Below are 125,671 nucleotides of genomic sequence, written 5' to 3' on the forward strand. Positions count from 1 at the left end.
CTGGAGACAGATTGAGAACAGTAAGCAAGAGGCACCTCTAGATAGAAATATTCAGAAGACTGAAACTTACAAACACTGCAAACCTTGCTTGGACACTTACCTGTGGAGTGTAGGGACCTGGGGTCATAGGATCAAGACTTTCCAGATCTGCCTCCTCCAGTGCTGCTTCCTTAGCAGTAGAGATGTCTCTCTCCAGTTGGGTCAGGTGCTCGTCGTACTGAGAACAAAGAAGCTTGCTAAGGTTACAGAACAGAAAACTCAAACCACAAAATATTGCAATAGCCTTGTTTACATACCTCAGCTAAAGTTTGATAGCAGATGTTTACGATCTCCTGGGCTGTTTTTGTGTACTGACTGTCTGGCCCTGTAGTAATAAGCAAATCTCTTTATGCATTCTGACATTTGTTCACTGTCAGCTGCTGAGACAGAAAGACTGGATTTGGTTACTGAGCTCTCATGAGACGGGTCCCTAAATCCCACTGCCCCCTCGCTTTCTGATCTAAGGAGAAACAAAGTGGGGTTCATGCTCAGCTAACAATGAGCAACCAGTTTATTCCAGCATCATTATTTGGGAGATAAAAGGTTGTATCCTGTCAAACTCCCAGAAACAATTCACTAGAACAGGGGTGTGTAGCCTTCCAAACAGTAAATAAGGCACCATGTGATGGTACAAATGTCACTGTTTGAGCATCTCCTTTCTCAGCAAGAAAGGAAAGCAACAATCAGGTTCAGTTTTCACAGCTTCAGGCTTTGACAGCACAGCAGAACAGGGGCCCAGATGTTTTCATTTAAGGACAGAAGACCGAAGCCTTATTTTCACCTACCGTTGTACTTAATGCTGTTAGCAAGGACGAGGTTAACATCATCCAGGAAAGTCTCCCTGTTCTGGTATTTGTGTTTGGAGATATTCTGCAACAGATTGTTACCCATTAAGTAACCGAGCCTGAACGCTCCTCAAGTGGCTGCTCACATCAAGCTACACACCTTGCAGATCGTCTCTAGATCCATTGGATTAGCAATGACCTTGTAATAATCAGGAACAAACTTTTTATTGACTGGATGATGAAATGGCCAAGACTGAAAGAAAGAAAACAGATGCAACTGCAGTGCCCAGCAAGAACAATCATTACTAGTACAGTAAACTTAGGTCTAATCTCACAGTGGGGCTACTATCACACACTGATTTTACAGCTCTGTGTGGTGTGAAGGCATAGAAACACTCTAAGATCTTTTTCCAAACACAATAAATAGTTAATAATAATAATAATAATAATGGGATCAACAAAGTTTTAAAGGGAATCGGTCATCTAACCACTACATGCTCCTGTTTCTTACTCCTTCAGACACAGATAGTCCATTTCATTGGTTAAGGTTAAGGGTTTTAGTACCATGAGACTGACTTTGGTTTGCACCTGTAAACTGCATCTTTGAGATCTCCAAAAGCAAGCACTAAAATCAGTAGGAGAAAAATATGTTTTACAATGAAAATCTTTAATGAAGACCAATGTTTCTCTACTAAGGAGAGGAAGACATTGACATCATTAAGGATTAAGAGCAGCAGAAAAAGGACAGGTGCAGTGTCTTCACTTCTGGACCAATGCTCCAGTGAAAGGGGTCACTACAGAAGTGTCTGCCAATCAGAGAAACACAGGCCAGCACCCTGACACTGCTCTCTTTTTTTCACAGAGCTTTACAGCCACAGGACATGTATTACCCTGTGATATGCAGCCACTGCACCACAATCAGCACGTTTTGCACATGGTGCTCATGCATATACACACTACGTACATCTGGAACTGCCATCATCTTCTGAGTGACAATGTTATCCAAAATGAAGGAAAAGGCCACTTGGTCGTCATCGTCCAGGAGGGGATTGATTGCTTTCTCTAATCGAGCCAGTTTATCTTCTTTCTGCAACAAAAGTGAGGAAACTCAGTGGTTGACCCCAAACTGATAACTGTTATTATCAGATGCTCTGTACCTGATAAATTCCATTTTTATGAAGAATCTTCCAATTAAGAGAGGGAAATAACCTGAATATAAGCCTTCACAAGGTAAAGTAATGAAGTAATGAATGAGCATCAGTTTTTTGAGAGATTCCACTTCCACTGTGAAAGCTGCAAAAATTCAAATACACCTTACAGAAAACTCAGGAAGTTCCCTTACTCTTCTCTCCTCATCGAAGCCTTGTGCTTTGCCTAGCCATGGCCTCTATCCTCAAGCACTCCCAACCACCCCTCCCTCTCCTCTCTGACCCCAACTCATTCACAAGACTTGCCTCCTTCAGCTTTTCATCACACAGATCCAGCATGGACTGAGATATCTGAGTCAGTGAGTGCTTTGGCCCTGCAAACACACAGCAAGAACAGTGAGATAACTCTGGCTCTGATGGAAGCTCTTAGAACTCAGCAAGAATCACTGAACACGTCCTGATGTGATATTGCAAAGAATTAAAAAGAGCATTTTCATAACAGTATGAATTAATCTTTACTCCTAAGCATCACTACATTTCTACTACAGCTGGGAGCCTGTTCTCAAGTACATCCTTAACACACATGATAACTAAAGTTCAGTATGGATTGAGAGAAGATTATTTGCAGCAAATATTCACATTTCTACTACACATTTTGCAAATTGTTAAGAAGTCCTATGGGAAAGCAGCTGTATCTGTGAAACACTGGCTGCTAAGCCTTCCAACTCTTCCAAATTTCAGAGTTTAAGTCTGAAAATGCCTGTTTCATTAAATCCAGTCAGTAAAACAGAATCATTGAAGAAGTCAAGATGGACATTTAAGGAACACTCTGAAAACCAGAATCACTGCTCTAAATAATTTCACTACACACAAAAGAAATTGCAACAGAACGATGAAAAAAACTGTCTCTTTAATTAGGATTAAACAAGGAATTGGCTGTCAAAATAATAAAGGAAGCAGCAAAGGCTTCCTTTATACTGCTGTATCACCCCAACTGCTGCATGGCTCAGAGAGATTCAATGCAGCTGGAAAATATTTAGCTGCCAAATGAGTACTTTCTGGACAAAGATTTTTCTGTCAGCAGTCAGAATACAGTTGACTCCCAGTTGCTCAGTGAATCAACACTTTTTCCTACCAGCTGCATTATCTGCTTCAGAATCTTTGCTCGTTATTTTTTTTTAATGCAAGCTTTCTCACCTTTCCAAACAGGAAAAGAATTATTGCAAGTAAGAAGCAAAAAGCGTAAAATCATTACAGTCAACTCTGTCAGGAGCCACATTCCCTAAGGCAATAGCTCCAAAAGGTGTGAATGATTCCTATTTGATGGATCTGTCAGATCTTACTTGTAAGATTCAACGTTTGCTCTGCTACAGCGCGTCAATGAGAAAAGAAGCTCACATCATTTCTGAAAGATCCACTTCTCACACAAGCACAAAGCAGCAGCAACAACAGAGCCTCCCTGCACTGTAACAGCTTACCATTGTACGTTGCACTGTTCTTCACAATTAGTTCCAGGTGTTCTCTGAACTCCTCCCGGGATGGATATTGCCGCTTACGAACATTTTCACGCAAGGTCTGCAAATCCATGGGCCGAGTAATAATCTTATAGTAATCTTTGACAACCTTTGGATTGACTGGCGTGTGAAAGGGGTATGTCTGATGGCAAGAAGAGAAAAAGGAATGCTTATTCACACAGCAGCAGTACAGTCAATCTCAATTTAATCTCCATAAGCACCGAAGTAGAAAGTTTTTAAGCACCCAGCTCTTTAATTGCACCAAGGAAAACACGATGAGCTCAGCTCCATGGTGGCTATTTTCTTCTTCCACAAAACGTTCTTTGATATAAGAAGGATTCTCAAACAAAATTTTTGTTTATGCAGAACTAAAGTTCCTTCTACTCTTCTATCAACTGCCTTCCTAGCAGCATAAATCAGCATGCATCACAACAGCCAGGGATTTGAATAATGTGAAAAGTCCTGAGGAAAAGATATTTCCCAGATCTCTCCAACTGACACAGGAAAGTAAAGCAAATAAATGATTCCTTCCGTGCTCGAACACCACAACACTCTTCCCAAGGCTCAAAAGGCTTATAAAGTAAACAACCCAGACCATCTATGCTGATAACAGTTTTCCCAAAACTTGCAACACAATAACACAGAAAATAGGAATGAAAACAAGGAGTGCTGGTTTGGACTCTCCATAGGCAGCACAGACAGCACAGGGGGAGAGGTGGTATATTCATCTGAGGAAAGGCTTGCATAACTCTGGTGTATAATCCCTTTTAACTGTGTTGCTCAAGAGGGTTTTTGGTGTGTGAGCTTAGACTTACATTAGGAAGATCCCTCATATCATTGATGATGCCCTCCAAGATGGACGACAGCGTCACCATGGGATCAGTTCGACGTCGGTGGATGGACTTATGAGGACGCTTCAGAAAACAGAGGCAGAGAAGTTAAGGCAGCTCTAAAATGCAAAGTCTTAACCTACAGAAGCCGTAGGCAAGTCAGTTTACTAATGTTCTGGATAGGTGTCTGTGGTGCACGCTGAGGATGTGCAGAGGTCAAGGAACAAACAACCAGACAGTGCCACCAGCTCAGCAGTGCCTTCACTCACATTCAGGTAGTCACAGTGAACAGTTGTCCCCACTCGCCTCTTCTTCTTTGGAGGGAGCTGCTGCTTAGGAAACTTCAGGACCAGCGATTTCCTGCGAACCTCATCCGCGCTAGTTTAAAAAAAACAAACAAAAAACAGCATAAAACTTTCTTTTGTGATCCCTCTTGTGATCCGAGCCCATCTGTCCCTTAGGATTGGCCATGGTCAGTGACAGACACAATGAAAATGCAAGTAGTAATAGCCTGTGTAAAGCCCTTCATTGCTGCGATTGGTACGCATGTGAATATTCAACTTCCCTTACCTCTCTATCAGTTGCTTTCCAAGGACAATTTTTGTTCCTTCTACTTTGATGAGTTCTTCGTTATCATTATGAATGACTGTTTTTTCCAGTTCTTCCTCCTGCTCTTCTGTCATTGCAACAGGATTAGAAGGTGGGGCGTTTGTTTGGTAGTAAAGAGGGCAGAATTTATTAGTCCTCATATGGCCAATTGCACCACACGCTCCACATTTTAGCTACAAAGACATAAGAAAGGTGGCAGATCAGAATTCATACGTAGAATCCCAGTCTAGAGGCAGAGGATCATTAAAATCCCTTGGTCAGACCTTTTGTACATCACAGAACAGAACACTTCTCCAACACCCAAGATTTGTTAAGCATGCTTAGAACGCAGATATGCTCACTTTCAGATCTGGACGTTCTTTCAATTTCTTGGGCTTCTTTTCTGGAGGGCCCTTGAGTTTCTCTTTCTCTTGGTTCCGTTTCAATCGCCGTAGCTGTTCTTGGATCCTGCGCCGCTCCTTCCTCATCTCCTCGCGGTGCTGCTCGTCAAACAGAGCAAATTTGCGACTGAAGGAGGAGAAAAAGAGAAAAACCACGCATCAAAATTTTCCCACTGCCCTTCTGTCATTACAGCTTCCATAGAATCATATCATAGAATCCTAGGCCTGGGTTGAAAAGGACCACAATGATCACCCGGTTTCAACCACCCCCTGCTATTGCAGGGTTGCCGACCGCCAGGCCAGGCTGCCCAGAGCCACATGCAGCCCTGAGATTTGAACCTTCATCACAAAACTGGAGAAGTCAGGGCGTGTAAGGCTAAGTTCTTTAGCTTCCAATATGATTAAGGTTATTTTAGAACTCCAGTTCAACTCACAGTCTTCCAGCATAAACGTACTATAAAGAACATTAAGGTTATGAAATAAGCTGTTTGTTTTGTTTGTTCAATCTTTACTCAATCCCTTTACACATCATAGCACACAGAATAACTGTATGACCAAACGCTGTTTCTTTCCCTCAGAATCAAACAGCGGACAGAACTAACATGCTCTGAATGCACAGCTATGAAACCACCATTTCTCTGAACAATTACAGTGTCAGGCTTCTGCACTCACTTGTTTCAAATCATTGCCTTCTTGGTGCAACTTTCACAAGCACCATTTCCAAACGCTTCACAAAGAAAACGGCACCATTTCATGGGTTGGGGGACCAAAGCCATAAGCAGTTTAACCAAAACTGCATGACTTTAGATGCCAAAGAAATAGAATGCCCAGTGCCACTCCACACAGCATTTTGAACTTCATGTATTGAAAGTGCAGAAAAAAAGACTGGTGATACCTTGGCTCATTGGGAGCTTTTTGATGGGAGCCAAGGAAAAGGGTCTGCTATGCAGAGAAGTCAGAGAGGTGCTATAAAAACAAACTACAAAAGGGGCAGAATGGTTTCATGCAGCTTTCCAAACTTCTATAGCCAGCAGAGAACTGCTTGAACTTCATCAGGATTTTACTCCCTATTCCAATATCCCAAGCTCTTTGGAGCATTTGAAATTCAACCCTACTAAAGGAAAGTCTCCTTTGAAACAGCCATCAGGTCCTTCATTTAACAGCAGTAAAGCTGGCATTTCCAATTTAACTCAAATTGATTCTCTTTTTCATAAGTGCAAACTATCCACGGGACAACCCCTACTCACAAGAGTATGAAATAGTCTACAGGCAAGGACTAAAAAGAACCTGGTTGGTCTCACATGAACTCTTCGTCTTTGGTCGTCCTTATGCGGCAGTAGGCATCGATGACGGAGGGCTTCCGGACTGTCTCACACCTCACATATTCCTTGCCATCCTCATCTCTAAACGTGCGATAGATCTTGAGGCGGCGGCCCGTGGCAGAGGAATTAAGGCTGGTTACTGAGGCAGTGTCGTCATCTTTGTGGGAGTTTGCAGAGGCTCCTGAAGCTGATGTTACAAAGGAGGGTTTTGTTTGACGTGAAAGAAATCCCTGCCAGCTCCAGAACGGCAGGTTGGCTGTCAGAATGCACTTCGATACTCAGGTCTACAAGAAACCCAAGCCTGGCAACTGATTATCCCATTTGCCTCCAATTAACAAATTACACACTGTAATTACACACAGCCCATAAGTGTAACAGGCTGAGATCTGCCTACATACTGGCTGTATCTGTTTCACAGACATAGCTGTAAACACACACAAAATCCAATGAGAGGACCACAAACTGGGTGCAAGCACACCCTTCTACTTCCAAACTCATCTTGAAAAAAATAACTCAAAAAAAAAAAAGTGAGGAGGGAAGGAAGAAACAACCAAAGCTACTGGGCAAAGGCAACACTGTAAATGTATATTCAGCCAGTGAATGCTCAGGAGAAGGAAAAAGCCCTAGGTGTGTGTCAATACTTTCACACTCTGAAAGGCAGGACTAGTCGCATGCTGGTTGTTGCAGTTACTTACACAGCCCCTTTTTGTCTCTCCTGTCCTTTTTGCCCCTGTCTTTGTCATTCCCACTGTCTTCTCCCAAAAGCATCCTTTGCAACTCCTTTCGTTCCTGCTCTTCTCTCTCCCGAGAGAGCTGAGAACTAGTTTTCTTATTCTGTAACATATTCTCAATGTTCTTTCCCATCTCTTCAAAGTCACTGTCTTCAGCTGAGCTGCTGTCTGTGTCCGTTGACAGGATCTCAGTGGATTCCAGAACCCTGAAACAGGAGGCACCTTGAATGTCAGTTACCTTCTCAGAAACACGAAAGTAAAAATGACACAGAGGTTTTAAAGTTAATGTTGCAAATCTCTAATAAGCCTGATGTGTTCCCATCTCAGTCTTCCTGTAATCTAAACGCCCAAATTATCAACTGTTTCAAGCCTGCCTTCTCCATCAACTCAATTCCTCTATCATCAACACTACTAAGCTCCCTCCCTCGTATCAGCTCTTGAGCCACAAGAAATAATGCACGAAAAGTCTGGCAGTCCTAAAGAACAGGACATAGAATTGTTAGTTTCCACTCAGTTGAGTTACAGCAAAAGAAAAGAGAGAGGGGAAAAAAAAAAAAAAGGGAAAGAAAGCAAAGGAAATTGGCTGTGAACTGATCTGTGAAACCCCTCTCACTATTTTATGTGGCAAGCCATGCGATTCATTCTGCCTTTCCAAGAGGTGTGTGACAGCAAAACACCAAAGCCAACCCTTAAGTTAACAGTAACAACCAAAGCCCCCTTTGTATTTTGTGGGCCCAAGCAGGCAAATCAACAGCTACACCACTACATATCAGAGAGCCCCAGGCATTCATAGCTCTGGACTTTCAAGGTGGGGACGGGGTGGGGTTCAAGCTGTAAACATCAGATAAGAACTCACTTATTTTGCAAATCAAAAATGCGCTGACACTCCTCTTTGTATCTCTCTTGATGTTCTGCTACAGAAAACCGAGAGCCACGTGCAAATTTGCTCATAGGACCTTCTCCTGAACGAGCCTGCTCCGTAGACATCGTGCGTACCACATCAATTACCTCCCACCGGGACAGCTTTTTGATCTGAGAAGGGGAAGACAGAACAGAAATGGCTTTAGAGACAGGCAACCAACGTAGCTGACTGTGGATTTCAACGTTCTTAGCACACGGCCACAGCAGTGTACACCCCTTCCACCATCTGCTGCTGAAGCCATCAACGAAGACAACTTTGTATTTATCTGCTACAGGTTTGGGCTCACCTCCTCCTCAGGCACTCCAAATTTACGCAGAAGCTGCTTGGCATTTTTGAGAGAAAGTCGACGAAGATCAGCATCTGTCCCAGTTACTGTCTTTTTCACGGGCTGGGGTTCCTTATCATCCTGTTCAGAGAAAGATACAGCCTATGAACAGCTTCACCCTATGAACAACTTCACATAAAAATCTTTCCCAGGACCATTTTCAAATGTTTTCTCCAACCAACACTCCATATTTACTCCCTTTCTCTTGCACAACTTCTCACTTACTGCTTCTTGTTCAACCCAACCTCGGGAATGATACCTTTTGCTGAGTTGGTTTGTTTGGAATCTTCACGTAAGAAAATCCTTCACCACAACCAGTAGGATCTGCTACACCAGTCACTTCCAGAAGACACTTGCCCTTCATGGCAGCAATGAAGGCTCGTGTGGTGTTCCATGGAGCCGTGCGCACCTGCCAGCAAGGAAAGAAACACGCCATAACAATCCTACTATCACCACAGATAATTCCTAGCTTTTTAATTCTCAATTCTTCCAATCATAGAACAGCTTGAGTCGAAAGGGAACTTAAACATCACCCAGTTCCAACCCCCTTGCCGTGAGGTCTCCCTGCAGCCTTCTCTTCTCCAAGCTGAATAAGCTCAGCTCTCTCAACCTTCTTTCATTAGCAAATTGCTCCAGCCCTGTGATCATCTTTGAGGCCTTCCTCCAGGAGCCATTCCAACAGCTCCACATCTTTCTCACATTGGTAGTGCCAGACCTGGATGCAGTACTCCAGATGGGGCCTCACAAGGCAGAGCAGAGGGGACAAGAACTTCCCTCGCCCTGCTGGCCGCCCCTTTCCAATGCAGCACAGCAGACAGTTGTCCTTCCAGGCTGTGAGTGCACACTGCTGGCTCATGTGCAGCTTTTCATCCACCCAAATTCTCAAGCCCTTCTCAGCAGGGCTGTTCTCTTAATCCAGACTGTACTTATATCTGGGATTGACCCAACCCAACTTCAACCCCTTGCACTCGGCCTTGTTAAACCTCACAGGTTCACATAGGCCCATTTTTCAAGCCAGTCCAGGTCCTTCTGGACATCACCCTTTCCTTACATCACCCTGACAAGTACCTCATCATCAATCTTCATTTGGAAATCCTCTTCATTCTCTTCTTCTGGTGCAAAGAAGGATTTCTCCCCATAACCTGCATCCTGCAGAAAAACATTATACATGCTATTTTTCCCCCTTACAGTCCAGCCCTGTCACAGACTGCTTACTTTACGCTGTAGAGGCCCAGCCAGAAATAAAAACATTTGCTTTCAGCCTCCCTTTGCTACCTTTGACTATAGCTAGCTCAACATCTAAATACCAGGCATAAGTTCTTTGAGAGCTATTATATTCTTCTCTCCCTTCTTGCACTGCAGAATATTTAGCAAGGTGCCCAGTTGTCAGGGGACTAATTTGCCTACTACAGAGCACAGTTAGCTTTAGGCTGAAGGTGTTTCCTAAACTCATCCTCCACAAAGCTATTTGTCAGTAACTTGCCTTAAAGCCAGCAAGGAACGTTTACCTTCAGCCGCTGCTCAGCTGCAATCATGCTGTAGTAAGCACAGCACTGCTCTGGGGATACCATTGCTCTGATCTCTTCCTCTGTTGGCAATCTGAAATCCGGCTTTAAAACCCACCAGTTGGAGTCCATCCCTGAAAAACACACAGATTAAATACATAGCAGCGTCCTGCAAATATCAGATGCCAACAGTTGTTACTGTATCTCAAGGCTTGTATCCCTCTGCAATGCCGGTATGCAAGCAGGGCGACTCGGAAGTACCTGTACGTTTGAAATCAGCACAGAGCTTCAGCCTCTTCCGGATGCTGCTCTCTGAGTGTGAGGGAAAGGCCTTCTTGATGTCCTCCATGCGAATCCTCCGGGGACGGTCTCTGCTTTTCCAGAAGAGGCGGTAAATGAAAACCTACAGAAGCCCAAAGAAAGAACACAACAACGCTGCAGATAGGGCAAGCAAAAACCTCATTGTTTCTTGTTAAGTTTACCTGGTAAGGTTTTTTAAGCCCCACGTCTGCTTCAAGTGCAGCCACTTTTGAGAACAACGTGGGAAAAACACGCCTTGAAATTTTCTATCTTATCACATTGGGAACATCCATGCTTTGAACAGAACGTTACTTCCTCCAAAGACCCCTCGGATCCCCCAAGCTCCTTTATCACATACCTGCAGAAAATCTCTGATATGGGTGTTAGCTCGTTTGGAGTTTGGACCAGGTACTTCATAAAGTGGGCACTCCTGGCCAACTACAAAAATGTCCACCAATTCTCGGACATAATAGCCTTGCCGCGTCCGGATAATCAGGAAATCTGTCTCAGGCATCTTATGCAAATAGATAGGAGCCCGGAAAAGGTTGTTTTCAAATGCCTAACGGGGGAAACAAATCCAGGTCTGAGTGTTAGGTTTTGATCACATTTTCTCCAACACAGTCTTATGAAAAATGTCTCAAAACAAACCAAAGTGCCCAATCATGCCAACAGCACACCATCGCTGTAACAGTGCAGGCAGTCACAATGTTCCTTGCTTGTCAAGAGAATAACCAAGGATGAAGCACAAAGCATAATAAAACTTAGAACAAATGCAGGAAGGGATTGAAGGACTCTTTGGATTTACCTTTCAGGAGGCACTTTAAAGAAAGAACAAGAAGGACAAATACACAGAAGAATGCTATAACCATAGAGAAGAGCCCATAACACCCTCACAACCTGGGAATAGAAGGCAATAGAAGTAAAGTCTGAAGGCTTTGCTCAGAAACCAAGGCTGGAAGAACCTAACCAGAAAAGTAGAGTGGAGCAGAGTTCAGCCTTTGAAGGTAAGAGAGCTTAAATGAGCAACAAGGCACTGGACTGAGCTACCACAAGTCCTGGTTTACCCATGATGAAGTCCTCTTTGTCTTGAACAACTAGCATTAGTAGTTCTGTGATTATTCTCTACTACAGCACTTCATATTCTTACTTTTCTTCCTGTGGTACAGTCGTGGACAGAATTATTGCTGCACCAACAGCAACTAGCCATAATCTGAACTGATTTTCACATTTATCATGGTTGCTGTAACCAGTTGTTCCTTACAACACTCTTAATTTGTCTCCTCACCTCAACTGCACGTATTTTAACAACGCAGAAAGGCTCATCATAGCAGAATTCTCACCTGTCTAGTATCCAAGTGACACCCAGCAGACAATTAACAGTGCAACTCTCAGAAAGAACACGTTTTTGCTCACACACCATTATAAATCCTTGTTTTCTGTTCCCCTCCAACTTTGGCTTAACTGAACTTCCCAGCATTCAAGCAGTTTTGGCCTTCTATTTAGACTTCTCTAATAGCAGTACTTGTAATGTCGTTACAGAGCAGAGGAGGAAAGATTCACCTCCTACAACTCCTACAAAATTTTGAAAACCACACAACAGAGAGATATTAAATAAAAATACAAATAAAGGCCAACAACTGCACTACACTATTATCTGTAAACACAGAGGCTTAAACCAAAAGTTAAATCTGGCACCCCTGTTCTTCTCACCTGCAGTAGCTGGCCTGGATGCAGAGAACCCAGGAATGGAGAAGTGTGACAATAAACAGTCTCTCCATATTTACAGTCTGGAGCTCCAGGATCTTTGCCAGGTTTCTGCAACGTGCAGTCAAAGTACAATTAGCACTCAGCAAGAGGCAGAAGAAAATCACTGCCCCACAGCAAAACTTACACACTCACCCTTTTGTAGTAATTTTTAATCTTCGTTGCCATGCCAACCTGCATCATTAAAGGAGCATTTTCCTCGCTGTATTCAGCAAGAATGAGATCTCCATCTTTGCCAGTCAGGTCCTGCGGTGTGCGCATGAAGAACATCTCACCCCCCCCAGAAGCCTGACGCTCCTGCTCCCTCATCTGTGCCAAGGACAGCATCAGAAAACAGCACATTAAATAGACCTGCTGTGCAAATGGAGCCACAGCAGACATTACATGCAGAGAAGAACTGTACCTTAGCTTTCTTTTTTATATGCTTCAGTAGGGGTTGCACAGCATGCGGCCCTGGTTGGGACAGGGCACCAAAAGAGTATTTCTTCAGGGGAGGGCGATGAAACTGCCGGAGCTTCATAGGACCCATATGGGTGGGAAAGAATGGCTGGCGAAGTTCCACTGCTGGAATAGAGTGCTAACACAGGGACAAAGTAGATATTAAGAAAGAATGACACACAGCATCTCAAAATCATCCTCCAGTTCAGCTGATCCTTACATAAAAGAGCCTAGTAATAATTTTAGGCCTGCTGGTAGTAATACCAGTGCATTCAAACTCCTCATTGTACATGCTACTCTTTGACAAAAAGTGCTTCTCAATCTTATTTTCAGCTACAAGGTTCATGAAGACAATCCATGTCTCACTCTACACGCAGTGCTGCTGTGGCTACCTGGATGATGTTGCCTCCAAAGGTTCCTCGAAGTCCCTGCTGCTTAGGGTAGTAAAACTCATCATTGGAGAGGTTCCAGGGATCCTTCACCTCGGGCTGGGACATGTTCTGATCAGTGTTAAACAGAGAGGGAAACAGGTATCAAATAAACACATAAATCAGTCACTTCTTTCAGGTCATTCCCAACCTGCAGAACATTAAAGCTCATGCCAACCTGCTGTGGCTCTTCCTTTATGACACCTGTTTTTCCCAACAGTATTCGGCTCTTCTTTAGAGAAGACTCTTTCTTGTTTTCCTTGGATGGAGAATTCAAAGTCATTTCTTCCTTTTCATCAGGAATTTCTAAAAAGACAAGTAAACACACTGCAGGCTCTCCTCCTAGTGTCCCTTTTCAGTATCACAACCTCCTGCAAAGCTGCAGCTCAGTCGAGTCTTTTTTACCCTTTTGTTCAGTTTCTGAGGTGAATTTGTGTGAGGTGCATATATCCACAGAGGATCCAACAACCGTGGGGTGTCCATTGCAACACAGCTTACTAACAACCAGAAACAGCATCTGATCTGCCAAAGCTGTTCTAAAGAGTTGAGGATCAAGATCAGGGGAGTACCAAGTTTGGAATTTTTCTGTTGTTTTGTACTTTAACAAAGCTGAAAGTATGAGTGATTGTCAAGGTTTCAGGCTAATAGCAAAACACTGCAACTAACACATAGAGAAATTCTTGTAACTGCCCCACTTACCTAAGAAAGGAAATGCAACCCAGACTATAGCCATGTAGACTTACAAAAGGCTGCCTGAAGATTCCAACACATAGATTTAAGAAAAAGTTGTGATTTCAGGAGTCCAAATCAGACAAAAATCTTGCCAGCTCGTAGCAGTATAAGCACTGCATACATTCAAATCAAACTCCAGGAGCACTGTGTAAGTGTGCAGTAGTACTGAAAATGCTCTCAGGTATTATGCAGAATCCTTGCTCCCACGTGCCATTACTGCAGCCTGAAAGAGGCTTAGGATTCTGCTTCTTCAGGCTTTAATTACAACCCATTCAGAGAATGGCACGGGCTAGTCTGTGGTTTACTTCCCTCCCCTCCCTCTTCAAACCAACATGCCTGCAAGTAAAATTAAGACAGTGGGTTCTAAAACACACCAGGAGTCAGATCACTTGTGTTGAAATTAAGTCTGAGGGCATCATGTTTACTCTCCCATTGCTGCAATTATCCTGGGAGCAGAAAGTGCTTGCCACACTGCTATCAGTGTTGCTGCCTCTCAATTAGGCTTTTGATCACTCACAAATTATTTTCAAAAGTCAGTACAAGGAAAGGCCGTAAGGATTGACCCACATCATTTATTTCCATTACACTGCAATTATGAATTCTTGCTTCTATTTCCACTTGCATCTTCCCATTTGGGTCAAATTTCTGGATGCCACATACCTAGAATGATGTTTTCATCATTTGGATCAAGTGTCAAGACAGGGGGATCCAAGTAGGTCTCCATTGCCTGATCATCCCAGATGATATTGTCTTCCCACCGGCCATACACTAACTCTTCATTATCAATTGGGAAAATGGAGTACCAGGGCTTGTCTTCATCCAGGGAAACTGCAACCACCATAAGACAGAAATTTTTATATGCAAGCTTGGCAGAAATCCATTTTAGAGCTCATCCTTCACATCATCTTTACTCAACTTTCCCAATCTTCCTCGGTATTCTGAGACAGGAACTCTCAAAGGCAAAAGAAAACTGAACTTGGAAGCAAAGAGGAAGCAGCCAATTAAAGAGATTTTGCTCCTCTGAAACACAGAGAACCTTTAAGAATGAAACAGTGGGGTTTTCACAGGTTTTAAAGCAAACATGTCACACTTTCATCTACACCTTGTCACCAAAAGAGGACCCCACTATTACAAAGAACACGGAGAAGCATATGTTATGGGCACCTATTCATAGGGGGAAAATTAACATCCTTGTTACCTTGCTGCTCAGGGGTTTGCTTTTCTTTGCCCTTTGCCATACCTAGGACTCCTGCTACACCTGGTTTCTGTGCTAGAGGAATGGGTGGATTGAGTAAAGAGCCACTGCGGTTCAGCCCTAGAAAAAAGGAAAACAAAAGTAACATGAGCTGGAATTTGAGCATGGGAGGCATTGCAGGTACCTGCTCTTAAATCAGCACTTAGTGATACACAGAGTGATTTCCATTTGGAATTAGGGTGGGTCTACTCCTGTCATAACAAACACGATGTCATTAGTGGGGGTAGGACTAACTTAGACAAAGGACACCCACAGCTCACTGCTGGACCCTCCAGCCTTTTCAAAATTCCATTTGGCAAGATCTGCATGTGCTGCACAGCAGTGCATAAAGTGCATTTCTGCGTGGTCCTTACGAAAGGGAAAGGCTCTGCACAGACCAACAGAACAGCTGGTCTGCCCTCCAGCAGCTTCCCAGCTGATCTCAAGCTTGAAAATGATGGCCAAGCAGACATGAAGGAATTGTTCTGCGGAGCGTGCTTGCCCCGATCCCTTGTCATTCCACCAGGGCAGACTAACTCACAGATGTCCACATCACGTCTGCCACTTAAGTTTACACTCATGGCAGGTACAAGATGTAACACATGTGAATGGACTAATGGTGCTCAGGATGAACTGCAGCTTTTGATGGGAACGACAGTCAGTCCAGGTTGGACAGACCAGGTACAGCTGTTCTAAGATGAAAACTGTAATAAAAACCTATCTAGAGTGGCCCTTCCCAGATCCTCAGCATTTTGTACCAATAGCTGAACAGCACAGAATTGATGCTGGCACCCACCAAAGATAGGTGTGATACAAGTTGATGCTCCCCATTTGGTTTTCCTTGTAGAAGCAAGGCAAGATATAAGAAACATAATAAGACTTACATGCTGCATTTGAGAGGAAAGCATGCAATCAGTCAGCTCAATTACAGTTCATATCAGGTCGTTACTTACCTTGTTGGGCATTGTATGCAGTGGCATTTCTAGTCATGCTTGATGGCAGCCAGCCTGCCAAACTCGCCCGCTGCGTTTTTGTTCCTTTGTGTTTGACATCTTCTCCATTCCATATAACATCGTCTTCCCACTGGAGCTGTGTCACCATAAGGAAGTGTTCATCAGCTAGCAGATCATCCTTCTCATCCACCAACTCTGCATCCTGGAAGGAAAGAACAGTTCTTTGAATACTGACATTGACTTTATACGGTCAAGCTAAAGGAGAAAAAATAGAAGCCTCGTACTGTATGCTGCCCAGCCATCCTCCAGAGCCACACACACCCCAGTTACCTTCTCACCTTCTCATCTGTCTGTCCTTTAACCTCCTGCTCTGTCTTCTCTTTCAGCTTGAAACCATAATCAAATCCACTGCCATCTTCTGGGATTCCCAGCATGTCATACCAGAGCTGCGCTGGGCCGTAGCGCCATTCTGCCACTTTAGGCTTTGTATCTGTCACCTTGTCTGTATCACCAGCTGACTGAGAAAATTTTGATTCCACAGGTGCCATCATAGTAATCTAAAGCACAGCAAATTAGGGAATGGTTACAGCAATGATCTACGTATCAGTAACAGGTTTATCCTTCCATGCTGCCCAGCTCATCCTCAGAGGACAAAAGCGTATCTAAGAAATGCTTTTCCATACTCACTAGCTGCCTTAAAATGTTCTGCCATTAGACATCCAAGAACACAGATTTCTTCTTGATACAAAGAGGATCAAAGATCTCCTATTGATCCTGCACCATGGACACAGCCTTCTCAGTAAGAAGCAATCACTGAACTCACACTAGTAACTGGAGAGGAGCTTAGAATCATAGAATCACCAAGGTTGGAAAAGACCTAAAAGATCACCCAGTCCAACCGTTCACCTATTCCCAATAGCTCCCACTAAACCATGTCCCTCAACACAACATCCAGTCTTTCCTTGAACACCCCCAGGGTCGGTGATTCCACCACCTCCCTGGGCATCCGTTCCAGTGCCTGACCACCCTTTCTGAAAAGTAATACTTCCTCATGTCCAGCCTGAATCTCCCCTGCCGTAGCTTGAAGCCATTCCCCCTGGTCCTATCACTGATGACACGAGAGAAGAGGCCGACCCCCAGCTCACTACAACCTCCCTTCAGGAAGTTATAGAGAGCAATGAGGTCTCCCCTGAGCTCCTCTTCTCCAGGCTGAACATTCCCAGCTCCTTCAGCCTCTCCTCATATGGCCTGTGTTCCAGACCCCTCACCAGCTTTGTTGCCCCCCTTTGAACACGTTGCTTCTGCATTACTGGAATGCAAGCCAACCCTGTTGTCCAGCTTGATTCCAGAGGACAAGCTCTTTACTCTAGAAGCTGCTGTCCAATCCACCTCTACTCCCAGTGCCAGCTGGTAAGCCTGTCTAAGCCTCAGATATCCCACCTCATCATCTGACAGGCACTGCTCAGGGGGGGGGGGGGCAGCAAACTCATATTCCCAGGGAGATTTGCCTTCCGTTCCGCTCTCAACTCCAACTTCGCCCTCCTGGATCTGCACTTCCTGGGCCAGCTCCCGGTGCTTCTTCTTGCGCTTCCTGCGGGCGCTGCGCCAAACGGACGGGATGTTCTTCCCAGGGCCGAAGAGACGGAGGAAACGCAGCACCTGGAACAGACAGAAGCCCTGTGGAACGACTGCCTTTCTTTCCCCCCACCCGAAAAGCAACAGTGAAGGAGAACGTTCTGAAATTCGGAGGCTCGGTCTGTGCTATAATCCCCAGCCCCTAACAATCAACCGCTTCATTGCTATGCTTCAAAAAAGTTCCTGAGCCATCGGGTTGATATTAAGCGTTAAAAAAAAATCAATGCTTGGAAATTATTTTTATTTCAAACCATCACGGCTTACAAAAGATGTGGAGACCGAGGAAGGGACAATAGCCATCAGCAGCACAGATACAAGGCTTAGACAAAGCACAGATTTCTTAAGCAACCAGAGACAAATACTGTTAACATTGAGTCAGTCTCTGACATCACAAGCCGAGCACCAAATCAAAACAAAAAGCAACAACAGGGGAAGCACTAGATTTACATAAGCTAAGAGCAGCAAGTGATCTGGAGGAAGGCAGATCTAACTTTGGTTAGAGACTCACCTGGATTTCTAACAGACAGAGATTAGCTAAGTCATTAAAATATGAGGTACAAACAAGCAGGACCCTCAGCTTCTTAAACAAAGCCTGTGATGGAGGCACTCTCAAAACCAAGCTGTCCCAACTGGCAATGATCTGGAATCTGTAAGCTCATCTTTACCTGCCCTCCCCTCTCTCACTTCCTCTCCTCTCGACAGTTTTTAAGTATTCAAACTAATTAATTGAACACAACAAATACATTTGCTGTCTGGGAGAACTTTAAGAAGTACTGTAACAAATTTGTTTTCTGAAAAAAGGAAGAAGTTTAGAACTGCAAATTGTTGAGGGCTAACAGTGAAGATTTAAAATCATTCCTACAACCACCTTCTTATTGTTCCAATCTCTGATCCATATTGAAGACTTAAGTAAAGGATACAAACTTTACAATTTTTTTTAGTAAGTCCATATCAAGTTTAGGACAGCATGAAGGGAAGTTCATATTTAGCAAAAATGCCAGAAGGGAGAGTCTCAGGGAACAGCAAATATTACTTCACACTCTCATTTCTATGAGGCTTTTTAACAGGCTCTTGCATACATCAGGGAAAGCACTGCAGTCTGGAAACAGCAGTAGGCAGAAACTAAACCAGAAAGTAATGAGATGAGCAAGACCATCTATGCAACTACCTCCTATATATCCTTCCTATGGTACGATTCATTCTTAAAAAGCCCACATGACAGTTTCTGTCACTTTGCCATATTTTAACAATACCTTGCCTGGTCGAAACTCCGGGAAGAGTTCTGTAACACTTGGCAACAGCTTGGAAGCGTCTCGCTGCACGATTCCTGCAAGAGGAAGTGTGAGTTTGCCTTCCTGGATTCTGCCTGCCCAGATTCTTGAGGTCTCAACTCTGACTCAGAATGAGAGCTGCTGCTGAAATCCACCTTGTTGGAGGCAGCAGAGGAAAGAGCAGTGATGGAGAGCAAAATGATACCAGCCCCATCTTCAGGCACTAAGATAGAACCAGCACTGTATAAACAGATCTCCTCCCTGTCCTCTAGTACAAGCACATAATGCCACATCTACTTTTTACACCATGTTACGCAAAAATCAAGCCTCTGTAGATGTTATGAGTACCATTCTTGTTTAACCTTTCATTTTATTGTATGCTCCAGGTGAATCTCCCAGCCACAACTGAGAGAATGAGATAAAAAAAGCAGATTCATCGTGAGCATCAGTATTTTAGCAGTCATTAAGTCATAAGAAATAACACACTTTACCCTGAGAACAGGAGCTCATCTCAGACAGTCCCATGACACCATATCAGGACAAAGACTCACCTTCTGATGCAGCCTGCAGGCTTTTTACCTGTGGGTCCTTCCCAAACTGCCACACAGCAACGCTTGCTTCCTTCAGACACTCACACTGCCAGAGGGAAGAAGGAAATATTCACTCACCAGTGGCAGCTGCATCCTTTTCATCTTCTTTCTTTCCAGGCACTGGAGGTGGTGGTGGCGGCGGCATCAGCTTGGAATCAATATCTTCACAGTCAGCATCATAATCATCCTCGTCTTCATCTAAGCAGGTAGGAGACAAGGCTGGATATTAAGCTGACTACAAAGGGAGCAAAACAACCTTCCCATCTGTACTATCTCATATCTGTCCCAACCTGTTGAGAAGTCCGTCCCCCTTCATTAGCTGAGCAAAGAAGACCATTCTCATTTCTTAACTAAAACTCTTATCAGTTCAGCTTCCTTCACGCTAATTTGCAATATTGGAGCTTATGACACTTAAAGGAAACTTATGTAGGAACTTAAAAGAGAAAGCCACATGTTTGAAAATCCGCTTCTGCTGCACAGAGATCTCAGGCACCAACAAAAGAACTGAAGTGCTTTCTGGAGAAAAAGTGCTCTCCCTTGAAAAAAGAAATCAAAGGCAAAAAAGGAGAGGGGTTACGACTGATGTTACACTCCAAGGGGCCAGGACCTCTACCTTTGATTACCTCTGAGAAGCACCTGACAGCCTTAATAACTCTTTTCCTAAGAACAGAGGTTAAAGAAACATGAGCAAGAATTAGTGTTCTCTGCAGGAGATCTCAAAAGAAGGATGTTTGTTTCTCTTCTGAGTGTAGTTTAACTCCGATGAAGAACTCACTATTTGAAATAGGAAGATAGCAAGCAGTGGCTTTTTCTTGTGAACACTGTTTCACAAAAGCTTTTATTTTGCTTCTTGAAACAACGAGTGAAAAGGCACAAAAGCACCCATCAAGAGAACTACTGCTAATGCCAATTGCCCCAAAACACGCTCAGCTAGAGCTGTAATGTTCATCTCATTTACCTTGCCTTCCGATCGGCTGCAGGCTGCCCATTGCCTGCTTATACCGACGGCTTTCATCTTCTGCCACTTCATTAATATCTGAGTAATCAACAGCATCTTCTGTGCTCTTAACCCAACCTATGGAGAAAAACATCTGATCAAACAAAACATTACCCCTATGTACGTTACTCATGTCCGACTTCACTATACACTCTACGCTTCCTTTTTCTTACAGGAATAAAAACATTTAATTTACTTTTCACATGAGAATATTTTCTCCCCGTTCCAACCAAAAGCTCTGAATTTCTCCTACAGACTTACAGGAAGCAAGCTTTAGCACAAGAAGTACCTTTCACTTACCCAATGAAACTGTTAGAGAAGCTCACGAACAAATAAACAAACATGACGTATAATAACAGGCTATGCATTAAATAGGCTTGAAGCGTTCAACACAAGAGTTTAACACAGGGGAAAACACTTTATGAGGAAAAGAAAAGGATAAGATGGAAAAAGCTAAAACTTGTAGAAGAGAATACATGCAACGGGGAACAAGTGATAAGATGGGATTCATTCTGATAAGAAAAAGAAAGAAAGGCCTTTGCCAGAGAACCTGTCACCAGGCACCATGCTACTGCTTGCAGCCCAGCCGACCCAGGTGCAGCCTTTCCTCTCCTCTGACACCACCGTTCAGCCGCAGGTACCCCACAGAACCACCAAGTCCGGAAAAGGCCTACAAGTCCACCCGGTCCAACCATCCACCACCGCAGTGCCTGACCTTCCTCATCCAGCTGAGCTCCGTCAGCCTCCGCGCTCTCGTCCTCGCTGGCTGTGATCTCAGTGATCAGGTTGCCCAGTCCGAGGGCACCCAACCCGGCCAGGTGCTTCTTGGATTCCTGGAGAGACCAGAGCCACGTCCCAGCATCGCGGAGGCTCCTCTGCCTCCCCCGCCCCAGCCCGGTGCCGCCAGCCCCCGCTCGGCCCCCACCGCCCCTCCGAGGCCTCCCCTCGGCACCCCTCCGCCGTAGCACGGCAGCCGGCCGCTCTACCTTGTCGAGGACGCTGTCCCCTTCGAGCTGCCCGGCCTCATTGATGTTGCCGAAGAGGAAGCCGGCCAGCGAGAACGGCTCCGCGCGGCCGCCATCCGCCTCCTCCTCGCTCTCCGAGTCCGACATCGCGGCGGCCGGGCCGGAAGCGGAAGTGGGCGGTGCGCCGAGGGCGACGGTGCCGCGCAGAGCCCTCGAGTTTTCGTGCATTCGCAGCGCCCCCTGGCGGCCGCACCGCGCAGACCTCCGAGCGGGAAGCGAGAATTAATGAATTAACGAGAGCCAGATGGATGAGGAAGGTTTTTATTACCATTTAATTTTTTTTTTTTTTTGCATAATTTAAAAACGAAAAATCTTTAAAAACTGTTAGCTGTAATACAAATCCTTTTATAGTATAAAATCAAGTCGCCAGTGTATGTATCAGTACCAGACGCAGAGGCGCGGGGCCGGGGCGCGGCCAGCCCGCAGCGCCCGCTCCTCCAGGCGAGCCCAGCGCAGCACCGGGGTCCCGCAGAGCGGGGTTAGCACTCAAGCGGCGAGGCTGCTCTAGTATAAATCCCACAGAAATAGCTACGGCTGTAAACCAAGAAAGCACTTCTCCATCCGAACGCCCTCAGAACAACACGACTGCTGAGCTGCTGGAGGCGGCGTGCACGGCCACAGCTGTACTGCAAGGATGCCAAGCGTTAAAGGAATGGTTTGCGAGCTGAAAGATTAAAGGTGGTCTTCTGACACAAAGCCTCTTGGTGAGCGATGGCATTCAGAGCGCATTTCCATGAAGTAAACAGAAATCTTGGATGGTGTGGGAAACTCGATCTGGGGTATCCCGACCTGCTGCCGACAGGGCGCAGCCGTGTGATTGTGTGAGATGTGGTTGTCACCTGTCCACAGGAAAAACAATGCCTGAGGAGCTGAGGGAATGGATTGTAGACTGAAGCACTGCACTACGTACATTAAAATGCACCAAGAGGTGGAGGAAGAAAGAAAAGAAAGATCCTAAACGGAGAGAATGCCCACTGAATGGAAAAGCTCAGTGCGTCTGTGTGCTGCCGGAGGTCGTTCTCGTGAAGAAGAGATGCTGGAAGAAATGAGCCGTCAACCAGCAGGAGCTTTGCTCCCAACAGGAAGGCACAGACATGCAAGGCACCTAAAGGACTGCTGATGAGGTACTCTGAAATCCGGAAAAAGTCTCTGAAGTCCTTCCAAGTTCACTTTCTGCTCAGTTCCACCTCCGTTGTGTCCACCTCCTCAGTACTGCTGTGCAATCTTTCCGTTAAGTGATCGAGACGGGGACAGAACGTTCTAGGAGAGCATCATCAATAACGTAACCCACTGAAACGAATTGCTTAAGCAGGAGGATTTCAGCACACCATACCCTCTTCCAGTTCACACCAGGACGGCTGCTCTGCGAGCCCACAGAACTGGGCTGTGTGCAACCAGAGCTCCTCACCTGCACAGTGTCTGCCATCCAGCCACGAATAGCAGAACTAAGAGATTTCAGTACGTCAAAAAAGTAAAAACTTCTAAAAACAGTAGTAGCTTCAGTACAAAATTGCAAATAAAAAGAGGTGCCTGTTGTTGACATTAAAAGCCTATTTAAGAGCAGTTAAAACATATCACAAAGTTGTTAAAGTACATCTGAGTTAAGCAAAGGTTACGGGCTTGCACCAGGGTAACTAGACTGATGATAAAGGCCTGACCTGCATTACAAAAACATGTGCACTGGCTTAAATAAATATATTTTAAACATGATAAACTCTATTTACTCAGTTACTGAAATTTACCTACAGAAAATAATCTTGCATTACAAGGCACAGGATTAATTGCTGCCAGCTCGTCAAGCCCACGCTAAAGGCCTACTACTAAAAGGCAGAACGTGGTGAGTAGAGGTCACCTGGTGGAAATGCTCCTGCTCCCTCCTGCAGGTGGAGCCACATCTGGAACAGCACTTCTGCAAGTGCCAAAGGTGCAGCGACATCCCAGACAACGGCACCTGGTGAAGGAAACCACGCACAAGTCTCCAGGTTTCTGCAGACATTCACGCACGACAGGCAACTGGCTGCTGCCTACCCATCTTAGGGACTCAGTGGTGCTTTACCAGCCACATCCATTTGGGTTCACTGCACTTGCTACCTATGGGTTGCAGATTGCTGAAGCAGTACTTGTAGGAGCATACATCAGAGACATAAAAGTTGCAGTTAGTGTCAGCATCAGTTACACCAGCTGAAGGCACATCCTCTTCAGAGAGGGGAATCAGGGCACAAATATGAACATATCTACCCCTTGTTCTGGGTTCTGGTTGGTTGGTTTTTGGGTTGGGGTTTGGTTTTTTTTTTTGGTATCAGATAAAGCAAGGTCAGATGAACTCAAGATCCCTAATAACCTTGTTGATATATTTCTCTTGCTAAAATTAGGCTTTTTTTCTGCCCAGGGTATCAACAGTGCAGTTTCACATGTGTGAGAATCACAAGGATGCAAGTTCTGAATGACCAACGGAGGCTGCATCTGGACAAAGACAGCACTGTCAACCTCAGACAACAAAGCCCAGTCCAGCACCATTGGTTTCATACAAAGCATCTTTGAAGCATGCTGCTTTCATGCCACCAAGCTCTAAGGTTAAGACTAAGGAAGGTTTCATGCACTCGCTCCTCAGCTGGTCCCAGAATCACACACAACTAACAGAGTACATCCTGAAAATCACAGCCAGCTGCCACTCAGCACAGCTGCTAGAGAAAGTTAGAGAAGTACACAAATAGCACTTCCATTAAAACAGGGAGAAAATTGCCCAGGTAAATCTATCCAGTGACTGACTACCCACGGCAAACTTAACTGCAACTGCCAGGAGAAACCCATGTTTCTGTTCCCTGTAAACAGAACCTCCACAATTTCTGTCAATGATCTCCCAGAAAAAAAAGGAAAGAAAAAAAAAAAAAGAACACAAGGATTTGCTATGAAATGTCAGGTGGTGACTCCAAGAAGATAAAGTGAAACAATGAACTCTTCAAAGAACAAATGGGTTTCTACCCGAGTCTCTGGGAATCATCAAAGGGAGAGCAGGATCACACTGAAAAAACTCACTCTGAGAATAAGAGTCATCTCAACTATCTCAGTCAGCCCGGGGAGGTCATTTTAACTTTATTCTCAGGGTGCAAAGTCTCTTTGAAGAGTGAAATAAAGCCTTAACTTGGTTTAGGAGATTACGGAAGGCTTGCACCTAATCTGCTCCCCATTGCAACAGCACTAAAATCTCTCATTTGAGGGATTCATCATTATCCTAAGTTCCTTACAATAGGAATTTGCTTCTATTAACAAAATACTTGCAGGTGTTGCCTAGGTCTCGCTTATCGGATTAGATCTCTGTTAACTCTTCACATAAATGATCACAGTTCACTTCAAGGCGAATCTCAGTAATATTTCTGGCATTTTTGTATGTAAACAAGTTGTTTTCAAGCTCTGAATTGGCAAAATACAACAAATGCACAGCCAGATTTCCATTTGCCAAACCAGTTTGATCTGTAAATAAGAAATGGGAAAAACAGCACCTAGACTTAAAGCAAAGTTACCAGAACTTGTGCCTTGCAGCAAATCTAGCAACTGGTGGCTATAAAGTAAAGAAGTTGGGCTTCAGAGAAGTCCCTTCCTTTGTTTCCCTCCACTAAGTAAGAACAGAAGCCAAGTGATCCCTGGAGAAGCTGGAGACTGGAGCTTCAGAAATTAAGTATATATTTGACCTCTCCGCTGGAAAAAGAAGAAGAAGTTTTGTTTCAGTTTCCCTGAAGCAATAAGATTGCAAGAATATCCTTTGCATAAACCGTTTCTGCTTAGAGCTGTTAGTGCAAGACGCAAATCTTCAATTTAACGCGTTAAAAAGCCCTCCAGAATTCGAGTCACTGTTCCACTTCGAGCATCCATCAGCCGAGGTAACTACAATAGGACACATTTCCTTGTGTTCTTCTTTGTCACAGGATAAAGAACCGCACGCACAGCTTCAGCAAACACCTCCCGAACGCCCTCCTGATTCAACGCTGAGCACTCCAAATATTTGACCGCTCCAATCTGTTTAGCCAGCGAAGTCCCCTGTTGTGGGGTAGTGGGAGCCAAGCTTTGCTCTTTTAACTTTTTAACTGTTTCCAGGTCGTTTCTCAAGTCTCTCTTCGTGCCCACTAAAAGAATGGGAACGTTGGGACAGTGGTGAGAAACTTCAGGATGCCACTTGTGCCTCACGTTCGCGTAGGAGGACGGGCTGCCGATGGAGAAACAGATGACAAACACATTGGTTTGAGGATACGAGAGCGTGCGCAGACGGTCGTATTCCTCCTGGCCTGCAGTGTCCCAGAGGTTCAGGCTAACCGTCCGGCCATCCACAGTCATTTGGGCACTGTAGTTGTCAAACACAGTGGGGATGTACTCTTCTGGGAAGGCATTGGTGGTATAGCTGATGAGGAGGCAAGTTTTTCCCACAGCGCCATCGCCAACAACAACGCACTTTATCGTCTGCATTCTTCACCCAGTCACAGAGTCCTGCACAAAGCAAGAAGACAAGTCAGGAGAAGCACTGCACGAAAGTCATGTTAAAGAGATGCTTTCGCAAGTGCTTTTAACATCACTGACAACTTCTTATCGCAGCAGACACGCTCAGTGCCTCGGAAGCCATAATGAAGAGCTTGGAGGCCAGGAAGACGATAGCGAAACAGAGATGCAACAAGTTGAAAGCTCTGTGACAACTGGCTGCTTTCCAACCACAGAAGTACAAATTAGCCAAATTCCCACAGCCCTGCCTTACGAGCAGACAGTTTCCCACAGGCAAAAGAGACAAGGCCTTGGGAAGTACCTGCAAGCAGAAAAGGAGCGTGGCCTCAGGCCCTGTAACAACATACCCTCTTGCTGCTGGGAAGCCCATCCACACACACTCTACATTCACACTTCCTGCCTACATACTCGACTTCCAGTCAGTTTATCACAAAGAAAAGTCCAAAAACGGTGGAGTAAGCCAAGACAACAGTTGCTGGGCTGCACTGTTGCTGTTTACTCCAGTAATTCACTCAACTCACAATCAATCAGACCTCGAGTAACTGCATTATTCAGGATGAGAAGTTCACACAATAGCATGCACAAGAAAAGCTGGTTTTTGAAACGTAACAAGAAATGGTATCCAGATTAGTATACATCAAGAATTTTTCCAAAGAAGCCAAGAACAGATTATTCTCTCTAATTGGTGACAGAACAAGCAGAACTTAATAGGCTTGAAGTAAAATAAAGAAAGCTTATATGGAGCATTAGAAAAAACACATTGTGGAAAAGACCAGCGACCAAACAGCCTTCCTGGGCAGGCTGTGGAGATGTTTCTTGAGATACTTATCCCTTAAAGGCTTTCTTATCTTGTTTCTGATATGTGAAGAGTAAGTTTCACCACTGAATGCATGCAGCCCAAACCTCAATTCATTGTAGGCACTTCTTACAGGAACTTTCAGGTACTTGTTCCACAGTGCTTATGAACACCTACAAGCACAGTCCTTTGCTGCACATTTCTGTGCTGGAGCTTCCACTGCTCGCCTGAGCAAGAAAGAACTTGCATCTGCCTTCTCACCCAAATGCCTCTGGGGGTACTATCAGTAATCCCAGCACACAACCTGCACTAAATATGTTGCTTCAAACAAACAAACAGTGGGAGGAAATATATTGCACGTTCCAGCAAAATCACAGCTCCAACAGCATCCACACAGCGCAGGGAATGTGCGAAAATAAGCAAGTCAAGTACTTCACTAATAAAAAAAATAATCACAAAATTCCTTCCCTCCAACCTCCCCTTCAAGGCCATTCAAACAAATCAACAGCTTGTGACTATTAAATCTAGCTTTGTCCCTTCTGACACAGCCTGTACCTATATACTGCTATCTTCCCACTGGGAGCACACACGATTCCTCTGTGCTAGCTGGAAATAAACTGCCTTAAGCTTTGGCACTGCAACAGGCAACTCTGGAGAGTGATGCTGACTTTGGTTACCACAACACACAGTGCTTAGGGAGGTATCAATGTGTACATACTTGCTATTCAAAAAGCAATTGGCTGTGGGAAGCAGCACAGAAACCTTGCACCAGAAAGGCTCAGCGGGATACGTGATGGGACTGGAAGAAACAAGCAGGAGGAAGACATGGAAGCAGTTTTTCCTTTTTGAAAATGGCAGGAATGAAACTCCTAAAACATCATCAAATTACCTGAAATGCAATCTGGCAGGTACTTCTATGCTTTGGAAGAAAAGCACACGTGTGCATTTCATCAGACATCAAAAACATTGGTCACCCCACTTCAAGGCTACAGTCAAAAGTAAAGAAATACACACACAATTTGAAATAGTGAAGGTAATCAGTGAGAAGAACAGCACTGACCAGCAAGAGCCAACAGCAGGACCACATATATTATTCCCAGTCAGCTGCACCAAGATTTTCATTTAACGGGGCTAGAAGAAAGAAAGGAAAATCTGCCAAATTAGAGGCTTTAAAACATTCACTGCATTTTGCAAAACCCAAGGTAAAAACTCTATTAAAAATACAAGTGCTGTAAGCATTACAAATTCAACACTTTTAGCACGTTACCACGAATAGGACGAATGCTGCTCCCAGCACTGAGGGCCCAAGCCTTGTGCAGCTGCGAAGAGAGGAGTGCATCTGAATGTGCTGCTGTGCCCAACCACGCAGCTGCAGCCCACTGGCCTCATTCAGCTTCCGTTCCCCCTCGAGGGCAGACCACAACCTGCTCTGACACACTGGTCACCATCCCAGCCCTCACACATCCCCAGGGCCGCGTCCCTGCCCAGCAGGCAGAAAGGCTGAGCAGTGCTGCCACCCGCTGTGCCGAGCTGAACCGGCAGCTCTGGTGCGGCCGAGGCAATGGGGGAAAAGAAGCACAGAGCAGAGGAGCCCCATCGCTGCTATTGCTCTTTTTGAAATGCAACCCACGAGCTCCCCCGAGGGCTCTCCTCTCAATTGTCACACAGATCTCACAGGAAGGCAGGGCAGCCCAGCATTGCATCACGACCTGCCCGCAGCGTACAGCGATGCTGCAGAGGCTCACTGCACCACTGGTGAGACACAGCGTAGGCAGTTTCACCTACTGGTGCACCATAAGGTCACATCACCTCATGCTGTCGTTACATAGAACAGCTTCATTCAATCTCATTTCAAATGTTCTCCAAGTCCAAGATTATTTTTGTTGGGTCTTTATTTAAGAGGTGATTGGAGCTTTCAGTTTGGAACACAGCGGTAAGGTAACCAAAAAGCTGGGAGGATGAATGCTCTTACTGCATTCATATCTTGAATTATCTGACTGGAGCTTCAATTTTAGGAGAGCAACAGTTGGAACAGGAAGCAACTCCATGCAAATGTGCCAAAGCACCGGGCTAAGTATGAATTACACAAAGATGATTAAAGAACCTGTGGGCTCTTAAGTATGCGTCCCTGCAGGGCTCCTTTCAAGCCCTCTTAGCTGAAAGGAATCGTGTGTGGCATTTGCAGACAGAGAAACAAACCCAGGCCAAGGTAGAGGAATTAGCAGTGAAATACTGAATTCAGAGAAATTAACCAAAAGAAAATGCAGAAGGCAGCTGACAGCCTGAGAAAGCTGCAGGCTGTGAGCAGGTGTAGTGAGAGTGAAATTCCACGTACAGTGGGTAAAAAAGGAGAACTGAAAAGAAAAAGAAAAGGGGGGGGGAAATACAGATGAACACATCAAAAGCAAGGCTCAGAATAAGGCTCAATATAGAAATAGAAAGGCACAAGCTTCAAAGTGAAGTTTAAAGGTTACTTGGCAAGGGAAAGGAGTCAACAGAAAGTCCAAAGCAGTGAGAGAAGTAATTCTGGTTGCTTCACCGTGCCAGAGAACGCACCTTGATTACAGCTTAGGCAGGAGATCATCAGAACATGAGGAGTCCTAACAGTTATGGCAGAACGGGAATCATTTTGAAGGAATCAAGAAAACAAACATAAAATCCAGCACCCCACAAAGCAGCGCTGCACAAAAGCACACAGCTGAGTTCTTTCTTCCTTCTTCATCAGTCTCCCCCAGTTTCCAACCTGGCATTCCAGTTCAGGTTAGTTTTCTTCTCAGAGGATACAGCAAAGCTGTGCTGTGTGTCTGCACACCTGGTGCCTCCTTTGGAATGTGCAAGATCTCAATCTGCGTGTTGAGGCATTGTCTGCAGAGCTGTTCTGACCTCATTCCACATTCTCTGCCGTCCTCAGTGAGGACAGCTCTGCTCCTCCACGTCCCCACAGCCACCATAAGCAACATCACTCAACTCCTCCGTGCTACATCAAAACGTTGCTGAGGGAAAGAAACAACTTCTAGACCTTCTCTTCAGTACTTCTGAAAGAAATTCCCTCTCCGCTGAGAGAAGGGAGAAAAAATAAATGACAAAAGACAGTAAAGAAGAACCTGAGCTCTTCTGGGAGTTTCTAGACTCACGGTTTTTTGTAATACTTCCTGCACTTTGAAAAATTCTCGGAATGGGGAACTGTTTCGTAGCAGGATGTCTCTGCCCTCGCTGCCTTAATGCTGAATGCCTCTTCTGGGTGGATTTAACTTTGATCATTGCCCTTTGATAACCTCATTTTCATAGAGCTTGTCAGGTCTTCAGCTTCTCTTTTCAGTTTAGACGGGCCCTACTTTGGCCAAACCACGTGCAGAAGAAGCACTGGGAGCGCAGCAGAAGTCGCCTGCCCTGAGCTGCTTTGTTCTGTTCAGCCACCACCTTTGTTCAATCCCTCCCTGTTTTGCAGCCACACAAGTCTCACACTGTGTTATCAGAAGCAAGCAGAAGTCCAGAAATCTAAACAACTTAATTGCTCATCTTCCAGTAACACAAACTAGATCGGAGATGATTCATGCTGTCCATGGGAGAAATCAGGGAGAACCTTTCAGCAGCAAACTGGGAGGACGAGGCAGTTTGAAACTACATCCTACCACCCTCACCCATGCAAAGGAGTCTGTAGGATTTCTGATCTGTGTGACTTAGCCACCCGCTCTGACAGGACGGATAAAGGGGCTTTCAGCAGCCTAATCAAGGCTGTGTTCCTATTCCATAACAGCTCAGTTTACTCTCCATTGTTTTAGGCAAGCGCCAAACAAGTGGACAAGTGCCAAACTTCCAGCGTGCGTGCCAAGAAAGAGTGAAAAAAAGGCTAAATAGGAGATCTCATCCCTAATGCCCCCACCACTGCTTCAGCAATGAATGACCTACTTGGACTTCTGAATGCCTTTCAAAGTTGTCACGCTGCTTTCTGTCCTCCCATTTACCTGGCCACTCAACACAGCAGCCAGAGCAGAAACAGAGAGGGGAAAACGTGAAGCAGGCGAGGATTTCAGCAGCGCAGCGGGAGCCTGCAGCCCACGAGCCTCTTCTGTGCACAGCAGGACCAAGGGAGCTTGCTTTCTGCAGCTTTCCACCTTCAGGTTCAGTCCCATGCACACACTGCTGGCATCTAACATGAGCAGTTATCACTGTTTCTTCTTTCAGTGCAAAGGCCTTCCTCTTCTTTATACACACACAGGTTTCAAAACCAAAAGAAACTACTCAAACCCTCCCATGTAACGTTTTGAAGATTAATGCCCCTGTCAAATTGGGGTGGAATCGGATTATCTGCTGTTTGTTTGTTTTCCAGGGATGAGATACAAGCTTTGCAATCAGCATTTCTTAGGGAACTGTGGAGAAAACTTTGTAACCTTGTTCCACAGGAGCTGTTTGAGCGCCTCAAGCACACAAATCTCAATACATCAGTACCCTTACAACACAAATTTTACGGGCACATGGCATGAGCAACCAAATGTCAACAAGCTTAAGTTCCTCGTAGCCAAGATTGCAGTTCATTAGAAAGAAGCCAATAAAACAGCTGCACAGCTGTGAAATAACACTGTGCTGAGGTGCAGCTGTACAGGAACTCCAAACCAGAACATCTGTAGATATCTAAATCCCCACTACATGAAAACAAAAACGTATGCTGCCGTAATCAGGAGCTGCAGGGTATTAAAAATGGTTTTCCTCCTACAGCCACATACAAAAGCATGGATTTGTCACACGTGCCTTTCAGAATGTATTTAAACACGTACGAGTGATGTGCTTCATGATAAAAGGTGTATGATCAGGACTGCTGGCTTCACACAGCTCAGGAGAAGTGAGCTGGTCCTTTCCACCCTCTGCAGATGTGTTCATTACAGATGGCTTAAAAAATAAAGAGCAAAAGGCCTCAGAGACCACCTGGGTGAGGAGAACCGACCACACTGCTGGATAAGGAACACATCCAGTTACAGCTTCCCTCATTTTCATTTGAGGTGGGGGAAAAACAAACAACAGCAACACTGTCTGCTTTCCTATCATCTTTTGTCACCTGGCGTTCAATGACAGAGCATAAACATTTTATTTTGAAGAAAAGTTGGAAGAAAGCCACTGCTTTCTGTATCAGAGGGCAAATGCGTCCACTGGGAAAACCTGGCCTTTTTCCTTAAAAAAAGCCACTCGCACCTCCTTGATTCCCTTTTGTTTTCTCTGTTTCTCCTCCTCCTCCACCCTCAAATTTCACAGGGAAGTAAAACAAACAAACAAAATGGCCTTGCTCAATCAGCAGTAGCCTTCAGAAGCCTCTTTAAATAGCCTTGATACAACTAAGACACAAGTTAAAGCACACAGCACGCGTGTGTTTGATCATGGCTACAGTATTGCAGTACCTGCCACTCGTTTGCATCAGCTGCTGTGCTTCTAAACAGGCAGCAGAGGTTCTAAGTGACAAAGGAAGCTCTCAGCCATCCATCAGACCTACACAATTAGGTCTGCAAAGCAAAGATAGAAAAGACTCCTCCTGCAGACGTGAAACTTCTCTAACACACGGCCTGAAACAGCACGACAACATTCAGCACTGTGGAAGAACCACCATCTCATCACACAAGCAAATCAAACTGCACGTTCGCTTTCTTCTCACTAATTGCAAACCACAGACTTCATTCCAACATCTCCATAAGATTCCGCTGACAGAGAATACTTCAAAGCTTCTGTTTTGAATGGAAAAGCCAAAATGACAAATCATGCCTCCCAGCCATAAGTTCTCTACGGAAAGCTGAGCATACGTGAACAGTGACAAACCAGGCAGTGCTGGTCTTCGTGCCCAGCACTGACTGCATGGCAGAGAAGAGGACTTGAGGCACTTCGAGCCATGGTTGATCCCAGCACTCAGTGAGGCAGGCACAGGGAGCACAGGATGCACGCAGCAAGCAGAGGGCACACAGAAACGGAGAGCAGCACGTAAAGACCGTGGGTTACGAGCTAAAGATTGAGTTACGCTCACCACAGAGAGCTCCTTTGTCGGGACAATACCTGAAAGCGGCCAGCGCTCCGTGCCGGCAGGGCGCGTCGAGGCCGCGCTTCCCTCCCGCTTCGAGCTCCTCGCGGGGCCGCAACGCCGCCGGTCGTTGCGAAGGGACCGAAATTCAGCTCAGCTCCGGGGCCCTGCGAAGGAACGGCCCGCAATCGGCGGCGATGAGCGCGGCGCGGCCCCGCGGAAAGCGGGGAAAAGCGGCGGAGCGGAGCGGCGCGGTGCAGCCGCACTTCCTGCGCACCGCCGGGCAGGAAACCGGGCCGGAGGCTGCGAGCGGCTCCGAAACACCGCAGCTCCGTCCGCTTCCCCTCCTCGCAAACCCCCCGCTTTAAGCGATTCGCCCCCCGGCCCGCAGCCCGCTCCCCCCCCTCCCCAGCCCTGCATTTCGGAGCCGCTCCCGCCGCCCTTCAGCCGGCGCCGCCCCGACGAACGGCCAGCCCCGCGGTGACAGCGGCCGCCTCCCGCCCTCCTTCCTTCCCCGCGGCCACGAGGTAAAACGGCCGCGAAACGTCGCCCCGAAAGCCCCGCTCCCCACCCCGCCTGCCGCGGGCCGCTCCTTCAGAGCCCCACGGCGACGAACGGACGAACGGAAGCGCCGCGCGGCCGCGCCACTCCCCGCTCACCTCACGCGCCGCCGGCGGCCGCTGCTCCCGGGGCGGCGAACCCGCGAACCGGCCGCACCCCGCCGCGCGCATGCGCAACGCGCAAGCGCAACGTTACGCCGGCGGGTCCGCAAGGGGGCGCTCGATACGAGATGAGGACGCTCTGGCTGAGCGGCGTCGTCTCGATGGCTCCGGGGATGGGGAAAGGGGGGGAGGGAGGAGGAGGGAAACAGCCCTCGATCTCAGTGGTGTCGCGGCGCGGCTCCGCTTTGTGCTTTTATTTCTCGTCCCTTGTGACCGCTATGGGCTGCTCAGGGCTCTGTCTGCTCCTGCAGAGCTCTCGCCAAAGCGCCTCTGCAGCGCCGCGCTGTTGGCTGCTTCCATCTCTTCGTCCTCCTCCTCTGACCAGCTCAGGCTGTCATCCGAGTCCTCCTCGGGCTCCTCCGTGCTCGCTGCCGCCTTCTCCGGCTCGTCCTGAGCGCAGGCCTTGCTCTGGGGATGCTCCAGCCTGGCCCAGGCCCCGGGGCTGGCCTTACGCAGCGTGATCTCCACCTTGGAGGGGACCATGCTCACAAAGCTCTTCTCTGTTTCGACGACCTGGAGAGAGGGCAGAGTGTGGGGAGACAAGGGCTGGCAGCACTCAGCTGTCCGTCCTCCTTTCACGGCGTGAGCCCTGCAACGGCAGCAAAGGGGAGAGCGGGCAGAGCAGGAGCAGAGCCAGCGTCTGGCTGAGCCTCGCCGTGCCATACCTCAACGGTGTGGGTGCCAGGCTCCCTCACAGCCCTCTGCTGTGAGACACTGGCAGCTCTGCGGCCAGCAGGACAACCGCTGCAACAACGGGCAGCGAGCAGCAGGAACAAAAGCAAGGAGGGTACATGCACACTGCTGAGCCTCGCTGCTCCTCTGCAGCCAGGAAGAGGCTGAGGGATTGGAAAGTGAGGCTTGCCCTTTGCCTGGCTTCAGAAAACATAGGGACTGAGCCAGATTCGGGGAGAAGCAAATCCAGAATGCCTGCAGAGCCAGCGGCAACGCTCAGCCCTGCGCTCAGTCATGGATCGGGTGGTGCAAACACCAGCAAAGCTCTGCTCACAGCCCCTAGCAGAGCTGGCTACAAATGCCCATACCTGGACATTCTGGCTCCTAGGCAGTGTCAGCAATGAGCCAGCTCTGAGGCAGTGTTGAAAAGAGCAGCCACGGTGCTTCGGGCAGAGCAGCCAGGCGCAGCCCTGACGTGGCTCATGGGGATTGCTACCCGTACAGGATCAATAGAGAAAAGCATAATTTCCCCATCAGCCTTTGCTGCTATAGAAAACTGCAGCTCTGAAGATAAACGAATCCTCTCTGCTGCAACAGCAGCGATGGATCTGTGTTCTCTGCAGGGCTGCAGGAGCTGGCAGCAAATAACACCAAGGGAGGGACTGTGAAATGGCTGTTTGTTCCACAGATACGCCAGCCTGCGCTCGGCAAACAGCAGAGTCCCACGGGTCGCAGTGTTTCTGCATGATAATGCAATTAAAGTCTTCCTCATGCTGCATGCACAGGAAGGACTGTGAAGAATTTGTAGCAGCAACCATTTTGCTGCTTTTTCAGAAGTCTGAGACGACACAGGGAATAATGTTCTTTACTGAGAGCCTGTGTTTGGGGCTGCAAATCTTCTCCAACAGCACAGACTGCAGATTTCTGAACAGGGAAATCAAAGTAAACAGGATCTTACCCCCCAGAGATCAAGTTCTGCCTGGAAAATCTTATTCCCTTCGAAGATGACGTGAGCTTCAAGCTGAAAGATCAACAAAAAATCATCTTAGTGGGCAGCATAGCAACTTCCAGAGCTGTTCCCCGGACAGTGCAGCTGCCTTCCAGCACCGTAATGCCTCCCACATCCCAGCTGCAGCCTAACAGTCTGCTGATCCCTTCAACAGCTGACTCTCACCCCCATCCCTATGGCATGGATGCACCCCTGCCACCAACCCAAGGAGCGTTGGGAGCGCCGACCCCAGCTGTCGACCAAACAGGGATTGAAAAGCACCAGCAACCCACCCAGCTCTTGGCTCATCAGCATGGGTGCCATGAAAGGCAGGGCACGCTGTGTGCCCCGGCCGGCTCTCTCAGCCCCACTCACCACAGTGCGGTTGGCCTTCACACTGCTGAGGGTGGGCAGAGGGTTCTTGCCGTAGATTGTCACCACCACTTGGCTGCTGGTTTGGTGCCAGTCCTGCCTGCATGACACCGCCTTCTTATCCTGCCAGGGAGAGAAGCTGATGGTGCAATAGACAGCAGAGGGGATGTTTGTGCTGAAGGATGCTCTGTCAGTGACTGATTTGCAGAGTGCTGGCTGAGGGCGGTGTCAGAGCACGAGCAAACCGTGCATCTGGGGCATGTTTTCAATGGGAGGTGGTTCATGTGAGGGTGGGCAGCCTCTGCCAGACTGCACTGTGAACATGGAGCATCTGTGATGTGCTTGGGGTTGCTCCAGAAGTGTAAAGACCAGAGGCATCCTCTTGTTCTGGAGTCACTCTGCAATGCCCAAGCTCACATCAGGAGCAGGCACCGTGCACATCCAGGAAGCTTGGTCTGGAGGGCAACAGGGGGAACATCATTGGATGTAGGTGATGCCAACACACTGAGTTTGTGGCCCAACTGCTCACCTTTCTCCCACAGGAGCTTTGGCCCCATCAGGCATTTCTGAGCATCACCAGGCAACAGGGCCTGCTGCAGCCACCACCACGGCAACCAAAGGAACAGCGGGGAGGAATCCCAGCCTCTCACTCAGGTAACAATTTGCACTAAACATTTGCACTACAACATCACAATTAATTCACTGTGCTGGGACAACAAATGACTCCCTGTTAAAGCAGCCTCTCTTGCATCCCCAGCATGTTTTCTGCCCGGGACAGAGAACATCCTGAGCTCTGAGGAGGGCGCAGAGGAACGTGGTGCTCTTTCAAAGATATCCTTGGCTGTTTTGTTGCAATTTTCCCAGCTCCAGCCTGGTGCCAGCCGAGGGAAGCTCTCACACACACACACAGCTGTGAATTGGCACCTTCCCCCCATCACCCTGCCACAGCACCCAATCGCTGTGTGGATGAGGTCCCTCCTGTGAAGCAGCTGCAGAGAGAAGGCTTCACAATCAACAACTGCAGCCGTTTGCAGACATCCGCCAAAACTTTTGGGGGATTTTTGCAGGGCTTTTCCTGTGCTCGGCTGCCTGTTCCTGTGCAGCAGTACTGTAGGCTGCACTGAAGCAGGGGCAGAGGCAGCCCTCCTCCAGCTTCCTATCGCACGCATGCCGTGGGCATGAGAGCTGACAGGTTGTGTGAATGAAGAGGCAGTGTTTTAAACAACAGATGAGTGAAGATTACGCATTCAAACCCCGATCCAGTCATCCGTGGGCAATTATGATAATTAAGAGAATTAGATGTTAACGCGGAAAGGGGGAAAGATCACACCTGAAGTGCCAATGAAGGGCTCTTCCCCCACCAGCCACCTGCCCAAGAGCTCCCCTACTTCTTTCCCATCCCTTACCGCCTTTCCCATCCAGCAGTGCCGCCCCGTGCTGCAGCCCGGCTGCTCCAGGAAGGCACTGAAGTCCGTCGTTCTGATCCCACAGCAGCTCCAGTACTTCATCCTGGGGGGAGCAGGGCTGGCTGAGCGCAGAGCCAGAGCCCACAGGGACAGCACTGCGCAGGTCACTCCCAGCCTGTGGCAGGGTGAGCTTGCTTCCCATCAAAGGACGGTTTCTTACCCCTCGTGGAAGACGGGAACACCAGGGTGGAAAGTACAAACCTCTGTGTTGCTCTCTGGGCCCTGGTAGATCTGTGGGCAAAAAGCAGAGGCAGCCCTTGGCTGTGCCTCCAGCATGGCACGGCAGTACAGCTGGGCTTCTGCCCATTCCTGTGGTGGTGCCCACTGTCACCCCTTCACCACAGTGTGGCATCTGAGAGGACCACGGCTGGTGCCAATCCCTGCTCCGTGCCAACAGCATCCAGCTTCTGCTGGGTCTCATCCCCACTGCAACACCCCCGCCATGCCACCTCCCCACACAGAACAGGGCTGTCCAGCATCTGGCTGCTTTGGTCACTGCAGAAGACTGCTCTCATCACCCCTAAGGATGAGAGGGATGCTCATCTGTCCTGCCCCTTCTCTTTCCCACTGTGTCAATCCCATGTCCCTCTCTGCTTCTTTCCAAGCATGCTGGCCTCCCTGTAGCACAAGCTTTGATGCTTCAGACCATCCCACATGGGGCGGCTTCAGGGCAAGACAGAACATGGGCTATGCTTCAGGAATTAAAAGCAGGCAGCAGTTATTCCATCCCCATTGTCAGAACAAAGGTCCTGAATACGTGCTGTACACCATTGCAAGCAATTAGCAGAAGTGGAACGCGGGTGTACCACTAATCCAGGAATTCAGATGCCTCTGGGAGGAACGTGGCCTGAAGTCAGCAGGGGCAGCCACCTCCCCCTGCCCAGCAACCTGCCCTGCACACAGGGAAGGGGAGCAGCACAGCACAGTGATGCTGGATACTCACCGCCTTGCAGGCTGCGTTCTTGCAGGTGGTGCCAGCTCTCACCTGGGCAGCCGCCTCCCCTGCGAGGACAGCACAGCTTTGCTCAGGGACACACAGCACGCCCCGAGCCCTCCCTGCAGCCCCTGCTCCAGGCTTGGTAGGAAAGACCTGCTGATGGCCGTCAGCTCATCGCTACCTGCACAGTCGCCCTTGGGCTCCTTCTTGTTGGGAGACAGGCTCAGTTTCTCCAGTGCTTGCTCGAGAGATCTGGATACTTTGATTGGCAGCAGTTGCCGTGGCTCATCAGAGCTGGAAAACAACAGCAACAGAGGATGAGTGGGTGTTTGTTTTTTCCCATGTAAGTGTTGCTGCCTTTCCCCAGGAAGCAGGCAGGGCAATGCACGTGCACAAGCAGCGGTATGGCCTGGCTGTACTGTCTGCTCAGCCTCCCTCACCTTGGTCTTTCCCGCTGCATCTTCTCGGCTGATTTTGGTCCTTGGACGATGATCTCTGCCATCGGGTTGGCCTTTGGCTTGTCTGAGGTCTCTTCCTGGGAAGGCTCAGGAGGCTTCTCCTTGCTGTGGAACCCCTTTGTGCATCCCTGAGCAGCAGAGACAAGCCTGATGTCTGCTTTACCCTTTCTAACCTGCTCCCAAATCCCATCTCTGACCTGGTGTCTCTGTGTCTTGCAGAGACCCTACACGAGGGCGGGGGTGTCTGCAGGGATTCCCGGGTGACAACCCCATGTGCAGTTTCACCAGGACCACCACAGGAAGGCCTCAGCTCCGTCACGCTGCAGCCAAGTGGCAGCAGGAGCCTCCTGCCCTTTCCTGGGTCTCCTCTTGCCCCCAGCACTGCTCAGACCCACAGCTGTGCCGGCACGAGGGGAAGTGCTGCGTGGAGGGGAGGTCCCAGCTGCTGTGCCACCACTCTTCAGGAGGCAGCACCCAGGAGCAGACAAGAAAACCCAGTCCAGGAGGCATCCAGCGTGAGCCACTCACCGGAATGGAGAGGAACTCAGAGAAGTCTGTTGTGCGCTTCTTGCAGCAAGACCAGCCCTGGGCACCGGGAGAAGACAAAACGGTTGGGGTGGATGATCCTGCTGGGCACAAAGTCCCAACCTGCAGCTGCAGTCCTGCTCACCTTCAGGGCATCGTGGAAGATGGGGACGCCCGGGTGATACAGGCAGGAATCTGAAGAGAGGAAAGCACGCAGAGCCTTTTGTGAAGGGCAGTCCTGCCTGCGAGCTGCCTGTGCTGTCCGACAGCTCCTGAGCTGCCTCCTGTCCCCTGGCAGGCACGAGGCCGGCACACAGCAGCAGCTGAGGCTGCAGAGCAGGAACACATCAGGCACTCCAGCACACCTCAGTGTGAGGCAGAGGAACGTACTCACCCTCGGAGTTGTGCTCAGGATCAAACCTCTGCCCGCAGCCCTTGTTGTAGCACAGCAGCGCCATGGCTCAGGCAGGCACGCAGCGCCTTTCACTCCAACAAAAATCCCATCAATCTCATCCCCGTCCACGGTTTCCCCTCTGTTTCCCCGTAGTTTCCAGCACAGGAGCCGGGTGGTGGCTTTGCCTATCTTTGGAGGCAGCTGGAGGAGGTGGTTGGTAACCGGAGAGCCGGCCAAAGATGGACACGGCAGCTGACGGGGCACTGCTGTTATCTGCAGAGGCATTCGTGTCCTGCCCCCGTGCTCCAGCACACGCAGGCGCCCAGCAGAGGGGATGTGAGCTGTGGGGCTCCCCATGGGTGGGCTGAGTTCTGCCAGTGCCCACATCCCACCTGCATCTGTGCCATCACGCTGCTGGTGCTCAGCTGCGTGTGGTTGCAACACCTGAGCTGCTGCAGGGATGGCTCTCCGTTCATTTATCATGCAGAGACGCAGCTGAAAGTTTCCTGCAAAGGGAGAGACTTTCTAGGTTGAAATCCATACCGGTCCCTGCACGATCATGTGCTGGACACAACGCATACGGCCCAAACATCCTCAGTGCAGGGCCTTGTGCGACCCAGGGATGGAATCTGTCCCTGTCTGCTATCTCTGCCTGCACCATCATCATAGACGCGTGCTAAATGCTCCCCATACCCAGGGGATGTTTGCTCAGGCTCCTTGCTCCCATCCTGGGACCTGGGATTTCCTCCTATAGACACGAAGTCCTCTTGAGCTGAAAGATTTTACTTAGTTCCTACAAACGTCTGAAAGAAAAGTGTGTTTTTGTTGTTCCTGTTTGTAGAGACAGGCATTTCCTGGGTGCTTCGGAGCTCACAGCAGCCACCCAGCACTTCTGCTGTGGAACTGGCCCTGAAAGAAGCCCTTGGCACAGCCCCAGAGTGTGCCCTATGAGCAGTGCAGCATAACCGCCCTCTGAATAACGCAGTGCTCTGAGGCGCAGGGACCCGAGGGGCACATAGAAAAGCCAAAGGGCTCACTTCGTTCCCAGGAAGCCAAGCAGAGCCCTGTGACAGGGAATGCCCAGCCAAGGGGCTGTGTGCTGCTATAGGGTTTCAGATCTCCTTGTCCTTTCTGTCAGCTTCAGTGTGGCCGCAGCTGTTGCCGTCCCGTGCCAGCAAAGATTTGCAGCTCAGGTTACTTCGTGGAGGAAATGCTGAGGCGATGCTGGGGCTGAGCACTGCGGAGGGCCTGGCAGTGGGCAAGCAGAGCTCCCCAGCACCAGCAGAGCAGCAGCTGGGCCGTCCCTGTGCGCCTGCAGGAAATCAGGAGCGAACCACAGCACTGCTCCATCCTCGCTGCACAGCTGTGGGTCAGCAGGGGGGGAAGCGAGGCTGCCGGAAACCACATGTGCACAGAAACACCAACGAGCTGCTGTGTCTGCAGCTCCCGGCCCAGCAAGGATGAGACCAAAGGTTGCAGTGTGGGGACAGGCTGAAGACACCCATTGCTAAGCAAGGATGGGCCGCAGGGGTCCGTAGCAGAGCCGGTGCCTTTGATGTGCTTTATGGATGATGGCAGGAAGGAGATGAGAACAGACGATGGCAAAAGCACAGCATGAGGCTGCGCAGCCCTCGTGGCTCCTCCAGCTCTGAGCTGGGGCTGTCAGCAGCCGTGGCCCCGTGGTGCTGCAGCCCATCCTGACCCGGAGCACAGCTCCAAGCACAGCACAAGTCCCTGGGCTGGCCGTGCCTTGGGAGCAGCGTGCAAGGAACGGCCAGCTGGGGATTACAAATAAAGCCCCTTTAGCTGATGTGCAATTAATTTGATAGAGCAGAGAACAAAAAGGAGATAGAGAAATTGAGCAAATCGTTTTAAAAATCCTTTTTTTTTTTTCTTAAATCACCAAAAGGAGAACAGTTTGCCTGGGACTGGTCTGCCCTCGTGCACAGTGCTACCAGTGGTCTTCAAAACCAAAGGTGCTATGCGTGCTGGAGCAACAACATCAACTACAGATGGTGATTTGCATTGTTTGGAAAGCTAAAGGAGAAAAAAGTTTGTAACTTTTGCAACAAGTACCTTGCAATAAGTAGCATAGGGCACAGCTATAGCTGAGGTGTCCAGCTCAGAGCTGCAATTTTGAGCTTGCAGTACTGAGCATGAAAGCAAATGCAGCCTCACGAGGCAGTGGTGTGCCAGAAAGGAAAAACTCCAGGCACAGATCTGTGGGTGACCTTCATCTCCAACCATAAACACTGTCCTGCAGCTGGGCTGTCACCCCAGCACTCTGCTCTCACTGGGTGAGCATGCAGTGATACTGGGGCAGACTTTTCTTGCTGTATTCCAGGCTGATTCTCGCTCCCCAACGTAGTTCCACCTCCTCAGAGGTGAGCTGCTGCTTTACTCTAGTGCTCACTCACACAGACACTATTCCTTACCAGAAAGCACAGACAGTCCTTAGCAAGGAACTGCTCCAAAAAGAATCAAGTGCAGCCTGAAGATTCACTTTTTTCACTGGGTGCTCACCCTCAGCTGGCACCCAGCATGAAAACCTTCCTTTGGAGGGTGCTGTTGCCTTGAAGCAGTCCCTACAAGCATCACACAGAGCAGGGAGGCCAGGCGCAGTGATGGAAGGAGGCCCCAAAGGCACAGCTCCGTCAGGGCTGAGCTGCACTGCTTTCTTGCTCTCCTTTCAGTCGGCTCTGGCTCTCACAGCCATCAAACATGGGGAAAAAAAAGGGGGGGAATGGTGGCTCCGTTCAGCACGGCCACAGGAAACACCTTCTTTTGGAGTTACGAAGGTGGTTCGTGAGATAAAACCACCATTTGTGGCTTTCTATAATAAAAGGCAGCTTCTGGTGAGCTCCTGCGCGTCAGGAAAAAGAAAAGGAAATTGCTGTCTATCTGATGTGACAAAAGTACTGGTTCCAGCTGGATTGTCCAGATACACTTTGAATGCACTCATGCAGTATCAGTTCGTGATGGATTGAGGGCTGTACGAGTGCATTTTAACCAAGTTGATCAGGAACAAAAGCAAAAGGCAGCGGTATCTCCTGTGACAGTTGAAATACTTTCTGTCTGCAGCTATTTAACAGCCAATGATCTGCAGAAGCACGCAGTCAGACACACTCTTTTGCTCACTGGCTGCATTTCAGCACATCTGGGCAGTGCTCAGACAGAACCCACTCTGTAGAGCTGCAGCAGCTGCCCTACCCAAGCAATGGCAGCAGCAGTGCTTCGGCAGCTCCAGGGTCTGGAATTGCTCTGGAGCGATGCAGCCCCTCTTGTTCCTGCACTCTGCCTTCAAAGCTTCTGCACTGCAAGCAGTCCATGGTGCCATTCCTTCCTGCCGAGTGCCTCTGCAAGCAGCAATAATGAATTCCTTTATGATTCCCTTCCCAGATCCTCAGTGCAGGTTTTCAGTTTCTTTCTTCTTAGATGAGAGCAGCTCTTCCCAGCACTCAGTGGATGCAGCTTTAGTTTCTTCCTTTGCTGTCAACAGATCCTCCATTTTCACTGAAACCTGTATTAGATGAACATTGAGCAGTGCTAAATCTACCCCCCTTTGCTACATCCATTTTCTCCCTTAGTAACCTGCCCATCCTCACCTGACACTTGAGGCAGTGGCTGGAGCACCCACATACTTGAGCTCTGTGGCTTCCCTAAGGATCACAGAACGGCCCGGGCTGGAAGAGACCTCAAGGATCACGAAGCTCCAACCCCCTGCTGCATGCAGGGCCACCAACCTCCACATTTCACAGCAGCCCAGGCTGCCCAGGGCCCCATCCAACCTGGCCTTGAACACCTCCAGGGATGGACGGGGCATCACAGCCTCTCTGGGCAGCTGTTCCAGCACCTCACCGCTCCCTCTGTAAAGAACTTCCCTCAATACCCAACCAAGGCAGGGACTTCTTGCACAGCTCACTAACAAACCAAGCAGAACAACAGGCAGAAGACTGAGACAACGCACACAGTTGAGTGTAATTTCACAGCTTCTTTTTACTATTTCATATTTTGGAATCAAAATATCTATTTACCAGCCACTCTGCTTTAGGGAAAGCCTGCCAGTGACATTCCAGCCAGGAGGCAAAGAGCAGAGGCAGCTCCTCCACGAGGAGAGGCATTCTAGCCACATTTTTGGGGCTCTACTCAAGCAAAGACAGGTGAGAGCAGGTAAATCATAACCCCTCTCAGAAGTGCCATTAAATGCTGTATCACCCAAGCATGCCAGATGCTCATGCTGCTGCTGTCAAACATGGAAATAAGCAATGGAAACAAGAGCAGCAGCTGTAATCTCTCTCCAATCGTTTATCAATCATGCAATTACAGGCTAATTACAATTAATCAAGTGACAGGTGTAAACCAATGAAAGCCTTCAGAACAACCATCTCACCCCTATTTTAACAGGGCACCTACAGGCCAAACCTGAGTTTCTAAAAGCTGTTGCCTTGGCACCGCATTCATCTGACAAATGCTTTCATCTTCCCTATTATTTTTAAGTCTGTAAGGCAGCTCCTCATGCTCTAAGGCTGCAACTCTCCCACACTTCTCCATCTAAAGCTCTTCCTAAGCTCCCCTCTCTGCTCTCCCCTCTCCCCTGCCTCAACTCAAGAGCTCTGACTAAAGAACAGAGGCAGAGAGGACTCCTGGCCCTGCAGATTCCCTCATGCATTACACAACATCAAACACGCTGTCGCCACTGGCGGTGACAAGAGCTCAGCTTCCTGCCCCAAGCAGAGGTCAGAGCCCTACAGAAAGCCCTGCGTGCTGCTCAGGCTCTGACGTGGCACAAACAGCAGCGCCCTGCTGTCAGACACGGACTGAACGCCGCAGTGCTGGTGATGCACCAACAAGTCTCACGTTCAGCTTCTGTGCCTGCACTGCAGCCATCACCCCCATGCATCACAGCTGCTCTTATTTTACTCTTCAGTGCTGAAGTTCTCATTCCAAAGCACAAACAAAACTCACTGGGAAACTGTTAGAAAATTCTCAGGGCTTAAAACCCCATTTATTGACCAACGCAGGATTTGCTTCATCATCTGATGCTCGACTTACTGTAATCCACACACATGCATTTTAGTGAAAAAAAAAAAATACCCCAAAAACAGAAGAGACAGCACAGCAGATAAAAAAGGCTTAAAATCCACTTTAATAATGCATTCCTGTAACATTCCTCAGACAAACTCAAACTTGTTAGTGGGACAATTACAGCTTGTGTTCAAACAGTTTACACTAAATGAAAAAATCTTGTAGTACTTCTACACAAAAGACAGGCAAGGTTAAGATTATACAAACATTTGTTTCAGTTAAATCTTCAGCATGAGATACAGTATCTTTTGTCCAATAGATTGTACTTTACTACCAGTAAAAATAAACAGCGATACAACACATTATCAAAAAGTTCATCCCAACCAGATCCTCCCAGCCACTCCGGCTGCACACGACGGTCAACTACTTTAAAGAAACAGATGGTCCAGATAAAAAGAGTAACTACAAGTTAGGAGGAAAAAAAAGAACAGAAATAAAATGAACATAAAGATCTCTCCAATTCACTGTATGATGGATCATTTGGAGCAATATCAATTTACAGAATCACGGGAGCTGCAAAGTACCCAGATGCTGCCCTGGTTCTCCAGAGAATCCTTCCCTGTGCTACACTAAGGAAATAATTAAAAAAAAAGAAGCCAAGACTTACTGCAGTTGTATTTAGTTCTGCCTCAGGACTCCAGCTGCAAACAGGACACCTGGAATGGTGAAGGCATCGCAGTCCTTGCCAGATTTTACCGTTAGAGAACAACGACGGCAGCCTCCCTGAATCCATTTTCACATTGAAAGTGTAGGAATGCACCACATGAAATTCTCTATAAAACGTTTCTCAGTCAGACTGCACTCCCCTCATCCTAGAGTGGCTTAACCAAAGCAGGCCCTAATCGACTATTCGGACACCCACCCCCTGAGTAGAACCCTGTACGGCCTGCCAAGATTCATTTCCTCTGTGGGGCAAGTGCAGGGGGCAGCTTCATCCTGTTAGTATCTGCGACGCTTGTTGGGGCCAAATTCCCCCCCTGGATTTCCTCTGTTGAAGGCAGGAGGGTTCCCTCCCATGGCTCCCAGGCCTTCCATCGTGCTGCCCTGCCCAAAGCGATCCGCAGGCGGTGGTGGAGTCTGTATTGAAGAAGCAAGATGGAAGACAGCAGTTAGAAGCCATTCTGATTGGTTCAAATCTTGTCCAAATCCTGCCATTTCCATTTATCTTGCTATAAACTACCCTCAGCCATCAAAACTGACCCCAAATCCGGGCTGAGAAGGCTCTAATTGCAGTTCAGCATTGCAGGACCCTTCCCCACGTATCCTGGAGTCGAGCATACTGGAAAGCAGCTCATACACCACCCCCAGCCACTGCCCTGCTGTGGAACGTGTGAGTAACAGTCTGGGAGAGGAATTTACATTTCCATCATATTTCCTCACCCAAACTGAATGTAAATGAGGAGCAGCACACTGATAATGCAGCACTATCACAATCCAGACGTAGACAATGCTGTGAATCCAAGATAAGTCTGAAATAGTGATCCTGTGGCTTGCCCATATCCCTCTATTTCCATTCCTCGGTTCTCCCACCTCCCAGTTAAGGCAATGCTACTGCACAGCCTCTTCCTTCCAGCAGGGAGAAGAGCAAAGGATTGCTCAGCTTGGAAGGTACCTCACAAAGTCCCCATCCAACCCTTGCTCCAAGCTGAGTCAGCTGGGAGGGCAGATCAGGTCAGACACAGCTTCAGCCCATCTGGTCTGAAAAACACCCAAGGACTGGAATGCAGTGACTCAGTAAGTCAAACTAAGCACCTGGCCTGGACAAAGTTACCTAAAAAACTATCCATCTTTCTGGCCATTGGAGAAACAGCCCATTGCTTTTGGTCTGGGTGGCCTTACTCCAACATACTGATCTTAACACATTTTCTATTGTTTGTTTTGTTAGTTTGTTTTGGTTTTTTTTTATTTAAACAAGGATTATGAGCTGCTCAAGATGAATAAACCTGACTGGAAGAGCTGCCCTGTGAGAGGATCAATCCTCTGTCTGAGGGACAGGGATGACAGATGCCACCAAAGCAATTATCTGTTGCAAAGCTCTGCAGTAAAGCCCTCAATGCCTACCACCAGAGCTCGAATTCCTGAGCACTGTCCCTCCTTCCCAGTACAGCTACCAGGTCACCCCCACCCCACTCTATTTGCTTCACTGGACTGAACTTCACTTGCAAAATAAGAAAGCTCCCACAGTTGCAAGCTGCAGACAGGGAGCATCACAGCTTTATTTTCATAGAAACAGTAACAGCCAAATGAGGGCCAGCAGTTCGATTCCCTCACCTCGCCAAGGCAGCCCTCAGCACAGCGCCTGTGTGCAGACACGGCTTCCCCAGTCAAACCTGACACCCCCAACAACTCCCACAGAACCTGAAGCAACACTTTTACCTCTCCTTTGTAACAAGCCAGCACACGCGCACAGTCACCATTCACACTGAAACTACTAATGCAGCAACTGTAACTCCTGTCTAAACACCCTGATGTTTCATTCCATCTCAGTGGTACCTCAACGTCCCCCAGGATCAGATGTTATTCTTAGAAGCATTTTTCCTACACTCCTATGGAAATTTAGCAAACAGACTTTTTGCAAGCTAGCTGCAGCACGCAGTGACAAGTCTGTATGTTTCAGAACAACAGATTTCAGCTCCTGTCAGCACTGCAATTACGTTCCTTCGTCACTTCATTTCATGTCACTGTTACTGAAGCAGTTTGAGGGTTTCCTACGTAAGAGAAAACAAGCCAACTTTTCTCATCTTTTGCAAAGGATTTGTAATGAATGGAACTTCTGATTTCCATGAGCTGTATTGAAATTCTAAATTTGCATTCAAAACTCTCCCTAGGCCTTTCTCTTCATAAGTCAGCAGTGGCATATCTCAGCTGGGAGGATGCCTGAGGTTTCCAGACACTTAAGGTCTGTACGAGTGAGGACCACTGGAGGTCAATGGGGTGTAAACCTGCACTGTGCTCACAAGGATCTGGAGATCCACCCTTCACTTTGGTCAATCAAGCACTTCAGCTTTCTTTGCTCTACAAGAAGAGTCACAGAGACCTTTTGCAAATATATGCAGTTTAAAAATAAATTCTATATAAAACCTAAAAAAAGCAAATACATAAGCATAGCCACCACTGATTTCTTGCTCCTCACTTCCTAAGCAAATTATCTGAACTCATTTCTGCATCCTCATTATTACTGTAATCATTTCAGCTTATTAGCATGGGAACTTAGTGTTTTCAGAAATGAGTTTTGGACAGAGCACTCCTGAAAGCTCAGCTTTATGCCTCAAGATCCTTTGTCTCCAAATATTCTGAGTGCTTCCCAATAAACCATTTAAGAAATGGCTACGAATGACTGCTAGGATCCTTCTAACAAAGGTTTTTAGCAGTACCTACATTTGAAGTAACATAAGAAGGATGCCATGGTTAAATCCTCAAAAACACCAACAAATAGCAAGATGAACTCAGACAGATCTCAGCAGCAGCCAGGTATTGGGTCTGGGGGGGCAACAAGCCTCAAGAGCACAGTGCTGAGCAAGGGAAACAACGTCATGCACGCTTCAAAGGTGCACAGCTGGAGCTGCATTACCATTCCCATGGCTCCATCGGGTATCATGGCTCCAGGACCAGCTGCAGGAGGCGCAGCAGCAGGAACGTTGGTGCCACCCATCGCCCCTCTGTTGTTCATCCCAATGGTACCTGGAAAACAAAGCCTTATTTGTAGCAAACAAAGAGGAAGCCGGGGTCTCCTCGTCGCTCCAAAACCACAAAGCACCACGTGAGCTTCCTGCAGTGCTGGATGCAGGGACAGAGTCCTGATTTACTAACGAGCACTATTAGGTCACGATAAACTGGTTTTGCATTCCACTGTTATCTGAAGCTACAGCAAATTCTGATGGTCACCATTTCCATGAACCACTGCTCCACGGCCTTCTCACTCTTATGCACAAGGCCTGAAACTCCAGATCATGTAGTCAAAACATGGAAAGACACAACTGAGATTACTGCCTGGGATCAAGGGCAGGTTGGTTCACATTGTACCACTTTCTTTATCAGTACACATTTCTTATTCACATATGGGTCTGACAGCAATTTCAATCAAGACTTCTGCTCACTGAGCTTTCATATCCATACTGCCTCGCATGCAGCTTTTGTTGTATTTCCTGTAGTATGATTGCTTCCTGTCACTAAACTTAGAAACTGTCACAGTAATCCTCTTCAAGGAGCAAATAAAACAGAACCACTCAACAAGTCAGGGATTTTTGTAGAGAAGAAAATAAACATGCATAGAAATGAAGAGGGCCACAAAAAAACCCCAGCAACAACAAAGAAAACCATCAGACCACACTTACCTCCCATTCCCATCTGTCCCATTCGCATGTCTGGTGGCTCCCTCTGGAAAAGAGAGACTCATTTCAAACAATGAAGAAAACGAATACGTTGTGTTCTGGGCTCTTTGTCACTGCACAGAAAAGTCATTCCTAGGGTGTATTTCAAGAGCAGATCTATTCTTTCATGGTACAACATCGAGCAGCAAAGCAAAGCTACGTGGAGGGACTGTACTAAACTGCAGCACAAAGAGATACCTGACACCTGCCTGGTGAGATCTGCTGAGCAGCAGTAACACACTGTAAAGAATCAGTGCTGCTACTTCCTCAGCATAGCTAAGAAGCTTTTCAGCTTTTCCTGTTGGAAGGAATTCAAGCTTACATAACAAATATGCAGCACTGGGCCACTTCTACAAAATGCCAGCCAGTGAGCTTAGGGCACACATCACACATACACCTCACCACACAGCCAGGACCTTGGGGGGGCTTTCAAACGGTAGATAGCAGCAGGACAAGGGGAAATGGCTTTAAATTGAGAGAGGGAAGATTGAGGTTGGATGTCAGGGGGAAGTTCTTTATAGAGAGAGCGGTGAGGTGCTGGAACAGCTGCCCAGAGAGGCTGTGGATGCCCTGTCCATCCCTGGAGGTGTTCAAGGCCAGGTTGGACGGGGCCCTGGGCTGCTATGAAACGTGGAGGTTGGTGGCCCTGTGTGTGGCAGGGGGTTGGAGACTCATGATCCTTGAGGTCCCTTCCAGCCCAGGCCATTCTGTGATTCTGTGTGACCTACATAAACAGCAGTTGGACAGTAACTGCATTAGCTACATTCTCCAGACAAAACTATTAAGATTCAAGGGAATCAACAAGTGAGCGTAGGACGTGGTGAGTACAGAGTCTCTCAACCAACATCTTAAGTATTCACAGAAAGCCCCATGCTGGGAAGGGCAAAATTCTACTGATGTGGATGCAGTGGGGAAGGGGCCATTCGTACCGCATCGGCAAAGTTCCCCTTGAAGCCTTCCTGCTGGCGCCTCATCATCTCTTCCTGCTGCCTTCTCATTTCTTCCTCACGGCGCCTGCGTTCTTCCTCTTGCCTGGAAAAAAGAGGTAAGGATGCTCAGCACAGCACACACCAGTCATTTGCATCACAGTGCTGCCTAGCAGGCTCTCGTTTTGGAGACGTGCAGCTTTAACACCACGGTTCTGCTGAAGCTGTAAGACATTAGGCACCTTGTGATGAAAACAAACATCCATGAGCAGTTCTCAACATGCTCAGTTTTAAGGAATTCATTATAAAAACAGACCCAAGCTCACCCATGTACACAGCAGCTCCAAGTACGTGCTAACTATGTGCAATACAGTGCAGAAAAGCCAGATACTTCTCAAGCTCCTTGTATTACAGAAGTAAACTGGAGGACCACATGGAGCTCCTTACAATAACCCTGAGACAGCGAAGAGCTGGAATGGAGAGAGAAATCTCTGAGACTAAGTTACCTCCCAAATGAGAAGTCAGATAAGATACCAGATGGGGCTTCCCATCCTGCAGCATTAAAGCTGCTGCGCAGATTCTCATTTTTTGACTCTGCCTTGGTCAAGGAGCTAAACTGAGATAGAGAATTAAAACAAACAAAAAAACCCAACCTAATACTACGCAGCGTCCTTCACCTTCAGAAGGAACTCTTCCATCCTAAACCAGATGTACATTCCCCCTATTAACAGAAAAGGCCAGAAACAACAGCCCCTCTTTAGGTAGCAATTAAGTTGTCAGCTTGAGCAATTAGTGAACTGGAGAAGCTTTCTTCCGTATCATAACAGACCCACAGTTTCAGAACTGCCTCCTTACCTGATTTCCAACTGTTTACGCTTCTGTACTTCCTGGTTATGCAATTCCTCCATCCTCCTCAGTTCCTCCTGGCGTCTCATTAAATCTGTGAAAGACGACAGATCCGCAGTTGGTTAAAATCAAGCAGCCATGCCACAGCTCAGCTTCAGCAGCCTCCATCAGCCTACTGAGCCACTCCTCCTGGGATGCTGGAGGGCCTCGATCTGCCATTGCAGTTATCTCAGACTGGTACCTTGCCTCATGAGCATAACTTGGTGCTCATGGCGAGCTGCTTCCATTTCCATTTCCAGCTTCTCTCGAGCTTCCTTGATGTTACGGTCTACCTGCTCTTGCTGCTGCTTCTCCATCTCTATTAGAGCCTTCCAACGCATGGCATACTCATACTCAAAGCTGCCAGGCTGTGCAAACCGAGGAGGTTGCTCACGCTCCCTGCCAAGCAAGGAAGAGCCAGTGAATGCTTCAACAAAGCGAAGAGGAACTAAGAAAAAAATAACTGTTTGTGTGCAAATGCAGTGGCAGATCCTTTTGTCAGTTAGAAATGCGTCTCACTGCAACAAACAGGAAACCTCTGTGCCCCCTGTTTTTGCACAAATAGCTGTGCTTTAGATGCCACTTCTTCCCCCCTCGAAAAACTGCTGTTATTGAAAGAAGAAATTTAGGCAGAAAACAAGCGCCCTTGTCATCTCCCATACCAAGTAATGACACACTGTGTTCCTAAGACACCAAGATACTGGGTGAAGGAAATTCAGACATTCTCTTGAATTTAGAATTCTCTTGAAACAAACAGGCTTTGCTCCTGCTGCACCTCTTATGGACAGGTTTACCCCAGAAACACACAAAGCCCAAAGTTCACCTTGCTGATTTCTGCACCCCTGCACCTGGAGCATGCATCTCTTCCTCATGCATCCTCAGGGCTCCTGCAGCTCTCATTCTCCTTACTTGTCCAATATATGACCTCACATGGTTTGCTGATTCCACTGCTGTGACCACACGATACCTGCTTACACCAGGAAGCCTTCAAAGACAGTGGCCTTCCTCCTGCACAGCTCTATAATCCTTTAATGCTCTTCACACTATTCCTTCTGTTTTCACTGTGACTTTAAGTCTCTTTTTTTCTCCAGACTGTCCATAATGCTTAGAGCTAATAACTTAAGTCTCTGTTTCAGCTTCTCATCCAACCAAGGAGAACACACCCCAACCTGACACCATTTTCTACTCCAAGAACAGAAGCAGACAAACACTTATAAGGAAGTACATAGAGGCTGCCAGTCTCATCCAGCAGAGTGGATCCAGAAACACCACTTCGTTTCAGCTCACCAGGGCAAAGGAACAGTGCATGAGCACCTTCCTAAGGCTCAAGCAGGACAGTGTCCTGGAGCCCACAGTGTCCCCCTATGGAAAGCACATACTTGTGATATTGCTGGTTTTTGATGACAAGTTTTTCTGGTAGCCCCTCTTCATCATCATATTGATCCATGGGCTCCACAGTCACAGGCCGAGGGAATCTATAGAGAAAAAATGAGATGCTTTGAGGACAACTCTAGAATAAGCCTGCATTACAGGAAACCCTGTACACAAAGTCTGAACCTATAAAATATTGCTTTTAGTGCTGCTCAATGAAATTCAGAGCAGTCAGGGATCTGAACCAAAGTGAAACCTGAATTTTCTCCCCTTTTCCTCCCTTGCTACATGACCAACCACGGGCTGTGCATGTCCTGTTCACAGCTGCCTATGGTGAGGAGTAACACTACTCCTTGCTGCAGATCACTGGCTGTCCCACTCACACCCTCTTGGAGAGATCACCACGTGCTGTTTGTTACTGCCAAACAGCAGAGCTCTGCCAGCTCCTGGTGGGCCCTGCCTTAATCTCCCTAGAAATCCACTGGCATGCTTCACAACAGACACTGCACCTGAGAGCTTCTGCCCTCCTCATCACTGCGTGAAGAAGAAAATTAATTAGTAATACCAATTATCTCACAATCAGCTTCCCACTGCAGCACAGACACCACTGGCACCCTCAGCTTCTCTTTCTTAACCCATTTGCCACAGCTTTGGAAATGGAAGAAGCAGTCATGCCATGCTGAGGAGCAAGCAGTGCTCAGGCTCCAGTAGAAAGACAGGACATGAGAGGCTGAAGGTCCACAGCAGTTTTCCAGCTTAAGCTGATATATGCCAGTATCAACTGCCTTATTTTCCAATGTGAACTCATCTATTCCAGCCAGCTCATGTAGCTGCTGCTTTGTCCTCGTTCATGGCAGTAAATAACTCCAATCACAACCAAACCACATGTAGAAATAAGCAACAAACTGGCTCCCCATCCCACATAATAAAAACCAGTGCAGAGTGCTAGAAAAAGAGCGAGCATTGCCCCCCAGGTGCTCTCTCTTACATACTGGCAGTGCTCAATTTGTTTTCATGGTTCTTTCAGACTACATATTTCTGAATCAGCAAGAAGGCAGGGAGTAAATAATGCAAATGAACTGAGAGAGCCCGAGAGCACCCTGGCAGCAACCCTGCTGCTGAGAACTGCAACTCCAATGGCTGCTCCCAAAGAGTCTCAGGCAGGAAACTGCAATGGGAAAACAAAACAAGAACAACAGAAAGCTGCTTTTTGAAACTGAATGCATTGAATACTGCTGTGCCATACACAGCTTCCCACCCCCCAAGAAAAAGAAGTGAGAGCACAACGCTCATAAAATTACTTCTGAAATTATCAATACAGCTCAACTTCAGGCAGTGTTTCATTATTAAATACTAGGGACACACACAGAAGAAACAGTTTCTACTCTCAAAATACCAAAGATGGCCAACCACCCCCCATTTTTAAAGCAACAAGGAGTGCTCCATGGAGATATCCAGGGTCAGTCACTCACTTGTGCACATTCACATGATGTCCTCTGTTGCCTTACGATATTTAAGCACAAGGAAAATGATTTCATTACTGCTAAACCCAGAACAACCCATCCATCTGACCAGCAGCTCACACAGAGCCGTGCTCGCAGAGCAGCAGACCAGCACTCTGTCTCAGCAGCACTCACGGCGTGGATCCCAGCCCTGCACCAGTGTGCACAATTAACACCCTGTGCTGTGTTTCCAGCCAGTGCCATGGGTGGTTTCTGAAGCACCTCTTGCTTGTTACAAGATGCTTCAATTGCTCTAAGGCACCTTTATCTACCAGGAGCTCACTGGGCAGCTTTGCACGCTGACCCCACCAGCAGGCTTTCCAAAAGGAAGATTTGAGGCTCGAGTTTCAGCATATGTTCATTCCTGCTGGAAAAGAAGCTAAGTAAAATTCTCCCTGGGCAAACGATCTCTTGCCCCACTGCTCATCTGCCCCCACTGCTTCTAGGAAACATTGCTCACAAGCCAACAGCACCCATCAACCTGCACACATCCATACAACTCCTCGCCCTCCACACTTACGTCGTCAGCAGGAAAGAGCCATCACTACATCTGTCCAGGGCTTTCCTGGCAGCAGGCTTCCCTGAGAACTCCACAATGCCTTTCCCAGAGGATCTCCCTCTGTCATCCACAATCACCACAGCCCTTTCCACCTGGCCAAACACCGAGAAGGCTTCCTCCAGGAGCTCATTGGACACGAACTGAGGCAGGTTCCTGACTGTCAGCGATGCGCTGTGGCACGCAAAGCGCACCCTGAGCTGCTTCCCACGGAGAGGCATGTTGTCTAGTTCCACTTTTGCAATCTCTGCCAGAGTGCGAGTTTCCTGAAGATAAAAAGTCACCATTGAAGCTCTCAGAGCAGCATGGAATCAGCTACGTACACAACTGTCACAGACGTTTCCCCTGAGCATTTCATTGAGAAGACAGCATTTTAGAACATGCCCTCATAGCCATTCTCTGCTGTCAGTGGCTCTGAAGACACACGTAGAGTTTGGAGGGGAAGAAGAAACATTAGATGGAAGCCTTATCCAGTAACCAGTAGTAACAAAGCAAACGAGTTATCATTATCTATCAGATGTAACTCAATTAGAGCAACAGTCTTCTAAGAAATGCACTTATTAATTTGTTTTAAATAGTAACAATTAAAGTGTCACACATTGTTCAAGGAAACTTGCTGTGTGACAATCCACGAAAGACATCCCACTCCAGATTCATTTACATCACTGCCAAGAAGTTTGTGCTACAGTAAAATGCCCAAGACTCTGGAACTTCCCACTTACAGTGGGGCTTTCAGACAGACAGCACCTGAGCCACAGGTCTGAGAACCATTCTGTAATGTCTGCAGCTCACTCTCCGCCCTCCCAGCCATATTTCAAGGTGATTATCTGGAGGCTTTCCCCCACCTCCAAAGCATTTGTCACCCCAGTAATGCTGTGTGATGCTCTGTGTTCACAGACACATCACGTTTGTGCCTTTCCAGGAGACAGAAGTCTACCTGCTCTGTAACAGCACTGTTCATGTTTTCCTTCTATCAGCTGATTCCAGAATAACTCCACTAATATCTCTGCACCCTGCCACAAGCTGCCTGAATTCACACTCCTTACACCATGCTCCAGACAAATCACTTGGAGAAGCTAATCCATGATCCCAGGTCACTGAACACCAGCAGCAGGCTCAGTGAGCAAGATATCTGCACATCTGTACTCGCAGCTCCCCTCTGCTGTTCACTGCCACCAAAACAGCCCTAGGGCAGCAGGGCACTCACCAGCCTGATGAAGCCAAAGCCTTTGTCCTTGTGTATGAAGACTTCCCCTGCCTTGCCATACTTCTCAAATAACTTTCTCATCTCTTCCTCTGTAATGTCTGGGGGCAGATTGCCCACAAAGAGGCGGCTTCTCTGGGTGAAGGTTTTTTCCCCAGGTTTCCGGAAATTCTTCAGGTCGATGGTCAGGCCTTCATCTGAGGGGAATAAGGTACACAGCTGCTCTACAGTTGGGGGGATAAATTCCATTAGGTTTCGTCACAGTGAACACAGAGACACAGGACAAATACAGGCAATACCACCCCCTCACTCAGGTCTCAAACCTCCCCAGCCATCTCTTCAGCAATAGGAGGATTCTATTTCACAACAAAGGTTTTTCTTAAAGAAAACCTGCCTGAATCTCATCAACAGCAGTGAAATACAGTTTAGAACTGAAAAAAAAAATAACAGAAATGCCAGAGCTTGGAATAACGTGAGAGTTTTCACTCAGCTTTGGAGATCTGCCTAAGACGACTGGTCCACAATAAAAGCAATTGCAGTCACACTACAGGATTTTGCTGTTACAACCTGAATGATTACAGGGAAGCTGCAGTTCGACCAGCAATCAGATATTTCGCTGCAAACAACCCAGAGCACCAAAAAGAAATACGCAGAGGAGTTAATTTTGCTCAGATGGGTGACATTTTAGATGGATGGTACTGAACAGGATGGGATTTGGGTTCCAGAGCCTTGGGTTCCAAGCTGAAGAGAAGGCTGGGATGGTGAAAATAACAAAAACATATAAACAGCCCCTTAGGTGAGACCTCAGACAAATTACAGAGTTTGTTACACAAAATCTGTATTTCCTAAGTAATGCCACATCTAACAGTAATAAACAGCAGTGCTTACATCAACACCCTCAATCCCACATGCACTTTTTAGCCCTCAGTTCAGCAAGAATCCAGCAGGACCCTGGAAGCTGCAGATCCCACGTGAAGGTTGCCTGACTCTGCCCCCTTTCTTAAAGGCATAGAGGAGCCCTCCACAAGCTGTGGGAAGGTATTTCACTCTTTTTAATTCCTCTCTTCTATTTATTTGACACCAGCACTCTGCACATCGAGCCCTCCCCCAATTGCTTTGCAAAGGAGACACTTCATGGCCACAAGAAATAAACCCAAGTGGTTTGATTCAGACAAGAGTGTGATACTGACCAGAATGGGCTGTGCATGCAGACAGTGGCTAAGGACCACACTTTTATGAGTACAAACACTCCTGTACAACTAAAGAAGTGAGACTGACGTATCTATAGAGAACAGTAAGTTCTTTACATCATGCAGAAATCACAAGTGCTTTGTTCTGTGAACTTCTCCAGGCCACTACCAAAAGTATTTGGGTTCAACTGCAAGGCCTGTGATTTAACTGAGCATCACTGTTCCACCTTAATTAGATCAGAGGGATGCAAGATGCAGGCTGCCCCTCCGAGTTGACCTCCTAAGAACACACTGATGACTGCTGTAGTGTTTCCAGACTAACTGGAAGCACAGCAGTCTGCCACCCTGTTCCACCATCTCCCATGAACCTGCTTAACAGGATCACTTCATAAAAAACCCATGCATTTTTTATTAGCCTGCTGTCTGCCTGCATGGGGGTGAGAGGGGTTCCTTTCAACCTGCAAGCAGGACAAAAAAAAAACAAGGGAACCGTGCATAAGGAACACAACTGGAGGGGCAGTGAGCTCAGAAAACGCTTCTGAGAAAGCGAAGCACAGGTGTGACTTTGGGATCTTTGTTTTGAAAACTGAGCAGAAAGACTTCAACAGAAAAAACTGGAATACAACCAGAGCACCTGCTCCCATCCTGCCAACACGATGGGGCTGCACTGAACTACACTTGTGGCCCACGGGGCCGGGTTGGACAGGGCTCCATTAGCACACAGTGCTTCAGCTCAGAACCACTCTCTGAACACCAACTGACGGAGCTGCAGCCCGCGCTGATTAAGAACTCGGAAACACCCTCAAGTAGAGAAAACGCAGCACTGAGGGCAGCTGTTTGTGCACAGTGAGGCATTCTTACGTGCTCCTGAGCATCTCGGGGACCTTCCATGGTAAAACTGAGTTTTTGTGGCTGTGAACAACAGTGCTGAGGGGAACAAGGCTCAGTGGGCACAAGTGGACATGATGAGCCCAGAAATCTTTTATAAGATTTACAACCTAAGCGATTCTACGACTCTAAGGACAACTGTGTCTGCAGAGAGAGCAGCTCTGCTTCCTTCACATTTAAGGAAAAGCGCATTGAGAAACCCTTTTGTGGAGAGAGAGTAAAAAAGGAACGGGCTGAAAGCTGCCTGAATTCATCTGCAGGGACAGAAACACCACTAAGAACTGAAAGCCTTCAAAGTGCATGCGAATTTCCCCGGAGAACCCCGCACAAAAAGGAACCCTTTTTCTTCACCCAGAGGGTGGTGAGGCACTGGAACAGGTTGCCCAAGGAAGCTGTGGATGCCCCATCCCTGGAGGCATTCAAGGCCAGGCTGGATGTGGCTCTGGGCAGCCTGGTCTGCTGGCTGGTGACCCTGCACACAGCAGGGGGTTGGAACTAGATGAGCACTGCGGTCCTTTGCAACCCAGGCCATTCTATGATCCTACCAACCCGCACAAAAAGGAACCCATAGATACAACGAGAGCGGCAGCCCCAATCCCAGGCGCTGCGGGACTCACTCTGGCTGTTGGCCTGCTGCCCGTTGGCGGGGATGGAGGGCGGCGGGTGCTGCTGGTGTTGGTGCTGGTGCTGCTTCCGCGGCGCATGGTTTTGTTTGTCCATGTTGAAGCCCTTGTTGCCCTGCATCTTGCCCACCTGCGGGGGGACACGCACCGATAGGCGGCGGCTCCGAGGCTCCGCGGCCCCGAACCCCTCCGGCAGCGCCTCGGCGAGGCTCGGCGGCCGCGTGCGGTGGCGGGGCGGGGCGGGCCGCGCTAGGCCGCGGAAGGCCTCGGCGGCGGAGACCGAGCCGGCGCGCCCGACCCCGCGGCGGAACGGCCCCGAGCGGTGGCCCCGCACCGGCCGCGGCCTCACCTGGCGGCGGACGGCGGCGACGAGGAGAATCGCGGCCCTTCGGCCCCGCAGCGGCCCTGAGAGCAGCGCGCGCGCGGCCGGAACTCGCGCAACCTAACCTCGCGGCCTCCACCCGCGCTCCCATTGGCCTCCCCGCCGCGAACGCCGTGCTCCCATTGGTCGCGCGCTCCGCCACTCACCGGCCTATCGTGGCGGGGCGGGCCGAGGCGGGCCGGCGGCTCTTTGCGAGGAGCCGATTGGCCGCGTTTCGGCGGCGGCCCGCAGCGCGCGCTGCCAATCACCGCGGCGGGCATCACGCTGGGTTGAGAGGCGAGCAGAGAGACAAAGGAGACGAGCGAGCGGCCGGCGGGCGCCGCGCAGGCGTTGTGAGGCGAACGGCCGCACAGGCGCAGTAAGGATCGAGAGCTTTAAAGGGACCGCGGCGCCTTCGAGCGCGTGCGGCGTCGTGCGCGCGCGCGCGGTGTCTCCCCCCCTCCACTCTCCTCACGACCGCGTGCGCGTGCCCGGGCGGGTGGCGGGAACGCCGTGAGGGGAGCGGGGCAGCCCGGCCCGTAAGTACCCGAAGCCCGAGTGGAACCTGGGGTCTCCTCGCGGAACCGCGGGGCCTCCGGGGACCGTCGTCGGCCACGGGGCTCCGCGGGGCGGCCGCAGGTGCTCGCGTTCGGTCCGCAGCCGTTCAATAAAGCCCTCCGCTTCCCTCAGCGACACGCAGCGCTCGGGCGTCCGCAGCCCTCACGGGGTTCTCCTCGCCTCCGCCAGCCTCAGCCCCGCTCCCCGGAGACAAAAAGCGAGCGGGCGGCTCCGGGCACGGCAGGTGGTTACGAGCAGCGTCCCGAGGCGGGGCGGGGAGCCCGGCGGCGTCCCGGGCGGGGGGCGTCGCTGTGGGGGGAGGGGAGTCCGCGGTGGGGGCGGGGCGCGGGCGGCGGGCGCGGGCCGGGGGCTGCCCCTCCCGGGGGCGGTGCCGTGTCCCGGGCCCCCGCGGAAGCCCCGCCCGGCCGCGCTGTCACTCACCGCCCCGGGGAGACGCTCCAGCTCCGGGGGAGGCGGCGGTGGCGACGGCGCCCGGAGCGGGCCGGGGGGCTCCTCCCGCGTGGAGGTAGAGGCGGGAGCGGAGCGGCCGGGCTGGGCCACCTGGGGCGGCGGCGGACTCGGGGCCGTGCGGCGAGAGGGTTAACGGGGGGGGAGCGGGACGGCGATACGCTGTGCGCCGTGCGAGCAGTCCTGCGGGGATAGAGGTGCCCCGTTCCGGTCCGCGCCGCGTCCCCCGCGCAGCGCCGTGCCCCCGCCGGGGTGCGGCCGCTGCCCGCGCTCGGCTCCGCGCTGTCGCTTCTCGCGGTCCCGCTCCTCCGATCAACTCCGCTCCGGGTTTTCCGTCCGCCCGGCGGAGTGCGGGGCTGCCGCGCCGCTCCCGGGCTCCCGTTCCGTTCCGCGTTTTTGAGGCCGCCGCTCAGCGGTCAGTCTCGCGAGCCCCGGCCCCGCCGCAACCAATGGGGATCCGTCCCTCGCTTGGCGCAGCCAATGGGGAGCTGTCTCCCCCCCACCCCTGGCTGCGGCGCGCTGAGGGCTCCGAGCGGCGCCTCCATTTAAAGGGGCCGCGACCCGAATCCGGGCTCTGGGCAAAACGGGCGGCGCAGCGCTGGGCAGCCGCAGGTACGAACGGCGCCGCCCGCGGGCACCTCCATGCGGACAGCGCGGGGCCGAGGACTGAAAGGCATGGGGTGCGGCGATCACATCGAGGCGCCCTGTGGTGGGGGGCCGTTGCTCGTCCATGGGGGGCGGGGCGGGCGCGTGCGGAGCGGGGTCCCGGTGGGGGGCGGGGTCCCCCCGCAGGATGGGGGGCGGAGCGCTCGCCCCGCGGGAGGAGGCGGGTTTGCCGCTGGGCGAGGGGGCGGGGTCGGCTGTAAGCGCCCCTGCCAATGGTGGCCGCTGGGGGGCGCCGTAAGGCGGGGTGGGAAGGTGGCAGCGCCCCCTCGCGGCCACCACGGGGCGGTGCGCTCCGCCGCGCCGAGGCCGGGCGTGCCTGCACACAGTCAGCGCTCTGCTAACGGGAGCGCGGCCCGGTGCGCGTGGTTCCTTGGACACGGCGTCTGTCTGCCCGTCCGTCCGCGAGAAGGTGTGGGAGGCCCCTGAACCCCGTGCATCGCCCTGCTCGGTAGCGCCGGTGCCACGGCCCTGGCTCTGGTTGGCACTGACAGGGCTGGGAGCTGCGTGCGGCCGCACGGGGACAGGCTCAGCTCTGAGATCGCTCGATGGGGTCAGCGTGGAGTGCTGGTGGGGACGGGAGGATCAGCCTCCTGCTCAGAAATGGTCTCTGGGGTCTGCTGTTGTGATGAGCTGCTCCGTTCCTGCTCCTTCCTTCCCTCAGCCCTAGCTCTCATTCAAGGCTGTGATGTATTTATCTCTCGCTGCCACTGCATTCCCCAAGAAGACTTCAGACCTGCCTTCTCTCAGATCGCCCTCCGATCCCAGGATCAAACCTGAGATAAGAGCTCAGCTCTGCCCCCGCCCCCAGGGCTGCCACCTCTCAGCCAGCAGCTGGTGGCTCTGCTTGCTGTACTCCCATACTCTGCCCACACTTCCCCTTCGTTTGGGGGATGCAGCTTGGCACAGCCATTGGCGCACAGTGATAGCAGGGCACACCTGTCTCTTGGCAGCCCTGGCATGGAGTGAGGGGCCGAGGCTGAGCCCACAGCCTGCCTTGGGTTGCAGATCCTTGTGAGGTGGCCAGTGGTTTGGGGATGCACGGCCCTGATGGACATGTGTGCTGTCAGAAGCCTCTTGTGTAGAAGGCGGTGAAAGCAAAATGAGGGAAGAATGTGGTTGGCTGCAGCTATGACAATTAGTCTTGTTATCTGGATGGAGATTGTGTTAGGATAGCATTGTTTTAATCTTGGTAGCGTGTTCAAAGTGCAAACTTCTTCCTTCCCCTGCTGGCAGCACAGGTTGGGAAAGGGCAGTACTTGAGACCGTCCTTCCCAGCCCTCTTTGGACTCAGCCATTGGTCTGTGCAGTGCAGCATCACTGCAATCAGTTTTACAGCTGTATGGGGGTGAAGCATCCCAAGGCTGACACTGCTTTTAGGGGACCCGATGATGGGGACCTTGTAGAGGAACCTGGGACTGCAGGAAGGGCTGACTACATCTCATCTTGCTCTTCAGTCATTTCGGATCTCTAAGGCTTCTTAAGGAGAGCTTTGTTTTGCTCTCACAGGTACGTTCTCCCTGAGAATTCTCTCCTGTTGTCTCCTCTCTCTTCCCACCATGATAAGTTTCAGGCAGAAAACAGGAAGAGGACGGAATGGGCTTCAGGTCTGCATCCCAGCTGCTCACAGCAGAGCTGCCTTCAGAGGAGGCTGCTGAGGGCTTTGTCTTGTTGAGCTCTGAGGAACTCCGGGGCTGAGCTGCCCCTCATGTCCCTTAGGGTTCCCAATCACTTGCTGTGCATGGAACCCCCCTCTCCTGCTCCCAGCTGGCTGTGACTTCTGTGGGGAAGTCCAGGACTGTGTTGGGTGCTGTGACGTGCTCCAGCCGCATTTAGCGACAGGAAGAGAGATGGGCATTTTTCTTGGACCAATCTCCACTTCTGTCTTTTAATCAGCACCTTAAGGTCATTAAGGCAGCTTCGTCAGGTGCTGCTCAAGTATGCTGTGCACCTCCATGCTTTTTTTGCTGGGCATCAGGTGGTGCTCACACAGGTTTTTAACCCCTTGTGTATAACAGGGATTTGGCAGATGCTGTCACGTGGCAGGCGGTGAGTCTTGGAAGCAGCGCTGCTTGTTCATTCTGCAGACACAGAGCAGTATAAGTAGCAGGAGTTTTGCTCTCTGACCTGATCTCTGAGTGGAGTTGGTTCTTGAAGCTGAATTGCTCTCCAGACGCCAGGTGTCAACTGCTAAGGCCTCTGTTTTAACACAGCCAAACAAAGAAAGTTGTGTTGGACTGCACGTAGACTTGTTGCTCGTTTCTCTGCTGCAGGGCCTTGACACTTACAGCCTGGGGGATGCTGGTCTCAGGAAAAGATTTGAGAGCATCCGAGCAGCTTCAAACCGCCACCAGGATGGCATCCCTGATGGATGAGTGTGCTTGTTTTTGTTGTCATGGGGTTTAGTGCTGTTACAGAAGTGCTGGATTAATAGCAGATGATGATGGTGTGTGTGGAACGTAGGCAAGTGCCTTTGAAGTGCTGTAAAAAGTCTTCTGGTCAGTGTAATTCCAGACAATTCTGCAAGAATTTGGAAACTTACCTTTCTCCTGCTTGAAGCTAAGATGTCATTTGGGGAACACAAGGTCAAAATTTAGTCTGGCTGGTCCTGCCTTTGAGGAACTGGCAGGGAACCCCTGGTGTTCTACAGCATCCCCTGCTCTGTGGTGGAAGGTTTGGGCCCTGTTGCTGCTGTGGATGTCTGCTGTCACAGGATCATAGCATGGCCTGGGTTGAAAAGGACCACGATGACCGTTTGGTTCCAACCCCCTGCTGTGTGCAGGTCACCAACCAGCAGCCCAGGCTGCCCAGAGCCACATCCAGCCTGGCCTTGAATGCCTGCAGGGATGGGGCATCCACAGCCTCCTTGGGCAACCTGTGCCAGTGCCTCACCACCCTGTGTGAAAAACTTCCTCCTCATATCCAACCTGAACCTCCCCTGTCTCACTTTGAAACCATTCCCCTTGTCCCATCACCATCCACCCTCACAAACAGCCATTTCCCCTCCTGTTTATATGTTCCCTTCAAGTACTGGAAGGCCACCATGAGGTCTCCCCAGAGCCGTCTCGCCTCCAGGCTAAACAAGCTCAGTTTCTTCAACCTTTCTTTGTAGGAGAGTTGCTCCAGCCCTATAAAGCCCAAGGCCTGCACCCTAAACTGATGCTCCTGATGGAGAAGAGTCTGGCTTTGGCCTTTGCCCCCTGGTTTGGGGCTGTTGGACAGCCATCATTGGTGTCATGGGGGTTGTCCAGCTTTGACTTCCAGCCCTTGGAATCTTCTTGTGCATTTGTCATTCTGAAGGCTCCTTTGCTCAGGACCTTTTTTTCCTTTAATTATCATTTGCAGGTGTGTCACATCTCCCCATTTCTTTCCATAATGAAGTAGGTGTACCACTGGAAGGTGTTAACATCCCAGCTCTTCCAGCATCTGTCTTCAAGGAGCTGGTGATGGCTTAACGCAGTGCTGTGTGGCAGCGGGTTTGGATGGCACCAATGGTGGTGTGTGCTTTGAATAATGACATTCTGTTCCTTTCTGGAGAATTTTCACTGGACTGAAGCCTGTCTGTAGCAGCACACGTGGTTCCCTGGCGATTCTTTATAAATTAATTTGCTTTAAAATGAGTTAGCCAATCTGTAATAAATGTTTGCAGCGCTTCAATCTGCAGGCCTATAAACTGCCTGGATAAACTCAGATAAATGGCTGTGATGAAGTGAGCTTTTACCCTATCTGTCATTCAAGGTGCAATGGTTAATGAAGACGTGCTGCTCAGGACCATGCTGTGAACGTGTGGTTGGTGACAGCAGGGTGGGATGTGCAGCCTGCAGTCGCTGCCCCTGTGCTGGAGGAAGGCAGTTGCAAGGCAGCTGCGCCCTTCTGCATGCAGCAGAGGCTTGCAGGCATTGCAACAACATCATTCTTCGTTTTTTTCTCACTTTCTGATTTTAATTAAATACTTGATGGTGGCTCCTCATTTTTTCCAGGTAGGCCACGTATTCCCCTGCTAACAGTCAGCTGAATAAAGGCACTCAGATGTGGCAGATCTGTGCTGTTACAGCACCAGCGATGTCTCTTGTACTGTTTTTAACAAGCAGGTCGCCAGGTGTTCCTGGCTGTCCCCATTGAGCTTCCTGGTCCAAGAGAAGAACCTTGTGCCCTCTTTGGTGGAAAGCCAGGGCAGGTCTGCTCTTACACATGGCTGGGTTTGATGTTCTGAGCTGCACCCCGTGCCAGTCGTGTGTTGGTGGAATCCCATGGCCTCTCTGGAAGCTCTGGGTGCTGCCTGAGAAGCACTGTGCTGTTGTGTAGAGGGCTTCACCCTCAGCTTACTGCTCCCAGGAGTTACACTTGCTGACTGTTCTGGAGAGGATGGTGCCGAGTCCCAAGTGAGGAGATCCCAAATATTCAGTGGGGCGGCTGCACCCTCTGCAGCTGAGCAGGATTGCAGCAGTCTCTTCTTTTTAGCAGAGTCGTGCTCCAGTGTGCTTCCCTTGTTGCCAGGTATGTGGCTGGAAAGCAGGAGGATTTCAGGCAGACGGAATGAAAAAGGAAGTAGAAATGTGGCAGATCATTTCAGCATCTGCCAGAAACAATAAGCTGTTATTCGTCTGTTGGAGGTAGTGAGAAGAGACCTTACCAGGAGGTGAAGTTCACGTTCAGTTGGCAGCATGACTCGCTGTGAAGCTCAGCAGAAAGTCTGGATGAATTGGAAAGCCTGGGGCAAATAAAGCAGTGTTTCTTACCTTGCTGCAGCTCAGCAGCTCTCATTTTCTCAGGTACAGTTCAGCTTCAGAGCAGCCGACAAGGCTGGAAAGCATCCTTCTCTCCTGTCCTATGGGCTGCCTCCTTGATCCTGAGCAGCTAGCAGCTAAAAGTCACCGTGCTGTCAGGGAGACAGGATTGCAGTGATGGGCAGAGACATTCCTCCTTTCCCACCCAAACTACTTGCAGCATCGTTTTGGGTCCATCGCCACACAGACCTCCTCAGCTTTTCCAGATTATTATAAACAAATAGCAAAAGTCAGCGCCTCTCTGCTTCCCTATCTCCTTGTCATGGATTTCTGCTGCAGCACAGCAACTTCTTTTTAGAACAAAATGGCAGATTGCAGAACGAACTGCAACGGGAGCTTTTGGAGGCACAGAGCATGAGCTGCTTCAAAGCAAACCCACAAGGATTCATCCGGAGATGTTCTCAGTGCAGCTCAATCCAAGCAGTTCTTCAGCAGCTGATGGTCCTGTTCTGTTTCTTACGCTCTCTCCCCAGGTATCTGTTCTTGTGGCAATAGAAACGAGGTGTTTGAATAGGCCCAGAGCCTGAAGGCAGTGCTGAGGCTTACGCTGTTGGAACCACGTGCTGTCAGTCTATTTGAAGAGCACGTGGCTAGCACTGCAAGTTGGTTGGTTTTCATAGGCTGTTGCACTGTCCTCTGATTCCTTATGCTCCAGAATTTTTCCCAGGGTCTCTCCATATGGTCGGAACATCACCTCAGTGATGTTCACTGCATCGACTTTCTTTGTTCATTTGGGTGGCTCGACCTTCCTGCTGTATTGCTGTAAGGTCTGCTGTCTGTCAGGGGAAGCAGGGGACGGCTTCCAGAAGGAAGCACAGTTTCTATCAGGAACAGCAGAAAACACGTTGATCTGGAGAGGATTCTCACAGCTTCAAATCCTCATGGCCTCCCTTTCAAATGTCTCTGCTTCTGTTTTGCTTTGTTCTTCTCCCTGTCATCCACCTTAAAGCACACGTTATGTTCTGCATTGCTGTGGGATTGGCTCGTTCTGGAGGCTTTGTCTCCCGTGTAGCTGGAGGAAACGAATGGAATAATCAGTCCTTAGTGATGAAATTTGCTGAGATGCTGAAGATGACAACTTCTGTGCTTGTCTGTTGCTGAAGCAGAAAACGTCGCTGTGTTTTTTAGATAAAACAAAGAGATAATGACCTGTAGAATCCAATTCCCCGAGCCCTGCTTAAATGAGATTGGGAAGTCGGGTACGTTCTCTATCCAAATATTTCCTATTTTGTTCTGAGCGAACCATCTGTGAGGGAGCCTCGGTGATCCTTTCAGGGGGAAGGATGTGAAGAACCGATCAGCCATCACCACTGAGATTATTTCATCCTTCCTTCTGTAATGGTATAGATGGACCGTGCTCACAGTAAGCCCAAACGAGCAGCAACGCAGAATTTTCTGCTTGGGAGCTCGAAACAGTGCCAAATTTAGGATTAGAATGATCCTGGTGCAGGGATAGGCTGCTGCCATATCTTCTGATCACATTGCCTTCCTTCCCCACGGTGTGGAGTTCAGCCTGTTTTGGGGACATGATGCTCCATCGGTTCATGCTCTGCATCGCCCCTTGCAGAATCCAACTCCCTTTTCTTCTTCAGCTTTTATCTTTTCATGGAGACAGAGTGCATCATTAGCTGATATGAATGTAAATGCCTTCTTGCCTCACCTTTCTTGGCCTCTCTGCCTGTGGTGCTGCTGGCTTCAGAGCTGGGCTGTGGCTTTGGCCGTCTGCTGGTAGCGGCGAGCATCGCACCTCCCTGCATGGATGCCGTGCACAGCCACACTGCTCCTTCCTCCTGACTGCATTGCATGCTCATGCCTACTTCACTGCGTTCTCCCTCTTATGGCTGCTTTTAACATTGTGGGCTTTTCCACTTTCTGCCACCATCCAAAGTTTCCCCCATCTCTGGGGGAAGTCTTTTCTTAGTCTTAGTCACTGTTCTTAGTCTTTTCTCGCTGTTCCCTGTCTGAGCTTTCACCCACACAGTTATGGGGCTGCATCATAGCTGCAGTTTAGTTAGGACATTGTTTAGGTCTGTCCTCTGACAAAATTCCTGTGTCGTGCCACTCTCTGTCTTGTTCAAGACTCAGACTACAGAGATACAGAGAAGTTATTTCTGCCTCTGTTTCAAGAGAAAAGATATTTGGGAAGATAGGTAAAGAGCTAAGAGATGAGGAGAAAGGAGAGGCCGCATGGTTTGAGTCTGGTGAAACACAGCAGAAGGCAGGGATCGGGTTGTTATGTGCCACAGAACGGCTGTGAGAAGCCTCCTGAACTGGTGCTCCAAGTAATTTCTGGTATCCCACTGTGTCCTTCATCATAAGCAAGGCTGTTTGCCACGCCGTGCTGAGGGATGCGGATGGTAGAGAGAGTTCTGAAAGACTGGCTTTGCTGAACTGCTGTGTCTTGCTGCTGCTTTTTGGCTTCAGAGTTTTGTAACCTCACAAGGGCTGTGATTGATTTGCTGGTGTCCTGGGTATTGCAGGCAATCCTGCCAGGCCTTGGTTTACTCCAGCAACGTTCAGAAGAGCAGGCAACTCATGCGCCTTTAGATTGGTTTTCATTAACTTGCAAATCTCTCTCTCGTTTCCAGTTGTCATCGTCTAAATGGATTCTAGTGAAATTTCGGGGTCTCTGGACCCCCTGTCTCTGCCTGACAAACCACTTGTTGGTGATCTTCCTGCTGACATGGAGTTTGGGGAGGATCTCCTGGGCTCCCAGACGGCTTCTACCCAGGAAGCTTCAGTTCTCCGGCCCCCAGACTGGGATCAGTCCAAGCAAATGACTGCAGACGGGGACTCAGGCCTTCAGGAGGGAGGAGACAGCCTGTCTGAGCAACACAAATCAAATGACCTCAGTCTAGATAAACCCAGTACTGTGTTGGACGTCCTGGAGAAACCTGATGTGTTAGATGACTTGGATGGAACTGCTGGCTCGGTGGAGCTAAATAAATCAGAGGGTCTGGATGAGCTGTGTAAGGCACAGCCTTCCCTGGATGGGGAGGGTGGGATGGGGGACTCCTCTGCCATCTCTAAAGAAGCCCTCGTTCCAGAAACACAGAAAGAAGGGGAAGATGTGCCAAAAACTAATTCTGAGGACCTGAAGGAAGATGGTGCTGCTGCTATTCCTGCACTGTCTGATGAAAGCGGCCCCGAATCACCGCCACAGCCTGCTCCTGACTCTGGAGACCTCAGCAGTGCCCCAGCCACAGAAGAAACCACAGCACAACCCTCGAGTCCGCCGGGAGCCCCTCCACAACTCAGCCTTAAGCAGCCAAAAAAGACGAGGTTGAAGGCACCGAGGAAAAGCTCACCTGTGCAGAGGGAAGGACTGCCGGGGGACGCAGAGATGGAGCTGAGCCCAGACAGCAGTATGGCAGCTCTGCCCTGTGAGCCCGCACAGGAAAAGAAAGCAGAGGAATGGAATGACGATGGGAACAACTCACTGAGAGAAAGCACTGGACTGAGGGCAGAGGAAGCTGCGTTACCAGCAGGTAGGTTGTTGTTTCTGCAGGACTTGGCTTCCTCTTGCTCAGAAGGCTGCTGGACTGCACTCCTCTGAAGTTGGAGAGTGCTCTGAGCTCCAGCTTTTCTGTCTTCCTTTACCTTGGAAATCAGTGATGTTACTGATGGACTAAATATGGGAAAAGTGTCTCTCTTATCTGGATTAATGTTCTGGAAGCTGTTCTTTTGGTGTGCACAAGCTCTCACTCTGGTTTTTCTAGCTTTAACTTTGATTTTTAGTGCTTGTGTTAGCTAGGAGCTTCTCTGATAAAGCTGCTGCTGCACATCTTTCTCCTCATCCTTGGGGTCTTTTTTGGAGATGAGGATTTCCAGTAGGTGAAGTCCCACTGTCCAAGCTGGCCATCCTCAGGATGTGTTCAGTCTTCACAGTCATGCAGTTGGAGGCAGCTGCCCAGCCTTTCCTGCATGCAGGAAGGTCTCTCCTGTAAGGACTTCTGCCAGACCACATGTATTTATCTGTACCTGCAAGTGGTGGGTTTAGGAGCTTTCCTCTGTCTGAACCCCCCCAGAATAGCTGGCTCTGTCTGAGGCTATATATGCAGACTGACCCAGAGGAGGGCTGCATTTGAGCAACATCAGTTCTCTTCTGTTAGACAAAAGCAAGATATCAGATTAAAGTTTCTTCTGTGCTTCTGTTGCAGAAGGCCTGTCTCGGAAGGGAAGTGTGCCCCAAACTGAGAAGGTGAGGAGAATACAGTCAAGTACGTATGCTGTGGGAACACTGAGGGTGGCTGACTGTTGCCAGACTCATTGAGAGACACTGACTGTCTCATCAGCCCTGTGGGAGGGAGTTTGCATGTCTGCAGTGATGGAGTGATCCCTGAGTACTGCCACAGTGCTGTACATGCGGCTTCAGTGTGTCTGTCCCTGCCACCCCCAGATGGAACACCATTCCCATAAGGCTGCTTTCCCCTCTATCCCCCACATGGCCAACTCTTGTCGGATATCTATGGAGTTTTGCCCCTTTTCAGCTTAGCTAGTGGGAATTTAAAGTTCAGAAATTGAAACTGCACAGTGATCTGGGATATTTATCCATTGTTGTCTTAGCAAATGGTTAGTCTAAAAATTTCCTGAATCTCTTCTAGGAGAAAAGAAGTGAACGAGCCAGAAGATCAGAAAGCACCAGGCCTGAAACTGTGAACTCTGCTGAGAGCAGTGAGTAATCAGCGTCAGCCATCACCCTTGTTCAGCCCTAGGGCAGGACCTGGACCCAGTGCAAGCAGGCAGTTTGTGTTGTGAACGGGGAGTAAGGACCTCGGGGCTTTCATTTAGATGTTCCTGTTACATAGTGCAGGTCCCTTCACCCCTAGAGTTCCCATTTCAGGATACTTGCCTTACTTTCTCAGGGTAAGGGAGGGGAGAGTTGCAGTATTTTTGTAGTGGTTTATAACAATAAGCACCAGCTAATGATAAGGTGAAACGCCAGGGATGTTTCCATTCCATCTTCCATTTCCTCAGCCAGAACCTTTCTTCCTTTGCCTCTGTGCCATCAGGCTGTCTGAAGGAAGGTTGCATTTTGGGGGCTTACCTGTAGAAATACAGGAAATCTCTGTCCTCTGTTATGTCCAGTGTTGCAGTCATATTTTCTTACATTTTACTGTAGGTCAGTTGTTGTCTGTCTGTGCTGGAGAGGTGGCTGGTATCCAGCTTGTTCCCTTCAATGTTCACTGGTTCTTATAGGGCTTTCTGTTGTCATGTTTACACTTCAGGCATCTGTTCCACCTTATAACTTTTCCTAGAGGGGAACTTAAGACCAATTTGCTTAAGGACCTTCCAGCTCATCTCCAATTCCAGCAGAGTATCTTTTCAGGGTGTATAATCACAATATAATCAAGAGAGTTAAGCAAAGTAGACAACAATAACAAAAAGAGAATAAGTGGAAGAGCTTACCCTTCAGCTGAGCTCACCACAAAACACCAAGAGAGATGACCTCCAGAAGAGATCCTTCCCCACTGGCAGCCAGCTCTTAAATAGGTCTAGGAGGGGTGGAGCCTGGCTCCAACCCTTCCGGCAGCACAGGAGAATTGCCTTCACCTGTGCTCCTCTGGCTGACTCATGGCTCGCCTCAGGTGATCAATCAGAGGTTCAGGCCGTGACTCAGCAGTTCCCATACACAGGGTCTCTTTATCATTCTGCTTAGGGAGGTACAAAGCATTTAAACGAGCTGCAGAAAGATGCCCCCAGACAGCCCCAGCATCCCTCTAAGGACACAACTTTTAGTTCCTAATGGAGAATCTCTTTGCAGTTCCGGTCTCTGACGAGGATTCCGATGCCATGGTGGATGATCCCAACGATGAGGATTTTGTTCCTTTCCGCACCCGCCGCTCGACTCGCATGTCGTTGCGCGCTCAGACGGCTCAGAGAGCTGCCCGTTCCGTCGCTAAGATGACGTGTGCCAACTGCCGGACCCCGCTGCAGAAGGGCCAGACCGCCTACCAGCGGAAAGGACTGCCCCAGCTCTTTTGCTCCAGCTCCTGTCTCACCACCTTCTCGAGGAGACCGCACGGCAAGAAGATTTGCACCTTCTGTAAAAAGTGTGTGATCGTTCCCCTCTCCTCAGTGATTCTGCGCTCGTCACCCCGCGCGTTTTCCCCACGGCTCTGTGACTCCCATGTTTCCTTTGTCACCCGTGTCACTCTGCCAGCTGTCACCCCGTGTCTTCTTCATGCATTCCCTCCTCCCTCCACTCCCTTTATGTTACTTACTGTCTCTCCCTGCTTGGCTTAATTCCCCTTATCCCTGTCTGCTCTCAAAACAAACTCTTGCATGTTTCAGGCACCACCTGAATCATAGAATCATAGAATCATAGAATCACCAAGGTTGGAAAAGACCTAAAAGATCACCCAGTCCAACCGTTCACCTATTCCCAATAGCTCCTACTAAACCATGTCCCTCAACACAACATCCAGTCTTTCCTTGAACACCCCCAGGGTCGGTGACTCCACCACCTCCCTGGGCATCCATTCCAGTGCCTGACCACCCTTTCTGAAAAGTAATACTTCCTCATGTCCAGCCTGAATCTCCCCTGCCGTAGCTTGAAGCCATTCCCCCTGGTCCTATCACTGATGACACGAGAGAAGAGGCCGACCCCCAGCTCACTACAACCTCCCTTCAGGAAGTTATAGAGAGCAGTGAGGTCTCCCCTGAGCCTCCTCTTCTCCAGGCTGAACATTCCCAGCTCCTTCAGCCTCTCCTCATATGGCCTGTGTTCCAGACCCCTCACCAGCTTTGTTGCCCTCCTTTGAACACGTTCCAGGGCCTCAATATCTTTCTTGCAGTGAGGGGCCCAAAACTGGACACAGCACTTGAGGTGCGGCCTCACCAATGCTGAATACAGGGGAAACTGGGCTCTGGGCTGGGACAGAGGCTCATGTGGAGCAATTCCCTTGGGATAACAGAAATTTCCTTCACTGCAGTTTGCTTAGTGGCAGGACTGGTGTGTTCTTGTGATAACAAGTCTCCTTTTGATCCCCAGAGAGATCTGGAATACCAGGGATTCTGTGGTTGCCCAGATTGGTTCAGGTGGCTCTTTCCATGAGTTCTGCACCTCCGTCTGCCTCTCCCTCTATGAGGCCCAGCAACAGAGACCAGCACCTCAGTTTGCAGACCCCTCAGACACCATCCGTTGCAGTGTCTGCCATAAACCTGGTGAGGTAAGCAAATCTCTTGTCTTTCTCTTGTCCTGGATCTGGTTATTGTGACCTCCAGCCCTCGGCCCTACTGGTACCATCACTGCACGTTTGCTGGGTTGTCCTATGGTGTGAAGCTTTAGCTCCAGAGCTGCCTTGGACTCCCTCCCACACTTTTCCTTCTTACTGTGAGGCAGCTCTTATTCCCAGAAATAAGGCTTCTGCTTCTCCCCACCCTGCAGATCGTTGCTTTCTGCCACTCCACTCTCCCAGTTGCTCTGCTGGCTTTTGGCTGGAGGCCAGCCTGAGTCCCCAGCAGCTCCCAGTGTGGCACTTGTCACAGTTTTAGCGTGGCAGCCCATTCTCCCAGGGGTTTTGATAGCAGGGTGCCTGTGTGGGAGAGAGGCCCACGGTGTTCTGTGAGAGTGACAGCAATATTGTTTCTGCAGGTCCAGCATGAGGTCAGCAATGGGAATGTAGTTCACCGCATTTGCAGCGACGCCTGCTTCACCAAGTTCCGAGCCACCAAGGGGCTGAAAACCAACTGTTGTGACTACTGTGGACTTTATATATACAATAAGGGCATGCCCGTGGAGTACCTCTTCCATGAAGGCCAGCAAAAGCGCTTCTGCAACTCTAGCTGTCTCAACAGTTACAAGAAGGTGTGTGGAGTCAGCTGCTGGGGGTTGCAGGAAGGGGGGCTCCTCTTTGGGCACAGAACGTTTTATGCAGTAGCAGGCAGCTTGAACCTCCTTGGCCTTCTATTGCTGACAAAATATCTTAAGAGTCTGCTGTGAAGAAACTTTGAAACAGAACTTTGTTATACTGGTTGGGGTCCATCTTGGACCCAAGCACAGGTTGAACACTCAGACACAGCTGGACAGGGCAGTTCCACAGGTAGATGCAGCTAGCGTGCTTAGTTGTATCTGTAGCCAGAGTAAACTTCACTCAACTGCCCTGATGGGACTTCCAGGTCTTGTATTCCTTCCAGAGTACCCTTGAAGTGAGAAGAAGGGGTGCCAAAGGCAGGTTTTTTGACTACAACCTGAACCTACAGATTGCGAGCCTTGCTCCTCACATCAGGTCTTTCCTGCAGGAGAGCTGCTCTGTGGTGGATGCAGTGGTGGCATGGAGTATGAGGATAGGACCTGGTGTTCTGTGTAAGGTTCCCTGACAGCTCTGTTCTGCTCTGTGTTTGCAGAAGAACACCCGAGTCTATCCTTGCATGTGGTGCAAGACGCTGTGCAAAAACTTTGACATGCTGCCCAATGTGGATCGCAGTGGCAAGATGGGACTGTTCTGCTCCATTTGCTGCACTACCTCCCACAAAGTGAAGCAGTCAGGCTTGGTTGGTAAGGACCCTCATACAGTGATTTCGTCACCTCTCTACTCAACTCCTTTCTTTGTACTTGTTATTGCTTGTGGATAAGACTGGAAAGAATGTGGGAAGGTGTCTGGGGAGGAGTCCAGGGTGATAAATGAAAGAGATGAGGAGAGAGAGGTACTCACTGCAACGTGTAGCCATCGTGGTGCTGAGGGGTAGTGTCTGTTGCTGTTCCTAAGGATGCAGGAGGCAGTTGTAGTACTGCACTGTGCTGTCATTGTCCTCCCCATTACGTAGATTACCACTGTGTTCAGGAGTGGGTATGGTCTCTGATGACTGATGCAAGTAGTGCAAGCTGTTTTGTCCAAATTTCCATATAGCCAGTATCACTTATTTGAACCAGTCTGCTTTCCATCCATGTTTAACATTTCTGTCCTAGCAGAATCTGGTGCTCTTAGTTTCCTGGTGTTCTTGTCCCTTCGTTTTTTGTAATAACTTGACTGAGGATGAGTGAGTAGATTGCATGCCATCCTCAGAGTCTAGACCCGTGTCCTGTGCTGCTGCCCTCACCAATTCCTATCTGTTTCATCAGGTCCCCCTAGACCCTGCAGCTTCTGCAGAAAGAGTTTATCTGAACCCTGCTATTACAACAAGACAGACCGGGTTGTCTACCAATTCTGCAGCCCCAGCTGCTGGACCAAATTCCAGGTACTGAAAAATCCTTCATGCTGGGCTGGGCCCTAGAGCTCCTGCCTCTTTTCACACGTAGCAGAGGCTGCAGCTTCTTCAGGCTCCTCAGGGAGTGTCTGTAAGAAAATCTCTACTGGAGCACAGGCATTCCGATGACTGCAGTTGCTTAATTCCTTGGTCTTGGCCCCACCTTCCCCTCACTTCATTTGGAATAAGACTGGCTGTAATTCTCTCCAGTCTATCAGGTTATGCCACGTAGGAGTACAGCACAGAGCTGCATTGCATGAGTAGTTTGGAACATAGCGGCCTTACAGGTGTGCTGCAAGTAAGCTAGCAAAGCACCGTGGGCACCTGCTAGAATGGAAAGAGGCAGAGCTGCTCTCTGAGCCAGGGATCACCAAGAAACAGAAGTCTTCTAGGTCATGTTGTCTGAAATTTACATCCAGCAGACTTGGATACCTCAACTCTAATTGTCCTCAAAGGCTTGACTGATGATGTTGAGTTTTCTGGTGTTGAGTTTGGGTGTACATTAAATGTTCATAGTATTCAAAGGCAACTGGAAGAATGTTCATTTTGTACAGTTGTCAAAAAACAAAGAAACAGCCAGGAAGACCTGGGAAACTTAGGCCAGGATGTGCCTTGGGCAACTGGGAAAACTTAGAGAATCTAGAGAAGGAAAGTTATTTTCTGGCAGTTGCAGTGTCTGTTTGTCTGTTTGTTACTGTTCTCTTTTTCTATTCTTTTTTTTTATCATGGTGTAATAGTTTGCTAAGATCACGTGCTGAGGGTAGCTGACGTCTCTTTACAGCTTCATAAAATGTACATACAGACTTCATAAAATGTAGGAGTTATTGCCATATAAAGTCAGCATTGTAACATGGCATTAAAGCCATGCATGACCTGGATCGGGATCCAGCTTACTGACAGATCTCAGAACACACTTGGTAAAGAAAAAACATTGAAAGGAGTGCTTCAAGATGGCTTCTCAGGGATCAGTATTAAGCCCAAGGAGTCAAACATCTTCATCAGTCATCTGGAAATAAAGTCAAAGTAAGCGTACTAAAATTTTGCAGATGAAACAAAAACTGGTGAAGTGTTAAGTGATGCTGAAGCCAAGGCAGTCATACACAGCAAAGCAGTTGAATTCCTTGGCAAGGTTGGATCCTCCTGATGTGTACTTACAGTTCAGTGCAAGATCAGCCTTACTCAGGTAATGCTGGGATGTGAATCCTGGAAAGTAAGGATGTAGAAAAAAACCTCTTGATTGCATCAGATTGGCCATTAAGCACGAGTGCCTCAGCTTACAGCTACGAGAAGAAGGATTCGGTTATTGTAAAAACAGGCAGAAGAGCAGGAAGCGAGAAGTTAGGGGCCTAGGAAGCAAAAGATCTACCTAGAATACTGTGCAGGTAGGAAGGACATTCATCCAATGCCCCATTGTTATTAATGTTGAAGAAAAATAGCAAGTATGCTGAAGAAAAGCTGCAAAATTGCACAGAACCTCAAAAAAAAAAATGTCACTGACAGAGCACCTTATCTGAGATCATCGGAATGAAAACCTGAAGATGACTTTATTAATGAAGATATCCCTGTGGACAAGACACCAAGTATTAAATGGCTCTTTAATCTAGCAGAGGAATGTGGGATGAGAATGGCTGCTTGAATTCGGAAGTTACATTACCCTGAAAATAGAAACCAGGCTTCAAGGTCTTTTAGAGAAAGTCTCAGAAGAGTAGCAGAGCCACCATCTCTGAATGTGCTCCAGTGCAGAAGGGTGGGAGCCTGAAAATGCCCTCTGGAGAACTGGACCCAGTACATTGGAAGCAAAGTGGAGTTACTGAAGAATCCGTTCTCCAGGAGCTTGAGATGTGATCTGATGGACTGACTGTGAGTCACTGCCAGCGGCATCCAGCGCAGGTCTGAGCAGGGGCAGATGGACTGCGGTGGTCAGTGGAGCAGGAGGGACGACTGGTGGCAGTGCAGAGCGGGTGCTTGCTGCCCTCTGCGTGCCCCTCTCTCCATGAGGTGTCTTTGTCTTCTACAGCACACCAGCCCGGAAGGTGGGATCCACCTGAACTGCCATTACTGCCACAACCTTTTCACCGGGAAGCCAGAGATCCTAGACTGGCAGGTGAGGACTTTTCCCAGGGGGATGTGGAGGCTGAGGTCAACCCCTGCAAGGACCACAGAGCTCTTCCTCTCCCTGCTCCAAGGAGAGTCCTTTCTGAGCCATTGCTCTGAATGCCTTGGTCATAGAGACGTGCCTGGAGATGCGCCTGAATGCTGCTCTGCTGATGTTCAGCAGCACGTCAGAAGGGTGGGAGGAGACCTCCTCTGCCAAACCCTGCCAGGGGAGCTGGGGACTTGTCTCAGACCCGTAGTCTTGCTTCCCTGGGAAGCGTGGGGACCTCCTGCCAGCCTGCCTGACCTGGTGGTGGTCTTTTTGGCAGGACAAGATGTATCAGTTCTGCTGCAAGGATTGCTGTGAGGACTTCAAGCGGCTACGTGGGGTAGTGTCTCAGTGTGAGCACTGCAAGCAGGAGAAGCTGCTGCATGAGAAGATCCGCTTCTCAGGGGTGGAGAAGAACTTCTGCAGCGAAGGTACTTGGGGAAGGCACGGGAGAGGCAGATCCCCCATGCCAGCCCTTGCTGGGGGAGGAGAAGAGAGCATGGAGTGGAACAGAGGGGAGACTGTCTAGCCAGGCCCTGGGGCGAGAGCCTCACCATGCAGTGAAGGGAGGACTGTCAGTGGGGATGGCTTGCTGTCCAGCCAGGCCCTAGGGCAAGATCTTTACCGTTCATTGTGTCCTTGGGGAGGGCTTTCTCACAGCTTTTCTCTCTCTGGGGGCTGGGGAGACAGCAGGTGGCAGCTCCGCTCCTCCTGTCATCATGCACTTCTACGCTCTTGCGTCTGGGCTGGCCTGACCTGGCCTTGCCCTGCCTGCTGGGTTCCTGCACACAGGAGGTTGGAGTCAGACTCTTCCTAGAAGCATGGAGGTGAGAGATGGCAAGTCCCCATGAGGTCCCATCTTATCCCAGCCCCAGGGGCCAGTGCTGGATTGTTCCCTACAGTGTGTTGCGTGTGCTCTGTTGTCTCCGCAGACCTGGATTCTGGTCATGTTTGGGTCAGGGAGGCCCCCAGTTCATCCTGGGAAGGTTTCACTCCTATTGTTTCTCCGCAGGGTGTGTGCTTCTTTACAAACAGGATTTCACCAAGAACCTGGGCCTGTGCTGCATCACCTGCACCTACTGTTCTCAGACCTGCCAGCGGGCGGTCACCGAGCAGCTGGAGGGCAGCACCTGGGACTTCTGTAGTGAAGACTGCAAAAGCAAATACTTGCTCTGGTACTTCAAGGTCAGTATTGGCACTGGCAGCTTGTGCTAAGTGCTGTGGTGGGCACGGCACCCAGATAAGTGGGCATTGCACTGAGGAAGCTCGCACTGCTGGAGTCTGGCTGGCACTGCTGCGGAGAACCTGGCACTGCTGGAGTCCTGCCTGGCAATGACGGGACACTGCTACGGGGAAGCTCACGTAGCTGGAGTCCCCAGCTGATCCTGCCAGAGCACTGCACTGAGGAAGCTCACAGTGCTGGATCGGCGGCTAGTGCTGCAGTGAGAAGTTCGCACCGCTGGAGACCCCGGCTGGCACTGGCAGGGCACTGCTGTGGGGAAGCTCACAGCACCTTGCCATGTGCACCTTTCACTGGAGAGTTGTGTTGCACTCGGAGGGGGTGTGGTTAGTTACTCGTTGTTTCTCTCCTGCTGATGCGGGCTTTAGGCAGCTCGGTGCCATGCCTGCAAGCGTCAGGGGAAGCTGCTGGAAACCATCCACTGGCGAGGGCAAATCAAACACTTCTGCAACCAGCAGTGTCTGCTGCGATTTTACAATCAACAGAACCAGCCCAACCTGGACACGCAGAAGGGGCCCGAGAGCCTGCTGAACAGTGAGTAGGAGGGAGGGAGGGGACCTGCATAGCTCAGTCTGAGAGACACAGGGAAGACTGAACAGCAAGGGGTGGAAGCTTCCTGCCTGGGACTGGATGAGACGCTAGGGAACAATCCTGCACTGGCCCTTGGGGGGGAAAGGACGGAGTGGGACCTAATGGGGCTTCTCCATCTCTAACGTCTATGGTTCTATGACACACAGGGCCCAGACGGGAGGAGCCGGTGCCAGCGTGCTGCCTGTAGCTCACACTCTTAGCGAGGATACTCAGGGATTTAATGGGCGATTCCATCCTCATGTTGCCAGCGGAGAGCTCGATATGCAGGGTTAGGGGACAGCGTGGCTTGGCATGATAATCCACCTGCAGCCCCACACCACCTCCGAGCTGTGACCTTCTCAGATCTCATAAGCTAATCAGGATTGGGCCAGGTCAGTGCTTGGATGGGAAGCATTCAAGGAAAACACAGGGTGCTGCAGGAAGTGGTGCTGGTGATGCTGTAGGTGGGCTCTCCTCAGCCAGAGCTGAACCTAGACCGATCTTGAGGGAGCGCAGAGCCGCTGGAGGCACTCTGTCTTGTGAAGTTAGATTGGAGTCCTACCTAAAGGTTGCTGCAGCTTTGGGGAATTGCCAACCCCTGTCCCGGATAACCCCATTCTGCATCCGTGGAGTTCCAGCTGGAGAGGAGATTTTCACTGCCTGTTGCCTCATTTCCTATCGTTAACTTGAGCCAATTGCTCACAGAAGATTGCAAAGTGCTTTGGGGTCCCTCAGGATGGAAGGTGCTCATAGTGACAGTGACAAGACATCGCATGGCCCTTGGACACTTGTGTAGTTTCATTCTGCTTGGTCTTTCAGAGGCCACGATCTTCTAGGTAATCTGTTTGATCTAGTTAACAGAAGGCCTGCAGTTTGTGATGTGACTTCCTTCAGTTCATCAGGCTTCAACTGATACCAGTATTGCAGGCTCAGGGCTTTGCAGTCCCCTGGGATTTCACGAGGTGTAAAACCCTGACTAGGGTGCACTGAGGAGGGGAAACCAAGAGGAGGACCTTCCCTTGAGAGACCTCATTCTCCATCTTCAGGTTCTTCTTGAGGCCTCTCTTCTGACAGCAGTTGGCAAATCGCAAGATGGGGGAAACCCTGGATGTCAGAACTGCTTCGAGAGCAAAGCAGAGCTGCTCTGCCAGGAGCAGACAGTTCCTCCAGCCAGGGGAGTCCCAACCTGTCTTCCAGGAGCCATGCTCTGTAAAGCACCGTGTGAGGTGACAGCTCAAGTGGCAACAACTGAGGTGACCTGGACAAAAAACTGATGGTTTCAGCTGGCACTGGGGTGTCCAGAGAAAGACTGCTTGATGGGGCACTGTCCTGCTGCCCTGGTGGAGGAGGAGGCATTGAGCTTACCATCTCTTGTAGCTCACCGCGTGATTTTACAGCCTTAGCCTTGCTGTTCGATTTGTCCCCTGCTTTCAAGGCATCTTACCTGTGAGGCATCAGTAACACTTCTGTGGGAACACAGGCACAGCAAGCAAGCCACTGCCTGCCAAGGGAAGCATCTAGTTCATGCCATTTGGCCCTTGCCTCTTGGAGACATGGACCACAAGACTCTTGAGTACCCTCTCCACCTCCACCAATTGCCAGGACCTGACCACCACCCTCCATCACGTCTCTAGAGGCCCCCAGGAACTTTGCTGTTGAGCACTTGGTGCATTGCCCTTCCCCATACTGCCTTTCTGTGCGCCTGTGAGGCAGAGGATGCAGGGCAAGCAAGGAAATGCCCTTTGGTAGCACTGAGTGCTCGGCTGAGCACAATCTCCAGGCTTGGTAAAAGCCAAAGTGCAAGTGCTGCTGGTGGCACTGAATCTTCTACGTTCTTGTATGCCTATCCTCTGCCAGCTGTGGGAAAGGTATGGACAGCTTTGTCCTGGGACTGTGGTGTACTGGTCAGTTTGCACTGGAAGGCACTGGTGCTGGAGCCAGAGCTGCTATGTGCTTACACAGAGCTTTCCAGCCCAGTAGGCTGGGCAGGGTGTTTCAGGAGGAGCAGCTTGTCAGTGCTGGTGAGGAACAGCTTCTGCTTGGTCCAGCCAGGGTCTTCTGTGCACCTGGCAGCAGTGTTGCAAGCTTGCAAGGGACTGCTTGGATTTTAGGCCCATCTTGGGCATTGCTGCTGACCGCTTGCTTTTTTTGCCTAAAACCATTAATTCCAGCAGTTCTGTCTGCCTGGTGATCCTCAGGGAGCTTACTAACAAAAAGAGTGGCCACTCCTTTGCTCAGAACAGTGTGTGTGGAACAAGTGATTGAGGAGCTCCTGCCACAGAACTGTGCCCAGAGGCTTCCAAAGGAAACTGGTTCTGTATAGGGTCATCTAGCTGCAGAGGAAGTCATACCTGGTGCAGTTTATCCATGGCAGCTCTTTACTGCTGTTCTGGGAGTGAAGACCAAGCCTCAGCTTTCTTGAGAGCCTGGACGTGCAGCGTGTGGAGCTTTGTGGTGGGAGGGTTTTCTTGTTTCCCATAGAGCTAAATCTTCATCCTGTGGGACATTGACCTTTGCTTTGATTGTGTTATAGCAAAGACTCTGCTTTTGCTCTACTCCGCAGCTTGTCTTTCTCCATCCAAGCCATCCATGTTTCCCACCTAAACTTGCTGCCCATTCACTTTGGGAGGGTCATGGGGAACTCTGGGACCCACTGAGATGGTTGCACATCCCATGGCCGAATGCCTCGCTGTAGGCTGGAGAGCTTCCTTGGATGGGAACTTAGCTGTGCCCTCTGTGGCAGTCACCAAACGGGCTTTGCTGCACCTCTGTTTGCTGAAGAGCAAAGCTCCTGGGATTCTTGGGAGCTGCACAGCTGCAGATACCTGTGTGTTGGTCCTTGGGGAGTCTGGATCTTGCCTGGGGGCCGATCTGTAGGAGGTGCAAGTGGAGCTGCTGCTCCGTGTGGGTGCTCTGACCTGCTGCTTTCCTTGCAGGTGCCTCCTTCACACGCGGCCCATGGTGGGTCGGTGCTGTGGAAAGCAGCTCTTTTTCTCAGCCACACAGGTAACCAGGGTTCACGGGAGGCTTGGATGAAGGTGCTCTTTTAGCTCAGCAGCCTTTGAGATGGGTGTGGGTGCTCTGCAAAGCAGGTGAGCTGGAATTATCATCTTAGCAAGGATGATACTGTCACCATCTGAGAGTAGTGTCTGCCAGGGACGCCTCTTATCTGCTGGCAATCCCTGCTCTTTTGCATCTCTAATGCTGGGCAAAGCCGTTTCTGTACTTTCTGGGATACCTTGTAACTGCTATTAGCTCTGTCACCTTCTTCCCAGGGATCTCGAAGCACTTTGCCAAGGTACTGTAGCAGGGAGATGGAGGCACAGGGAGGGGCCATGGCTCGGTACAGCAAGCCGGTAGGCAGAGCTGGGAATAGAGCCCTGGCATCCTCTCTCTACAAGGGGCTGGGATTTCTCCTGACCTGCTGTGATGGGGATGGGGTGGACCACAAGGGAACACAGATTGACACGGCAATGACTTGATTGTGGAGTTGTAGCATTTTCTAAGGTGCTAGGGCAAGAGATTTTTGGAATGACTGACTATTCCTGGAGTGGCCAGGAGCAGTTTCTGGGGAGCCTGTCACTGCCCTCTGGCCTGTGGCTGCTGCCACCTCCAGTCCCAGCAGTGGGACCTGTTAGCCAAGGAGCTCTTGAACTAAGAGGCATCGCTTTCTCTTACAGGTCAGTCTTCAGAAACAAAACCACCCGCTTCTTCCCATCAGAAGGCAGAGACTAACACGGTAAGGCCTGCTGGAGATAGGAATTTGCTAGATAGCACGAGGGGGCTGCCCTCACTCAGGTCTGCAATTGTCTGTGGAGATCTAATTCTCCTGTTACCACTGTGTTTTAATGGTAGTGGCCTGGGCAGTGGGAGCTGATATGAGCCTCTGAGCAGGGCAACATCAGCACATCTCCTGAGAGGTGGATGGGTGACCATTGCCCAGGAATGAAGCATGGACACCAGAGCAGTCTGTCGCTGTGTGCTGGCTCCACTTTGCACAGTGCTCACCTGTGCTTGGGCATAGCCACTGTCCCACTGCACTCCCTGCTGCTCACCAGTGCCAAACTTCCTGCTGACTGTAGAGATCCCATGTGGGTTTGTTCCCTGCCACCGTCAGCTTGGCAGCCCGTTGGCCAGATGTAACTCTGGGAACATGTACATGTGTGCTGTGGGCTGCCAGGCTCCAGGAGGCTGTACCAGTGGTTGAAAAGAGGCAGTGCTGCTTTCAGTGGACACCAACCTCCTGCTTTCTGCATTTCCTCAGTTGTCATCAAAGACCTCCTCAGCCCACATGTCTCCAGCCGCGCCGCCTCCCCCACCCCCTCCAGTTCCAGCCACCCCTCGGAAGAACAAAGCTGCCATGTGCAAACCACTGATGCAGAACCGGGGTGTTTCCTGCAAAGTAGAAATGAAGTCCAAAGGATGTCAGACAGGTAGGACAGTAAGACACAACTAACTGCAGGATTAAAGGGGCATTTTGGAAAGGAAGATTGCCTGTCTCTACTCCAGACTGGATATGAATCCAGCTTGAAACACTCTATAGAACTGCTGAACGTTTGGCATCATGCTGAGGGAGTGTCAGGGGTGTGCGAGGCATGCACAGCCTTGGATGGAGGTTGGGAGTCCATTTCCATGAGCAACAAAAGGAGCACTGCAGCTTGAATCCACCTCTCTTACAGTATGTGAGGCAGCTCCTTTTCTTCCAGAGATCTTCAGCTTGCCTGAGGAGCTGTCTGTCCAGCAGGTTCCACTGTGAATGCTCTGTGAATGCACTGTGTCATTGCGTGCATGTATGCCTCTAGCATATACAAAGTAATTAGATCTCTCAGTAGGACCAAATAAGAGCAGGGCTTGCACCACTTGCTGAGGCAGGTTTCTCCTGCAGAACTAACTGGCTTGCTGCTGCTGCTTCAGCTCTGCCTGTAAGTCAGATGCTGATGTCTGGAGGGGCTGTGGTGCTGTGTGGTTGGCTGTGTGGGCATGGCTGTGCATAGCTAGGCTGGGTGGAGGAGCTGCTGGGAGCAAGGTCACTGATGTACTTTTGCTCTTGTCAGAGGCTGACTGGAAGCCCCAGGTGATTGTGTTGCCAATCCCAGTCCCGATCTTCGTGCCTGTGCCTATGCATATGTACTGCCAGAAAGTACCTGTGCCTTTCTCCATGCCTGTCCCGGTAAGCGACACACTTCACCTGCTTGTGTTCTCTGTCTCAGTCCTGCCTTGCTGTAGTTTTCCTGCTTCTCTGTCCTCTTCTGCTGCCTCTGCTTACCCAGCAGTTGGCTGAACCGGAACACTGTGTGAGCACAGCACATCTGATCTCTGCCTGGTGTGCTGCTGTCAACAGGTGCCTGTGCCAATGTTTCTACCCACCACACTGGAGAGCGCGGATAAGATTGTGGAGACAATTGAGGAGCTGAAGGTGAAGATCCCCTCCAATCCTCTAGAGGCTGACATCCTGGCCATGGCAGAGATGATTGCAGAGGCTGAGGAACTGGACAAAGCCTCCTCGGACCTGTGCGGTAGGTTCTGCCGTGGCTCGGGCTGACCTGATGGCTGGCATTGCCAAGGTTTACCTGCTCCTGAAACCAGAACATCTGCCCGGATTGCAGCTCCTCCAAAGCCTTTGAGAAGGAGCAGAGTGGAGCAAGCCCTCAGCTGCTGCTGAGGAAGTACCAGGAGGGGAGAACTGCAGCAAGGAGCAGTGCCTGCCACCGTCTGCTTTGGGGTTGCCACTCTTGGCACACATTCACTGATTTATTCACAAGGCTGTTCAGGCTCTTACCTAAAATAGCTCCCCAACCAGAAGGCTAACAGTCCTGACCTCACAGGTCTTTTTAGCTGGGGGCTGCATTCCTCAAGCCCCAGTGACGGGCTGTGTCTGGGTGAGGACGGAGGTCTAGTTTCTTGCTGTGCAAGGAGAGCTGGGCGGCGCAGTTGTTGTGGTGCTGATGTGAGCACAGGACTGTGCCCTAGGGAGCCTGACTTCATTTTCCAGTTATCATGAGACAAAACAGGTTTTTGAAAGTTATGTTTCTCATCTGCTTTTGCATTGCAGACCTGGTGAGTAACCAGAGCGCAGAGGGTCTCCTGGAGGACTGTGATCTGTTTGGACCGGCAAGGGACGATGTGTTGGCCATGGCTGTCAAGATGGCAAACGTCCTCGATGAGCCAGGCCAGGACCTGGAGGCTGACTTCCCTAAGAGTAAGAGCTAGGTGAAGCAGGCATGTGGGGCTGCTCATGCTGCAGCAGGGTCCTGCTGCCCTCAGCCCACCTTTGCCAGCAGCATTAAGACCTGTGTGAACTTACCTCCCCATGCCCTCTGACTGACCCTGCTTGAGGCCAGGAGCTGAGGGTCTTGCAGATGACTGCTCGCAGCAGGGGTGAGACCACCACTTTTGAACAAGTCTGTGTTTTCTGACTAACTGACCTCCCGAGGATGTAGGTCTGCAGGAAAGGGAGAATGAGAAGCTGATTCTAACAGCACTGAGTGTAGGGCAAAGGTGATAGTGTGCTTACAGATAATGATTGCAGACGATCCAGCGAAGCCCAAGAGAGGCCTGGACAGTGCATGACATTTTGGGAAATGGCAGAATTGCTGTGTGTGTTTGTCAGAGGGCAGAAGGTTGGGAAGAAGGAACGGACATGCTCAGCAGTGCTGAGGCAGTATAGTAGCAGCAGAAGACAGAGAATTGGGGGACTTGTGCCAGACTGTCACCACTGCTGGCCTGGAATGAAGGCATGAAAGATATTCCAGATGTTTGGTTCTGGTTAGCCTGAGAAATTTTGCAAGTCTGGCAGGTGATAGTGTTTCCTTCGTTGGGCTGTGGCTAAATGTTTGTGCCAGGCAGAAGTGGTGGGCACAGGGTTTTAGGCTGCATGTTCCCTCTACAGCTGGCTGTAAGAACCAGACCAGAATGGCAACTTGCCTTAGACGCCTGCCTGTTTTCTCTGCTGGGGACAGGATGAGGTGTCTCAGCTGATCTCTTATTCCTGTGTCTCCTTTCAGATCCTCTATACATCAACCCCAGTGTAGATTTCCTCTTTGACTGTGGGCTGGTGGGCCCCGAAGATGTGTCCACAGAGCAGGAGCTGCCTCGTGCTGTCCGAAAGGTGAGCTGTTAGTGGGTGCTGCCTGCTCAAAGCCTTGTGGATTTGAAGTGGGAGTTGCCATCTGGGACACAGTCTGAGGTGAGGTGTGCTGGGGAGGCTGTACTCCCTCCCTTCAGAGCATACCTGGCCTGTGGGCCACTCTCTGAGTGGAAATATGTTCCTGTTACTATGGAACAGCCCTGAATGCAACATGCCGTGTGAGAGCTGGCCTCTTCCCTGCCTGTGGTCCTCATAACTAATGGATCTTGTTAGCTTGGCTGTCAGCAGAAGGATGCCTGCTGGCATTGGCACAGGCACACTGGGAATCTTGCATCTGTCCCAGGTACATGCCTCATCTCACAGTACACCTCTCTGCAGGGACAGAAGCGCCTGGTGCTCTCTGAAAGCTGTTCCCGGGACTCAATGAGCAGTCAGCCCAGCTGCACAGCTCTGAACTACTCCTATGGTGTGAATGCCTGGAAGTCCTGGGTGCAAGCCAAATATGCAGGGGGAGAGAGCAGCAAGGGAGAGGAGCTGCGCTTTGGCCGTAAGTGTCTGTGTGGGGCGGAGCGGCAGGCACCTCCCAGCAGCTGATCCCAGCCCCTCGAGGTGCTTCTCGCCTTGCAGGATGTTGTCTGAGGCTGTGGTGTTTGTTTCCACAGCCAAGCCCATTAGGATCAAAGAAGACATCCTGGCCTGCACAGCAGCTGAACTCAACTATGGCCTGGCTCAGTTTGTCAAGGAAATAACGCGGCCCAATGGAGAGCGCTACGAACCAGACAGCATCTATTACCTTTGCCTTGGCATCCAGCAGGTGAGGGAAGGCTGCTTGTCCTCCCTTCCTTCGCAGCCAGACCTGGGGGTCACATCTGGTGAGGGGGTTTTCTTACCCTTTATTTTGCCTTCTGGAGATCTATGACAGCAACCTGCCTGGTTCGGTCTTCGTTCCCGAGCCCAGTGGGAGCTGACAGGCATTCCCTGTCCTTGCACCCAAGGAGCACATCCTAGAGGAAGGCTGAGTGAAGTCTCCAAATTCAGCCTCAGTCCCTTCTCATTCATCAACTCTGCTTTGTGATGTCGTGCAGTTTCTCACAGTTTTCAGGAGTAGATGCCTATAGCTAAGCATCTGCTCTGCAACTCTGCCTGTGCAGTCCTGGGCTCTGTGTGTGTCCTGGCCTTTATGGGAAGGTTTTGCACCAGGTACCACTGTCTCTCTTGACTGTGTGTTCTGTTCTTTCTAGTACCTGCTTGAGAACAATCGTATGGTGAATATATTTACAGACCTTTACTACCTGACCTTTGTGCAGGAGCTGAACAAGTCCCTGAGTGGCTGGCAACCCACAGTCTTACCAAACAGTACGTGTCTCCATATTACCTTGACTTACCACACACATAACCCATTTATGCTTTTTGCCTTGGATCCTCCAGTCTGTTTGCATTCCTCCAGCCTCAGTCTTCTTTCTTGGCACAGGCAGTGCTGTTCCACTGCGTTTTAGGGTCATCCTGACCCATACTGACAGCAGAGCCAATCTGGTTTACGCCTCAGCAACTTTGTTTCCCAGAGTCAGGCTGGCTGGGAGCAGAGTGTGGCTCATTTGTTTCTTGGAGCAGTTCTAACCCTTTACAATAGTGAATTTCAGTGGTGTCCGAACCCTTTGGGAAAGAGGATACCAAACCAGCAGGTGTGGTGGCCCATGTCCTTCCCTTCCCACTCTGTCAGAAAGCCCTGCACACTGTTATGAACGTTGGCCATGGTTGCTGTCATAACACCTTGTGAGCAGAACTTTGCAGAGGCTTTCCATGATGCCACAATCTGGGCTTCCTTCCCTGCAATAAACAGGTAGTTGCTGTAGCCTCTCTTCTGCATGATGGCTGTTCCAGGCAGAAGCCTTTGGCTCCAGACCTGTGTGTCTGGAGAGGGGCTGGCTTTTCTATTATCTCACGTAGTGAGGTGGAGCACTGACCTGGAGTCCACTTCGTGGCCATTTGTGGGGATGAGCTGTTAGGATTTATTGGGATTCTGGGCTGAGATTTGCCTGTGCTGTGGAATGGGCAGGGTTAGGGTCCACCAATGGCTCCGGAGGAGGAACCTCATGGGAAGGCGGGCATTGTGAAGTGTCAGCACCGAGTTGAACTTGGAGGGGAAGGGATTGCTCCAGGCCCACGTTCTTCAGATGCGTGGGGCTGGCTCCCAGCCACTGCTGGCAGGCACATTGTTCTAGTTCCCTCCTGAAAGAACACGAGGCCACTGTGGGTGTTGACCTGGTTCTTCCTCTGTATTACAGACACAGTCTTCTCACGTGTCGAGGAGGAGCACCTCTGGGAGTGCAAGCAGCTGGGCGTTTACTCACCCTTTGTGCTCCTTAACACCCTTATGTTCTTCAACACGAAGTTCTTTGGGCTGCAGACGGCGGAGGAGCACATGCAGCTCTCCTTCACCAACGTAGTGCGGCAGTCTCGCAAGTGCACCACAGCCCGTGGCGTCACGAAGATGGTGAGCATCCGCTACTGCGCTCCTGCCAAGCAGAAGAAAGGCCGAGGTAGGGTCTGACAGAACATCTTTTTTTCCATCTCCCTGCCTTCTCCGTCGTGTCCCAGCTGTGATCCTACCCCTATCCCGCCTTTGCAGATGGTAGCACTGGAAAGAGAAAGCGTGAGGAGGAGATGCCAATGTTGGAGCAGCGGGAGAACAAGATGAACCCGCTTCGATGCCCCGTCAAGTTCTACGAGTTTTACCTCTCTAAATGGTGAGGCTTTTCTGGATCAGAGGCTTGTGTTGGTTTGGGGCCACCTCTCAGTTTCAGGGAGACCCAGTGGACTAGCTGCTGCTCTCTGCACGTTCTTCCATCAGCGTTAAGCCTTGACCAGGGTCTGCACTGCTTGTGGACTGTGATGGAGAGAACACTTCTCTCTGTCTGCTTTCATTCCTTATTTCTTGAAAGACATGGAGGGGTGTGTGGCGCATTGGTTAGGGAGCTTGCTTTGGAGTGAGGACTACAGTGCATGGCCTTGTCTAGCCCAGAAGATGAGACACTTGAGCCCTCCTTGATAATCGAGAGGGCGAGCCAGGCCTTCTGAGTCCCTGCTGTTGATGTCCTAGGTCTCACTTTCCTTTCTCCTTACAGTCCTGAGAGTATGCGGAACCGCAACGACATCTTCTACCTGCAGCCTGAGAGGTCGTGCATCGCCGAGTCCCCGCTTTGGTATTCAGTCATCCCCATGGACAGGAGCATGCTGGAAAGCATGCTGAACCGCATCCTGGTGGTGAGGGAGATCTACGAGGAGCACAGCCGGCTCAGCAGCGTGGAGGATGATATGGACTAAGCACAGGGTGCTGCTGGGCTCGTTCTGCTCCAGCCTTGGACACCTCATCTCCGTGACTCCTGTTCTGGGGGCCGTGCAGCACAGCGTGGGGCCGGGACTGCGGCAGTGCTGTCCCCACATTGTTACTGGACTCGAGACATCTCATCCTGCTCGTAACAGGCCTTTCTTACCTACGTGGCGCCTGCGCTCAGCCCTGTCCCGTGCCAGGTGGGCCATCTTCCCTGGGGCCAGCCCCTGCAGCACAGAGGTGGCAAAGCCACCAGGGTGGTGGCCCCTTTTCTTCCCCATCCTCCCGCTCCCCAGGGCTGCAGCCCCTACCCCAAGCTCTGACACTAACCCCTTCTCCCTCTGCCCTGAGGCAGGAACCGCACAATACGGCAGAGTGCTGCCTGGGACCAGCAGGCTCTGAGGCTTTTAAATTCCCCCCTTCCCTTGGCATCAGCTCACAGGAGCTGCACGTGGCACGGCAGGAACGGTAGCTCTGCTGCAGTGGGACAGTGTTTTCAGGGCAGCAGGGAAGGACCACCGGCAGAGTGTGAGCTGTTGCATAGGGGAAGAGTTGTTTCCAGGGTTGGGGGTTGGCCAGGGCTGGCTGTTGGGAGCAGATGAAGTTGGTGCTGGAACGTGGGGTCAGAGGCCCAGCTGGGTCGTCTCCCTCAATTTTGTCAATGTTTTCTGAGTCGGCAGAAAACTGACTGACACGGGTCTGTGCCAGTGCTGCCCTTCCCTCCCCACTGTCCCCATTCCTGGTGTAGCCCCCTACGCAGGGCGAGGTGCCACCAGCATTGCAAGCTGGCTGGGGTGCTGGTGGCAGTAGTGGGTCCCTCTGCTCTGCTCCAGGCTCAGGCAGCCTCTGGCAGAAGTGAGGGGATCTGCTTGGCCTCTCCTCCCTCCCAAAGTTGCAGGGCCCTAGTGCCCTGCCCAGAGCGGGCTGGGCTCCTGCTGTGCTGTTCCCTGCTGCCTCCTGCCCCTCCTTGTGTTCTGGTTGGTTTTCCTGAGCTGTACATGGGTCTCAGCACTGTTTGTTGAGCCTGTATATATTGTTCTGGGCCTTGGCCTGGGGCCCTCTGTTCTCTGTGTCCATGTGGAGAGTGAGCCACTCACCAGTCTTGTTGTAGTGATAACAGGGCGTTAGGACTAACCCTGTGTCTCTGGAAACCATTCATTTCAAATAAAGTTGCAGAAAATTGCTGGCTGCCCCTGCTTTCCCCAAGCAAGGGGTGGGCACTGGTATGCAGCCCCTTGCTCAGCCGCAGCCCCGAACAGGGAGCTTGCCTGTGGGGCTGGGATCCTCCCTTCGCTGTGCTTGGCCTCTCCCAAATGTGCTGCGTGGCTCTGTTGGGCAAAAGGGCCCTTGTCCCCTCAGCAGTGGGTGATCCCAGCTCAGCCCGTCCCTGCAGCCAGATCACGGCCCTGGGGAAGGAGAGCTGCCACCATGCATCTCCTCTCCATCCCTCCCTTGCTGTGCTGCCTGTCCTGCCTGCTCCCCACCCACAGGACTACAGCCCAGCAATGGTGGTGGCCCTTCCCCAGCCTTTGGGGTCATGCATGAGATGGATGTTCAGGCAGCAATGCCACAGTGCCCACGGGCAGAGCAGGAGTCAAGTGAGGTGCAGTGGGTGTTTATTTGCTCCTCAGGGCTCATGGTTGGGGTAGTGGGGTTTGCCTCTGCACCGGCTTGGTCCTGCTGCTCCCGAGCCATGCTCAGCTCATGCTGGCCGTGGGGTCTGTGCCACCGGCCTGGAGATGGGAACCACAGCTGTGGCCACCACAGCACAGCACGGCAGCCCACGCATCGTCCATCCCTGAGCATCTCAGCAGGCACCAGCTGCCTTCACACTGCCAGGTCCGCTGCCCGCGCCTTCCCATGGGACCCACTGGCCACCCCCAGCCACGCACCAGCCTTCCCCAGAGGTGCCAGGTGTGGTCTGCTGGCATCCGTGGGGTCGCCACCACCAGGCAAGGTGAAGTGGGCACTGTGGGACCCTGCAAGGCCACCAGGGCCAGGCAGGATGCGGGATCTGGGACCTGGCCGCTGCTGGCACTTGGTGAGGCCCAGGTGGTAGATCTCCACCAGGTTGAGCAGCAGAGACACGCAGGCCACCCCCAGCATGAAGAGGATGAAGATGGTCTTCTCGGTGGGCCGGGAGATGTAGCAGTTGACGGTGTTGGGGCAGGGCCAGCGGCCGCAGGTGTAGAGGGGCTTCAGCTCAAGCCCATACAAGGCATACTGCCCTGCTATGAAGCCCATCTCGAAGAGAGCCTTGAAGACAACGCTGCAGACGTACGTCCTCAGGATGGCCCCACGCATGTGGACCCGGCCCTGAGTGTCCCGTGCTGGGATCCGGGGTTTTCTCTGCTGCCTCCGGGCCCCGCTGCCACCCCGCGCTGCCGCCTGCTGCTGCGCCTTCTCCTCCAGGTGCACCAGGTGCAGGATGTGGCCCAGGTACACCAGGCTGGGGGTGGAGACGAAGATGATCTGCAGGACCCAGAAGCGCAGGTGGGAGATGGGGAAGGTGCTGTCATAGCAGGCGTTCTGGCAGCCGGGCTGCTGCGTGTCGCAGGAGAAGCCGGCCAGCTCATCACCCCACACCCGTTCCGCAGCTGCCCCCAGTACCAGGATGCGGAAAACGAAGAGGACGGTGAGCCAAACCTTCCCCACCACCGTGGAGTGCTCCTGGGCGTTCTCCAGCAGCCGCCCCAGCAGGCTCCAGTCCCCCATGGCGCTGCAAGACAGCCACGTTACAGACGCACACACGCGTGCCCGACCGCAGCCCCATCCCCAGGGTGGGCATGCAGGCTGCCCCCACTTCATGCACCCCAAACCCCCTGACACGGTGTGGGCAGCTTCTGGCAGGAGCAGCCCCAGCAGTGGGGTGGGCACGGCTGCCGTGGGGACACCGCCTGCACGGGGACCCCTCACCGTCGCAGGTACGTGGCTGCTCCCACGCTGTCACCAGAGTGGTGTGGGATGCTCCAAAGCCGTTTCCCCAGCGCTCACAGTGCGGACAGGTCTACCCGGCTCCGGCTGTCTGTCCATCCACCCGATGGTGGGCAGAAGGTTAGCGGTTCGTGATGCAGCTGCAGGCTCCATTGGCTTTTTTTTGTGATTGGCAGATGAAGCAGCCACTGGGGGAAAAATTTCCCCTCTATTTTTGGTCTGGGCACTTTTCTAAATATACTGTGGGGCTGCAGGGGCTGGTGCTCAATGCCATCAGAGGGTCACCGCTCCCACACGCGAGCTGCTGGGGCACCGTGACCGCAACCACAACTGCACCTGGGGACCGTGGCCCTCCAAACCCCCAGGTGTGGGGCTGGGCAGCCCTGCACATGGGGCAGCGGTAGCCTGGGTGCAACCAGAACTGCTCCTCTCTGCTCAGGGATAGGCACCCCACGCTGGCACCGCATCCCCACCCCGAGTACAAAGCAGGGAGGCAGCACCTGAGAATGGACATTTAATGGCCCGAGCACGCAGCAGCTGCCCTGCCCTCCCCATCCCCACTGTCCAGGAGGGCCAGCACCGGGCGTGCAACACACAATATGAGGGCAGCGTGCGCCCTCCCCGGGGCTGTGGGGCGGCGTGGGGCTCAACACGCAGAGCAGCGGTCGCCCTTCTCCTGCAGGCTGGGGTTGCGGCGCAGCATGTCCTTGAGGGATCCGTCCTGCTCCGTCAGCAGCTGGTTGATCTCGTTCTGCTTGTACTCAGAGGAAAGCTTGTGGCCGTAGAAAGAGCTTTTCCCCGAGGAAGGGTTGGAGTTGTGTCGGCTGCGGCGCGCACAAGCCCGCACCACCAAGTAGACCAACTCGGCCATGTTGAGCACGATGCAGACGCTGGAGGTGACCAGCATGAAGACGGTGAAGATGGTCTTCTCGGTGGGCCGCGAGACGAAGCAATCCACGGTGTTGGGGCAGGGATAAGCCTCGCACTTGACCAGCCGCACCATCTGGTAGCCGGGGTAGATCATGTAGAAGAGGTACATGAAGACGGCCTCGAAGAGCAGCCTGAAGACCACGCTGCAGACGTACGTCCACCACAGCGATCCCGCGATGCGCATCTTGTGCTTCTTCACCTCCTCCAGGTGCTTGGCGTCCCCGTGGCCCGTCATCATCAGCAGCTTCTTCTCCTGATGCTGCTGGTAGGCCACGTGCATGGCCACCAGCAGGGCCGGCGTGGTGACCAGGATGAGCTGCAGGGCCCACAGGCGGATGTGCGAGATGGGGAAGAAGTGGTCGTAGCAGACGCTGTTGCAGCCCGGCTGCTGCGTGTTGCAGGTGAAGGCGGACTTCTCGTCCCCCCAGACGCTCTCGGCTGCCACCACCAGCACCATGATCCTGAAGATGAAGATGACGGAGAGCCAGATGCGCCCGATGGCGGTGGAGTGGCGGTTCACCCCGCTCAGCACCGCGTAGAGGCCGGCCCAGTTCATGGCTCCTCACGCCTGGCAGGGAGCAACGAGAAGCGGCGTTAGGAGAGGGCCGGGCCCCGACTGAGAGCCACCACGGTGGTCGGTGGTGGGGGACATGGGAGCAAGTGGCCACCGCAGAGCTGAGGGTGGTGGGCAGGGCAGACAGAGAGCAGGATGGATGGACAGACAGCGTGACAGCAGGACAGACGGCAGGACAGGAGCTGCTGACACAGCTCAGGGCAGCACTCTGCCCCACAGCTCTGCCGTCCCCTGCCCCCAGCCCAGCCCCATAGCAGAAGGTCAAAGGGCTCCTAGCGTGCAGCCGGGAGCTGCTGCAGGGCCTCTGCCCCATGCGGGAGCAGAGCTGACCTTTCTGTCCCATTGTGGCTCAGTGCCATCCTCCTGCCCTCCTCCCCACCCCCAGGTGCTGCACAGGGTGGGGATGACGTTCCCAGACCCCCCACCCATTCCCAGTACTGAGCTCTGCCCACTCCCACAACAATCCTAGAGCACAGCTGGGGATCCCCAGCCCTGGGGTTGCAGCCCTGCAGTACCACCCTCCTCCTGCCCCAGCCCTGCCTTGCCCTACACACCCCGAATGCCAGCACCGAGCAGCACGGGGGCTGCTCTGCACCCAAGCACAGGGCTGGGAGCCGCCCCAGCGCATACCTGGCAGTGAGGAAGAGTCCTGCTGAGCTGCCCCCAAAGGCCCCTCTAAGGTCTCATGTCTCCCGCAGCAGAGCTCTGCTCCGCCTGCCCTCGTCTCTGTCCACCACTGCCCTGCACTGGAAGTCATATGCTGCTTTATAAACTATTTGCATACAATGGGGCCTTTATGGGCTCCTGAACAACACACTTTAGCATTCAGATCCAACGCCCCGACTTCCGCCCACCCCGGCCAAACAAAGTCCCTGTGTGCTGCGTCCCCGCTCCCACCTCGCCCCGCGCCCAGCACGGATGTGGCTCCTCCGCCGCCACCGGGGGGGGGTCTCCGGGTGGCAGCCACCTGAGTACGGCGGGCGGGACGTGGCAGTGGGGACGGCCACCTCCCCGAACGGCGAGCACCGAGTGCAGCCACGTGCTGGGGACACGGGACTAAGCCGAGCCGCGTCTCCGTGCGGCAGCGATGGCACAGCGGGGCCGGGAATGGTGCCATCCGTGCCTTCCCGTGCACAGAGAAAAGGGGTCCCCGTGTCTTCCACCAGCCCCGGACACGGAGCGGCACGCGTGGCACGGCTCCAGCTCAGGGCCAGGCACGGACGTGGCACGGTGGGGAGGAAGGCGGGGACAGCGCGGCGGTGCCCTCCGTGTGCCAGCCCCGCAGCCCCGATGCCGAGCGCTCCTTGCGGCCGAGCCCCGGGTGCCCCCCGCGGTACCCACCTCACCGACGGGACCGCGGAAGCTCTCGGTCCCACACACCTCCCGACGCAGCGTTCGGAGCTGCACCCTGGACTTTATACCGCCCCGGTCGCCGCCCACCCCTCCCAAATCGTTCCGCTGCTCTTTTCCAGCGCCGCAGGTGTGTCCCGTTCCCCTCGCCGTGCCTTGGGGTCAACGCACCGCCCCACGGCCCCGTCCCGTCCTATCGTTCCCTCCGCGAGCCGTGCGCTGCCGGGCGGGGGACACGGGGCTCCGCACACCCCCACGGAGCAGCTCTGGGCGTCGTTGGTCGTTCCCGACACCCAAATTTAATGGGAAAAAGCGCAGAGGGGAAAAACAAACAGCCTCTGTCAACCATTAACTGGCGGAGCGGCCGCTCCAAGGTCCCGTCGAAGAGATGGGAAACGGCGAAGGGGCCGGAGGGGCACTGGGGTGGAAGCGACGCGGGGCTGCGGGGCTGCGGGGCCCGGGATGGGGCTGAGGACGGGGAGGGGCGGCCGCCCCCATAAGGGGCTGAGTCAGCACTGCACCCAGCGCCGCACCGCGCTGGGAGACGGAACTGCGGCGGCAGAGGGCGCTGCGGGGCCGGGATGGGTCGGAATGGGAAAGGAGATGGGATGGGGACGGGGATGGGGATGGGGAAGGAGTGGGGAGGGGTGGGGTGGAGTTGGGTGGAGACAGGAATGGGAATGAGGGTGAGAATGAGAATGGGAATGGGAATTGGATGGGGATGGAATTGAATGAGGTGAGGATTAGAATAGTAATGAGATGGGATGGAATGAGGTGAGGATTAGAGTAGGAATGGGGATGGCATGGGGATGAAGATGAAGATGGGAATGTGGATGGAGGTGGAGGTGGGAGTGAGGCTTGGGGTGGGGGTGGAGAACTGCAAGCGGTGACCCCAGAACAGAGTGCATCAAGTGGGGACGTGTTGGTGCCATCAGCAGCTGCTGCCCTTTGTACAGCAGCAAAAACATTGTGCAAAGCCCTCGTGCAGGGACAGGCTGTACTCCGAGGGCAGGACCGGCCCTTGGCCGCCGGGAGCGGACGTGGGATCACGGGTGGTGACGCCAATCCTGAGGTTGGCAGCACGGTGGTGATGTGTGAGGCTGTGGGTACGGGAGAGGCGTTGTGCTGGGACGGCATCCGGCTGCAGGGCCGGGCTGACGCAGGGCTGCGGCCGTGGGGTCAGAGCGTCACAGAGGGAATCCGTGTCCAACCATCACCGACGCACAGCGGTGCCGGGCAGTGCTGTCAGAGCTGAAGTGATGGCATCACGGACTCCCCAAGGAGGCAGATCCCCCTCGTTGGAGTCTGCTGTGCCAGGAAGGGTGCAGACAGCACAGAAATGCTTTGTGCTGCAGAGCGAGGTCAGGGGAACACAGTGCTCGTGGAGCAATGGGTGCGCTGTGTGGCTGGGCCCTAAGCTGGGGGGGTGGGGACCTGGACCAGGACCAGGACACAGCAGTGCTGCTGCACTCCCACAGGCGGTGGCTCCTGGAGCATCACGGACACACAGTGGCCTCTCGTGCCCTCTCCATGCCTCGCTGCCATCGCAGTTCAGTTTATTTCTGCTTCTCTATGCCTGCAGCTCCAACCACATCCCCGGAGCTGGGGATATCCCGTGTCCTCACACGGATGTTGACCACGTGTGCTCTCAGGGATGCGGTGTCCGCTCTCTGCTGATGGTGGGGACGCCCAGAGCAGATGGCAGCAGGCTGGGGAAGATGGCAGAAGCAGGATCTTAATGGCAGCGTGTTGCCAGTCACCACCTTGCACCCAGGGTCCTGCTGGGGTGGCCGTGATGGTCCATGGGGACAGCAAGGAATGGGGCACAGAATACAGAGAGAGCTCCTGTTGTGGGGCAAGAACCTGCCTCTCCACCCCGCGCAGGGGATTGCAGGGCAGGCAGCTGGCGTTGTCCTTGGGGTCTTTGGGGTGGGCTGCCATCCCCTGGGCAGCGCCGGCTCCACTGCCTGCACTGCAGTGAGCAGGGCTGTGCCGGAGCTGTGCTGCGGAGCGATGGCATCGCCATGGCAACCCGTCCCCCGTGGACCAATGTGGGTTTCCAAGGTTTCCATCCATCCCAGTTCTCCTGCAGCTGGCGCTGAAGGCAGCATTCGATGGGAGAGCTGGGTGGGTCTGAGCAGAGGGCACTGAGATCGGGGCAGTGCTGAGTGGGGGCTGAAGGGCCAGGATTTGGGGTGGGGAAGGATACCAGCAGAGCACCCCTACGTCAACCCCATGGCAAAGGGTCACCTGTCCCTGGGTGCCTCTACCTCGTGCTGGCTGCAGGACGAGGACTCCCCAAAGCAGCACCCATGCAGCACCGCCTGCCTCCCCATGGTCCCCCCCAGCCCCAGCCGTCGGCCCGGCTCTTCTGCTGCGCTGCCTGGAGGCAATTCAGGCCCCCATGCCTGGTTGCCATGGCGACTCCAGTGGAAATTACATTAAAAAGCAATGAAACCAGCAGATTTCTGATCGGCAAGCAGGGGGAGGGGAGCAGGGCTGGGCAGGGTGGGAGGGGACACTGTGGGACACCTATGGAGTGGGCGAGGTCCTGCACAGGACCTCAATGCCACAAGGACCCAGAAGGGCTGGGACATGCGGGGACCCTACCGTGCCCCCAGTGGCATCAGGGGACAGGTGACACCCCTGCCCAGGTGGGTGCCAGGACCATGGGGACCCCCAGGTTGGGGCATCCCTGTGATCCACCCCCTGCACGTTTCAAGGAGAGGCAAGACACACCACTATTAAAAATATCACTTCTGTTTTATTTGGAATTTGTTACTCTGAGCGGGTGACAGGGTATAAATACATTCTCCAACCAGCACCCTCACCCCAAACCAAGGCTGTGTGGGGCCATGTGGGGCTGTGTGGGGTCAGCCGGCACCGATGCGTCACGGCTGCCAGTGCGGGCAGCGTCTGCCAGCCGGACCGAGGCTGAGGGTGGCATCCCTGTGGGGACACAGGACCCGTCCCCTCCTGTGCTCAGGGTGACCACGCTGGGGGCCAAACCAACCCCTGCCCTCACTGCTCCCGGGTAGCTCCTTCCCCACATCCAGCCCTAAGCTCCCCACTACCTGCGGCCATCGCCGGCTCTGCGGGTGCCCCAGCCCTGGGGCGGGTGCCCTGTCCCCAGTGGCACACCCTGCATGGGGTGGTGGTGAGGTGGGGAGCAGGGCAGGGTGGCTGTGGGTGGCTGCGTTTTGGCAGCGCGCATCCAACCCCACTGGGCGACTCCGCAGAGGGCTGAGAGTGGCACTGGACTGGGGGCTGGGATGGGGCTGAGGGGCTGTGGGGCGCCCGTGGCTGGGCCCTGGAGTGGGCTTTTTGGCTGAGATCCGTGGGCACGGGTGACAGAGGAGGGAGAATATCAAAAATACAAAAGAGCACGGCCTCGCAGCGCGGCAGGCAGGGCCCTGCCTGGTGCCTGGTGCCCGCTGGCCCCGTGCACGGGTACTGGGGCTGTGGGGCCGCGTCAGGGCCGGCACCGCGCACACACGCTGGGGTTCTTCTAACTGGCTTTTTATTTTATATCAAGAACACTTGGTTTAAAATCTTTACAAAGGACAAAACGCGGCGACTCCGTTAGTGTGTAAAGAACTAAAGATCTGCTTTAAAAAACGTCTCTGCAAAGAGAAACGACTGACACAAAAGAGATTCTCTGCAGCGCAAAGAGGGGGCAGAGGTGCCACGTCTCCATCGCAGGGCGGCTCCCCGGCTCCCAGCGCCCGCACCCAGCGCGAGGCCGGGTCCCTGCCTGCTGCCTCTGCCCTTAGCACCATGGCACAGTGACGGAGCCTTATCCACGGCGCTCTGGTTGCCAAACCTCCTCCAAGAGGGATACCCGGCGCCGCCACTCGCCCGTCTCGGGGTGCTCGGTGGGCGCGGGTGCCGCCGTGTCCCCATCGGGGGGGCACAGCCCCGGTGCACCAGTGGGGCCCTCCTGCCGGGAGCCGGAGAGTTGAAGCACTTCTCAAAGTTAGAAAGGAATGAAAGAAAGCGCCGAGGGAAGCGTGGCGGCCGGCGGTGCGCAGCGCCCGCAGGTTTGGGCTTGGTGTCACACCGTCCGTGTGTGCCACCCGTCCGTCTGTCTGTCCGTCCCGGGGGGCTCCCGCCGGTCCCTCTGCCAGTGTCTGCCGAGTGCGTGTGCGTGCGTGCATGGGTGTGCGCCGGCCGCGGGCAGCTATACCCTGGTGGTGGAGTGTGAGTGCGGGAGCCCCGTGCTGTTGAAACCGGCGGCGAAGGTGTTGTAGGGGTGCAGGGTCTGCAGCCCCACCAGCGAGTTGGGGATCATGGTGATGGTGTTGGGCGTCATGAGCGGGATGTCGTCCGGGGAGCGGCGCAGCGTCAGCGTGTAGTCGGGCAGGGCGGCGAGGCGCAGGGTGTCGTGGGGCGGCACGGCCTCGCACTCGTGGTGCGCCTGGCCGGCCTGCAGGGATGGCATCTCCTCGTCGGGCGCGTGGGCAATGTCGTTGGCGGCGCCGCGCTGCGGGCTGGGCTGCCGGTGCGTGTCCTGCCGCCGCTTGTCCTTGCGGTAGTAGAGGGCGGCGAAGGCCAAGACGTTGAGGAAGAGGAGCGAGGCGCCCACGGCGATGGTGACGCTCAGCTCGGTGGAGTAGTCGCGGGGGCTCTCGAGCAGGGTGCCCGCCTCCTGCTCCGGGCTCCACTTCTCCTTCCCGTTCTCGCTGTTGTAGGCAGGTGAGATGGCGGGGCGCTTGGTGGTCCAGATCTTGCCGTTGGGCCGGCGGGTGATGTGGGAGTTCTGCGTGGTGTCGGGCGGCGGCACTTTGGTGGTGGTGGAGGTGTAGTGGAACATGTCGTGCAGGTTGTACAGGTGGGGGACCAGGTGCTTCCAGAAAGCCACCTTGGTGGCTCGGTAGTGGTCACGCACCCGCGGCTTCAGCCCGATGTGCAGGTACAGCTGGTCGCGGGGGTTGTACTTGGACCAGGCCACCTCCTCAAACCTGTTGGCCTTGGTGTGGATGAACTTGGTGTCCTGTGGGACGGGCTTGTTGGGGTCCCTGCGAGACACAGACAAAACAGAGCTAGCACCCGGCACAGCCAGAGAGGCGAGGTGAAAGAGCCAGCTACCTCCGGATAAACAAAGGGAGGCACAGATGGGCAGCAACCCAAACCCTGAGTTGAGCCTCACCCGTGATAACCGTGACCATATTGCTCCCACACCCCTGCTCTCAGCTGTGGCTAGAGCCCTGTCCTGGGCTGACGCTGGCTACAGCCATGCCAGGTCACGATTGCCCTGCCCAAGGCAGGAGCACGAGGAGCCAAGCCCACGGATCTCCAGGGACAGGGGACTCAGTGCCACCCTGCCACCCCTCACTCAAGTGCAGACCGCTTCCCACCCTGCCTCGCTCACCCTGTCTTGGCAAAGTTGGTCCAGTAGGTCATCACCACAGCACTGAGCATGACATCGTTCTTAGAGAAGTTGCAGGGAAAGAGGTCTGTGGGGCCGATCATGGGGATCCCAAACACGTAAGGCACCTCATCCCCGTGGGCCGCGTCGGACCACGCGGGCTTCATCAGGCTCTGGCAGTGGTGGTAGAAGGCGTAGAAGTAGGTTGGGGAGCCGTAGCGGGCGTGCAGGTCGGCTGTCACCACCGATGGCTCCACCCACTGGTGGTCAGTGAAGAGGGCCACCAGGGTCTTGCGGCGCGTCTCGGGGTTGTCCCTGTCGGCCCAGTCTGTGTACATGAACTTGATGGTTTCTCGCAGGGTGTCCTTGCCCTCGGGGTAGCCATACAGATTGTCTACAAAGTTGGAGACCGAGTAGTCAAAGTCGCTGCCCGAAACGCCATCCTCGGGGTCCACCACGCCCTCCACGAACTTCAGCCCTTCGCCTTGGTTGACACCCAGCATGATGTCGTAATTGAGGAACTCGCCCTGCTCCATCAGGATCTCTGGGTCATCTGGGATCACGTCCCCGTCGATGACCGGCCCAAAGGCCACGTGGTAGCGGGCCGGCTGGATGTCTTGTTCCACCAACTCCTTGGCGCTCTTCTGCCGCAGGCAGTCCACCATGTCCACCGTGTCCAGCACGTTGCAGCCCACCTTGTCTGCCAGCATGCTGGTGTACTTGACGGGCTGGTAGTTCACCGCCCAGCTGGAGAGCGCGGAGCCACTCTGGATGATGGCTCTCTGGAAGAGACCTGCAAGAGAAGCAAGGAGCTCAGAGACGCTCCAACACCCCAAAGCTGCAATGGGGTGCTGTGCTCCCCTGGCAGGCATCTCGTGGGGAGGTCCCAGCATCTCGTGGGGCCATTCATGGCTGTGTCACAGCCATGGCTGGCTGAACATCACGCTCCATCTCCGCCATCACACGCTGCCGTCATCCCCCAGCCTGGATGGGACCACGCAGCAGCAGCGGGAGGGTTAATCCCTGCTCGGGGACACTTAACCCTGCATGTCCCACCCGCTGCTTTGTCAGGGTCCCCCTCACCCCCCTCCCTGCTACTTCCTGCCCAGCTGGGGCTGCTTGGTGCCAATCCGGCCCCGCGGGAGCACGCTGCCAGATGCACAAAGAGGGCCTTTCTGCCACTGGGAACACAGAGGGAGTGGACTTTCGCCCTGGAAAGCGGGGCCACAAAGGCCCTGGCCCAGGCAGAGGAATGTGTGGCTGGGCTCCAGCCCCATGTCAATGGCGCTTGTGCTCGGAATACAAAGGGCTGCGAGGAAGCGGAGCCTCCGGGGCGGTGCGAGGCGGCCGAGCTTGGGGTGCACCCCGTGGTCTCTGCTCTCTGGCCAGCCCTCTCTTGCACCCCTGTGCCTTGCTGAACCCTGGCGCTCGACGGCTGCCAGATTCCATTTCATGTGTGGTGCAGGGCACGGGGCATGGCTGAGCTTGGAGTGCTGCAGGAGACCTGGCTGCACACCTGGACCCACGCAGCTTTGCAGGGAGCGTGTTCCTTCCTGCAGCAGCAGTGCTGGGAGGATCCTGGCTATCAGCCACAGTGCCCATAGCTGTCTGCACGCACAGTCCTTGCTCTGCCAAGTACCTGACATACAGTCCCATGCACTGGGACAAAGAGAAGTCACAAGCTCTGTTTGTCACCTCCCAGTGCCCTAGAAAGCAGTGCCCAGCCTACAGGCCTGAGTCTGACCATGGGCTTGCATGCTCTTCACCATCACCCACCATGGAGCAGCTGATCTAAGGATTCCCCGAGCCTCGCTGGGTGCCTCCAAGGTGAAGATCCTCTTTACAGACACTCCCTACAGCAGCAGCTATTGACCCCGCCATCAGTGTGCTGCCCACTGGGCACTGGCCATTTCCCACCAAGATGACAGACCCCCCCTCCCCACACCTTTGTTGGAGGAGAGAAGCAGCACTTTGCTTCTTGGCAGGGAATCCACCTGCTAGCAAGCAACAGGGCTGGCAGGGGAGCTGCGGGTCTTCCCGGCAGCCAGACACAGCGTGCACAGCACCAGCCTCCCATGTCTGCCTCTCGCCGCGCCTGGCAGAGCAGGCACAAATTAGCTGCTTCATTAATAGCTCTTGATCACTACGTGTTTTATTTTGATCCGATAAAAACAAACCCGCCTGGTCTCCAGGCTGAGTCTCAGTGTGGCTTCCCTGCTGCGCTGCAGAGATGGCCCTGGGGAGATGGGTGCCCTGAAGCGGGGCTGGATGAGGGCGTTCTGTGTCCATTTGTTCTGATGCAGTCCTGGCTGCAGCATCAGCGTCTCCCCTCCCTCCTCGCTGCGTTCATAGCCAAGGCAGTGAAGGAGCCAGGTGCCCAGCACCAATGTGATGCAAAGGACACAGCATGCAGACACAGGGTTTAGTGGCAGAAAGCCTGGTGTCACCCAGAAAGTGCTGCGCTGGGCTCTTCAACCACGGAGGGAAAGCCAGCAAGCAGCTGCAGTTGTTCTGGGGAAGTAATTGCTGGGTTCCCCAATCCACCAGCCTCTCTCTGTGCTGCCAGCTGCATCTCCAACTCAGTTTGGTCAGAGAAAACCCTTCTTTCTGTGTAGGAGCTTTCAGGCTGCAAAAGACTGGTGTATTCACTGCCCCATGTATGTGCAGGAGGGCTTGTGGAGCCCCAGGTACTCATCCATGAGGATAGCATGGCCACACATGACTCCTTGAGCCACAGAGTGTCCCCTGCATGGAGGTGGAGCCCATCCTGCTGCTCAGGAATCTGCAGAGATCCGCCCTTGCTCCTTCATCACACAACACCAGATTTCCCAGACCACTCATGCAAAGCATTTCCTGGTTTTACCATAGAAAGTGTCTCCTCCTAATACCCAATCGTGTTTGCACAAGTGACCTGAAGAAGATGGGGTGACATCCCCAGCAGCATCCTGCTCAGGGTCAGCAGGAGGATGGAGCACTGTGCAGAGCAGAGGCACTGACTTTGGGCACTGGGCACTTGTGGAGGAGCATGGACTGATCACAAATGTCCTGAGATCCTGGGGCAGCAGGGAAAGCAGTTTACTCAGAGCAGACCTATCCTGGGCCACCGCAGCTTCACCTTCCTTCTTGTTTGCAAACCTTTCACCTCTTTGCAAGCCCATCTTTGCCATGTGCTGGACGTGGCACCTCCAAGCTGCACCCTTCAAACCAAATGCTACAAACCGGACGGCGCTGCTGGCTCTGGTGCAGATGCCTTCATAGCAGTCTGGGCTGAAATCACTGCTACTTTAAAGTTTGGGGTGATCAGTCCATCCTTCGTCCTCCCAAGTCCTGGAGGGAAGGCTGATCAGCTCCTCTGCCACGTGCTGACTTTCTGAAAGTTTCCTTTCTTTGTGCACTGTTCCTAGGCTCCCTAGCAGGGCTGCAGCTCTTCAGTGTGAGGTGTCATTTTGTTGTGCCTGCCTGCGTTTCTGAGGAGCACTGTTGCCCACTGCCCCTGTGTCCCGTGCCCACACGCAGGGATGTGGTACTACATGAGGTTAACTATCATGTATGTGCCCCATAGAACTACTCCCTGGCAGTCTGGTGTCCTGTGGGCCACGCTCAGTTCAGGTTTTCCTCGTACCACTTTCTTTAGGAAGTTAAAGGCAGAACAGCTCTTCTCAGTTGGCTGAAAATCTTTTTCCCAGTTTTCAATGTAAATTTATTCACAGGTGTTCTATATGCATTTGCTCTTACACCAGCACAATCTCGCAGCATAAACAATTCCTTTCTTTATCTAGAGCAAACACTCCACCGTATTTACAATGCGATATCAACCCCATCACCTCCATCTGCGTTGTGCAAATTTCAGCACACCCAGATCTCCGCTCCGGTACCATGGGGCCTCATTTCCCCTGCAGGCTCACACCCACCTTTGCCTCTACTCCAACACGAATTCCTCAGCACCCCTGGCACCTACCTTCTGAGTGGTGGGAGAGGGTGAGCAGGCTGACGCAGGAGGCGCCGATGCCGGAACCGAAGACGGTGATGCGCAAAGGATCGCCGCCGAAGAAGGCAATGTTCTCACTGACCCAACGCAGCGCCTGGATCTGGTCCAGCAGCCCGTAGTTGCCCTTGGCAGCCTGGTCCCCTGTGCTCAGGAACCCTGAGAGTGAAGCAGAGCCCTGTTAGTGATGGGGGAAGCAGGCCGATCTCCCACCCTTTCCTGAGCCTGGGGGAGAGCCTATGGGATCCCGTCCCATCATGACCAGTGGGGTTCTGTGGCTGCTGTGGTTGGAGTGGGGATATTAAAGTGCTGCTCACATGTGGGTGAGGGGCTGAGGGGTGAGATGGAGCAACTCCAGGCAGAGACAGGATGATGGGCATGAGCTCTGCCCTACCCAGAACACCAGCCACACTAACAACAGGCCAGGACATCTCCAAGGAATGCTCCAAGGAAAGCTGAGAGCGCCAGGGAGCAGTGTGCATGCACAGCCAATGCTTCCCATGGAATAGCATGGTCTGGAGGAGGCACTATAAATGTAAGGAGGTGGGCTGGGCAGAAAGGAACCGGCTGCAGCTTAAAATGCAAAAACTTTCAGTGAGGAAGATGCTGAGAAATGCTTTCAATAGTAAAGGTAACACCCAAGATAAGCTATCAGTGTTTTGTTTGCCTTGACTCAAAGCAGGAAGCCAAAGGCATGGCTCTGAGAGTTACCTGGCAGCAGGGAGTGGTGCTGCTCCGGCACAGCACTTCAGTGGAGATGCCAATGGTAGCTTTTAAGTCAGATTTCAGATTGTATTTCAGATCTCTTAAATTTGCACTATCAATCTGAAAGGCCTGACTTTTAATATCGAAAGGTCTCAAGTATGTTTGTTCTGACAGAAAAGCTTATTTTCTATCAGGTAAATCCAAGCAAGGCTGCTGATCTGTGACCGTCATCCCCAAGAGGAAGGTTGGGCACAGGGGCTGTCGGAAGGATGTGCCCAGGTGTGGGGCACTGAGCCCCTGACCCAGCTGAGTGAGAGCAGCAGAGCCTGCAGATTGCTTGGATGGACTTTTCCCAAGCAAAGCCCTTGGAGGGCTGAGCACGATTCTGTGCATCTTGCAGGAAACCACAGAGAGCAAAATCAACCTTATAGCCCTCCTGTTTCTTTCCCCAAGGGATGCATCTGGGCTTGTGCATTGCCCATGTAGGGTAAGGGGAGCTCCTGAATCTGCCCTAGCCCTGGACACGGGCTGCTGGAGTACAGGCACTGCTGTTGGCTCTAATGGCACCCGCAGGGCGGTGAGGCAGCACCCTCTGGCAGCTCAGAGCTGTGAGCACTCTCAGGAGATGATGCTGTCTAAACACATTTCTTATTTATTTAGCCACAAACCAATATTTGCTTTCAGCTGAGCCAGGTTGAGTAAAAAAGCCTGGGTGGCCGGTGCCAGGAACTTGACCACGCTGCTGTGGGCACTGCCACGTGGCACTCGGCCACCTCTCCCTGTGCCCTGTCCCGTGGCACAGCCCGTACCGAGCACTCCGACGCGGTAGTTGAGTGTGATGACGATCACGTTCCCGTAGCTGGCCAGGACGCTGCCGTCGATCATGTTCCCCGTGCCCTCCATGTATGAGCCGCCGTGGATGTACACCATCACTGGCTTGGCCCCGCTGTCCCGGATGTCTGGAAGGAGAGGAAGTTAAACACGGGACCACGCTGGCGATCGCAGCACCCTGCCGAGAGGCAGACCACAGAGAGAGGAGGGCAATGCCAGCTGCCAGGACCAGGGAGGGGGCTGCAGCAGCCAAACCCAGAGCCCAAAGCCATAGCACAGTCCTGCCAACCTCCTCCCCCCCCCCTGCCGTGGTAGGCAGCCACTATCACCATCCCAGCACTGCTGTCCCCTGGGCAGGAGCTGCCCAGAGTCTCAATGCATGCAGGAGAGGCACCGGCTGCACCCAGCTGCTCTTCCCTGGAGCCGGGCTCTGGCGACAGGCAGGAGCTGGCACCTCCATGGTGACAGTGGCTGTAGGGCACCAACAGACTGGGGGTGCTCGTGGAGTTTGTCCCTGTGTCCCCGTGGCCCCGAGCCCTCAGCTCCGGAAGTGCTGGCAGCTGGCATTGAAGAGAGGCAGGGATGGGGTGTGCAGGACCTGGAGGGCGGGGGGGCACTGGTGGGTGCTCCCACCTCTCACTCACCCGCCTCCCCACCTTCCCGATTGCCCAGGGAGGCAGAAATCTGCCGGCTGCCTGGATGTGAACCCATGGCACCCCAGTGCCCGGACACAGACATGGTGATGAGCAGACAGTGCGTGCATGTGTGCGTGTTGGGGAGGTGAGCGCCGAGGCTGGGCGAGGACAGGTCATGAGGCATGGAGTGAGGATGGGGAATGGGACCTGAGGACTGGGGAGAGAGCACCGGAGGAGCCTAGGGTTGAGGAGCAGCCGTGCTGTCTCTCTCTCCTCACTATCCTTGTCCTGGGGGCAGCCGTACCCACGCTGGGCCCGCGGAACATCTCACCCACATTGCATGGAAGCAGCTGCACAAATCGCAGTGGCAGTGTCAACTCTCCAGCACTCATGGACTTTGCTCTCCTTTGTGCTCACCTGCACCCAGTGCTGTGCATTGGTGGGCATTGGCTGGCACCAGGCACAGCTCTTACCCTCTCCAGCTGCCCCGACCACAGCTCCATCCTCACCTCCCCTCACACCCCACCGTGGCGGCCAACCTGCAGTGCTCTGCCAGGAAAACCTCTTGGGTGAAACCCCAAGAGCTCCAGCACTCATTCTTGCAGCTCTGTCCCCACTGCTATATGCCACTACCAAAACACGAAGGGCCATCCCTGTATCAGATCGGCATTAAAACGTAGAGGCAGAGCAGGGAAAAAATGGCTCCTAATCTTTGTGGCACAATTCGGCATGCAGGGATTTTCTGCAGTCAGATCATTTAGGATGGATGCCAGTTTATGCCCTGGTCCAAGAGATCCTGGGGCACAGGTTACTGGAAGAAAACAACAGGTTTTGCTGCTGCCAATGAACTGGCTTTTCATCTGCTTCCCAGAACCCAAATGCCATCTGCCAGGACGGGCTCCGGGCTGCCCCAGCACTCCACAGCCCACGAGGTCGCAGTGCCCTCACTGTGTTACAGCTGCATCCTGGCTGACCTCCTCCTCACATCTCTGCAACAAAACACACCGAGTCCCAGCCCTGTGGCCGAGCAGCCCCGTGTTACCAAAAACCGCCTGTTCTGCAGCTTTCTTAACCTGCTGGCAATGAAACACACCCGTCTGACATTGCACTCACTCTGCCTCATCTGGCACAGACGAAGTGGCACAAGCAACACCTGGCATTAGGAAAAAAAATGGGTGCAGCACACCCGGCTGGGACTGGGCACAGATCAGTGGCACGGGTGTCCATGCTTCTGTCCCATACTGGAAGCAGGTGGGAGGGGAGAGTGCAGGCTCCCGTCGTGCATCGCTAAGTCTGGAGGGATGAGGCTGGAGGTGGAATATGACCGGGCTCGGGGTGAAATGGGCCCAGGTGCCCGAGGGCTCCTCTGCTCCCAAGCTGCCATGCTTCCTCCCGGCCCTCGCTCGAGCGGAGCGGGGCAGCCAGCAAACTTCTCCTGCAGCACGACCTCAAAGCTTCCCCAGGAGGAGAGGATGGGGCTGAGCCCTGCACAGCCGGCCCCCCTGCCCCCCGCCCCGCGCAGCTGCCCAGCGCTGAGACAGACACACACGGGGCTCCCTGGGGATGGCAGCGGATGGCGGGCATACGGAGTTGCTTTGCGTGTCATGCAGTGGCAGCCTCGAGCACAGAAATACCTTCGTCTTCATCCCCGTCATTATCCGCTAAGTCCTCTCCCTGTTTCTTAGCGCTGGCTCCTAGGGACCAAACACGAGGAGACAGAAAAAAAAAAAAAAAAAAAAAAACAAAAAAAAAAAAAAAAAAAAAAAAAAAAAAAAAAAAAAAAAAAAAAAGGAGAAAAACAAAACAACAACAACAACAGAAAAAAAACCAACAAAAGAAAAAAAAAAACACAAAAGAGAATTCAAAAATAGCGTGATAGCAGAGCTGGTGGGGCCAGGCTTGCGCCCCACAGCACTGCTGGCTACTCACACTGCACCTCTCCCAGAGCCACGGCACGGAGGGCACAAGGCTGCCCCGGTGCCACAGTGCTGTGCTGCTGCTCCCCGGGCCCTTCCCAGCTCCTCCCCAGGGTGCAGGGGCTGGGAGCATCCCAAAGCCGTGTCCTCATCTGCCACCAGCACAGCCGAAGAGTCAGGTCAGCCCACAGCCCTGCCCATTGCCCTGTGCTGTAAACTGCCAGCTTGTGACGGCAGCTTGCAAAAAACATCCGTCTTTCTAATGTCCTAATTGCCTTTGTAGGTTGCACTGGGCACCAGCATGGTCCCAGAGCCCCGATCCTATCTGCCCAGCTCTGCCTGACTTGCCCACGGGGCAGCTCCATCAGGGCAAGTGCAAATGCCTTTTGTTGTAGAGAGAACCCAAAAGCCTGGTTGGGGAGAGCAGCCTCACCTTGCTCAGAGCACAAACTTGGGGTACGAGAGGGGAGCACAGTGCTCCGTGCCATGACTTTCTGGACAGAGGAGCAAGGACCAGATGTCTAGGAAATCCATCAGGAGAGCAAAGTTTGAGGAAGACGAGGCCAGTGCTGACAGCAGGGAGCTGTGCTTGCAGCCTCCCCAGGCAGGGCAAGGCCCAGCAGTGACAAAGGGAGTGACTTCTGCTCCACTGGGCAGTGGCTGGCAGAGCCACACAAGGCAGACAGTAAAGAAAAGTTTTCTGGCAGAAAGGGCAGAAGAACAGTGGAAGATGGTCTGGGGAGAAGGTTAAGGAGAGGCATGACAAATACTGGGCACGGGTTGGGCAGAGCAGCCTGCCCCAGGGCAGGGACATCTCCAGAGGCACTTGATGTTCTGCAGGTTCTCCTTCTAACCCAGCACTCCTGCCTCCTCCAGCCTCAGCCCACACAGCCTCAATGCCTCTGTCCTGCTGCACCCCCGCCACACACAGAGGCCCCAGCCTGACTGCAGGCAGGAGCTGGAGTGGAGGCTTCAGGCTTGACCGAGTGCATCTTTGTTAGAGAGCTGCAAGCCCAGAAAGCACTTAAGCAATGAACCTGTGCAGCACTGCTCCTGCCTCCTGGTAATGCACAGGGAGAGGGATTTTCTCTAATGAATGCTACAGGCAGCAATCCTTCATCTGCCCTGTGCTTCCGAGCTGTGGGAGGGCAGTGGGTACTCTCTGATGGGAATACTGCATGGGGATGGATCTGGATGAGGGCAGCTGCCCTGGCAGCCTGGGGATCGGTGAAGGCAGGGATAATAAGGCTGAAAGAACCCGAGCCTCGTAAGGAGGAGGCAACTTCAGAGAACTTTGGAAAGCAACAATGGGAAATGGGGTGAAAGTGATGCACTGGGGGACTCTGAAAAGAGATGGGATGTCTGTGAGGTGAGTGCAAACCCAGAACCATCCCGACTGGCAGCATGGTGCCAGGATGGCAGTGTTTTGGGGGTCCTGCTCCTGCCAGCAGCAGTTTCTGCAGCCAAGCAGCCTTTCTGCCAGCAGCTGATAACACAGCTGTAACAAGTCCAGCTCTGTCACTCACCTCTACAACTACCCACCATTGCTCCACAGCTCATAAGAGAAATTACAGATTAAGTGCTTCCACGCCTTTCTTGCACTTTGCTCTGTCACCTCCCTATGTCTGCTTTTACTGCACTCAAGGCCACTGCTGTGAGATATTCTTTGCATTGCTGTAGGCTGCAGCCCCCAGCCCAGTGCTGCCATCCTGGCCGCCCTCAGGGCCCTGCCTTGCTTTGAGCTTCTTGGTGCTGGGAAAAAAACAAAGCTCTTGTGGTTCCTGCTCTCCTCGCCCATCAAAAATTCATTCTGCTCACCTCGTGTGAGTGCCTGTTACGCTGTTTAACTGAAAGCTGACTGTGGAGTGACACTGTTCAGGCTGATAGGAAGGATGTATGCTCTTATCTGAAGTCCCTAGGAAGATTTAAGCTCGAGTTTAGTAAAAAAAAAAAATAAAATCAGTTTTCCTTAAACAGGAGCATCTGCACCAGATTTATACTATCTTAAGCAAACTGTTGCAATAGTGCTGACGCCAGTGCAAACAGCGATAAAGAGGGCAGGGATCTCAGCTGCTTACAGCCATCGTGCTCAGCTAAGAGAGGAGCAGGAGCTGCATCCAGTGGCATCCACGGAGCCTTTCCTCCGTGTTGCCCCGTCCCTCCCTGCCCCTGAGCAATGCGGAGGAGCCATTTCCATCCTCCAGGAGCTCCACAAAAGCACCCAGGCTGGCACAAATGGTGAGTCTCACTTCTGAGCGTCGCACTCTGAAGTAGCAGGGCACAGAGGTGGCAGCGAGTCCCCAGCCATGCCAGAGAGGCATCCATAGACCCTACGCTGTGTGCACGTACACGCTCTCTGGTGGGCAGAGCTTCATTTTCACAGCAAAACACGAGCAGCAGCTGAGCTAGGCGCTGGCAGATCCTCTGCACAGAGCATGGCTAATTAATCCCAAGGCACTGCTGCCCTGCCCAAGAGAGGGACCAGTATGCGCCCAAATGGGAGACAGGGGCATTTTTTGTCCTGTGGAGGCAGGGATAAGTGCTGACAAATTCTCAGCCCTTTGGCTGCTATGAAATGACAGCAATGGCAAGGTGGGAGCTGAGGCATTCCAAACCACCGACACAGCACACGGCCTCCTGCTCTGTGAGAGGAGAGCTTATTGACCGGTCACACACAAAATGGCCTTAGAAATAATAATCGGGAGTATTCCTGAACAAGTCAATGGTCAAATGGCACCAAGTCTGAACAAACAAGCACTGGGGGTGTGTTATCCTCACACTGCATACCCAGGACATTCAGAGCTAAACAGAAGCGGGGAGGGTGCGGGGGAGGGGGGAAGCCTCAGTGCCTCTTCACAAGTTATTCAATTAATTCGAGTCAACAGACACCAGCGCAGTGGCCGGAGCTGAAGGGCAGCAGCAGCGTCTGGGTGCTTTAATCCTCCTTGTGTCACGCCTGGGTGCCCAAATCGCTGGCTCTGCCTGTCCATGAGTCAGCGGGGCAGAGGCACATCCCCGCCAGCTCCCTGAGAGCCTCTTCCACACGGGGACCCTCAGTTGGGCCACCAAATGCATCCACGGAGAGACTGCAAAGGAAGTGCCATCGAGCAGAGCTGCCGCAGGGCAAAACCAGAGGGAGAATGTGCCTGAGATGCTTCATCGTGCCTTGTGCCACCCCTTCTCCTGCCTTAACCCAGGCCCTCAGGAGCTCCCATGGGGACTCCAGCCCCAGAGGGGCCAGGGAAGGAAGCACTTTGAAGTGGCTCGGTGTCGCTGGCACAGCCTGCGCCGGAGGCAGCGTGCAGAGACTCCTTAATGCGCCAGCCCTTTCAGAGGCAGCCTTGGCACTCAGAGAGATGGCGTGTGAATAGCCAGGACAGCGACAGGAAAAGCAAAGCAAAGAAACCAAACGACAGAACTCAGAGGGGGAAGGAAAAAAAATAGTCGCTGGAAGGAAAGAGCTCCCCAAAGCTCTGAGCCCAGCTGTGCCAGACCCACCAAACATGGGGTCATGAAGAGAAAAGCAGTGGGAGTGGAGGACCCACTGTGTAGGACAGCCAGGATGGCAGTGGGAAGGTAGGGAAGGCAGCTCCAGCCTGGCAGGACACTCCCTCCTGCACCTTTCAGAAGAGCTGGTCGGCCTAGTGATGGGCATCTCAGGGCAGCAGGGAGGATGGAGTGATGCAGGGGGCAGCCTGGGCTATGCCTGCTTGTGCAGGATGGGCAGTGGGACCAAGGGAACACCCTGTCTGACCACAGACTGGGAGGATCTGGTTTGCGGGTCTCTGCTCCCCGGCCCATGGCACAGGGGATCGACCTGGATCATTCCAGGGACCCAAGCTGCAGTGCAGCAGGAGGAGCCCTGCATGGCCCTGGAGACAGCAGCGAGACAAAGCAGAGCTGTGTCTGCTCTGGAAATGCTCTGCCACCTCTGGGAGGCTGCAGCTCAGGAAGAGTGCAATGTGAGGGGGTGGAGAGCAGATCCTGAGCTTGCACAGCCCTGTCTGTGAGCATGTGCACGTGTGTATGTATGTATGCATGTAAGTAGCCCCATCAGCATAGCCAAGGGCAGAGAAGAGATTTGGGAAAGAACATGGCAGCCATTACCTGGTCAGGTGAGGAGTGATACTCTAACGGCAGAGCTCTGGCTGCAGCTGACCATGCATGCAAAGGGAGAAGAGCTCGATCTCCTTCTAAACCCAGATGCTCCCCTGAGTGGGTCAGAATCTGGGGATGGGAGGAAGGTACTTGCAACCTCTGGGCAAAGAGGTGAGAGGCACAGCCCCTCCAGCCCTAAGGGAAGAGGTCTCTTCAGGAGCTCTTCATGCCCAGAAGCCTGGGGAGCGTGGGCTCAGCTGTTCTGAAAGGCCTGGAGCAAAGGAAGCATCCTGCTCTGCCCTGACCCCGAGCCCATCTGCAGCCCCGGGTGGAGGCAAGTGGGAAGCGGGCAGCAGTGGTCAGGGCTGCTTGGGGCCCGTGGGCAGCTGCAGCACAGAGAGGAGCACGCCGCGGGGCCAGAGAGAACCGACAGGCACCCTCGCACTCTCTCACTCTCTCTCTCTTTCCTCTCTGTGCCTCTCTGCCGGTCGGCTTGCTACATACCTCCTTTCCTACATATTTTCTTGTTGGGCTTTCGGGTGCATTCCTTGGAAATCCGTTTTACTGTAAAATGAATAAAAGACTACAAAATAACAGGAGGCTCCACCGGCTGGGAGTGGGCATGCAATCACAACCACGCTGCCACCCCCCCGCCGCCCCGGGGACCGCAGGAGGTGGGTGGGGAGCGGCGCTGTGGGAGGAAAACTCTGGGCCTGCCATGCTGGGAAGGTGCAGCTGAGACCCCCCGGGATGGAGGAGTGGAGCCGGTGAGGCAGGGCCTGTTCTGAGCGTCCTGCCCTGCTCACCCCAGGGCTCCCGCGGTGGTGAGGCTATGGCAGGCGCATGGGCAGAGGGTTGCCTCCTCTGTCCTCTACTTACGGTTCAGGTGGGATGTCCTGTGGAGGAAAAGATTAGACAGGAGGCAGGCAGTGCCGCTCGGCCTCACCACCGCAGGACCAGGCCTGCTCTAGGCTGTGGCACCCTGTGCTAGGCCTCGGCACATTGCACTAGGCCTCGGCACATTGCACTAGGCCTCGGCACACTATGCTAGGCCACAATACACTGCACTAGGCCTCAGCACACTATGCTAGGCCTCAGCACACTGCACTAGGCTGCAGCACACTGCACTAGGCCTAGCCGTGACACACTAGGCCGCAACTACTTTGCAATGTCCCCCAGCCTCCTGCCTGCACCAGAATCCCCCAGAAAGGGCTCCTGTGCCACCAAAAAGGGCTCTGTGTTCCCTTCTGGGCATGAGCAGCCCAGCCCTACGAGAGGCAGAGTGTTCCTCCCAGCAGCAGCCACAGCCTGTGGCCACGGCTAGCACATGGACCTGGGGGTGGGAAAAGGGAAGAAGGACAAACCCGAACCAACTCAAGACAGAACCTGGCACTCGGCGCCTGGGGAGCACAAACCAGCTTGTCACTCTGTGGATCTGCAGTCAGAGAGTCTGATTCAGATTTAGCAATACAAGAAAGGAACCCGTGACAATGCCATGGAGGTGGAGGAAGAAAGAAGGGGAAACCGAGAGGCGTGGAGGGGCAGGAGCACGCGAGACAAAGATGGCAGCTGAGGGCAAGCTGAGTGGCCAGAGGAAGCTTTCCACAAACAGACAGCATGCTGCAGGGTCCACAACCACATGCTTCAAACACAACACCCAAGTGAGACCAACCGCTGCTGGGCAGGGATAGGGGCAGGGCAGCCCCCCTTACCCTCCCAGAGCGCTCGCTCCTGCAGGTGCCCCACCGGGGACTCACCATCCTCCGTGGGGATGTAGATGTTGAGGTACAGACAGTCCTCGTTGGGGTCCTGGATGTAGGTGGCCACAATATCCAAGTTGGAGGTAAACCAGATGGGCAGCATGATCTCAGGGACGGCGTTGTGGATGTTCTGGGGGCAGACTGGCGAGAAGTGGGTAGCGTTCCTGATGCCTGACCAGGAGGGAGGTGGCTCTGGAGGCATGAACCGCTTCTCCCCAACTGGGGGGGCAGCGTAAGGCACCCCCAGGTACTGATCCACGGGTCCCAAAATCTCACTGGGTAGTGGCACACGCACCCCCCGTAGCTTCCCATAGTGAGTGTTGACAGTGGGAGAGTAGACCTGGCCCTCCATGCGCACAACCACCGAGGCGAAGCTCAGGACCCAGAGGGTGAGACGCAGGTCCCAGCTGGCCACCAGCTCAGGCACTTGGAGAACAGGGGGCAAGAGAGGGCTTCTCCAGAGTATCAGCCACATCGTCTGGGAGGTGCAGCACCAACATCCAGGCCTGAAGCTCCTGGGGTGAGGGTTCAGTGCATCCCCATGACAGCAAGCCTCCGGTTTGTCCAGAAGGAACAGCCAAATCCGTGGGGCAGGAGAACCCAGCGACTCAGGGATGCTGACCCGGAGAGACTTGTCACTGCTTCTCAGAGCCTGCAAGCTGCCTGCTGCGGTCCCCCTTCAAATGGCCCGACTTGGCAGGGATTGCTGATGCTGTGGAGAGATGGAGAGAATTAACAGCAGACATCTTGGAAAGGGTGGTAGAGCTGTGGGCACTCAATCTTACCTGGACACAAAGTAATCCCCTGTTCAGAAGCCCCTGTCCTGCTTTAGGGAAGGAGCCAGTGCTTACCTCCCCAGGTGAGAACCATGGCCGAGATGCAGGGGAACATCCAAGGTGCTCTGGGAGACGGAGCTGCCAATATGCCCCAAGCACGTGCAGACACACAGACGGCACCCATGTGCACACATGGAGCCCATCCATGCCACCAAGGGATTCCCAGCACCACAGTGCAAAGTGCAGGGTGAGCAAGACAGCGACAGCCAGAGTGCCCCAGGGCCACATTCCCTCCATGCCAACTGCTTCAGTCCTGCAGCCCCTCCACGTCACCCCAGGCAGGGCGGTGGGGGACACGGATAATGGGTGGATGGCCAAGGCCAGGGAGTCAGCACAGAGCTGCTCCTGGGGAGCCCTGGCTGGAGGCTGCCTGGATTCTCAGCGCACTGCCCTTCCCCTCCCCGCTCCTCCTGCTGCATGCAGGGCTTATGTAAGGGCCTCCCCGCCTCCCCCCAGCTCCCTTCCATGTGCCACATTCACCCATGAGCTCCCAGCATTGGTGAGAGGCCACATCCTGGCCTCACCGGGTACCTGTGCACTGCTGAGGGCACTGCGTGGGGAGGGGAGCAGAGGCTGCTGGCCTTATCTCAGCCACATCTCCTTACCCTGACAGGGATGGCAGCAGCGACAGGGCACCTCCATTTTGCCCCAGAACATCCTCAGGTGCCCACCTGGTAAATCTCTCTGAAGCTCGGAGGGGAGCGGAGCTGCCTTGGAATAATTGGAGCACAAAATAAGGGCTGTGTGCAGATGGAAGGAAGACGCTCTGTTAAAGGCTCAGCTGGGCAGGGACTCCACAAATGGAGAACACCTCATCCAACGGGGAAAATCCGCAGAGAAAAAAAAAAAAATACATGGAGGGCGTCTCAAATCTGCACTGCACATGTGCAGGCAATTCACTGCCGGTCATTAAGGAAATGGGCCTGTGCTGTGCCTGCCCTCCTGGTATGCCCAGGGAACACAACAGGCTCAGAAATCAGTGTCTGTCAGGCATAATAAGAAACACTCAACCCAGAAAATCATGTTGCTGCATCCACTCTGCCTGAGCAGCAAGGCTGGGAAAGCAGACGTGCTCCACAGCCTGCAGACAGCAGCAGTTCCAGATGGGGGAGGGGGGGGGGGAGGTTCAGCAGCAAGGAGTGGCTGCGCCCACTGCAACACCCAAGACCTGGGCAGAAGACCTACACTGGTGTTCTATCACCAAAACAGGGGCTGAGGCCTATGAAACGCAACACAGGAGCAAAAGAAGCATAGAGGGAGGCAGGCGAGGTGTTCTGACACCCCGAGCTCTGCTGCTACTGAACCACTGCCAGCGCTGCCGTCACGGCCCCAGCTCCAGAAAAAAGCCATCATTCATCCAACATTCTCTGCAATGCTTCAGCACAACACTGAACTCTGCCTTGCAGCACTGCAGGGTGCAGTGAGACTGGGCCCCCACAGCACGCTGCAGTCGCTGCGTTCTTGCGTGGGCTCTGGAGCTGCTTCAGACTCCACTGCTGTGTGCAGCGCTGCTGGAAGGCAAGATATCCAGCCTACATCATCTGCCCAGGTTCCTTTGGATGACACATGTTAGGATGAAGCCAAATTATTAATGACTGTCATATCTCATTGGCACGCCTGGAAGCTACAGGCAGCTTTGATAGCAACCGTGACTCCCAGAAGAGCCATTTCACTGCCCAGCCATTGCTCTCCCCCTGCAGGAGCACACACACTGCAGCCCTGGGGCTTCCCTGACTCCATGCTCTGCCAGAGCCATGGCCATGCATTGCCCTGGGCACGGCTTCTCCCAGATGTCTCAGCTGAGGCTTCTCACAGCACCAGGTATCGCAAAATCAGGGCTGAATTCACCACCCACCTCCCACCCTTGTGGATCCGTGGGTCACCAGGACAAAGAGTCCATAACTGAAACATGCTTCTTCCTACAGCCCTCTGGAGTTCAGTTATTATGATATTCTAATCCTCACTCGTGGCTTCTTTAGCAGCTCTTAAAAAACAGGGAAAAAAAGTCTGTTATGACAGAATTAAAGTTCCAAGTACACATCCATAACACAAATAAAATTATGCTCCAGGATTTGCAATTGTCTCAAATTATGAGCTTTGTGAAGCATTAGAGGTGAGTTGCATTAGCAATAGCCAAACATGTCCTGATACAGAAATGCACAGTCAAGACCTAACAACCCTAATGTTACCTTGGAGAGCCACAACACGCTAACAATAAAATCCAGATCACGCTATTTTCACATTTGTAATTCCAGATTTGGTTCCATCATTTTTTAAAGACCTTTTTCCTCCATCTGCCCATGTCCCCGCAGCGCAGAATAAAGGCACCCAAACAATCTCAGCAACACGCTCCTAAGCCTTCCTATGTTTGGATTGCTTTTCAATTACAAAAACAGAAACGATGCAAACCCTAAATCTGGAACTCCCTGGGTTTCAAATGCCTCATTTGGGATGATTACAATACCCCCGGAACACATCTTACCCTCATATTGCTGTTCTGCGCTCTGCGCTCTCCGCTGTAACTTCATGTTAACATAACATTTAGGATGGGAATTTAGCCTTAATTTAATATTGACAGACTGCCACGAACACCAGCGCTCAGCCCTTTCCACCGAGGGCTCAGCCGCCAGCAGTGCTGTTGGACGCAGCAGCCCCACATGGCCGCCTCCACTCTGCTAGTGGAACTTCACCAGCCTTCCCAAGCACGTGCAGTAACAGAGACCTGAGCTGAGACATTCCCTCTGAGGAAGGTTCACTGCGTCCCATGAGACGTGGCAGCTAAGCGTCCCCAGGGTGAGCTGCCCAAGGCTTCTGCTGCTGCTCCCGCGAGTGGTCGAGGCTGCCAGTAGGAAATGGAGGCTGCCAACTGGAAGTGAGACCCGGCTCGCTCGGGCAGATGCAGCCAAGCTGGGGGTACCAAGATGAGCGTGTGAGCGAGGAGCCTGGAGAATAAAGGCACCGCGGGCATCCCGGGTCGTCCTGCCAGACCGCCGAGGGCGGGTGGTGTGAGCGGAGGAAGTGAGACTGCTAACTGTTAATGATTTTATTCATGCATCTTGGAAAACAAACGCTGTATCGGTATTTCCATGACTGTACTGTCTGCCAGGCTGCTCCCTCCCCAACAACAAGACGCTCTCCATGGAAACCTGAGCAGGCGGATCCCGCCAAGCTGCGGTTGCAGATGCACAGCCGGCGTCCCCGCGCCAGCCAGATGAGCTGGATCCACACCTTTGCCAGTGCCTGGTCAGCGATGCTACAGAAACCCCACAGAGCACAGAAGCTGCAGCACCACTGTGCTGATGTGTCCCTGTGCCCCAGAGCTCGTGCACACTAATAGTGGTCAGCCGTGGGTCTCGCTTACACCAAGAGGAGATGCACAGGGCTTCAGGCAGGTCTGCCCTGCTGCTGCCACCGCCCAGCTTTTCCCTGCGTGATGTAAAGGACAGAACAGAGTACATTTTAAAATCTGCACTCGTCACCCAGTGCTTCGGAGGCCAGGGCTGGAACTCAACAGACAGGCTGGAACAAGGGCTCAGAGGGCATGGGCACGGCCAGGTATCGCTGATGGGAGAAACCAACGGCGTGAATGTGGGCTGGGGGAGAAAAGGCAACAGCACTGCTGCCAGAAGGGTCACAGGGCTGCACAGATGGAGCATGAGCCAGCACGTCACTGTCAGGCAAGTACAGGATGAGAGAAAGGACAGCTTATAAAGACGTATGAAGTGCCTTTAATTATTTTGCTTTCCTCCAGCTTGTAAAGATACATGAAGCAATTATGATGTTCTCCTCTGAAGAGCCACTTCACTCCCTCAAAAGATTTGGGCCAGCTGAGATGGACCATAGAAGACCAGCAAGGCCACAAGAAAGCCCAGGGAGCACGGCCTCAAATAAAAGCCTGGGATACCAGTGCTGGTGCAGACAAGATGTGTCAGCAGATGCAGCTTTATAACATTTAAAGGCTGCTGCAAAAAAAAAACCCACCCAGAACAGTCTGATGCTGAACTTGGTGCTGGGCAGGAGACAAATTCACATTAAGAAAGGAAAGACAGGCGTGCAGTAGGAAAAGGCAAAGGCACAATTTCCACAAAGGGCACCACAGGGCAGGTGGAAGGACCAAGTGACACCTTACAATCACGGATTCATTCAGTGTGGAAGAGATGACTAAGACCCCCAACCCCACCCCACACCACCGTGCCCATAACCACGTCCCTCTGTCACATCCCCATGGTTCTGGAACATCTCCACAGACAGTGACCTGGGCAGCCTGTGCCAGTGCAGCACTGCTCTTTCAAAGAAGAAATTCTTCCTTACCTCCAACTTATACCTTTGAGCCCCTCCTGCATGGTCCCACACACTTTGCATTACCCTGACTGGCCTGTTCTTTCCCCGCCCTCTGTTTGATGCCATCCAGGCAAACAACAGCCATCTTGGCCATGAAACTGGCAGCATTTGGGAGGCTCTGATGGGGCAGAGCACTTTGGGAGCCTCCCAGCAGAGCGCAGCTCACCACAGCTGTCCTCTGTGCTCTGCAGGTCTTCCCCAGAACCCAGCATCATCTGCACAACCTCCTAGAGCTCAGCACCACAGTCACGCCGGTGGCTCAGAAGAAAAGCAGCCACAAACCTCACCCTCATTTGCTTCCAATCACCAGGTGCTTCCCTGTGACTTGCCTTTCCTAACTTCTACCCACAGCATCACAACGCTTAAACAAAAGCTGAGCACCAGAAGCCTACGAGACACTTCACTGCGCATCCATTGCCTTGGGGAGAAGACAAGAGACCTCATGAGGAGTGTCAGTTCAGTTCCTCAGCACTGCAGGAACACACACGGGACAGAAGCTCTCTGACAACTCCCAGACACGTGCCAAAATCCTCAAGAGCTCCCATTCAGAATAGAAAAAAAAAACATTACGCCAAATCTTTAGAAACAGGGTTGCAGTGCTACTTCTGCTGCGGTGCCAATGGCCTCCTGCTGTGACAGCAGGTCCTTCATGGAGGAGCAGAGCCTGCTGCCTCGGGAAGGACACCAGGAGGAAAGCAGCCCTCTCCTCGCCCACACTGCAGCCTTTTCAGATATTTTTGGTGTCGAATCCAGCGCATCGTTTGATGCCCTGCTCCTGTCTGCTCCAGAAGGCACAAACCCAGTGGGTGGCATAGCCTGGCTCCTTTCCAGCTCCGGTTTAGCACCAGAAGCTCCAAAAAATGCAGGAAGTTTCTCAGCATCACTAGGCAGAATGGCAGTACTGCTGAAGGACAGGCAGCGAGCGCTGCAGTGGGGACAGCGGGGCGGTCAGCGCCCATACTGCCAATGCGAGCAGCTGGCGGCCTCGATAGAGGACTTGAGGACAACTGTGCCTGAAAGCCTGGGCAGTTTGGGCTCGGGTCCGTTCACCTTGAGCTGGGCTCGACTGCAACTGACCTTCCCACTCACTGCGCCCCAGGAGCGTGCAGAAAGCTGGGGCCACGTGCACAGCCAGCATCTGCTCCGTGTTAGCAAGAGGCTCCACGGGACGGATTCTGGCTGCGAAGAGGGCAGCAGCAGCCTCTTGGTGGGCTGCCAGGCTCCTGTGCTGCTCACAGACAGCTGCTGGAAGTAGGCCGTTCGGTGCCACGTTCTGGGTAGGAATAATCTGGATTATCTCACGTTGCCGCATCCCTGATCTCAGCACAAAGAAACGGCAGCGGCTTTTCTCTCCCTCACCTTGCTGCTTCCACAGATTCAGTTCACAAGTGCTTCTCTGCAGGGGCAGAGGCTAATGAGAACCACTGTCTAAACAGCAAACACAATGCCACGGCCTTGGCACAGACACACACGCACTTGCTCCCCAGCCAGAACAACTGGCAGCCAAGGAGGAGCGCCTGACCCAGGCTGGCAGATCACAGAGCCCTGAGGAGAAGCCTCTGCAATAGGGATGCTGCACATGCTGCTTCCTGCGCCCTTTGCAATAGCCAGATGGGGCATTGCTGTAGGGCGACCTAAATGGGCTGGCAGGACAGATAGAACAGAGGAGAGCAGAGCAGTGCCAGTTGGAAGGGAGCTGCAAAAATCACCGAGTCCAAGTGTCAGACTACTTCAGGGCCAATTCAAGGTTAAAACACATCACTGAGAGCATTACTCAGATGCCTCACACATGGACAAGTACGGGGCATCAACCACCTCTCCACCGCCTGCTCTCTTGCCAAATAGCCTCTCGCTGAAGGACCTTTTCCTAATGACTGGCCTGAACCTCCCTGGCTCAGCTTCGAGCCATTCTGTCACTAGAAACCAGAAGAGACGAGCACCTCCTTCCCCACGCCCCCTGCTCAGGAAGCTGTAGAGAGTAAGGAGATCACCTCTCACCCTCCCATTCTCCAAGCATGACAACACCCAGTGTCCTCAGCCACTCCTGGAAACCTCGAACCACAGAAGAACCCGAACAGGAAGAGACCCACAAGGACCACCGAGCCCAGCCCCACGCAGGACCACCCAAAATCTGTTCTAGAGCGTTGTCCACACGTTCCTCGAGCTCCCTCATCCCGGTGCCATCAGCGCTGCCCTGGGGGCCCGGCCTCCCCCCCCCCCCCCCCCCCCGGGGCGGGGGTCTCCCCCCCCCGCCCGCAGCCGCTGCCGGGCGGCCCGGAGCTGTCCGTTCAGCACCGCGAGCCGAGAGCCCCGCACCACGCCCCGCAGGGACACAGCGCTGCCCGGAGAAGCGGAGCTTTGGAAATGGCAGAGTTCCTCCAACGCTCGCTCTGTGCAAGCAGTTTTACCGACAGCGCGAGCAGCCACAGAACCCCAGAAATTCCAGACGTCTGCTCGAGAGCAAACTGACAATCTGCTTTCAGCGAGCCCTTGGCATCAGCGCAGGGCTCACGCCAAGACAACATGCTCGCTCTCCAACACATCACAAACAAGCACCAGGCACCTACTTTAAAGCAATGTAAGCTCGCTCGCAGATCTGAGATCAACACTCGGCAGATAGCGACTGGAGTGCAAATCTCACCCAGCAAAGCGCGCGCTGTCGGCGCAAGCAGAGCTCCCCACACTTCCTTCCCCAGCTTCACACTGACATTATCCCAGCTGCTCGCTGCCATCCCCCTCGCATCTGCTGGAGTAGCAGTTTCCACATCCTCTCCCAACCAACCACCCCATTTTTTCGGTTAACACCATTCGTTGTGGCTGAGCCTCGTTAGGAAGCAATCACACAAACACAAGGCACTTTTTCAGAGGAATAAGCTTCCAAAACTCTGCATCCAAACGCGTTCATCTTTCTTATCAACGGCGGCATTGATATTTAATAAAGGAGGCGTCAGTGCCACAGATAGGCTGGCTCCATGCGATGGAGCTTTTGAAACGCCCCGAATAAAACAGTAAGAATGAAACCCAGCTGCTGATGGCACGTCCTTCTACAAGGCTTCCTGTACACCAGTCCATTGAGCTCCTTTCTGGACGCCAAGGCCCATGACCAGATGGATCGAGGGCAACTCGCCCCAAGCTCTGCCCTGCCCTGGCTTCTGCCTGTGCCAACAACACAACACAAGGACGTCTCCCACATCCTCAAGGAAAGCTGAGAGCACCAGGGAGCAGCGTGCTTGCACAGCCAATGCTTCCCATGGAATAGCGTGGTCTGGAGGAGGCTCTATAAATGTAAGGAGGTGGGCTGGGCAGAGAGGAACCGACTGCAGCTTAAAATACAAAGACTTCCTGCAAATGCGACTGGAGAGGGTGGACAAGAAAATCCGAGAGTGCTTTGAACGGGAATAGCTGCACCCAAAATAAGCCGTCGGTGTTTCACTTTTAGTGACTCGAAGCAGCAAGCCAAAACCACTTAATCACTGGTTGTAATCAGGAATGTGGCTGTAAGAGCCTCTGGTCCCAGCAGCAGAGCTGATAGAGGATCGTTTCCTGTACTGCCACCTGTCTGATCACCTTTTTCTGCCTCATATCGCTGCCCACTGCGATTTGTCAGCTCAGCAAAGTTTTGTGGGTGGAACTGTGAGCCAGGTCACGGAGGTGATCCAGACTGAAGGCAATCAATACCAGGCCAAAGAATAAACATGTGGAAAACAGTCGGAGAGAAGCAGGAACTGGCTTTTCCATGAAACCCAAATCACTCTGCAGTGACTCAGTTTCCCTGTGCAGAGATAAGCTTACAAGCTATCTGGCATCACCTTCCTGCACCACCCTGCCTTGCAGCATGGGATGCCAGCCTGCAAGGCAGCCAGGCAACGGAGCACAGCGGCTCCACAGGGACAGCAAATCCCTGTGCAAGGGGTGCACACAGCATCCAGACAGATCCACTCCTCTGGAATCACAGCAGGAGGGGCCAGGCATGCTAGAAAGCCACGAGTGGCAAGGGAATACTGGGATCAACCCAATGTCACTACACTGGAGCCCATTCAGCCCTGGTGGCACCAGCTGTGATCCACCACTTGGCAGCACTGTGGCTCTCCTGGGATGACAGCCACTGGTCGGTGACCCTGGGGGGTGGGAGACCCAAACAGCTCTGGAGTGGGGCAGGAGGAAGGGAGCTGCACCCAGCGAGGCAACGCATGGGAAGGATGGAGAAACAGCACAGACTGAGAGCGCAGTGCCTGCTCCTTCTGCATCCTCCAGCAAGCAGGGCTCGCTGGAAACATCAGGCAGGGAAGATGAGAAGATGGAGGTGAGCTGGTGGGAAATTATCACCCACCAGCCCCGCTCAGTGCCTACCCTTGCCAGCCACCCTGCTTGCCTGCTGCTCTGCTAACGGAGCATCTGCATCCTTCTGCCAGCTGCGTCCTGCCCCTGTGCAGGGACCAGGGACGAGTCTGGGTCAGCATCACTCTGCTGGGGCTCCTGCGGGGCTGCAGACCCTGGGAGAACACAGCACAGCTCCGAGCAGCCACATCCTGCAGCAGCACGAGGTGACGTCAGCCCGGCCGGGCGCTGGCAGGCAGGACACGCCATGCATGCAGCCTGGGCTGCTCCAGACACCGCCTGGCTCCCGCAGACACCAGGGCCTGCTACAGCTTATCTACAAATTGAATTTCACACTGTGTGCCCTCGAATCAGGCACAGGTGCTGCAGGATCCGCCCTGCCCCTCCGCATCCTCCTCCTCCTCCTCCTCTGAGGATGACTGGGGGCAAAGCTGGGGGTAAAACCCCACGGCAGCTGGAATGATGGAGCGGAAGACCACAAGGAACGTGAGGGATGGGGGGTTGGCCAGCTCTGAAAATCCCTCACACTTGTCAGGACTCGAGGCTGGGCAAGCCAGCAGCAAGGAAAGAAGGCTGTTTAAATTTAATCCAAAATGTATGTTATATTTTTCCCTTGTAGCTTTCTCCTCCCCTGTTTTCTATCTTCAAGCATGAAAAGCGGAAAGCCTAAAACCTCTGGCAAAAATCCTTTAATGTGTTTTACTGTAAAGGCTGCCTAGTGTTAAGAAATAAGCTGAACCGGAGCAAATCAGGCAGCCTGTGGATGCCCTGGGAGCCGAGGATGGAGCAGGACGCATGGTGGGCCGCAGGGGCAGCAGGGACAGAGAAGGGGACGCATCCTGCCCTCGGAGCAGGCAGTGCAGGGCTAGCAGAGAGAAGATGGGGAGAGGTGAAAATGGGATCTTGATTCCCTGTCGTGTACAATGAGCTCTGGGGCAGCAGAGGGGTGAGAATGCAGCTTGCATGAGACAGAGCACCCTGTGCCTGTGGGACACCCTGTGCCAGGGGAACAGCTCGAAGTGGGGTGGGATAAGGGCTGCCCTGCTCTCCCTGCTCCCTGCTGGCTCCCCATCATAACGGATCAAACCAAGGGCCCACCTTGCCCTGTGTGCTTTCTTGCTGCTCGTCTGAAGCACGGGCAATTTGCAGCTCAGCGGCTGGCCAAGTGCATCTCTGTGTATTTATCAGTCCTCGGGGAACCTCTTGTCTTTCTTGAACTTGTCCCATTTCTACCGGAGCCAACAAAAGGTTTCACTGTTCACAACACCTTGTTCTGAGGACTCCTGTGCCCCGGCAGCACGCTGCTGAGAGGCAATACCCCTCCTCCTGGTTTGCACCTCCTGCCAGCAGCATTTGATGTGACCTTGTACTCGCATGGAAAGAAACAGGGAGCAGTTAACCTCCATCCCTGCTCTGCTGGCCTCCTGTGAATCCTGTACATGTATCATATCCATCTTTTGTTGTTTCTTTTCCAGCCTGAAGAGCCCTGCCTTGCTCAGATGTTGTCAGCCCTCAGACAACATCTTGCTGCAGCTGCACCACGATCTTGGCACCTGAACACCCCGATGAGCCCCCCAGGCCTTTGGATACAGAGACCTGAAGCAAACCCTGCCTCAGTCGGATCTCTTATCAGCCACATGAGCCCCAAAGCTGCAGCTTGTGGGCACTGCCTAAGGGCCCAGGGCAGGGTGAAGACAGACAGATACAAACAGAGCAGCTTCCAGCACTGGGACCCGGCTGACCCCATGGTGACCGACCCACAGGTCTCACTGCAGGCTCCGGAATGCTTCTCCTGCTCTCCACAATGTTACCTTCAGCAAAGCTCCTCCAGTACTCTGCACAGGAGGGACCCTGACACTGAAGGACACTCTCAGGAGCCCCCTCCCCATGAGCCCTGGGACCTCCCCATTCCCCAGCTGCCCCACACTTTGCTGCCCCACATGCCAGGCACCTCACGGGCTGTGCTCACAATGAGACACGGTTTGGAGGCAGCAGATGTTTCTATGCTGCTCCGCATTTTGCAGTGTCAGGAGCAAGGCTTCCTTACCAGCACTCCCAGAGCTCCTCGCCAAGCAGCCCCAGCCCAAACACGGCTCCTGGCACAAAGCTTTGCTCGCACACATCCCCCCATGCCCGCTCCCTGCAGCGCAGCCAACACAGCAAACACAACACAGAGCAAGGGCAGAGCTCCCACGTGCTGCAGGGCGAAGCACAGTGCACTGCACCACCTCCTCTCTGCTGAGCCCAGACAGTGCCTAAACAAGCAGCACGGCCCTGCTCACCAGGGAACGCTTCAAGGTGGGTCCCGGCAGCTGCAGCCACGAGCTCTGCTGCCTTCCGTGCCTCCTGCTCCATCCCAGCTTCCCCGAGGGGGCTGAGCGATTTGGGTTCAAACCACCACCGCACTGGAAGCCCTCAGAGCAGAGCCTGGCTATCCCTGCCCTGTGCTCTCAGGCACCCATTGCTGCGCCCTGCACAGCCCCGGCACGGCACGCTCAGACCTCCTGTGCCTTGCCGTGAATTCCCCAGTTTCCTTCCGTGGAAAGCAGCAGGTTGTGCTCCACGTGCCCACCCACACGGGTTCCCAGCAGCATCCTTCCGTGTTCCCACTGGGACACAACAGCAACAGGGACCGGGCAGCCCCCGTTCCTGTGCCCTCTCTCAAGGACTCACGCCCGTCGGAACTCCCCTGGATTGCATCCCTGCCCATCTCACACGGAGGGTCTGGAAAGAGACAGACCCAGCTGCAAGGTGCGAGGTGCTCAGCCTCCCCCCCCCCC

The 125,671-nt window shown here is 52.4% G+C and overlaps 8 protein-coding genes across 24 annotated transcripts in view; 1 reads left to right on the forward strand and 7 right to left on the reverse strand.

Moving 5' to 3' along the window:
* The window catches only part of TAF1 (TATA-box binding protein associated factor 1), a 27,958-nt gene extending 6,382 nt beyond the window's left edge, over positions 1–21,576 (reverse strand). The window contains exons 1-35 of one of the 3 annotated variants that reach the window (XM_042824803.1): positions 21,439–21,576; positions 21,168–21,285; positions 20,414–20,530; positions 19,534–19,653; positions 18,848–18,921; positions 17,400–17,618; positions 16,298–16,516; positions 15,960–16,161; positions 14,971–15,087; positions 14,433–14,600; positions 13,219–13,346; positions 13,005–13,112; positions 12,578–12,751; positions 12,310–12,483; positions 12,121–12,225; positions 10,769–10,969; positions 10,372–10,513; positions 10,114–10,244; positions 9,674–9,754; positions 8,865–9,014; positions 8,567–8,686; positions 8,215–8,390; positions 7,323–7,564; positions 6,607–6,814; positions 5,267–5,432; positions 4,887–5,098; positions 4,586–4,694; positions 4,302–4,400; positions 3,451–3,628; positions 2,279–2,346; positions 1,789–1,911; positions 985–1,077; positions 825–909; positions 297–364; positions 101–217 (exon numbers count right to left, since the gene is read on the reverse strand). In XM_042824803.1, coding sequence (XP_042680737.1) covers positions 101–217; positions 297–364; positions 825–909; positions 985–1,077; positions 1,789–1,911; positions 2,279–2,346; positions 3,451–3,628; positions 4,302–4,400; positions 4,586–4,694; positions 4,887–5,098; positions 5,267–5,432; positions 6,607–6,814; positions 7,323–7,564; positions 8,215–8,390; positions 8,567–8,686; positions 8,865–9,014; positions 9,674–9,754; positions 10,114–10,244; positions 10,372–10,513; positions 10,769–10,969; positions 12,121–12,225; positions 12,310–12,483; positions 12,578–12,751; positions 13,005–13,112; positions 13,219–13,346; positions 14,433–14,600; positions 14,971–15,087; positions 15,960–16,161; positions 16,298–16,516; positions 17,400–17,618; positions 18,848–18,921; positions 19,534–19,653; positions 20,414–20,530; positions 21,168–21,285; positions 21,439–21,564 — 4,938 coding nt within the window. In that variant the 5' untranslated portion in view covers positions 21,565–21,576. The remainder of the gene's footprint in view (positions 1–100; positions 218–296; positions 365–824; positions 910–984; positions 1,078–1,788; positions 1,912–2,278; positions 2,347–3,450; positions 3,629–4,301; positions 4,401–4,585; positions 4,695–4,886; positions 5,099–5,266; positions 5,433–6,606; positions 6,815–7,322; positions 7,565–8,214; positions 8,391–8,566; positions 8,687–8,864; positions 9,015–9,673; positions 9,755–10,113; positions 10,245–10,371; positions 10,514–10,768; positions 10,970–12,120; positions 12,226–12,309; positions 12,484–12,577; positions 12,752–13,004; positions 13,113–13,218; positions 13,347–14,432; positions 14,601–14,970; positions 15,088–15,959; positions 16,162–16,297; positions 16,517–17,399; positions 17,619–18,847; positions 18,922–19,533; positions 19,654–20,413; positions 20,531–21,167; positions 21,286–21,438) is intronic. The other 2 variants (XM_042824801.1, XM_042824802.1) reach the window with 2 other exon arrangements.
* Positions 21,577–24,550: 2,974 nt separating this feature from the next.
* RHOG (ras homolog family member G) lies at positions 24,551–33,458 on the reverse strand. Of its 6 annotated transcripts, none has more exons than XM_042824806.1 (3): positions 32,766–32,860; positions 27,822–27,892; positions 24,551–25,956 (listed from the first exon to the last, which is right to left on the reverse strand). In XM_042824806.1, the coding sequence occupies exon 3, from the start codon at positions 25,933–25,935 to the stop codon at positions 25,360–25,362; it is 576 nt and encodes a 191-aa protein (XP_042680740.1). In that variant the 5' UTR covers positions 25,936–25,956; positions 27,822–27,892; positions 32,766–32,860; the 3' UTR covers positions 24,551–25,359. The 6 variants fall into 6 exon arrangements, with proteins under 6 accessions (XP_042680740.1, XP_042680742.1, XP_042680743.1 ...); XM_042824808.1 differs by having other exon boundaries at positions 32,795–32,853; XM_042824809.1 differs by lacking the exons at positions 27,822–27,892; positions 32,766–32,860 and adding an exon at positions 33,419–33,458.
* A 188-nt stretch (positions 33,459–33,646) lies between these two features.
* On the reverse strand, positions 33,647–39,357 carry ITGB1BP2 (integrin subunit beta 1 binding protein 2). Its single transcript, XM_042825237.1, has 11 exons — positions 39,294–39,357; positions 39,045–39,094; positions 38,903–38,959; positions 38,357–38,502; positions 38,098–38,210; positions 37,923–37,981; positions 37,140–37,210; positions 36,920–37,022; positions 35,517–35,636; positions 35,112–35,174; positions 33,647–33,994 (listed from the first exon to the last, which is right to left on the reverse strand). Exons 1-11 carry the CDS (start codon positions 39,355–39,357, stop codon positions 33,698–33,700), a joined length of 1,143 nt encoding a protein of 380 aa, XP_042681171.1. The 3' UTR covers positions 33,647–33,697.
* Positions 39,358–44,418: 5,061 nt separating this feature from the next.
* NONO (non-POU domain containing octamer binding) lies at positions 44,419–58,500 on the reverse strand. Of its 3 annotated transcripts, none has more exons than XM_042825488.1 (11): positions 58,422–58,500; positions 57,888–58,023; positions 55,196–55,389; positions 53,953–54,254; positions 51,939–52,034; positions 50,762–50,958; positions 50,530–50,614; positions 49,678–49,780; positions 48,713–48,755; positions 47,950–48,059; positions 44,419–45,455 (listed from the first exon to the last, which is right to left on the reverse strand). In XM_042825488.1, exons 2-11 carry the CDS (start codon positions 58,012–58,014, stop codon positions 45,318–45,320), a joined length of 1,395 nt encoding a protein of 464 aa, XP_042681422.1. In that variant the 5' UTR covers positions 58,015–58,023; positions 58,422–58,500; the 3' UTR covers positions 44,419–45,317. The 3 variants fall into 3 exon arrangements, with proteins under 3 accessions (XP_042681422.1, XP_042681421.1, XP_042681423.1); XM_042825487.1 differs by having other exon boundaries at positions 55,196–55,416; XM_042825489.1 differs by lacking the exon at positions 58,422–58,500 and adding an exon at positions 58,243–58,320 and having other exon boundaries at positions 55,196–55,416.
* A 113-nt stretch (positions 58,501–58,613) lies between these two features.
* Positions 58,614–89,473, forward strand: ZMYM3 (zinc finger MYM-type containing 3). 5 transcript variants are annotated; one of them, XM_042825485.1, is made up of 25 exons: positions 58,614–58,633; positions 67,319–68,218; positions 68,891–68,931; positions 69,335–69,404; positions 70,495–70,783; positions 71,725–71,902; positions 72,328–72,540; positions 73,080–73,230; positions 73,795–73,910; positions 75,937–76,023; positions 76,343–76,493; positions 77,075–77,247; positions 77,671–77,836; positions 81,553–81,611; positions 82,137–82,305; positions 82,927–83,042; positions 83,214–83,388; positions 83,925–84,071; positions 84,877–84,980; positions 85,338–85,506; positions 85,622–85,773; positions 86,201–86,315; positions 87,245–87,499; positions 87,589–87,706; positions 88,085–89,473. In XM_042825485.1, exons 2-25 carry the CDS (start codon positions 67,333–67,335, stop codon positions 88,281–88,283), a joined length of 4,299 nt encoding a protein of 1,432 aa, XP_042681419.1. In that variant the 5' UTR covers positions 58,614–58,633; positions 67,319–67,332; the 3' UTR covers positions 88,284–89,473. The 5 variants fall into 5 exon arrangements, with proteins under 5 accessions (XP_042681419.1, XP_042681417.1, XP_042681416.1 ...); XM_042825483.1 differs by lacking the exon at positions 58,614–58,633 and adding an exon at positions 58,767–58,793; XM_042825482.1 differs by lacking the exon at positions 58,614–58,633 and adding an exon at positions 59,259–59,338.
* Positions 89,474–89,884: 411 nt separating this feature from the next.
* LOC122163892 (gap junction alpha-3 protein-like) lies at positions 89,885–91,634 on the reverse strand. Its single transcript, XM_042825454.1, has 2 exons — positions 91,207–91,634; positions 89,885–91,009 (listed from the first exon to the last, which is right to left on the reverse strand). Exon 2 carries the CDS (start codon positions 91,003–91,005, stop codon positions 90,118–90,120), a length of 888 nt encoding a protein of 295 aa, XP_042681388.1. The 5' UTR covers positions 91,006–91,009; positions 91,207–91,634; the 3' UTR covers positions 89,885–90,117.
* A 91-nt stretch (positions 91,635–91,725) lies between these two features.
* On the reverse strand, positions 91,726–94,174 carry GJB1 (gap junction protein beta 1). Of its 2 annotated transcripts, XM_042825457.1 has the most exons (3): positions 94,070–94,159; positions 93,359–93,474; positions 91,726–92,722 (listed from the first exon to the last, which is right to left on the reverse strand). In XM_042825457.1, the coding sequence occupies exon 3, from the start codon at positions 92,708–92,710 to the stop codon at positions 91,871–91,873; it is 840 nt and encodes a 279-aa protein (XP_042681391.1). In that variant the 5' UTR covers positions 92,711–92,722; positions 93,359–93,474; positions 94,070–94,159; the 3' UTR covers positions 91,726–91,870. The 2 variants fall into 2 exon arrangements, with proteins under 2 accessions (XP_042681391.1, XP_042681390.1); XM_042825456.1 differs by lacking the exon at positions 93,359–93,474 and having other exon boundaries at positions 94,070–94,174.
* A 4,028-nt stretch (positions 94,175–98,202) lies between these two features.
* On the reverse strand, positions 98,203–115,017 carry NLGN3 (neuroligin 3). 3 transcript variants are annotated; one of them, XM_042825287.1, is made up of 8 exons: positions 114,818–115,017; positions 113,374–114,088; positions 112,121–112,180; positions 107,237–107,296; positions 104,946–105,095; positions 103,405–103,590; positions 99,450–100,239; positions 98,203–99,096 (listed from the first exon to the last, which is right to left on the reverse strand). In XM_042825287.1, the coding sequence occupies exons 2-8, from the start codon at positions 113,849–113,851 to the stop codon at positions 98,259–98,261; spliced, it is 2,562 nt and encodes an 853-aa protein (XP_042681221.1). In that variant the 5' UTR covers positions 113,852–114,088; positions 114,818–115,017; the 3' UTR covers positions 98,203–98,258. The 3 variants fall into 3 exon arrangements, with proteins under 3 accessions (XP_042681221.1, XP_042681219.1, XP_042681220.1); XM_042825285.1 differs by lacking the exons at positions 107,237–107,296; positions 112,121–112,180; XM_042825286.1 differs by lacking the exons at positions 112,121–112,180; positions 113,374–114,088; positions 114,818–115,017 and adding an exon at positions 107,952–109,300.
* Between the last annotated feature and the right edge of the window lie 10,654 nt (positions 115,018–125,671).

Source organism: Centrocercus urophasianus, unplaced genomic scaffold, assembly GCF_019232065.1.
Source record: "Centrocercus urophasianus isolate 14NV4802_14NV808 unplaced genomic scaffold, USGS_Curo_1.0 seq_24, whole genome shotgun sequence".
Classification (NCBI taxonomy): Eukaryota; Metazoa; Chordata; class Aves; order Galliformes; family Phasianidae; genus Centrocercus; species Centrocercus urophasianus.

What these genes read in the sequence shown, in the direction of transcription:
- GJB1 (XM_042825456.1), bottom strand. Translation starts at nt 92,710, where the DNA reads ATGAACTGGGCCGGCCTCTACGCGGTGCTGAGCGGGGTGAACCGCCAC.
- NONO (XM_042825487.1), bottom strand. Translation starts at nt 58,014, where the DNA reads ATGCAGGGCAACAAGGGCTTCAACATGGACAAACAAAACCATGCGCCG. An exon ending in CGTAAACAGTTGGAAATCAG is followed by an intron (nt 49,781 to 50,529) that starts GTAAGGAGGCAG and finishes TCTTTTTTCCAG; the next exon opens with GCAAGAGGAAGAACGCAGGC. An exon ending in GGGACAGATGGGAATGGGAG is followed by an intron (nt 48,060 to 48,712) that starts GTAAGTGTGGTC and finishes TTTGTTTTCCAG; the next exon opens with GTACCATTGGGATGAACAAC.
- LOC122163892 (XM_042825454.1), bottom strand. Translation starts at nt 91,005, where the DNA reads ATGGGGGACTGGAGCCTGCTGGGGCGGCTGCTGGAGAACGCCCAGGAG.
- NLGN3 (XM_042825287.1), bottom strand. Translation starts at nt 113,851, where the DNA reads ATGTGGCTGATACTCTGGAGAAGCCCTCTCTTGCCCCCTGTTCTCCAA. An exon ending in GAAAATATGTAGGAAAGGAG is followed by an intron (nt 107,297 to 112,120) that starts GTATGTAGCAAG and finishes TTTGGTCCCTAG; the next exon opens with GAGCCAGCGCTAAGAAACAG. An exon ending in TGACGGGGATGAAGACGAAG is followed by an intron (nt 105,096 to 107,236) that starts GTATTTCTGTGC and finishes CTCTCCTTCCAG; the next exon opens with ACATCCGGGACAGCGGGGCC.
- RHOG (XM_042824809.1), bottom strand. Translation starts at nt 25,935, where the DNA reads ATGCAGACGATAAAGTGCGTTGTTGTTGGCGATGGCGCTGTGGGAAAA.
- ITGB1BP2 (XM_042825237.1), bottom strand. Translation starts at nt 39,357, where the DNA reads ATGGCGCTGCTGTGCTACAACAAGGGCTGCGGGCAGAGGTTTGATCCT. An exon ending in TCCTGAGCACAACTCCGAGG is followed by an intron (nt 39,095 to 39,293) that starts GTGAGTACGTTC and finishes TCCTCTCTTCAG; the next exon opens with ATTCCTGCCTGTATCACCCG. An exon ending in TCTTCCACGATGCCCTGAAG is followed by an intron (nt 38,960 to 39,044) that starts GTGAGCAGGACT and finishes CCCGGTGCCCAG; the next exon opens with GGCTGGTCTTGCTGCAAGAA.
- ZMYM3 (XM_042825485.1), top strand. Translation starts at nt 67,333, where the DNA reads ATGGATTCTAGTGAAATTTCGGGGTCTCTGGACCCCCTGTCTCTGCCT. An exon ending in ACTTGCTCTGGTACTTCAAG is followed by an intron (nt 77,248 to 77,670) that starts GTCAGTATTGGC and finishes TGCGGGCTTTAG; the next exon opens with GCAGCTCGGTGCCATGCCTG. An exon ending in GTCCAAAGGATGTCAGACAG is followed by an intron (nt 82,306 to 82,926) that starts GTAGGACAGTAA and finishes TGCTCTTGTCAG; the next exon opens with AGGCTGACTGGAAGCCCCAG.